This window comes from Tachysurus vachellii, chromosome 9 (genome assembly GCF_030014155.1).
Source record: "Tachysurus vachellii isolate PV-2020 chromosome 9, HZAU_Pvac_v1, whole genome shotgun sequence".
Classification (NCBI taxonomy): Eukaryota; Metazoa; Chordata; class Actinopteri; order Siluriformes; family Bagridae; genus Tachysurus; species Tachysurus vachellii.
In genome coordinates this window covers 17535392-17654404 of record NC_083468.1, presented here as the reverse complement: position 1 = coordinate 17654404, position 119013 = coordinate 17535392, and the positions used below count along the sequence as shown (strand labels likewise).

The window sequence follows — 119013 nt, the reverse complement described above, 5'->3', positions numbered from 1 at the left end:
TACAGAAATAAATGCATAAAAGTATTCAAATAAATTCAATAAGAGTGACTTCAACTCATCAAGCAAGCAGTTCTTTAAAATCTGTTCATCTCAACAGTATAGACAAAGATAACCTTGTGATTTTAAGCACCAGGTGATTTATTCTCTGCTTTTCCATTCCCATTGTAGACTTGCAAGGATGGCAGAATGTTTGATTCTTTTTATATCTTTTTCCAAATATTTCAGTTACTATATCTGTACTCATCTATAATCATATATGTGCCAACTAAACTGTTATTATATATAAAGCCCAAGTTCTTTGGATAGTTGGGTAGCTGTAGCCTTGGAAAAGCTCTTATTAGATTTAGTGGGACTCGCTCTCACTGTTCACTAGACAAGCATCAATCCTCCTGCCTACTCTACTTTGTCATCGTATGAACCTTAACAGTCTCTTTCAACCCATACAGCATGCAATGTGCTGAATCATTTAACTTTACAGTAACTAATTTCTGCTATTTTGATTATCAGTTCTTGACTTTCTTGCTCTCCATCCCTGCTTTCCTACATACCACATACACCTACACTGCTCACCTAGTTTCCACTCCATTCCTACTTTCTTGCTTTCACTATCTTGCCTACTCTGACACACCTTAATGCTACACTAAAGCCAGCCACCACTTACTATCATATCTTTTTGCTTTCCTTTCAAACACCCTTTAAGGTTTCACTCAGAACCCAAATGCATTTTTGTCAGTATTTTAATAAATGAACACTAAATATAGACTTATGTTACTTGCTGTTTTTTTGTACGTATTTACTTAAAATTTGTAAAAAATAAATAAATAAATAAATCTTAAAATCTGAATATCAGACTCACCTGTGCCTGTCGAGCAACCCATTCCACATTTTTTCTTCCTTTGGTGATATAACCTCCACTCATCTAACATATTTGGAGCATGGCTGTCGGGATCTGCTCATTCAGACACAAGAGCATTAGTGCATCAGACAGAAGAATGATGTATGAGAAGGCTTGGGGCACATCAGCATTCTAGTTCATCCCAAAGATGTTCAGTGTGGTTGAGGTCAGGGCCCTGAGCAGGCCACTCAAGTTCCTTACCAACCTACGCAAACTATGTTTCCATGGACCATGATTTCATGGACTTCTGGTCTGGATGAGACCATGACCAGGATAAACAATGACTGAAGATAAATCAGTGATTTACATACTTCAACTTATTCTTAAATTACTTAAACCCAGGAAGAATGTATTTCAAATGTTGTTGAAACGTGATCAATTCTTGCATATTGGAGTTTTGAATATTTTAAGTATATAAATGGCTTAATGTTTCATTTGTTTGGTTGCCACATAATAGGACCTGGCATTAAACTTGTTAAACATAAATCAGCACGTTGGAACATTAAAAAGAATAAAATAATTTTTATTAAAAATAAAAAAAATTACCATAGCAATGTAAAATAATAGATTTTACTCAACATCTTTTTTCACTGGACGTTTTATATGCTTTTTTTGTGGGTATATTCTCTGATGATTACAATAATTTACAGTATGTCACCCATCTACATGAAATTAGTCAAAAAGACGAAGTTTGTACACCCAGTTTAAATGAATTAGTAGTATTAACTTGAAATTAAATGACATTTGGTGTTATTTGCCTTTGTGTGACCTAAATCCTTTCTCTTTTCACAATTTTACTCTCTAGAGAGGAATTGTTGGAAACTGCTGCGGCATTTGCCCCATGTCAGTTTTTTAAAAGCTCTGTGCTTGAATTGTATTGTGCATCACCTCATGTCTGCAAAATGAATAAAAAACAAGTATTTCATTACCATTTTAATCAAATGGCCTTTAAGCCATTTTGTGCCTATAATCATTTAAAAACAAATATGGCCAAAATTCATTTCTACAAAATACATTGAGTGCATTCAAAAAATTTCAGACATTTTGTGAAATTTTACTGTACAATATTATTATTCATAATCTGAAAGAGAACGGCATTCTAAATCTGAAAGTTTTTATTACCAAACTACATGACAGTTTTCATTGTCTGAACACATTTGATTCAATTAATAAGGTAATAATCAAACTAAGAAATCTTTAATTCTTCCAGCACTGGTCTGGATAATTGATTTATATGGTGTGCAAGTGTTTGCATTGCGTGTTGGGGCTAAAATATCCAAATATGTTTTCAATGACCTGTTTAAAAAAAACATGCTGATATCTCAATTCAATCTTACAGGGTTTTTTTTTTCTTTTTTATAAAATATGCACCTTTGTAGATACACAATTCATATTATCAAGCCTTTTAAGTCTCCTGGATTTTAGCAAATCCTTTCAGTCATGCAATCCTGAAAATGACATTGGGTTTATGTATCTTGAAGGAATTTGAGAACTGTTTGGAATGTAGGGAGGATTATAGCAGGAAATCAACAGGTTATTTTAAGTTCATACTGGTGTGAGAAGATGGTATTCTGCATTGTGTGCATGATCAGAGAGGTCAGGTGGTGAATCATGCTAAGCACGGAACGTTATCATCTTGGGGGTAATGGCACGAATGGTTTTAATGCCTTGAAGTCTATCCTATCAGAATGTCAAGAATTTTTCTGTTTATCTTTATAGTGTGAGAAGAAATACATTTTGGACATTCCCAATTTCCAACATGTGATTTGAATTTGTCCCCTGTATAAACACCTGATGTATTATATTCAGACTAACCTCACTATGCTTGACCATATGATTTACTGCACAACACTTATTGAGTAGGATCATGTTTAGGTACATGCAGGCAATCAGTAAAGGTTTTTACACATATCCTAGGTTGGTTGAATTTAGAAAGAAATTCTGTGTTAGTGGACTCATCATTTATTGAGCTGTCATGCCTCCACTGTGGAGCTTGAACCATTATAGTAAATAAATAGTTGGAACAGAGAGACAGAGTTTATGTGTGTTCCTTGGGTATTTAGACTTGTTTATTTTGGGCGGTTTTCAGTCAGGTCATTTGCTATTTCCATTGTATTTATTCTGTATTTGTCAATAATGTCAGTGATGTATATGTTGGCCACTGTGAAGAGCATCCTTCAGATGGCATGGTTTAACGTGAATTAGTCACTTGTAGCAAAACTGGCTGTTGTTTTCAGAGTCTGCTTTGTGTTAACTGTCCTTACACTCTTTCTCACACTTCGTCTTTTATCACATTCTTTGAACATCTTGACCTAATCCAAATCAGTCCATAATTTATGGTCTGTGACTGAATTCAGTGTTCCAGATGAGTTTTGACTCAGCACGACAGGCTTTAAATTGTCATTTCTACAGTTGCTATTAAAAACAGGATAGAATTATATTAACTTTAAAAGCCTGCTCACAATTGGATATGCAACAAAATCTGATCTAAACCAAAACAGGAGGCTTCTCAAAACTGGATGCAATAAAAAGGCTTACAATTAAAAATAGCCCAAAGCTATTATATAGACATGTGAGCTTATTATTATATACCCAAACACACTGTGCTGCACTGGGGAAAATCAACCCTTAAATCTTAAGCCTTAAAATCACCCAAAACTTATATATAATTCACAAACACACAAACACATAGATATATAGATAAAACTTTTTTTATTCTATGTTTTTGGAATATTTTATTTATTTGTCCTTTATTTGTTCTAATATTTTATTTATTTATAATTTGCTAAAAAAAATTAATTCATCTTCACTTGCCTCTTTATCCTAGTCAGGGTAGCAGTAGATCTGGAGCCAATCCCAATAACACTGTGTGAAATTCATCTCGTATGGGACGTCAGTCCATCACAGGGCACTATTACACATCTGGAATGGAGTCCACAAGAATTAAATAGGGTCTCTAAATATTATTAATGTATATAAATGCATTATTTTAAAGGTGGTTTATGGCCAAAAATGGTGGTCAGAATTACTAGCTACCTCTTTGAATGGGCATATTGCAACATGATTGGTTCTTATATGTGACGATGCAGTAGCACCTGTTAGTCTGTACGTTAAAACATGTTCAACATTTTAACATGACTTTTATGTCCTATTCCCCTTTAACAATTACATGTAATTAATATGATTTTCCTTACTGTGATGGACTGGCAACCCAGACAGATTTTATTGCTGTATAAAGTGTTTCTGCCATAGGTGCTGGTCCAATGCATTCCTGACTAGAATAAAGCAGTTAAGATGGATGAATTAATAAATAAATGTTTTTCAATATACAAAGTATACAAAACTGCTTATTAACTGTAAAAGGAAACTCTTGTAGTAATGATCCATGTAGGATGGAGCTTTAGTTAATATGTACATTTGGTACATGACATGTATTTTGGACCTGTACTGTTTCTGATTAGAGCTAAATGAAGATGAATATTAAAAAACTGCTGTGTAGCCTTCATCCATCCTAGAATGAAATCAGCTTTGAAGTGTTTATGGAGCCATGTGGGGTCGGTTTGTAATTAAAGCACTGCTTTCCACATGTGACTTGTCCAATTCAAAACATGTGTTTTGTGCTTATTTTTGTCATTACTCTAATTTACAGTGATTGTCTTGGAATGCATAACGTAGCTGTTATGTAGATGCATTTTGCTATCTCCAAACTATCACTTGGCTGAAATGAGACAGCAATACAGTCCGGACATGTGCATCCAATCGAGGATGACGTAATATGTGCGGAATGTACGGTATCAATTTTATGGTGACTTTAGTGTCAAAAGTGAAATGGCAAGCAGGACGGTGATCAATGTATGTAACACAAAGTACTTGTAGATTTATGTGGAAAAGATGTGCTTTTCTTCAAATAATGCAAGACAGCATGTCATCTTGTTCACTGTCCAAGTTGAGTGACATGAGCAGCTTCACCAAATCCTCTGTCTGTAAATCTGTTCCGAGATGTAATCAAAACAATTTTATATTCCATTCATAGTTAATGAATGCTATGACAGCAGTCGAAAGCTGGAGCACAACCACATCAAACAATTACATCAATTAATTTATTTGTTTGTTTAGCAATTGATTGTGCTTATACATGCTGTAAAACGAAATAGCAAAATGTTGCTTTTCGCTAAACAAACATCAACAATATACTGAGGAAACCAACTATTTTTTTAAAATAATTTCTTATATATAAACATTAAATCTAAGCAAACATGCATTACACCACTGTGTTAGTCCATTTTACAGTGCACCTGTTAGTCTGTACATTAAATCTTTTATCAATTTTAACATGACTGTTATTCCATATAACCCTTTAATAATTAAATGTATTTAATATTCTCATTGCAGTGGACTGGCAAGATTGTACTGCTGTGTAAAGTGTTTCTGCCATAGGTGCTGGTCCAACACAAGGCCATTAATTACTCAGTATATCTACAGTTCTTTCACTTCTGAAAGTTGCTTTGAATAAGTCTGCCAGATGACATAAATGATAATGCATGAGATGTTAAAATTGAGATTTGGTTGTAATAAATATTCTTCAATTTATAGATATACTGAATTTTATTTTATTTTATTAATGATTTACATTATTAATATGAAAGATACACAAGTGTTGTTTACTTTAAAATACTTTTACTTTTAACCATCATTAATTATTTTAAATTACATCAATCTTTGTAAATTTATTGAGTGGGACACAAATAGCAGTCCAAGTGTGGAATCACTGTCTATATTTTCCTTTGTGTTTAATGACAAATGTTACATGATGCAGTTTGCATAGCTAGTTAGCAGTAAATAGTTCAGCTTGCCTTACTTCTGAGTTCCATTAGTTTATTCTTCGCACAAATTTTGAGAAGGACCAAAAGGACTGGTGTAGACTGTTCATGTTATGTTTATATCAAGTTCTGTTACTTTACACACCTTTTGTAATTTTTTATCCTGAACATATTCAAGATTGTGTACATGTGATGTTTAGTTATTACGCTCTTGGTGCTGTTAATCTTCATTTAGACTCTGCAGTGATTTATTTATTTATTAATTTTTGGAATCCACTGTTTTGAGTTTAAGCAACACTGCAAACATAACATTAATTCAATAAAAGCTTTGAATCCAAATTTGTTGCCTTGAATGCAAAATAGTTGCAGTTTAGCAGTTTGGATGAAAAATGCTAGGCATCTACAGCTTGAATCAGTTCAGGCTTATGCCAGTTGCTTACTTTCAGCCTGAGATGTGGTTGAAGAGAGACAGCTTCACTGCCTCGACTCTTTGCATCTGTAGCCAAGCAATCTGTGACTCCAACAGCCCTGCGTCATGTCTGAGGCATTCGTACACATTGGAGGGGGCATTAGAGGGCTGTAAAAATAGAAAATGAATCATTCGGATTTGCACATTCGAAGTTGCCGAGTTCTTCAATCCATGTCTTTCCTTAGGATAATACTGACATCCCTTATTTTTTTACCTTTCCTTTTGTTAGAGGTTGCTTAGATCACAAAACAAATTTTTGCAGCACCAGTGGACCTGTTGTGTCTTGCTTGCATGAAACACTTGTGCATTTTAGGAAACATTATAAAAACCAGTAGAATGTTTTGGTTTGAGAGAGGCATGTGCAAAATGTAAACATACCCATCTTACTGTTAAACAAATGCAATGCTCTAGGTATAACTACTGATTTTGATTAGACATCATGCTTAAAACTAGTGCATGTATTTTGTATTAAAATCTGCAAAATCTGAATATGCCTTATCCAGCTTCGATGTGCTTATTCAAGTGATGATTCATTCAGGCTTATGCACTCTCAATAGTCACGCCATCAAATATCGAAGAAGAGAACACGAACAAGTGTTAGACTTGCACAATCATGAACTCTACATGAGCTGGGCAGGTTTTTTTAAATTTTCCACAGCACTGCTGATCTTCTTGTATGAGACAAATATGCTGATCTAATCACTGAAATCAGTGATAAACAATTTAAACAATTTAAAAAATTTGCAATTAAACAAAGGGTAAATCCATAAAAAAAAATTCAAGAAGATACATTAGGCAGTTAGTACATCTATCACTCTATCTCTGGTTTGAATTAGATTTTCATTCCTCAGAGCACACGGGGTATCTTAAACACAAATTACACGATGCCAGAAATAGTCCAGGGAATGTTATCTGTCTTTAAATCTCTTGCTGGAGTTGTGTGAGGGCATAAAGGATTAAACGAAGTCTTCCTTCATTCTGGACTTTACGGACTTCACAAACCCAGACATATTATGAGAGGAAAGGGAGTCTTAGTCTTAAAGAGAACACTGCTTTATGTACATTTTTATGCTGGGATTTAAAAGGATTAAGTGATTGGTTAAGTGAGCAAATCTCAAATTAGATACTTTATTCAAATTTTTAGCTCATGGAAAAAATACAAATAATAAATACAGATTTTTAAGTAACCACATACAAAATAATTCTAATAAACTCAGTTAAATTGTAAAATAATTAAATTTGAAGGTTTTTTAATATATATGTTGTTTTTGGCAGAGTTTCAGTATTTTTTACAGATACCATAAGCTTTTCAGGCATCCTGACAAAATGTTGTGGTTTCTGAATTTCGCTGATAGTATAAACATGTCTTATAGTCTGTATATTCAAATGGAGTGGCTGCCTTTCTTTTCATGTTTATCACACATTTTCCACACATGTTGAATTAATTCACAACAGCCCCCTGCAATCTTAGGACATCATGTCTTCACCCGCTGCAATCAAAAAGGTAATTGTAGTTGATTTACATCCATTTTGAGGCAATATTAAAAACACAATTGGAATCTGAGAATAAGCCTGCATGCTATTATGTTTCTCCTTTTTTGTTTTGCTAACGTAATATTTCATTTTATTGATGATGTTCACTCTGGGTCATTTTAGGTCTCATTTTGGATGCACGCTAATCTCATTAGTCTGTTAATGCAATGGTCTTTTAAAAGTGTAGGGTCAAGATAGGACAACCTTTATATAGTATTAATAGCATTATTGGTATTCCCTTTTAAATCACAAAAGGTTTAAAAAATACTGTACTATACCATCTGCTGGATTTTTGCTTACATTTATCTTCTTCTCTCTCATTCTCTCCTTCTTCATTTTCTTTTTCTTCTTGACAATTTTGATGATCCAAGAAGCATTTGTTTTATACGCTTATATGTTCAAAGTAAATGGTGATATTAAACCCATTTCTGCTCTCTGATATGCTAAAATTATTTCACTAAAATTCTGTGTAAGGTTATCTGACTAGAGATAAAAAACATCTCACACAAAAAGGCAAAAGCTTCCTGAGAACTATTATAACAGAATTGCAAAGATAAATTTCATCAATTTGTTTATACTGATTAAAAATGTCTGATTCTGGCAGAATGGAATGCAGGTGTACTGCTAAAAAGGATAACAAAACCCCTGATTTATTTTTCTAGCTTGATGTTCATGATGCTTTTTTGCTTAGGTATGCTCTCACACGGGTAAACCCTATTCAACTAATTATGTGACTTCTGATTAAATGGTGGCACAAGTTTCACAGTAACCACATTTTATATAGTCAACACATTTTATAATTATATACATTATATAATTCAAAAATAAATTTTTATTAAATAAGAATTCATAAATATCTGGTGCAGATATGGCCATAGAGCACTGTTAAACACCCAGGCCTTCCTTAATTTTCAAAAATAAATAAATAAATAAATAAAGTAGTAGTAGTACTAGTAGTAGTAGCAGTAGTAGTAGTAGTAGTAGTAGTAGAAGAAGAAATAGTAGTAGTATTTTGCAAACTACGTAGTATTTTGCAAACTAGGTGAGGGTGGATAACATTGCTTCATGGTCATGGCATGATACTGAGCTGAGGTAATATACTGAGGCATACTGTAATTTTGTATATACTCCCAGCATGAGCACAGGATTGCTCCAGGTTTTCCATTTTCATCCCACTGTCATAAATATGCAGTCCATTCCAATTCCAGGTTGTAACACTACAAAATCAACTTACCAACCCTTGATTCTGATTAAATCATGCTTTTTTTTATCTCATGCAATATCATGATTACAAATGATTAAGAGTTCATCTTGACATCACAGTTTTGCTTTGAATGAACGGTTCCTAATTCTGAACCCAAGAATAACATCTTCCTGTTATTCATTTTTGAACCAAAGTATTGAACATCCTTACAGCAACATCTAGCTCAAGCATGTGTTTCATGCTAACTTCAAGAAGGGTATGTAGAAGTGATGTGCTTTGTTTTCTTCCCAGTCAGACCACAGACCTCTTTTTCCACCATTTGATTAATGCTGAGTTAGTGACCCCCCACACACCAGAGAACCAAGCAAAAATGCAAAATATTTTAAACTAGTGCAGCTTCTCTTCTTAAATTGTTTATGTGACAGAATTACATGCTGTAAACACAAGACAAGAGCCAGCAATGGAAAAGTTGATGTTCACTATGGAATGCACAATATAGTTACACAAATTAAAGTTGATTTATTTTAAAAAGAGACACTCTTTTATAAATTCAGTCATTCGTATCTTGTTGCTTCCTGTGACATAAAATCAGCAGTAGGTCAGTAGGACAAATGGCACGCCCTGCTCTCAGCAATCCTTGGAAGAAATGAACTCTGTGTAAAGCTGGTGATGGAGGCATTATATTTTTGGGTTGACCATACTTTCACAATATCTCATATATCCAGTCACATTATCTCAAGAAGGAGTGGTTGAATGATTGTAGGATTTGGAGGGAATTTGCAACTGATCCCATCATGGTCAAGGTGACACTTCAAATGTTGAATAGTTTTTCTTCAATAGCCCACCTTACATTTTACTTATTCACAAATCAGTCTGTCAGCCTGTTCAGGAACTTAGTCCATCTGTCATTCTGTTCATAAACTGAGTCCATCTGTTAATCTGTTCATGGAAAATTCTTGTTATATTTCAAAAATAAGTGTTTACTTTTTTTGTATTGTCTTATCCTTGCTACCACCAGATGAATTGATTACATTTTGCCATCCAAATATGGTTAAGGTATATTTTAAGGGTATTTGAGGCATACAAATTAGTAATAAGATGGACTTGACTAGGAGAAGTGACATCCATGTCACTACATGTGTCCTCGAGTTCTGTATGTTTTCTTCTAAAACCAGGCATACCAACACATTTACCAAGCTTCAGCTATTTCTTTTAGATATTTTCTACCATGTTTCTCCAAATAATGGCATGTAAACATAAAACAAACCAAAGCAAAATATTCTAAGAAATTAAGTAAATAGAAAAATTTGAATTTGTAAATCACTTCATATCAGTGTTTTGTAGTTCATCCTAAACTGAACTACAAAACCTGAAAGGTTTTTATTATTGAGGGTTTTCACATAGGGCCATGTGGGTTTGGATTTTGTTTTCCCTTAATAATAAAAACCTTCATTTAAAAACTGCATGCTTTGTTTGCTTGTATTATCTTTGACTAATATTGAAATTTTTTGATAATCTGAAACATTAAAGTGTGACAAACATGCAAAAAACAAAAAAATCAGGGAGGGGGCCAACACTTTTTCACACCACTGTATATGGTTTTTCCAGTTACATCAGGAAAAGACCTTTTCATGATTATTGACACCAGTCTCTCATTTATTTATGTAGGTAATATTACTAGGATATATGTTTTCATCTCCGTAATATTGTTAAGTTAATAAATGCAATGTGACCAGATAATGCAGAAAAATAGTTTTTGTTACTTTTAGGTTGGACTATTGTAATTCTTTGCTGCAAATCTCCAGTTAAGCACCATAATAAAGCCAGTGTCTTTACCAGAAGATATGACACACGATAACCAGTAGATATGACCACATCACCCTTATCTTATACACACTGTATTATAACTCCCAATTATAATGTAACCAGGTGGAGTTGGACCTGGTTTAGGGCAGGACTGGCTGTTTAAAGGTTTACTGTAGAATATATGGGTGGGGACAAACTATTTAATTCCTTTGTTTAAAGCAGTGACCATATTTATTTTAATGGTCCTTTTTGTGAATCCCAAAACTTGTGATTATCCCTATATCCTGACATACCAACACAGGGCCCACAATGAAATGACCAGAATAAAGCACCAAAGAATGGTATCAAAACTCAATACCTAAGTGAGTTCTTGTTTATTTTTTTAACTCCCACATGTCCACTCATGTTAGTTGATGGTGCAGTGGCTGGCCAATTTATTTCTCAGGGCTCCCTCATGTCTGTGTTAACTTCTGGCTCTCCCTTTTAGTTACACCAACATACAGTAAGTAGTCTTGCTGGAGTCCCTGCATGTAATCTGTTTTATTTGAGTTCATTGCTGCCCCAAATACCAAGTTCACTGGCCAATTAGAGCTTAAATATAATTTGTGTCTTAACTATAAAAGACAAGATGTACAGGTATAGATAGAAGATGGCAAAACTGCCCCCTCCATACAAAGAGAATAAGCATGGTCTTTCTCACATCCCTTCTTTTCTTTCCTTATGAGTATCACATGATTTCATGTGGTTTGGCTTTGTATCTGACACTCAGACTGACTTCAAACTCCTTGTGATTTCTATCCTTTGTGTTTGGTGTAGCACTGTTTCTTATCAGTATTTATAGTGAATGACTGTAGGCTTGCTCTCCCATCATGTTTAATGGAAATCACCAGGCCAGGACACAGCACTAAAGTGAAAACAAAAGGTAGTGTAAGACAGCTTGGCTCTAATCTGCACTGTACTGAATGTGTCTGCTCAGATAGAACAAGAGGAAGCACCTGTCTGTGGGTGGCAAAAACAGACGCCCTCTGAAGACAGAGGAAGAAGATAGAGGCACACACAGATCCAAGGTGACTCAGTGGACAAAGAACTTCTCCCCTTCACCTGATTTAAAAGAATAATTTTACCAACTAAGGGATTTTCCTGCTTCCCTTTACTAAGATTGTCAGTAATTTATAACACACACATTGTTGTGTGTAAGTTAGGAATGTAAAGAGTGTGGTGAATTTACTGGATTTCATGCTTAGGGTTCAAAATTCTTCAGAAATGTTTCTTTACGCTTCTCATAATTAACTTGTTCATTATATAAATAAATAAATAAATAAATAAATAAATAAATAAATAAATAAACCTACAGTCACTGTCCACTGAATATAATACCTGCACATTTATGCAGTAATTCCATCAGCCAAAATCATGTGGCAGCACCACTATAAATAAAACAATGCAAAAACATGTCAAGAGTTTCAACTAATGTTCACATCAAACATTAGAATGTTGGAGAATTGTGTTTGTGAAATATGTGTTGGTTTAAGTATTTCAGAAACCCCTGATTTTTTACACACAACACTACATTGTTTAAAACAAAAAAGACTGAGTGAGTGACTAATCTGTGGCTGGAAATGCTTTGTTGATAATAGAGCTCAGAATGGCCAGATTAGTTTGAGCTGCCAGAAAGGATACAATGACTTATATATATATATATCTTATATAATCACTCTATTGTGAGCAGAAAAGCATCCCAACAAACACAAAACATTGGACTTAATATTTTTTGCTTTTCACTACTGGTAGTCTACATGTAAGTACCATATATGGTTCCATCTTCTCCTTCTTATGTTTCAAATGAAGTAATATAAACTTGTGAGAACTACATTTCTGTTTCAATCACTTGATATCATTGTTTGTAAGGTTATATTTCAGATCTCAAAACAAAGGCAACCCAAATAAACAGAAAAAATGTTTTTAAATAAAAATTGTATTAATTTATTTAATGAGCATTAGGTTATAACACAAAAGCTGGCCCTATGTGAAAGACTACGTGTCTCCTTATTAACTCAATCAGTCATTTAACCAAATTTAATTGATAATTTGACTCAGTTAAAGTAGACACATCATGTTGTTAAGTTATTAACACATAATTCAACAAGGGCGTACAGACATTACATAACAATTTTCCTATAATAAATGAAATGATCATTTTAAAACAAGATCACTGAATGCTTTCTATTTCTTCATTTTCACACTGTCTTTTGTAAGAGGATCTGACACCATTTATTCTGAAAAAATATGCACTGAGCTGTATGGTTAGAATACTACTATAGCTAGAAGCAAAAACAGATTGTTTGACCAGGACCACATGACAGTCAAAGTCAAGTGAAAGACGTATTTTTGTAAACCATTTGGTTTACTTGAATTCAGGAGAATGCACTTTCACATATAGCTTATGAAATGAATTTTCAAGGATGAGCACTTCCACTCTTGTTGCTATTTTTAGATGATATAGTGATTTTTCTACTTCAGTTGGCACTCACCTACAGCAATTTCAAATAGTATTGGTAGACCACAACAACATAAATTGTAGGACAATTACCTACAACCTCATTGGCTTAAAAGTTGTCCATTCTCTATGAGGCAACTCAGGCTCAAAATCAGTCAGCCTCGCAACTCTGAATCTGAAGAGAGAATATGTGATATCACCAACATGGCAAATACTGCATGAAATCTGGATTAAACTTCTATTCAATCACACATTATGCCTCCCAACTTAAATCACCAGCTTAAATATTAAAATCACTCATTTAACAATTGCCTGCACTTCGTCACTTCAATACCTAATGAGGCCAGTGTGAAAGTTTCCCAATTTGCGTGAGACTATGTTTCAGTGGCAACTGCCTTAAAGGCACTCTCTACTAGATCTCTTGACCACCAGCTGCTGTGAACTATTTTGTCTGTCAGATGGAATGATACTGATTTTATTTTCCATGCAAGCATCCAGACCGGTTTAGTCATGCACAGTTTTTCACATAATATGTACTGGTAGAATACAATTAGGAATCCATTCCTGCTTTTTCCATTGCATAAAACTACAAACTTATGTAAAACTCTCTTTTTCGTGCATTTTTGTGCACTGGAATATGTTTTATGTGAATCCTGTCTTTCATGAACAGCAAGATTCTTACATACATACATACATGAGTAAATGTTTATATAGTATATGGTTTATGCATCTTTTTATTTTTTGCCATTACAAACTGAAGTGTTTAATTGCTTCAAAGTGGAATTAGGAAGCATCAAAGTGATGTATCTGGCAGGTGTACTGTATTGTAAATTAATAAAAAATACTGACACTCCAGGGACAGGTTCAGTACAGCCTCAGCTGTAAGATAAAGCATATCTATATTAATTAGATCATGTTAAACTGTTTGCATTGTCCAAATATTAATCCCATCACAGCACTCCATTTTTTGTCATAAAATCACACTTCTGATAATGCCCTATAGTCCTCTTATGCTTTGCCCTGATCTGTTCCTTTCAGACACTACAAGTTACTAAAAATACTCTAGCTTGAAGGAAAACATATGTGTTCAGTTGAGTAAGTGTACACACTGTAATTGAAAACATGAGGTATAGTAGTAGAGTGCGGCTGTCATTTGCTATTACAAATGTGGCATTTAGGTTCTGCTCAGCGGTGATGTGGCTCAAAAGTTGTAATGAAGCTAGGATAGAAAGACTGTGAAGAATACTGTGCAGGTTGAGATAAGGTATTATAAATAGGGCTTTTTACACTTATTTTTGTCATGAATATAGGAGCTCATTATATATATAGCGATCAAACCTGAAAATCTGCATAAGTGTGTGTGTGTGTGTGTGTGTGTGTGTGTGTGTGTGTGTGTGTGTGTGTGTGTGTGTGTGTGTGTGTGTGTGTGTGTGTGTGTGTGTGTGTGTGTGTGTGTGTGTGTGCGTGTGTGTGTATTCAGCATTTGGTAGAAGCTTCGGTGCTTTCAAAGATCTATGCCGACTATCACAATGCTCATTTTGTGTGAACAAAAACACACACATATTCACACCGTTATGCAGTTCAGACATATATTTTTTTGCTTATGCTCTACATTATATGTGAAGGATTATATATACATAGTATGTTTAAAATAAAGCCATTTGTCTCAGATTTGTCTGTAGGCAGAAAAAGGTCTAATTATATAGGTCTAACTATAATTAATTCTTTTGTGTTTTTTTTAGTTATGTTGTTGAATTTCATGGAAAAACTAGAAGAAATTTCATTTTATGTATTTTTAGTAGCTAGAGCTGATGTTTATCTTAGCATTTAATTAGTCTAATTTAATTAGTCACAGTTACAGTTTTGAATAATGTTGCATATAATAATAAATAAAGTGATAGACATCTTTTATGCATATGCATATTAGACATCTTTCATGAAACCTACTGTAATGCTTAATCTCAGTGTTATTACTATATAAAGAGTCTCTGATCTATTTCAATTATTTGTTTTAGAACACCATTTAAATGCATTATTTAATAGCTGCTCATGAATGCATTCATCATTTATTATCATTTATCATTAATGCATCGTATGACATGACACTGTGCTGATTTGCAAAGTGAATGCTCTACTGTTGAAATGTGGTTAATGTTAAAAATGTGTGATTTTATAAGAATGTGATACAAGAGTTATTGCTTTTGAAAGAACATTTTATTGGTTAAATTATGCCAACCACATGGTGAATGCCCTGTGATTTTTCTGGGAATTAAAGTTTATGAGAATGTGTCAGTCATCTGTTTTTATTACACTAATCTTTTTTCAGAAAACACAAATTGCATGCATTGTTTTTATATGTATTATGTGTGGTGTATACATAGGCATACATACATACATTTGTATATTATATATATATATATATATATATATATATATATATATATATATATATATATATATATATATATATATATATATATATATATATATATATTATATATATATGTATATATATATATATATATATATATATATATATATATATATATATATATATATATAGAGAGAGAGAGAGAGAGAGAGAGAGAGAGACTTTCACTGTGACTTAAGAAATTAATGATTTATGTAAATTACCTGTAAAAATGTTTGTATTCAAAATGTGTTTAGGTCACAGAATAAACGTGAATGAATGAATAAATTAATGTATTGGGTTTTTTTTACACTTTAAGAATGACTCAGTGCAACATTATTCAATAAGGGTCTTCTGTTACCTTGTGTTTGGGGGGCAGTTTTTTTATCTGCCCCATGGCCTTTCAAGAGTAGCAGTTAAAATAAAATGCAGTGGCTGGCTTTTTATGTTAGTCCTTTCCCTCCCCAGCTGAGCCATGTCACGAGAATTTGTTAACAGATTGGAGTTGATAATGACTATGATTAGGATAAAATAGAAATAAAATTCTTTTCCTGCTAGAGATAAAACTTGGGATATAACCCATTTAATTGAGCATTTCTTTGCCATAATTTTTAGGAATCATATATTAAACCAAATTATTAGACAAAATAGTTTAGCTGACAATTCACCTTGGGGTATTTTGGCACATACATGTGTATCCATGCCTATGTGGAGGACATGCAGGACACTTTGTTATTCACTGTAGTAGATGAGAATAACCAGAGAACAAACATGAAATAGCAGGAAGATTTTATAAGTTGCCTATGTGAAGTCAAAGTCCTGAGGTGATGAAATAGATGTTTTCACGAAGCAAGGAATCAAGCAAAGTGGAATACTCCAGTAGTTTTAAATGAAACTACCCTGGTAGTCCTCCACTCTCTCACAGAACAAATGTTTAGAAAACACATAGTTAACTATTATCTTATTACACTGGGGCAATTTTAAACATTCATTAATCGTCTTATTATGTATCTTATTGGCATTAATTAAATGAAAGTAATTTAACAAATTGACTGCATGCAGTAAACATGCAAATGAAATGATTAACAATGTAGGAACATTAAATTTGATCTCAATACTTTAGTGTGTTCTTAAGACATACGATACACAGTGCTTTACTATAAACTCTGCTATGAATTTCCCAAATGCAATGAAGGACAAAGAACAGAGCAAGCATTATACTGATCAGTTTCTGTACCAGTTAAAATAATCACAACTTTATGATACTTTCACAGATTTGGGTGCTGATTGTTTTAAATAAATAGGACCTAGGAGTCAACCCAATAATAGCACCATGGACAGGGTCTAGTAGCACAGAACAACACAATATTACTGTTGACTATATATTATCTTGAAAGAGAATGAAAATGAAGACGTAATCGGTGATAATGTTAAAACTCTGTGATAAGAACTGCTATTTGGTACTGAATAGCTGCTTTAGGAATTTACTTGGGGTACAAACTGAGGGGAGATATGATTAGAGCCGCATGAAGAGTCTTTCATAAATGAAAAACACAGGATGAAATCTTTCATGGGTCCAGAGATTCTCTGACATTTTCTGGCTCATTTATAAACCTCATTTTTTTCTCTCTTTCTGCATCTCTCTTTTTCACTCTAGCCGAACAAAACAGTACAAATCTGCCCCAGATTTTACAAATATTGGTTTATGATTTGGAGCTCAGTACTACAGCGAAGGGGGTGATATTTCTCAAACAGGTCATAAAAACAAGCCCAGAATAGCAAGCCATGATAAGATGCTTATACTGTTACTCACAGTCTTCTTCACAAACAAGACACAACACAAACCAGATCTGAAGCACATTTCAAACTGATTTCAACATATCACCTTCATTACAAGTGGCCAGTTGCAGAATAGTGGATGAGGTTAATATTTCCTTTTCAGCACAAAAGCACTCGAGCAGATCTTTATTAGATCATTAGATCTCAAATATTTTCTGTTTTGTTTTCTTACAAAAAAAAAATGTGTAACATACCACAATAGGAAGCAAAGTAGCAAAAAGCTGCATCCAAGGTAGCAAGACAGAAAAAATCAAACTTTAATGTAGAGGTTTGACGTATTTATTGCTCGGCTATTTTCAACATTTGCTAACTGTTTGTTTCAAATCAAAATGCTTTCAGGTTCTGCATCTGAAGTTGATAGTCATGTGGACATGAACCCTTTGACATCCAAATAATCATCTAAACAACTTAGGTTCATAAAGGAACAAGGATTCCACCAAGGGGAAATGGAAATGTCAAAGGCAATTACTAAAGCATATTGTAACAGCATTTTTGTAACAGCACTGACTCCTCTTAATGACTTTCCTCTTTCTGCTGTGATAGCAGTTTCTCTGAAATGTCACTGGAAATACTATATGCCACAAACACACTACAGTAAAGACATTTAGAGCAATAGTAATTGTCGTAGACTCATTGTTTTGATTATGAACTAATAAAGTAGCATAGAGAAAATTCATTTATTGCACGTTAAAATGATTCCATCTGTAACAAATAAAATATTTATAAATGTTGTTTAATGCTTTATGTCATTTACATTTTTGTGTCCAGCATAAAAAAATAGGTTTGTGAAGGATGTATATGCACTATTAAACTCTATCCTGTTTACTTGGTCACATGCTGCAGGAAATTTTAGCTGTGCCCCGGTGAATCCTAGAAGTTAAATAGTGAAAAACTCAGCTCAGTTTTGCATCTGCTCAGCTCCAGCCGGTGCAAACCAGCATATTCCAGAACTTCTCAAATCACCGCTCCATTTACATGTGCATCTGGCTGAGACCACTCTAATACAGCAGCTCCCCCTCATACATCACAGAGAATAATGGCTGAATTGCACACATGCAATAATGTGAGGGATAGATTAGTTTCTTGTTCTTTTTACTGCTTTAGATATCTATATCTGTTCTATATACAATAATCTTAGGTTTTTTTTTAGTTGGCTTTAAACACTAATTATGGCATAAAAAAAATCAGTTTTATTAAATTATTAATCCAACTACTATGTCTACAGAAATAAACCCTGAACAAACCCTAAAAACTAAAGATAGATCTTTCTATAAAAACAGCAGTTTTGGAAATACAGAAAAATAGCTGTGACAACAGAATGTCCACAGTTCAAACTAATGTTCATTCCAAATAATATATTTGTATTCAGTTTCATACCTGGTTCTTCTATACTCTGCCATAAATTATTACTTAAAAAATTAGAAGTTACTCATAAAACTCAGAAGTGCTACAGAATTCCTTGTGCCAGATTAATGGGGCAAAGAAAGGAGAGGAAAGGGAACATGAAAAGCAGAACATTAAATGAGAAATGGTTGTGCAGCAGGTTAATAGTTCCATCAAATTAAGTTCCTGGAATATTCTGAAAGTGACTCACTTTAAAAAGTGTCACTTTTACTGGCACCTGGAAACCCTATGGAAGAAAAACCATTCCTTTCTTCAGAGTATGAATCAGAGTTCACTGGAGCATTAAAAAAAAGCTCAAATTAATAAACGGTTTCTTTTAAAGCTAAACAAAATTACTCACTCTCACTCACTCATTTTCTACCGCTTATCTGAACTACCTCGGGTCACGGGTAAACAAAATTTAAAAAAAAAAAATCATGTTTAGAAGTTTAGAAACAAAAACCCCAGCCAAATCTAATAATGGGTTTTTAGTAGGCTTTGGGTGGAACCTTTTGACCTACACTATCTGGCCAAATGTATGTGGACACTGGACCATCACACCCATATGTAGGCCTTCTCCAAACTGCTGCCACAAAAATGGGAGCAGAGAAATGTCTAGAATGTCTTTCTATGTTGCAGCATAAAGATTTCCTTTCACTTAACTAATACCCCTTTTCCACCAAAAAGAACCGGGTGCTGGTTCAGAGCTAGTGCTGGTGCTGCTAAGAGGCCTATAGAGCAAACCTGATCCACTATGACAGTGCACAAGATAAATTAAGACACTGTTTGCTAAGGTTGGTGGTCATCTACCCTGAACACCTTTTGGATGAACAGGAATACAGACTGCATTCTCCACCCAATCAGTGGGCACTGCTCTTCTGAATGAATGGGAAGCATTAGTGAAAGCTTTCTCTGATGAGTAGAGGATATTATAAGAGATATTGGGGACTAAATGTGGACCGGGATGTTCAAAAAGCACATAGAAGTGTGATGATTACATGACCACAATTTTAAATTCATATAAAAGTCTAAATTCATATAGACTATGTCACAAAGTAAATTGTTTCTGGTACAAAAAATACCAGTGTATTAATTTATTAGATTGTTCCATTTTGATATTACTAGTCAAATATGTAATAAAATTGCCACAGTTTAGATGACCTAGTTTTATTGCCTTTTTATAAAGTCTAAAAACCAAGTATACTGAAGAAATGCAAGTATTGACTAAATGTAATTTATTTTATCATACAGAACAAAACGTATGTAAACATGTGTGGGATATTATCTCACGTCTTTAAAGGATACATTGCTTTAGTAAAAATACGAGTCTGTAATGAATCCACAATGAAATGAAATGTGAGCACAAAGTAATAGTAAACATTTACTATGTAATCTCTTGCACTTGAGTAGTCTAGAACTGTACCCTGACTCTGTCATGTCCCAAGAATCCTGAGGTTTCACACAAGAATAAAGAGTCAAATAACCTCAAACCTTACATCCTGTGCTTTTCCAAATTAGATCACTTTTACTTCAGTACTTCAGTAAAGTGCTTGTAACAGACCGATTCGGTTAACCTTCCTTTTAATCTCTTGCCCTATGTTTCTCTTTTGTGCTATTTACAGGTGATTTATAACGGATGCTGGTAAACAATGTGCTGGTTGAGCTCCAAAAGTTGTGTGCCAGACAAGACGCCTCTCAGCCAGAGGATTTGGCAAGGGAGATGTGAGGTCCATGGGGGGTAGTTAACATTTTTTGCTGAGGCACTGGTGTTTTATATTTGCTCATTTCCACACATTCCACAGTGTTAGAGGAGGAGCAGGGATGAGGAAGGACTGCAGCTAATAAAATCCTTCCCCCTTATTAACACGCAACCCATTCTTCAGTGATCCACCCTGTCTCAAGTTAGGTTTCCGTAGGTCTGATGAAGCAGAGACAGATTGATTAGTGTTAGGGCTGTAGTACAATTTTCTCTCATTATGAAACCTTTCCTCTGCCCTATTATTATCAGTCTCACCAGCATTATTAAATAAACTATTAGAAAGGTCAGACTGGTCGCTGAACATATTTATACCTAAAGAGAACAATTGGTTATAAATAGGGTGGGTTTGATATCCTGCAGGTTTTCCTTTAAAAACCATTTAGGTTTTATTAAGATTGTCAAGGGGCTTAAGTGCCTTAACCCAATGCCCAAAGACCCAAAGAAACAGTGAAATCCCATCATAGACTTATAGACTTAGGACTAATATTGTAGGTACTGTATGATGACCGCAGTACAATAAGGAATAGCACCCATAATACTCACTATATATGTGTGTGTATACATATATATATATGTATATATATATATATATATACATATATATATATATATATATATATATATATATATATATATATATATATATATATATATATATATATATGTGTGTGTGTGTGTGTGTGTGTGTGTATTATATGTGTTGTAATGTATTATTCACAGAGTACATTTCCTCTATGTCAAGCTTCACACTGTGTATTTTGGTTAGAGAACTAGAGACTTAAAAAAATATTCATCTAAACTACTCTTGATCACTTCTTGAAGAAATAACACAAATGCATAATTCCATGACTGAGTATGCTATGTATGGTTACTTACCAATTGGTCATCATGTAAGGATGTGAAGCCATTTTCAAATAAGCCATTTCTTTGAAAGTGACTGATTGAGTCACATATTTATTATTACATGTTTATTATTATTACTTTACTCTTATTATTAGGCTACAGATGTGCCTTGTCCATGTAAATAAGTTCCAGGCACTTCAAATCTGAGAAGTGACAGATCCTAGATTGTTTTTAAGCTTTCAGCCTACAAAAAAGGGGTAAAACATAGATGCCTCTCTGGCAATGTGTTTTGTTAACAACAAACTATTGATCAGGAGTGATTTTGAGGTTTACTTGCTCAAAACTGCAAACTCTGTGATCAGTGTTATAGAAATAATTAGTGTGCATATGTTGATTGATTTAAAGTAAATATTATAATAAACTCATTTAAAGTGCTAAAGAAATATTTAATTTGCTGTTGTCGTGTGAGTGGACATTTTCACATTATGTTTTGTGTGGAATTTGTGATTGTAGATGTTAAGGGGACCTTAAGGAGGCATTTTATTTGTTTGTTCCTAGATGAAGGATGAAGCTTTATAGCAACACAGCATTCTGTTTAGGGAGTAATTAGTGTGTTAAAATGATTACACCTTTCTAGTTTTTAGCTATGTATAATATAATCTCAAATAAGGATGATTCACAGCTTGAATAGTTAGCTTAATGACTTTGATTATAAAATCACTTTAAATTAAGTGAAACATGTTTTAGCAACCTAACTATTCAGTGACCAGATGTTTACAAGACAGTCAGAGTTTGCTTCAGCTGCACTCAGACAGGAAATGCCAACATAAGGAGATTGTGTGGGTATGTTTGTGTATGTGTGTGTGTGTGTTTCAGTCACAAACTACAGCAATTAATCCATTCTGTGGTTGGCAGAGATGTCTTTAAAAGTGCACTACATTCCAAAGGCATTCAAATTTAGGACATTGCTCCTCAGAGGCACCATATAACCCCTCACACACCACAGCTGTGTAACCCGTCTGTGCAACAGCGTGGCGCTCCCTTTTTTTACAGTATGAAATGCACAACTCAACGATGGATTCCAGATCAGGAATTGAATGCATTTCTGTTTCACATCATTTCTCTGGAATGTTGTGCTGGTGCACAAGGCCCCAAGCAGAGCCGATGAATTCAAGGAAGTTTTGAAGGAGAGATGATGGGATGCAGGCACTGCTGGGGAGCGGGGTGCATCCGGAGCACCGCGCAAGTCATGCCGTTAATGACCCTCCATCAGGTTGCGTAAAGATCTCAGCTGAAACGCTGCATCTGGTGCACACATTTTAGCCCCTTTGCACTCTGTCACTCACGCACTGTCCACATAGCTGCATGATTATTTGTTGTTGTATAAATAATTGTTTTTGAGGGTCAGTGAAAGGAAATTTCAGAGGCTGATTTCCAAGCCCAATGTGTTCTAAATTAGAAGAGAGTGTACGTGAACTTGCAGAAGGAAAAATATAGTGATTAATGCGTTCGTTTATAGCTTACCTACCATGTGTAACAGTGTGTACTTTTTTGTATTTTCTGCAATTGGTTAATGAATAGGCCCATGTGCTTTTGGACATACATCAAAGAAGCACTTTTATGGAATGTACAGATTCTTCCATTTACATCATCGTTGACGTCTTTGGCCTTTGCTATGCAATCAACCAATTGCAACTCTGACATAGTTGCACAAAATAGATGTGGATTTTGTTATTCATCTAACTGCACGATTTGAGGTTTGATACACAATGAACTTTAAACTACCTAAAAACACACAACTGTGCCAAAAAATGAAGGTCATGACCATACTGTACGCTCTGTTGTGTTAATCTCTACTTGTTTTAACCAGTCTACTAGACTGTAAATCAAGAAAACAATATCAATAATACTAATAGTTTATAACTATAATATAACTATACAACTATACTATAATATATTTTGTGACCCTAACTGCATCGGGAATATTAATACCAGAGCACTGTGAAATTCTGGAGGGTGGAACTCCTTAGAGGTGATTAACTGTCAATATAAGCAGCTATTAATGTATTTCTGAATACAATTTCATAGGAAATTGTGCACCAAAAACTCTACATTGCCACACATAGAACATGTATAAAAGTTGATATCATGAGGTTTTCTCTTATTATTCATATATTTGGAAGGAGTCTCAGTGCTTCTTCAGGACAGAGGATTTTGTGATTTCTAAGTAAAATAACAAGCTGCATTTTTTCTGTCACGGGTATTAGTATCACGGGTAGCTGTTATAACAAAAGTGATAATAAACACTGAGTTGTCTCGTAGAGCTTCCATAACATTAAAAGTAAACAAATAAAATGTACAATGTAAATCGTATATTGGTAATTTGCTCAAACACTTCAAGATATGTTGTTATTGGAAAACATTCCACCTTGTTGTCTAGTTTCATATTCAGCCAAATAACATCAACATGTCACTGATTATCTGATTATTCCAGAAGTCTTAAAGAATGCTTATTTCTAAGGTTGTGCATATGTAACTTATTTGCTATGTATGTGCAAGTGATGAAATAGCAAATCATTGAACCCTGAGATTTATTAATAAACCCATTCCCACTCTTAAATATAAGCTTCAGTTTAATTAATATCAACACTCCATCACCTTGGAGCATCTTGGGTAATAATAAGTGCAGGCTAATTAACAACTGCAGTCATTCCACACTACATATGTGCAAACTATTTGTTTATTCATAATTTTATGACATTTCACCTATTTCAATCTGGACATCAAATTTAATTTCCTTGTGTTATCTTAGAAATTAACCTCGGTCTGTATTTGCTCTCCAAGGTTGTAAGTCTAAATGTGTGTTCATTATATTTAGATTTGGAGCAATTTATTCTCTAATGGATACAATGTGTTGATGGAAAATATGAGTGTAAGAGGAACGCAGTCATGTTGTTCTTGAAGTACAATGGCAAGGTGTGAGATGTCTAACTATTAGCTGCGCTCACTCTCACTTGATTAGTAACACATTTATACACGTTTACACACTAACCCCAAGTTAAACTCTGTTAGAGATTCAACAACCTAAGCTATAAATCACATATTTAGAGCAAGTCTTAGGAGAGCTCAAAAAGTAGAGAACAGGTCCAGAAATTTATAAATAAATAAATAAATAAATAAATACATACATTTTTAAAGGTCCAAGAACAGCTATTTGTAACAGGTCTTTTTCAAAGCTTGCCAAAAATGTCACTAGCAAATACCCTAAATGCATGATTAATATGATAGACACAGAAGCTTATTTTTCTTCATGTGTGTAAAGGCTATACCTTTAAGCCGGTTAGTTTGTAAAAACCTATTTCTCATATGATGCCGATTTCAAAAGGCAAAACACTGAAAGTCATAAAAATTTATTTTGCATCTTGCAAATTTGCATCAGGGTCTATTCTCTCACTAGTGTATGGAGACATCTGCTGGTACTAATTGCTATATCCCAGAAAAGGGTTTTTTTGTTGTTTTGTTTTGTTTTTTAATCAGAAAATTGTTTATAATTTCAAAAACAAATTGCATGACATCAAAGCTGCAGGAGCGGGCTGGAAAACTGTGTTTTACACCATACAGGAAAGTTAAAGATATTTCCTAAATAAATAAGTAAACAAATAAACAATCAAATAATAACTAGATTTGTAAAGTTCGTCATGACAAACTTTGATGTTGGCTTTGATGATGCAAGTATTTGCAAAGGCTGGTGCTTTTTGGAGGCGAGTGGACATAAGGGACATTGTTACTTTTGGAGGCAAGTGGACAGAAAGATAGGGTGCCAAAACATTTGGAGGCAAGTGGAGACGAGCATATGATGTCATCCGAATACTCCTGGGGAAGTTCCCCTCATTGGGCTGAGTGTTTTGATACATCACATGCCCATGTTATGCAACATTTTTTATTTTCACGTGACATCACGTGACGTCATCAGAATACACGCGAGGAAGTTCCCCTCATTGTTCTGAGTGTTTTGATATGTCACATGTCCATGTTGTAAAAAGTTTTTTGATTTTGCATATATTGGGGGCGGGGCTGCGGCACAACCGAAAGGCCAGTCGGTACACCAATTTAAAATTTTGTTCAGAGTATCACCCTAAAGGACCTGGCCGAGTTTGGTGTAGATAGTTCGAAAACTCGCCGAGTTATAAACCTCCAAAGTTTATAATGGGAGTCTATGGGAAAAAAGGCCACTTTGAGACCCGGTACCGGAAGTACCGGTACACGTATCGCTTAGAAAAGTAATAGCAACAAACTTCAGACCAGGGTCTACAACATATCCGAATTTGGTGCATGTAGCTCTAAAGCCCTAGGCCTCATTAAATTTTATAAATTTTTGTCTAAGCTGAAATAGGAAAACAGAATTTTGGCTTCTACAAAGCCAACATTCATTCATTCATTCATCTTCTACCGCTTATCCGAACTACCTCGGGTCACGGGGATCAGGCGTCATCGGGCATCAAGGCAGGATACACCCTGGATGGAGTGCCAACCCATCGCAGGGCACACACACACACTCATTCCAAAGCCAACATAATAAATAATAATAAGTAGTAATATCCTAATAATAAGCAGGCTACACTGGTGCTACATTTAATCTATAACTTTTGATAACGAAAAATTTCAAACACAAACATAACGTAACTTTTTTTTTAATGAATCTTTGCAAAGAAAAAGTCTCAGTTCTGAACATTATGTTAGTTTGATACAAACATGCACAATACTTTTTTGTGACAAAAACAATTCACAGACATTGATATCTGTTAAAGGTTTTAATAACAGTACTGCTCTGGTGTTATAACAGCTAAATACTGTAGTAGCCATGGGTCCATAAACAAAATTACCTCAATAACTGTATTTTGCGTGTGTCATGTTATTTTACACAAAGTACAAAACCATATTTCTACATCATACTTCATTCATCACTTCAACAAATTCTGCTGTTTATTGTGCCCCATTTTCATTTGAACAATACTAAATTAGGTCACAAAAACTGAGAAGGTTAGATTTTTGAAGATGTTTTTAAAATTGCTGGGTGAATGACACTAAAATTGCTGGGTGTTTTTTTTTTTTACTTTTAAAATGATCTTTGACATTTTTAATTAATTCTGTGCAAAATCTGTCATCACTTTGGAAGAAAATACACCTAAACCAACATATCTGTGTAGAATATGAATATGAAAACAAATATATGAATCCCTTCAAATGAGTCACAAAATGCCCTGCAATGTTACAGTATAACTGGAATAATAACAGATACAGCAAAATTAGAGTCTACAACGCAGTCACACAAGTTTCAAAGGTCCGTTTGAGTGGAATGTGGCCTACTTGGCCAATGTTCCCCCATTCAGTAGTGGTTAGATGTACAGGAACACTTTGCAGTAATGCAGGCAGAACAGCAATTATTCTTCATTGGGTCTGATCAGGCCTGCTTTTCCTCTCCTTCCAGCCTTTCTCTCTCAGACTCAGTTCTGTGTCTGTGAAGGCTGCAGGACCCCAGTTGGTGATCTTCTGAGGTCCTTTTGGGCCTGAATAAACACACACAGACAAATGAAAAAGCCAATGTGTGAACATTCAGGCAAAAACATGTGGAACTGGTGACAAACACACCAGGGCATGGATTAAATAAAGATCGAGGTGAGCAAAAATACAGATCATTACCAGGCTGTACAAGACGGATGAGTCCCTCATGATGGGCCACCTTGTCTTTCCAGCTTTTTGTCTTATTAGCAGCATCCTCCAATTTCTTCATTACTTCCTGTTCATTAGGAAACACAGGATCTAAAGTCAGATACTTTTAGATTAGGCCACTTGAGGGCGTTCTAAACAAAAAATAAGGGTATCTTATCTGCTGTCTAAAGGTATCTAATATTTGATCTTGAACTACTAACAAGTTTCACTTTCATCAATTCAACCCATTACATCATCTAAGGAAGACTGTCAAGATCAGGAACCAGTCAGGAAAAAATTTTATCAGGAGTGTCACTGTATTTTATTTTTTGGGTAATTTTATCCTGAATTTTTTATGAAAAACATTCGCATATATAATCAGGAATTTCAGATTCTAATATTGTGTAACTCACCGCTGTACAGGGTGACTATTTTTCCCTGCCTAACCTTGGAGCACAAATGACATGTTGGGGAAAGGCTTTGAGGCATGTGTAAAAAAAGCATACTTTACTATAGTCTTGTATCAGTGCTTGATTCATTTTGTCATATACATGACCTTTGAAGTCTAAAGTATTGTTTCAGAACACAACCACAAACTGCTCTGGAAACTGATTTCTTTGTTTTTTTGTTTTGAAGAATGACAATTAGAGATATATAGTTTTTTTTAGAGTAGGGGGACTCGTATCAACAAAGTTTAAAGTAAAAGAAAATCTTAAAAGCCTAAGTAAAAGAAAATCTATTGGTAATGTAATCTTACTGGCAAAATCAACAAACACAACAACACAACGACAAGCCCCATGTTTTAAGACGCATTACGATCTGCACTTCCTCACTGTAACCAACAGGTTCCACTAGCACTGTATTGTGTTCAACTTTATTTTTTCTAAAAGACTTTGGATGGATCAAAAGGGATCAGCATGAGAGCTTAAAAATTTTACAATGCCTGTCTCGACTAAGGATTTCAGAAGACAGCAGTCCAAAGATTTTAGATATTCAAAAGACATATCAAAACATTGGAGTTATCGGTTTCAAACAAGAAGAGAGCCAATGAAATGAAGTAGCATGCTAGTAAGCCCTAAGGGTCTACTAGCTCAACCTTGCTCAAAAAACATGATAGGAATATTACGCCCTTAATATTGTAACCCATTAAATGACACTACTGTTAATGAGGTACTGAAGGTCAAGAAATTTTTACACTTTATAATGGGTAAACAATAAATCAATATAAAGGACAGACAACATCCTGTGCAGTACCTCATACTGCTCCAGTGCGCTCTGTCTCTCTGTCTCCAGCCTCTGGAGCTGCTGCATTGCGTCCTGCAGCGCACTATCCTTCTCCAATCGTGCTCTCTCCAGCTCCTCCTTCTCGGCCTTTGTCTGAGAGATAGCCTGCTGCTGCTGCAGGTGGATCTGCTCCAGCTCTGAGCGCTTTAATGCCTCTTCCTCAAGCAAACTGCATCAGACACCACACACAAACCTGCGTTAATGTCTACTAGGTTTACTATTTTGTTTTTGCACTGCAAAGTCTGACTTTAAAGCATGTTGTGTGTAAAAACCTATCTGAATGTTCCTTCCTTAAAAGCTGATAAATATAATTCTAATACCCATTAAAATCCCAAAAAACAATTAATCATTCAGCATGAATTTAAAGAATCTTATGAACATGTCTATACATGGACTACTTTTTGTTTTAAGAAATAAACTTTAAAGCTTTAGATATAACAAACTTTGTCAAAGGATGGTTATAATTAAACCTTAACTGGTTCCATTGAAAAGAGTTCAAAAGAAAGTAGATTTTTTTTAAAACAATTTTGTTGTATTGGATTTATTAAATATGGCCTTTGAATCAATATTTTTGCTTTGTACAATATTTCTCCAAAGAGAATTTCTCCTCAATTTCAAAAGCAATTTAATTTTGTAAAAGCATTATCAATAAAATATAGAATGTCTGTGTTGTTTATGTTTTTATATGTAATTAATTTTTTTATTTGTAATTTATTTTTCAATAATAATTAACCTTAATTATCCCCTCACTCAGATTGGTTTAAATCAGCACCCGAGATCAGGGTCCTCATGTATTATTACAGCTTAAAAAGTACAAAATTATGTATGCAATTTAGAACCAATACAAAATGAACCTTTATAAATGCGCGTCAGTTGGATACGGTCCTAAAGTCCTGCACTAATGCAAGATCGGTATATGAATGCAAGAGAAAAAAAAATTTAGCTAAAAAAGATTTGTGCCTTAATGTTTAAAAATATTCCTCCTATAAAATACTTATAAAGTAAAATGCAACTACTGCAGTAAGGTTTTGTAAAGTGCTGAGCTGGTAATAGTCAGCACAAAGGCAGGAAGACAACAGGCATTATGATAGGTCAGACATTGGTCAGACAGAAATCACATCCTGCAAATACCTCACTCGTGTCACTGTTTCTGTTACTTCTGTACTTCCCTATCCACTAGAATGACTAAAAAGGACTTTTGTTGGCAGATCTTACTATTTGCTTACTTGGGTGTGTACTGTTTGCCAACAGCAAACATTACACATTATTTGATATTTGATTAAAAATGCAGTGTATGAAAGAGACAATTAAAAGTATGTTGTGTTTGTTATGTGACTGACAATAAGATATTCATATAAGATTTGTAACTCTATTTATCATAATTTCACCCAGTATTCAATTATGATAAATTATGATAAAACTTGCATCCATGTCACACAAGGTCACATATTTTATGCACATTATGAATTTGTACATAAAGTGCATTTTTGGTCTGTCTGTCTGTCTGTCTGTCTGTCTGTCTGTCTGTCTGTCATAATGTTATGTCAATATATAGTGGTTTAATAGCTACAGCAGTCATTATAATAGCCTTCAAGGATAAAGCGCTTATAATTTTGTGTTTCCGTATACACACAATACACAACTAACATACAGTGAATAGCACAACATTTTCTAAAAATAAATAAAAATAAAAAAACAAAAAGCCTAATCTGGTGGGTAAGTTTCTGAAGAGAACAGGGAAAAAACAGCTACATGACTGAACTGGAATTAAATAAAACCACAGAGTAGCACCTGCATATACACAGAGTAACACATGGTATTGCCCCAGTACAAAGAGGACTCATGACTTGTGAAAGCCCGAGAGAAAAGGAAACTGACAGTGTGAAAGTAAATGTGTCTGACAGTGTATACTTGATGTGCTCACTATAGAAAGTGGTTGTTTTTTAGGTATTGTCCCAAATCAGCGAAATGAAAAACACCAATTCCCTGCTGACATTTACCCAGTAGACTCTGGTTTGAATATTGTGTTTTGTGTGGGTACCTGGCCTGCAGTTTTCGTACAGTCTCTTCATCCTGCCTGGCCTGCCTCTCGTCTTCTAGTGCCTCCTCCAGGCGATGGTACATATCCTCCAGCTCCCGAACACGCTGCAGATACTGCTCTAGCTCACTGGACTTCTGTGCAACCTGCTCCTCCATCTGCAGCCTTACCTAATACATCCATATAAATATTAATACAGTTTGTCCCTAAAAAAGCTATCTTTTAAGGACTAGTTTCAAAAGAACATGGTATTTGTTGCCATAACCAAATACATGATGAAAGAAAAACAAAGACAAGGATGTGGTAGCTCAGTCGTTAAGGTTCAAAATTGCATATACAAAATTACATTTTAGTTCAAATCAGGTCCACCAAGTTGCCACAGCTGGGCCCCTGTGCCTTGAACCATCTATTGATCATGCATAGAATGAAATGAAATGTAATTTGCTCTGGATAAGGGTGTCTAACAAATGATGAATAGTGATTTATTCTGTATTTATCTCTGTGCAACCTTGGTAAACTATCTTCACTACTTGTAATTAACACATCTGAAACGATTCAAAGTGTGTAATAAACTGTATAGTTAGTCAACATATATATATATTTTTTTTTGGCTTTGAACTTTGGCACAATGAATTTGAAATAAATCTGTGTCTGTTAGATGAAGCAGAGGTTGCTTTATAATGGGGTATTTTGGGGCATTTTAGGTGAACTACAAATACATTTCCATATCAGGAGGACCGAAGGACGATTTTGTTTGGGTTTCTAAGAAGTGCCCAAAACAAACTTTGAGAACCTGTGGTCATCACTAAGATTTCAGTTTCGGAAAAAGAGACTTTGTGAACTGTAGCTGCTGAGAGAACATTTTTCTCTAGTTCATTCATTTTAAATACTTATTGCATAAGAAAAAAGCTCCACCGAGCGAAGAGAAAATGGCTCGAAACAGCCAACTTGTAAAATTGATAGCAGGAACAAACAGACCACAATAACACTGTCTGCATTCAAGGTTTGTGCATCTCAACTTCCCTATTTAAACCACAGGTTTAGCCTAGAGTTTAAATTGTGTTAGTGAGATGGTAATTATTGATAGTCGATGATAGTTAAATCTGAACATCCTGGCAGAAACAATCAGTTTTTGGACTGAAATATTTAGCTAATTAGCAAAACTATACCAGAGACTCTTCATATTGTACAAATTATTCTATGAATTAAAGCATTTTTAACTGTGAGTTTTGCTTGTGCATACACATTACCTGATTTATGTAGATCAGCTGTCTGTATTGGGTTGAAAAGGCTTTGTTTTTAGCCACAGTAATATATAACAAAGGGTTTTTAGAACAAATATAAATAATTTCTCCTATTTTTTGACTGGAACATTCAGGTTTAGTTATTTTTATGAATCATTTTAAGGAATATTTTTTATAAACCACTGTGATTGACCTAATGCAAATTTACTGTGACACTTATTGTGTGTATATATGCATGTGTGCATGTGAATGAGGGTGTTGCAGTTATTATTCAGATATATGTGGCTGTGTGCTTCCATGTTTCAAAGCATAACAGGAGAAAAGAGAAGTTAAGCTTGAATTAACTTCCTAAACTTTTCCAAATATAGTTAAAAGTAACTGAAGGCACTTTGCAGTTCACAAATGTTCCAACATCTTTGCACACCCCAATATGAGGGTGTGTCAATAGACAAAGCACAGTCCTAAACTAAGAAGGGGCTTTTTCACTGGGGTATTTCCAGTAACCTAGATACTAAAATGAACAGCAGTGAAAAGACTGAAGATGAATATAATGTGATGTGGTTAGTTCCATTCAGCTGTGTGAACAACAATAATAATATTATAAAATTTGTAAAAAAAAAAAAAAAAAAAAAACCATTTTCTCCTTCTCCATTTCAGCTCTGTAAAGATCCTCCAACTGGTTCTGGGTCTGCAGACGCCTGTGTTCCTCCTCAGCTGCCGTGGCTGCTGCGTCTTCCAGTTTCTAGCCAACAGTGACAGATAATATCAACATACTTTAATCACAAGGTTAAATGTAATTGTGAGTAGAGAAAAGGTATATTGTTCTTCATGAAAAAAGGCTCATGTTGGGCAAATTGCTGTTGTACACAAAGAATAACAAGAGGTTTTGATGGAAAATAATCAACAACACCATCATTGATTATTTGACAAGACCCATTATAAAATGACATCATACTTATTTACATTCTGTTCCTGATCCTCACTTTATAGCCACATGAGTACTGTTTTTTATGTTTTTTTTGTATTCTATAACAATATTCAAAGACACAACCTGTGTAAGTATCTTCAATGCAGAAAGGCAAAAGAATAAGAAATATATTTTTATACAAGCAATATACATTCATACAAGGGCTAGGACATTATTTTTATAAATTTGATGTCACAAATTGGTAGGTTTATCTGAGATCCATCTATGAATTTCTTAAATTAGCATCCATGTTCTTAACTCGTATACTAATCCTGACTTTGATGCACTCTCTGTATTTGGAATTACTATGAGTACACATTGCTTTTATATTTCTTTCAGAGGAAATTATAACATGTTTATCTTGTTTATGTAAGTGTCAAGTAACTAAGCAGACACTCTGCCACCTTGAAAATCTCTACAATTAAGAAAGGCAACCCAGCACTTTGCTACAAAGAGCTTAAAGCTCACACAGTGATGGACATTAAAAGTGGGCAGAGGAAAACCACAACACCAATAAACCAGCATGCAACAGACAACTTGGCCAGCAATAAATCCTGACACAGTAGATCTTCTCACTAAACCAGCCACACACAACCCAACGCAAGTCTATTTCCAGAGAGATCTTCCTGTTTAATTGACTACCAGCGTGTGCAAGTGTTAAACAAAAACATCTGTAAAGCTGCAAGCAAACTCCCCTGCTTCAGTTCTGCCTCAGTACACAGTAAGCAGGAATCATTCTCTAACAACAATATATTAACAGTTCAAGATATTGAACAATATCTATAACAATATACAATGTAACCACATTTGCATTATTAATTTTCTAGGGTTGGAACTGGAACAATCAATGCTATGCTCAGTAACACCATCAAGGCAACTGACTGCAGCTGTCACTATCTTCACCTCCCATTATTCACACGCACGTGTCAGGGTGAGACTCATCCTCCCAATGCCATTTGCAGTATCTCAGGGTAGTGTGAGATATCCCAGGTTGGACTGCTGAGACACAAGGCAGGTACTGTGTATCAGAATGAGCTCTGCAAGCATGTGTCAAGCCTGGATTACTCTCTTCTGGTACACTTATTGTTCTAATCTCTGTAAGGGGCAAGTGGGGCAGGCAGTAGATCTCAATGGCAAATTGTTCTCCACTCACACTATAGCCCAGGCTCACTCTGGGACAGACAAAGGGATCTTGTTGTCAGAGTCAGTCACACTGTCTGCACAGCAGTAGTCTACCAGAATTCTTAAATGTTGTGTAATACAAGTGTTGCTTGCTGTATATAAACAATCGTAGTTCTGATGAATCAAAACAATACTGTTCTGTCATTTATTGCAGATACAAAATTACATTTTACCAGTGGTACTAAGACAATTTGCAGTTATTGCTCAAATAATATACAATGACCTACATTTGCATACATGCTTTTACATAGTCATATGTAAAATAAGAAGAGATACCAGTTAAGTAGAGTTAACTATTGTCTGCCTCTACATCCTCTATCCACTATCACTATCATCTTCTAATGCCTTCTCTCTTCTATATTAACTCGTCAAGTATTAAGGCTTCAGCCTGTGTGTTTTGTGTAAGTATTTTGCAAGTTTATTTAAGTAACAATAAATTAAGGTGTAAACAAAGCTATAGAGTATAGCATATTGTATATTGTCTCATAAAGTATATGAGACAAAAATATATTGCATCATGAATGAAATTGCCCTACTTCAGAAAGAGCTACCTGTAGCAAAAACAGGAATAACCACATTTATGCGCATATTCACCAGACAGTTTTGTGTATTTCCTCAGTGGTTTACCAGTGAATTCACTTAATCTATAATACTTTAAACATAAAGATAAAAGACATAACATTTCAAGAGGTCAAATATACACATTTGAGTTTTAACCCAGTGCATGTATACCATAAGCTAGATTTATTTTTAAGTCAGTTGTACTTCCAAACAATAAATACGAAAAACATACGGTCATGGTTAAATTATGCATTGTAAATGTTACTAGAAGAATTTAATCAACACTACACCAATACAAAGTCAACAAAACTTGTCTAGTCTAGTCCTTATTGCTATTAATTTGTATGCCACAAAGCCCCTTAAAATATATATATATCAAGAAAGAAACTATTGATGAAAACTATTTCAGACATTTGAAGTTGCTGTGGTCTTGACCCTCTTTGGATCAATTCAAGAACTTAATCAGTTCATCTGCTGCTTACACTGAGAATTTCATGTAAATGTCAATATTCAACCATTTGTTTTTGAGATGTCATGCTAACAAGAATCTCAGACGGATGGATACTAGGACAGGCCATATGAAATTATAATGCTTCCACCACTCAGTGGAGGAGGCATAATAAATTAGCTGACTAACTTACAAGCTACAAAATCACCTTAACTGGATTGATCTAATATAAACTAAAGTCTTTTGTTATCAGATGTATATGTAAATTCACTCACAGTCACCTCCAATTGTTATTCACTAATGTAACTAAAACCTTTAAATCTTCAACAATACTTTAGAGCCCCTTCATTGTAAGTGTATTCTGTATTTAGCTATTCATGACTTTAAATCAGATTAGGCTCAGTGTGTGGTTAAAGATGTGGGTGTCTAGAAGGTGGGTGTAAGAGAATGGGTGTGTTTCACGTGCTTACTTAACAGGATTTATAATGAGAGGAGCTTACAGACCTTTCTCATAGCCTCGAGCTCTCTCTGCTTGTTCTCGTTGGCTGTCTGCAGTTCTTTCATCCTAAGTTCCAGTTGTTCCTGCTCAGCTTGTTGTTTCTGCCGTAGCTCTCGCCGTTTTTGTCGAGCTTCATGATGTGGAGCCGGACGGCCTAACTTCAGCAGAGAGATACACGTCTGAATGGCTGAGAGTCAAACAGAAAAGAGAATATTATGTACATTATATTTCTAATGTATGTAATATTTATATTAATTAATGAAGCAAACTTTATAATCAACAATATCGGTGTGGTTTCTATATGCATCCAACCTTGGATCCATTCTTGTTTCTTCTTTTTATCAGAGGCACTGATCTCATAACTTTTGTCTGAGCACTTGACAAAGAATAGGCATTTCTTCCCCTCCTTATCTGGTAACGACTGCAGAAATAGCATGGAAATGATTCATCAGAATTCATCAAATCATGGTGGAAACGGAAGGAAATTGATTACGTAACATACAAGAATTATCTCTGCATACTGCAACTGCATCGTCATTCATCAACACTTGCATACTGAACTTACATTAAAATAATAAGTGGTTGGATAAACTTAGAATGAGGTTTACACTGGTGTTACCATTTTGTGTTGAGGTCACATTTAAGTTCACAATAAGGCAAAAAGTATATACTGTAGGCCTATAATTTCATTTAAATAAAACTTGCAATCTACAGTGGTGTGAAAAAAAAGTTGGCGTCCTTCCTGATTTTTTTTTTGCACGTTTTTCACACTTTAATGTTTCAGATCATCAAACAAATTTAAATATAAGTCAAGGATAGCATAAGTAAACACAACATGCAGTTTTTAAAAGAAGGTTTTTATTATTAACGGAAAACAAAATCCAATTTAAAATCAGGAAGGGGCAAAAACTTTTTCACACCACTGCATATCTGCATTACCAAATCAAATACTATTGCTATTGCTATTGAAATGCTATTGAAATAAGGAGATTCCTGAGTTACCAGCCAGCCATAATGCAACACAAAGGGTTCATTTTGAAATATATCACTTGCCTCAACACAGCAGTTCCCATCCAGCAGAATGTCTCCTTTTTTCTCTGCCAGATCTTCACTCACATAGTATGAGATCGAATTGGGGCGCAGCAGAAACCACCTCTCTGTCCAGTTTTTCCGTTTGTGGCCTTTTTTCATCATATAACCCTAAAAAATAGAGCGGACTTTAACTATGGTTCAGTGTGTTCCTCTTTGAAAATGGTAGACTGCCAAATGATATAAATTTCAGTATTTCAATTTCAGTATTCAACTATAAAGCACATGGGCAATTTTTACTTCGTAATTCTAGTCTCTGACTGTGGTTGTGCATCTGGCCTTGGCAATGGTTTCTTTCCCCTCTTCTGTGCATACCAATTTAAATCCAAATAGAAAACACCACTGGTATCAGAGAGTTCCATTGATACCACCTGCATTTTCCAAAACATACTCACACAACAGACAATGCACCCCATGCAAAGAGTTTTGCAGGAACTACTCAGAGTGCATGCTCATAAAGAAGGCTGATTAGTCAGGAACATCTGCTTGAGACAGACTAGCTTAAATCACAGTAGCTTAAATTAAGTAAACAAATCCATTCTACCAAGACAACCCTGAAGGAGCTATATAAGACATAGACTCATGATTTACATGAACCATATCTGTGAGGCTCTGATTCACCTGTTTCAACATATCCAGTATGAGTTCCTGGAAAACCTCACTGATGCCCATGGAGAGGGTCTGGCGGTCCATCCCTTTGCTGAAATGCCCCTTGCCAACCAACTCGATCAGCTCCCACACATTCAGGCACTGCTGTTTGAAGTTCAGCTGCATCTTGTAATCCTCAAATTTCTCCTCGATCCAGCTACCACCCATCGCTTCTGTCAACTTACGCAGGAAATACTCAATCTAGGGAACAACGAAAGAAGGATGAAGGTTAATCATAAAACTCACCCTATGAATATTAAAAAATAGCATGTGGTACTCTATATTGCAGAATTTACCACTGCACTAAACCGTTTTATAATGTTTATTAAATTAACTGTGCAAATTCAGGTAAGGATTCAGAGAAATTAAACAAATCCACACAGATACAAAAATAATATAGTCACAAGTCTATGATGCTGCATTCCACATAATCAAAATAACAATGGCAACATGAACCTGGTGAGTATTACAGGAAGCTGAGTAGTTCCGTTTTTGCTCCTGGTACTTCTTTATGATAATAATAACTACATGACTATTGCCTTTAATATCTTTTATGTTACTAAAGGAAGGTTATAAGGAATGAAATAAATGCCAGATCAGTGATATTAAGATCACTGAATTCATATTAATATCAGTGTTAATTTAACACACTGATTACTACTGATTCCTATTAGTCCTAAGACTATTAATGTATCTTCAGAGGAATAAGAGGCAGCAGATTGTGTTATAGAAAGCATACATGAAAGAAACAGTTAAGGTAACTAGAATGGAAATGTCAGTTTATTGGCTTGGGGTTTAATAAGTTAGGGACATAAAATAATCTTACTATTTCAGTCTTATTTAAGACAAAAAACCTCTACAAGCCTATGTTTTATTCAGTAATGGGTATGACATAAAAAGGTGAAGACTCCATTTATGACCAAACATTATATACATTGTGGAGGAAATGACATTTCATGTCATGGTTTTCTATGTCCATCACCGTAAACTACTTTTTTTCTACAAAAATTCCAAATACTGTTTAACACAGTCCTACAATGGTTTGCATCATACCTCCTCAGTGACCATGATCAAAGGGTACCGGTCCTCTGAGAGAAAGTTAAATATGCACCAAATCTTAAATGCATCATCATCAGATATGAGCAGGTGATTTCTGTTGAGGTTTTTCCTGGCGCATAGCGTCCAGCACATCCTGTTAAAGTCCACTCGATCAAAGTTGTCTTGTACCTGATGTAAGAGATGAAGACATACAGAGAAAGTTACTGACAAAAATGAAAAGGTGATTAGAACACACATTGCTGCATGCTTTCTATTGGCACAGGGCCAGCGTTCCCAGGGCTACCTCTGGAACACTAAACAAAGCTGCTGATAATAAGGAGTCGTCCAGTGCCTAATTCACATGAGCTTCTACTGGGAAGCAGGACAGCTCTACAGCCAAGCAAACATCCTCAATTCAAACAATCTATTTCATGGAACACTGTAAGCTAACAAACATTTTTAATTAGAAGAGAGTTCTTTTTTCCTTCACTGTTAAATAAAACTTTAGTTTTACTGAAAAATACAAACTAGCACGGAAACAAGAATAAAAAAGTCTACTTCATCCACAAGCAGTTCAGAGTTTAGTTACTTTTTCCAACCAGGGCAGTTAGGTAGGCAAAGATTCCTGCAAATAAGATTTGGCTCCACTGCAACCTTGACCAGAATTATGCAGGTGATGAAGCTGAATTAATTAAAACAAATGTTTAAGCACAAAGTGTCATGTATTACATGTTATTCTTGAAGAATTTCAATGAAGGATGTCTCTAATGTTTGGATGCAGTGTTAGCCGGCCTTTAGGTGGGACAGTGGGTAGCATTGCCGCCTCAGAGCTCCAGGGTTCCTGGTTCCATCCTGGTAACTGACTATATGGAGTTTTGCATGTACTTCCTACATCTATATTACTTTCCTCTGGCTTCTCCACAAAATGCAGAGATTTGAACTGTATATAGTAAATAGCTCCGACGTGTGATGAGTGTGTAAATGGGTATGTAGTGGTTTTTCAGTGTTCATGCTTGTCAGATTTGTTTGGCAACTCTTTCAGTGTGTTCCTAACTTCTGTCTAGTTTTCTCTGAATAGGATCCAGATAAACCACAACCCTAACTATGAAAAGCACATATAAAAAAACTGAAATGAATGTGAATGAATGAATAAATAAATAAATCAATCAAACAATTGTCACATGAAGGGCCTAATTCAGATTTCCGCAATACTACAGTTATATACTTCTGGTTACTTGTCCATAGGTGCTTGTGATAGAACTATTGAAAGAGCAGGATGCCAATAATGCATTCATGATTCATCTATCTTTATTCATTCTTGAAGGATATCTAAGGCTGCAATGCAGGGATACACTCTGAAAAGGACAGTCTATTGTATAGTTCATACAAAGAAAGGCACACAATACCTGCTGAACCACCACGCCATCCCTGTATACACTACGTCTTACATGATTAATAAATTTAATTTAAATAATTGTACCTGTACAGGAATGTACCCAAAATCATGACTCAATATATCTTAAATATATTTTATGGGACTTGGATCAATTCTTATCTATTCCTATTTCTAAATCCACCTGTTAACTACTGTTATGCTGCATTTGAGGCAAAATTTCAACTTGTAATTTAACACCTACTACCGGTAAAAAATGCCCCCTCAGGTTGCAATTTCATTTCATCATCTTGGGGTAGTCTTCTCAATTACCAGTTCCTTCTCTGTTTATGCACACAGTGAATAAAATACATTTTAAATGATTTAATAGAAATGTTGGCCTTAGAAAATTAATACACAAACACAATACTTGGTTGAATTTGTAACACTGAACACAAATTGCATGCATGTTTGGAGTTCACAGTAAAACAAAACCAATAACGATGCAGGCCTCTAACTGTAAAAGTGAAAGTACAGTAGATTTTTTATGAGCTTTATCCTAAAGAGGTGTGAAACAATTTGCAAGTTACCACTTACAAAGCACTGCAAATTCAGCAATAGCTGAAAGTTATTAAATGGTGTTGGAGTGCTATGCAGGGCAAGTTATGATCTCATTGTTCCACAAATGTGTCCTTGGGGTTTACAGAAAATACTCTATAGAAGCACAGATTTATATCAGTGTGAAAGCACAAACATGTGCAAACAAAGCCTATTGCTGATATAGTGGTTAAAACAACCTTAGCTTTTAAATAAACATGCATACACAAATGCTGCCTCACTATAATCCATAAACACACAGCTGGATTTATTTTGAAAGATCTTTTTTTTGTAAAAGTGTGCACTAGTTTACGTCACACACACACACCTCCCATTTAGTTTTGTGCACTGTGGGACTACACAATAGGAGCCTTGTGGAGGCCAGAACGGTCACAACTGCTGCTGAGCTACAGAGAAAACTGGCCATTTGCATTCTACAGAGCTGAGAGGCAGTGAGATTTGTAAACAGGCCTTATCACCAGAAGCAGGCATAAGGACACAATTCAACAATTCCATTCACGACCTTACACAATTCAGGAAAAGAATTTTCATGTTCATGTTCTATTAAAAATCCTTCACAAAATTCTCTTTTTATTAATAGTAAACTAGATATTTAATACAATTCATACTTATGAGATAAATGATTTTTTAAACAAAAGCACAAGGACTATAAAGAATACATGACAAGTACCTAAACTTGTATGAACTGGGTCAATTTTACCACAAGGCCATCGTGGTACACATGGTACCCAGCGGCAATGTTCATTAGGAGAGATGCTCTATTTTTGGTCTTGCATTTGTATAAAAGTCCTGCTCTTTTGTTCACCCTCTGACATCACAGTACTTCATTAACAATGCATTCCAGGATCTGAGACAAATGTTATAGACAAAAAAGTACTCAGTTTCACATCTGACCTACAAAACAGAAAACTACAGTAGGACAACACTGTAAAACCAGGAAATCCACCACATACACTCATGACAGAACCCATGAGCTGAAACCCTAATTCATCTGTGTTTATTCAGTAGTGTACATGTCAGTTCCTAAACAAACAGATTTCACTAGCTGCCACAGCTAAACACAGCTTTCTATACCAAGGACTAAACACACCGTCCCTGTTTGAGACCTTGCTTTTTATAATAAGTGAGTAAGTTCTAAAACACTACTTGTGTGAAAGCAACCATTTTACAGGATCACAAAGACACCCAAAATAGTCCAAGGTCTGCTCTTACACAAATGGTCCAGAATTGCAACTTTGTCTCATAACAGTTGGATGTGTAATGTAGGTGGCCCTAATGTGGCAGCAACAAGAAGTTGACTCAGTTAAAGCACACACACGCACACGCACATACACATACAGGAAGAAAGAAAGAAAGAAAGAAAGAAAGAAATGGTGAGACATTTGGTACAATCAAACTACAGACTGAGCGAACAGATTTGGCAGTGAGTCATGCTGGTGGTCAAGGAAAAGGGAAAGGCGGATCACAAAAGGAGTGATATGGGTTGGGGGGTGGTAGATGAAACACTGCCTCACATTTACCATTAAAGAAGTATCCTGTGAATTCATAAACTGAGCACTGGCTTAAGGTTAAACATTAAAACATACTATTGTAAAACTAAAGATTATCTTAAGAAAAATTAATACATGTGAAACCTCATTTTCCTGGATCCCACAAGAGATGAGTTGTGAAATATCTCTTCCTTAATCGGCTTCCTCTTTCACAATAATGAAAGAAACCACCTCTATTGCTTCAAAAAGCCATTCACAGTGTCCTCCATATAGTGTCATGCTTCAAACGTAATCAAGCCTAATTCCTTTGTTATCACCAGGAAAGGCTAAAAGATACTTCAGTGTAACTAAGTGTCCAGCAAAGAAACCCTCTGTTGCATTCAAGTGTTTTCTAGTTCATATACCCACAGTCTATTAACATGACATCAGCAGTGGAATGTTAAGCCTCACTCACATTAACTTTCAGTACCTCTTGTAAGGTCTTCCATAGATAGAAAGGTTTTAGCAAGAAAACTACTAATACTGAGCACAAGAAGCTCACCTTGTCCAGAATGAACCGGTTCAGGTAGGGCATGTATCCCTGATTGGAGACGGGTCCTTCATCATCATCTCTGAAGTGCTCCTCCAGAGCCACTGGATCATGAGGAATCTTCATCACAGTGCACAGGCTATGAGAAAGCACCTGAAAGTGACAACAAAATAATAACACCCATGACTTAGTATGCCGTGACTTTTCCTAATAGTAAGCATGGTAAACCAACAAGCTGTGCTTGCCAATAGCAAGCTCTTTTGTTCAAAGTTTACAGTTCTCTTCTCCTTTTGTGGAATTTGTACTTTGATTAAACAATATATGCTTAATCTTTGTACTTCAAGTTCCTCCAAAGCCATTTTGAAAATGACTGAAAATGGTCATCCACCATGTTCATATTTATTACATTCACAATTATATTGAATGTACACCTTGGGAGCTTTCTAGGTGTATCTATGAACCAGTATTAAATAAAAAGAACTAAGAAATAAAAAAATAAAAAAAAACTAAGAAACTAAAGAAATAAAAATAAGTACATTTGGCCCAATAAAAAGACTCTAATGGGTATTTCACAAATTATATTATGATATATGATACTCTTTTCTGGGTATATTATATATTATCAGTAATTGTAAACTATCATATATATATATATATATATATTTCAGAAAAAAGACTAGTCACAGTAAACTTCAAACCAGTAGTGTTACACTGTCATTTTAAAACGCAGCTTAAAACACTCAAATATGAGTGATATGAAGTTTTTAATATTTTCTTAGATTTTTAATTCCTCTGAGTGACTATTAAAGTATCAACATGCCTTGTTAAAAAAAGTTAATGATGTTAAAAGACTTTTCACAGATAAGTGTTGAGTTTATTCTCCTGTCTCAAAACAAACGATATCTCATCAGTTCCAAGTCTGTGCTGTTAGTCAAAACAGCAGAGCAAAATAAAACCTAAGCATTTTGTATGTGTATTATTATAGTTATGAACTCTCAGTAATGGTTACGCATTAAAAACTAACTTTTCACCATTTTGCTACTTTATTTACATATTTGCATAATGACCTTGACAAATTTTGTTCAAATACCTGCTCTACAGTATTAAAAAGACATCATATAAAATTAATGATGGCGATGCAATTATCTTTCTTTCTTCTTGATTTTTAAATCTGGCACTAACTTGCATTAATTTCATCACTAATCTAAAAAAAGTTAATCATCATAATATATTTTCTTCAGAATCTATTCAAGCAGATCACACACACACCTCAAAACAAGGAATGAAAGTTTAAAAAACCTTTCACTGTTCTGTTTATTGTGCTTTACTAATAGCTACTACCACTACATTTCAGACAGGACAGTAATGTGTGGCTCCTGTTTCTGTGGTCGTCTGTGCAACACTCAGCACAGTATAATACCAAGTGAATGATTGAATTACTTGGGTTACTTAAAATGTCGCCGAAAAGTCGCTTCAAAGTGCTTTACATTGTGCTGAACAAAACCACAGCACAAAAAACCTGCTTTTATTTTTATCACTCACATCAGTCCAGTCTACTGTCTCTGGCTCCAACACTATGGCAACCAAACATGTGTGTGTAGGTCATGGTAAGTGTTCATTCCTGAAATAATATCTGAGTGAAGATAAAATAGATATTTTGGTGTGTAATTTAATAGTTAACCCTAGCCGATAGTGCACGGCGGACTGGAGGAACAAAGTTAGAGAACAAAAAAAAAAAAAAAAAACAGAACAAAAACTACTAAGTGTTCCGTTCTGGACAAAATCCTACCTTTAACTGAGACTTTGACACTTTCCCACTTTTGTCCAAATCCAGCGCTGTGAAAGCATGCCATATCGACTTTAATAGTTCGTCCCTTAGTCCCATTTCGAGCGGCATAGACTGGCTGAGGTTCTTCACACTTCTGCTCGGAGAAGGTTCCTGTCGCACGGACCGAGCGCAGGTCACGTGACTGTGGACTAAACTGCACTCAGTACAGCGCTCACACAGCGCTCACACACAGCAGCTCGAAGTGCGTCAATACAGCAGTCTAAGTGCTTACAGCAATACAATAATATGCGGTACTTCAGCGTTATTGCTTTGTAGATGCTGATGAAAAATCCAACATGAACAAATTACCTATCAATATTCATAATCAATATTAATGCGTCATATTCAATGGTCCAAAATTTTTTTTTATTTAATACATACCACCTAGTGCTCAATGGACTGCTCAATAACACTCGTGCCAATGGAATTTAATCCTTCTTCAAGCCATACTAAATCACTCACTAACCAAGTGAGTCCAGCTGTCCGTCTCCTCATCTATTGGCTCTGCCCAACAGACAGGGCTCCAAAGTCTCAACTTTCATGCCAAGATCTCTAACTAACCAAGCTGCAACTCTAACCATAACTCATTTGTCATATAAAGTAGCTGCACTGCATGATGAGTTTATGAGTTAACAGTTAAACGTCAACTTTATCCTTTATGTGCTTGATTGCAAGCGTGCTCTAATGTGTCCCACTGTGACATGAGTGTCATACACAACCACTAAAGACTTAAAAAAGCAAAGAAAATAGAGCAGCAACTTTAGCATCAGAATGATAAACCACAATGTATTGCCTTAGTGCTTAGTACAGATGGTCATATTTTACACCCCCTTCCTGAATCTGCAAATTTGAAAGAAATAGGAGAGAAATAAGAAATAAGAGAACATTCTTAATAATTCAGAGAACTCCTCCAGGTTCTGCACATTTTTTTTTTATTTTGACCCCTTCCCAACAGAATTCTAAATGATTTTGAGAATCCTTTTTCCACACTGAGGACTCCTACTCAACTATTACAAAAATTGCATTCACTTGTACTCAAAACTCACTCACTCATCTTCTACCGAACTACCTCGGGTAACGGGGAGCCTGTGCCTATCTCAGGCGTCATCGGGCATCAAGGCAGGATACACCCTGGACGGAGTGCCAAACCATCACAGGGCACACACACACACTCATTCACTCACACAATCACACACTACGGACAATTTTTTCCAGAGATGCCAATCAACCTACCATGCATGTCTTTGGACCGGGGGAGGAAACCGGAGTACCCGGAGGAAACCCCCGAGGCACGGGGAGAACATGCAAACTCCACACACACACAAGGTGGAGGCGGGACTCGAACCCCGACCCTGGAGGTGTGAGGCGAACGTGCTAACCACTAAGCCACCGTGCCCCCCATACTCAAAACTAATACAATAAAAATTAAAAGGACAATTAGTATAAATTATTTTGTTTTAAAATCTTCTTTTCATTTTGAACTGCCCTTCAGAAGCTACACGAGGTATTTACATTTCCTAGAACACAATAACAATTTACACCAATCATCATAGCATTATGATAACACAATAACACTAACATTTTACACCCCCTGGCTATTATTTTCTGTCATTTCACCTTCTTGAGCTGTATAATGTTGCCTTAAGTCCGGAACAGGCTAGGCCTCTAAAGCGGGTTATAGTTTCTCCATGTCTAACAAAATGAAAGGAAGTTCTCTAGCTTAGGAAATATCAACACAAGAAATAGGTGTTTAACCTACTCCAACATCAACAGCGTGTGATGCATCTGTAGCCTCAATTTTTGACTCAAGCATCTCAAAAGTACCATAGGGCATTATACTGCCTTTTCTAACTACTGAATAAAACCAGCAAAAACTAAATACATCTCATATACATAACATCCAATTGAATTAGATCACCGCAGTTACTGAATATTTTGCTTCATCTGTATCGGTCTCTAAAAAAAAAAAAAAAAAAACAATTTAATAAAATCTGGACTGTTGGCTGAAATGTTTTGATAAATTAAGGACAGTAGAGCCTTGGCCTCAGACTTGCAGATGCCCAGTACTTTATCCATTACTACTGTTTGTTTGCAAGATGCTGGAATGTGCTGATCTGCACAGACAAACACACCAATTATGTGTCATCTAGTTTATTAAAAGAACATATTTACATGGGGGAGAAAAAAGCAAAATGTTCTATGCTACAAGATCTCAGAGGGAAACGAAAGAGAACCCTAATAACAGTACAGTGACAATACAGGCAACAAAATGGTGACTTGTTAACTGATAACAGAAGGCAAAAAGTATGCAATTGTTTAATGCTACAAACAGGCAAATTAGCTTATGTTGAAGCTTCTAAATGAAACCAAATCCCATGTACACATGATCAGTTCTATTTCTTGTCTACCTGAAAAACCAAAAGCATACATGTGATTTCGGTAAAGAACAACCTCAAAGGAATCTTTTCAAAATGTCTGTATAAGAAAGGAGATCAATGATTGGGGTGGAAAAAAGAATGGTAAAAATGTATATTTTCCAACCACAACTGGACATGGACAAACATGAATAGCAGCAGGCTTTCTGGCAAGATCCCCAATGCCTCCAAAGTGCTCAGTTTAACGGTAATAGACACATAGGGGCCAACCTTCATTGCTCAACATAAGGCATTTTACAGGCAGTAAGGTGCACAAGTCGTAAGTCTGGAACATTTACACATCAGGTGTGTTGATCAAGGGTTTCAGACCTTGAAGTTTTGAGAAGTGATAAGAAAAAAAAGAAAAGGATGTTTTCTACTTTAAGAAATATCTACAAATGAAATACATGCAAAACTGGAATTTTTCAAATGGAACTTGTCCTTGCAATAAAATGCAGTCTATGGCCAGTACAATCTGACATTTGAACTGAGATTTTCAGTTGCTATGAAAGTGTGGTTTTCTTCCATTCAAAATCATCTTGCTTGTATCAGAACAGGGAAAGCACGGTCAGTCATGAAATGATGCAAACTCTTCAATCGTTAATAGACAAAACGGCTTCCGTTTGAAATCTGTGATACAGCACCAATGAACCTCCCACTGGGGGACACTTTTCTTTGTTAATTTTTGAGTTCAGTAAATGGTGAGGCTGAGAGATCGGTTCATCTTTTTCCCGATAAGACGAGAGCTCCTGGAACTAGACTGAACTGTGGAACGTGTCAGGACTCTGTCTGTAGATAAAACTCTCTCCTCTGCTGCAGCTTTGGCAAGCTGAGCTTTTTTCAGCTCCCTGAGAAAAAGATCAAAAGGTTTTATTCACATTTTATATGTAACAATGAGAATTGAATTAATTAACAAAGGTTCCCATAAATAAAGCTAACTGTGCACAGTATTTCTTCTAAGTATGAAATAGTATTAAACAAACTTCACAGCCAAGATCAGACAAATGCGTTTTTAGCAGTTATTCAGGTTTTAAGACTAACTGAATGAAAAGCAAGCACACTATTAACCTTGTACTAATTTGCCCCCAAAGCTTAGATTCTCACAAGAACTAAATGAGGCATCTGAAAATAGGTTTCAAACAAATTCTGTTAAATCTAAATAATAATACTGCTTTGCAAAAAATCACATACTTTTGAAGCAAAGCATTCTTGAATCTTTCTGCATTAAGTTCCACACGCAACTGATCAGCATTCATCCTGGAGGCAGTAAGCAACACTGGGTGCTTGATGAGGTCAGATGTTGATGGCCGGCATGTGGGGTCAGGATGAATCATAAGCTGTAATAAATTAAATATATATTTACTGAAATAAGCAGAAAACTACCTTTTAATAAAAGTTACAAAAATATACAAAATAATGAAGTTTATTAATTAATTTATTACCTTTAATAAGCTTAAAAATTCTTGAGAGAGTACTTGTGGGATATGTGGCAAGATCCCCTGTCGGATTTTGTGCCACTGTTCCCCATTGGTTGGCAGAGGCTCAGCTCCAGATGCACTGACTACAGTCAGAGCCAAAGCAAAGATATCTGCCTTAGTCAGGTTGCTATAATCCTGAAAGGAACAACAGCATACTCAGTAAAAACAGGCTAAATACCGCATCATCCACCACGGCAACTTCATAATCTATGTGAATATGTAAAATAACTCAATTAACTAAAAACCTTCATAACTAAAATAAGCCATTCAAGAGGACTTGGCCATCTCAACCATACATGCTCCCTTCACACACAACATCCGAAATACTTCTTTATACTATACTAATTGTATGCATTTGTATGCTGTAGCATAACATTTTCCCCATCACTGGAATTAAAAGGGCTGGCACAAACAAATTCCGGCTTGACAATGCCCCTGTGCACAAAGTGAGGTCCATTGAAACACTTTTTTTGTCAGTTTTGGATTGAGTACTTGAGTAGCCCTGGACTAAATCACCCCTTAATACCTTTGCGATGAACTGGAACGTCACTTGTGCCCCAGGTAACTTTGCTTGATATCAGTGCCTGACCTCACTAATGTTTGAGTAACTGAATGGGTAAATCCCCACAGACATGATCCAAAATATAAAGAAAAGTGTTCCTAGAAGAGTGAAGGTTATTATATCATCAAAATTGGGGACTACATCTGGAGTGGACTGTTCAAAAAGCACAAATGTGACTGCCAGGCGTTCACAAACCTTTGGCTATATAGTGCACTTTAACAATATTAGATCTCCAAAAGTGAAATCACGAGACAATGTAATTCTATAAGCTAAAAAGTTAATACCTCCCAATTATCTACAGAAATTTGATCAACAAATAAAACAATGAACTTACCTCTTGAAGAATTTCATTAGCCAAGTATCTACTGTCACCCTCCTCAACTTGTGGATTAGTTACCCTGGTTACATGGCCTAAGTCACCTAATAAAAAAAGAAGCTGTCTTAATCTAGAATTTAACAGAATTGTACATTGAATATAAAATGGTGTAGTCAGGATATGCATACCTATTTTGTATATGACATTAGTGCTGGGCCCATCCTCCTCATCTTCAAACTCCTCCACACTGACTGTAGACTTCCTTGAAATAAATATGTTACCTGAAACACATACATAAAATACTTTAAATAAACATTTTCAGTTGAAGGTTAAAATTCATTCATCTATATTACATTTAAATAAATACTAAATATAAAGTATTAAAAGGAATAAATTCGTATGTAATTTTAATAAACAATAACACACTGAAGACTCCAATGAGATGCCTTTAAGACATATTTTACAGGGTAGGTCACAGTACTGTTTCTGCACATAACTTAAATAATACATCAACAATTATTTATTATTATTATTATTATTATTATTTATAAATAATACATCAACAATAATACATCAACATTATTTAGGGTGTGCATGGCACACACAAAACCATCCAATAAAATCTATTATATGGCCCACTGTAAACAGATTGAACAATTGCAAAATACCCTACAAGAACAACTCACTTGGCTTAATGTCCATGTGCACAAGCGCAGTCGAGTGGATGTACTTGAGCCCACGGGAGACCTGCAGCAACAAGTCCTTTAGTTCCAGCTCAGACAGGAAGTGCATACGTCTGTAGTTCTCAGCAATAACATCAGACAAGGTGCCACCATTGCAGTACTCATTCTGGATCAGCATGTGGTCATCCTCAGCCCAGGCAGAGTAATATCTAACCACATGAGGGTGCTGTCCAAGAACTGCATGTGCATAGACCTCACGTAGTGCATTTTGCCTGTGGTTGGTTGCATAAATAAAAATAAAAATAAAAACTAATAAAGTACATTTCATTCCAAGGCATAATGTAGCTCAGTAAAAAGATAAATAGACTTCATTTAAAGAAAGTCTGAACTATTTAGTAAATATCATGAATTATTACGTACTCGTCCACAGATCCTGCCAAAGGCTTCTTGGAACGCTTAATTGCATAGATGCAGCCATCTATTCTTTTCACACATTTGAACACAGAGCCAAACTCTCCAGAACCAATCTTCTCTAGTTCATGGAACTCTGAGGCATATCTGGACATCATGTTACTCTCCATCATTGTAATTCTCTGCAGAAAGCATTTTTTTAATAAAATCAGGATCAAAGCATTTCCACAACATACACTTAAAATACAGAGTTTTTGTTTACACGTAATATGCATCAAGTAGAAAGAAAAATGAACAGAGCCATAGAAGTGCTCTGATTCACTACTGTACTGCAGAAAAGTCTACCTTTGAAGGTGGAATTATCTCATCCTCAATCTCAGCATCACTGGCCTCCATGTCCTCTCCACAGGAGCTACAACATAACGGGAGGAAGTCAGTTATCCTTGTACATTACACACCAGAGGGCAGCAGAGAGCTCTGGAGGAAGCACATGGCGTTGTATAGGAGCGTACATGAGGATTTAGTTTCTTGCCACTGTGTTGACGCGCAATCTGAGCAGTAAATAGGTATAACGAGCCTTAATGCATACTGAACATTAAATATATAGGGTGTAAAGTTTTAATATCAAACAGATTCACGTCAAAATTTCGTGAGCTTAAAAAGTTAACACACAAGTCAAACAATCAAAGCTGTTAGGGGTGAGTCAAAGAGCTTACTCATTCCAGTGAGAGCGCTTTCTATTGTTTCTTTGTTGAGTTGATGATTGGACGACCACAGAGTCCGGGGTGAAGGGGTTAATGTTGACCAGAGGTGTTTGGTTTCTCCTTCCGTCGAGACAAGCCTTTACTTTGGAATCCACATTCTTGAAAAGAGCGACTCTCCTGCTTGAAGAAGCTGAAGTTCTTGCTCTGGACAGCAAACTCTGAATGTTGTAGACAAGGCATTAAAAACTTAAATGGTGAACCGAAGCAAAATTACAGGTTTTCGTAAATACATGCAAAAAAATCCTACTCAAAAGTAGTCGTTCATGTTAAAGCATGTGCATTAATCATTAAAGTGCCAGGAACAGATGAGCGACGGTCTGAGCCGCTGTAATGAACGAGATGAATCACTGCATATGAAAAAACATTATGCAACCTGAACAGATCAATAATAACTGGGTCACTGGCTCCATCACCTGGAGGGAGAAACTAGTCAAGCTCCTCTTAAAACAATAAGAACAAGCAAAAACCAATTTATTAAAAGCATAATTTAATCTTTTGAAATGTTGCTGACTCCATATTAAAGCTGGACTTTTTTTTTAAACAAAGTAAGGCAAATAAGTGCAATACGAACCTTGGGAGTATGTGGAGTGTCGAACAGTCGCAGTTTTCTGAAGGTTTTATGGGGTGGTGTATCCGGACAGTCTGGAATCGGAGAGCTCGATCCCTCCACATCGTCCTGAATGCACGTCCTCTCAGGTGAGCTGTCGTAAGTGTGGGGACTTTTTCTCGGCGACGGAGAGTTTTTCCCACAAAAGCTCACTTTGAGGTGGGACGGAGAGCCGAATCCTTCCTCGTCCCATGACTCGGCATCGTCGTCCTCTCTGGTTCGACTCAGTGGACTGCTGTTCAGTTCGTCGGGTCTCTTATCCGTGCTGTTTCTCCGCAGAGACAGTGGAGAATCCAGCTCAGTGAAGCCGGACTCAGCCCCGGTACTGTTGTTGGCCTCTTCAATACTGTCCTCTTCACCGTCGCTGTTTGAAAACTGTAATTTCTGGCGAATCGGTCTAAGGTTTGGAGAAACGTCTGCGTGCCGTCGGAAGCTGAAACTCATTTTTCTCAAACAACAGAAACTCTCAAATGAGAGTTATAGGGTTCCGAACACTCGAACGCTGTTGTAGACCAAGACCTGGTCTACAACGTTATTCTAAAAAAATAAAATAAAAAGTCAAACGGATAAAGAAACGCAAACTACCTAAGAAAAACTACCTAACCTTCGCTAACAGGAGACTCCGCTATAAAGACGGAACGACTCCTAGAACTCGTTAGCCACTATGCTAACTACAACTTCTAGAGTTGTCACTTTAAAAATACCAACACGGCTCGTCTTCCGCCGTCGACTGGAGAAAGTAAAGTCCAGTGCCAATCCCAATATCCAAACAACCCTTTAGACAAGCTCTTACGGACTAATAAGATGACTTGTTTCGATGCAGCACCAAAGCGGCCAAGTCTGAAAAAAAAATGGCTTCTTCTTCTCCGAGACTCAAACCTCCCCAGACAAGTCACTGCGATAAAGGTGAGATAACTAATAGTCACGCAAGACAGTGCGACGATAAAAGATCTAATATCCGAAAACCAACAAAACGCAAAACCTTCACAAAAATCATACAGAAAGAAAACCAATTTTGTTTACGAACGTAGTTTGAATGGCGAGCTACTCCTCCCACCTACAACAAGCGTGGTCAAAGTCTTCCCGCGACCGTTGGTCAAATGACTCACTGTCGACCAATCAGAGCGCATCCTGAAGTTTGAATGATGGGCGGCTCCAAAATGTTGACGTCATTGACGGTGCTTTTTGCAACCTGGTCGGAGACGAGCGCGAACGCCGCGTTTTGATCTATTTGATCTCATTCCTCTCGGTTGATCACAGGCTCTATTTTGTAATGGAAACGTGAGTTTAGAAATGCGTCGGTTCATACATTTCAATTAATAAAAAGTATAAATAAATGTGATACATCTGCAACCCTATAAAGGTCGTTCAGTACCATGATAACGGTTAACCATTATTATCCTGGCAGCTAGATATAATTTTAAAGTCTGTTCTACTTTTTACAAGATAGGAATCACGCATAAATTATGCACATTAGAAATATGGGGCCTCCCTCGATTATACACGTAGGTTTCGATTGTGCGTGTCTCCACCCATAAAAAGAAAAACACTCCCAACATGTCTATCCTTTAGTAAATTCATACGCATGTATCTAGATTTTTTTAAACAAGCAAATATACTTGGTTGTAATGCCTTGTAAAATCTAGAAAGTGCACCTATATTGTAGGCATACTTTTTTTAATTTACAAGGAGGTAATTAAGTCACCTGGGTTCTGAGTCGTGTATGGTAACAGAAAAAAACAGATATGTACAAAAAAACGTTAGAAAATCTTTATATTGTTTATCAAAAATATATTCTAGATCATTTAACTAATCCACAAGCCTCCAAACCTGATGCAGAAGTGTTCTTTCTATAGCCCTTTCTGGGTTAAAGGACTAGGCTACTTTAGGAACAGGTCTGGTAACCTGTGCTGTTGGTGAACCGGTAGTCACTGGTGCTGATCTAATAGTTGATCTATTTCTATGTGGTGCCTTACCAGTGTTACCATACATAGAACAGAAGACAACAAGCAATTTCATACCCACATGGTAGGTAGAGTCCATAATATGGCCAAGGCAGATGTAAATGGAATGTTGTTCAATTTTCATTTATTAAGATCCTAAAAAGTCAAGTATTCAATAGAAGAATCAAATAAATATTTACAGCAAAGCTCCAGTTTCAAAACATTATGTACATAAATCCACACAAAAATATATTCAGTTCTCTTCAAACAGAGCAATCATGATGCTAGCAAATTTTTTGGATACTTGACTTTCTCAATTGTTCACTGAAAGCACATGCACGCGCACGAACATCCGGCACACACACGGTGATTTTGCTTAATTGAAGGTCATGCTTTAATCATCTAGGCCTGGGGTTTCTCCTTGTTGAATACGTGATGCAATTCTGATGGCCTCCTCCAGTGAAGGCTGATCACTGAGCTACAAAACAGAAGCAATAGATATATAATGCAATGCCTTCTTGCATGGAACATAAATAATTTGATGTAATATTTGTCCTATTGCAGAGGGAATTTATGTGGAAATCTTTTAGGACACTAGCAGCTTGCATCAGCAGGTCAATGCATTAGTAAGACGTGTTTCATGCATATTCATTACCCTTTCATAATGCATGAGTGGAAAATGTTACATGTTTGAATGAATTTAGGTTGTCGCAGCTTTTAATCTAATTGTTTTGAAGTTTTAACATATTTATCTCACCCCTATTATTCACCCCTTATGCCCCAAAATTGCTTGCAACCATACCTACTTCACCTCAATGCCTTCTTTAGTCAGTAATCTACTCTAATCAGATATAGTTTACAGCTCAGTCTGAGTTGAATGGTTTGATGATTAGACAATAAATGAGTGTATTAAACCACAATCAGCAAAAAGAAGTAACAACCAGATACAAATAAAGAATTTATAAAGACATAGAAATTGAAGAATTTTGCTATTTTCAGTTTGAGTGAACAATAAATCCAACTTTCTACCTCTTATACAGTCATGAAAAATCCTTAAACATTTTGAGCCTTTAAATATTAACTTCAAATAATAAAATGGTAGAAAATAGTCAGCTATAAAGCCACACAGGACCTCCAGCTGAGAACAGTGTTTCACTTAAAACCAATCTGTTTTCCACACCCTTCCACCATAAATACCTTTGTCTTCATCACTTAATACAAAGGACATGGGTAATTTGTCAGCTCCACCCCAAACAGGATTTAGGTTGGGGAAAATCCTCACACTGCTTGCTTAAAGGCTTGGTAAATACCATTGTAACTCTGAATGCCGAGCATGTTTATGTACCTGCACAGCAATGTGTGTGCCATTAGAGGTAGCCAGTAGAGTAACTGGATGTGGGCTAGTGGATACCACTGGCCGCTGCTGATGCTCCTGCACCAGCTCTCCATCCTCAGTCTGGAACACAGACAGATCAGGCGTCACAATTGCCACCTACAACACAAATACAACCCAAGAGACATCAGCAAACATACAGCACAAACAGCTGAATGAACGTAAATAAAGATAACAGGTACAGATTTCTTTTGAAAGAGAATAATCACTTGAAAGTTTCAGAGCAAATGCCAGCCTATACCTGTCCCTCTGTGCCATCCGCAGAAACCATGGTGACAGAATGCCCTTCTCCAGAGGAGAGCATTGCCTCATGGGCAGGGATGGTTATAGTCGTTCCTTCTTGTGTAACCATTGTTACTGTGCCACTCATTGCTTGAACGTCTGCCTGAGAAAAAACCTGAATGGACATTGGAAGTATTAGTTATATTCTTTTGTACATATTCTTTGTAATATATTATCAGGTACAATATCAGCAATATAAATAGGCCACTGCCAGTATTAAATCTTTTCAACAAAATTAGTGACAAAAATTTGCCTTTATCCAAAAATAAATGATCAATTCAATGACAAGGCCAATACACTTAGTTTTCGTATATTCATAAAGATATGTTATGAAACCGTGTAGTAAGGACAATATACAATACAATATTAACTTGCCAATAAAAATTCAGTAGCATTGCCTAATGAGTAATTTTAATTGGATAAAGTGCTGCAGAGTGGACTACATGGCCAGACGTCTGCAACCTCTTTCAGTTTCAATGCACTTTGTTAGAAATGAAATGCAGATTATTCCAAAACAGATTTTCTGATGTGGGTTAAGAAATGTTTACTTCACCAGCAGAAATATGGAGACAGAGAGTCTAAGAGAGTATGCTGCTTGTTGTTACTATTGTTATTATTAGCCATAATTATTCATTTTGTTTGGATGAATCAATGCAGAACTTTACACCATATTAATTATATATAATAAATATTTATTTTATTTTATTTTAAACTGCCCCAACCTGTTGTGTGCCATCCTGAGATATGAGCGCTACATGCTGCTGACTCATGATCTCTGTTCCTCCTGAAACTTGCTCCGATTGTCCATCTTCCTCCACCACAGCAGGTGTAAATGTTAATGCAGGGTCATCAATAGCCTCTGAACAAGATATTAACAGAGTCAAGACTGATGAAAAAGAGCAAAAATATGTTCACAAATAGGGATTTTATGACCGTGGTTCTCATCTCTTCCATGTCTAGGTGTAAGTGCAAAAACAATTCACAGCCCAGACACTTGGAACACACCCTAAAGCATTCTATAGCAACTTCAGTTTCTGCACCTAAATCCTTTTGCTGTGTAATCTAGTGCACATTACATTCCCCTTCTAGAGGGTTTCTAACGGTCATACTCAACAATCGATCATTGGGACATTTTGATAATTTTGTCTACAAATATTTTCTAATAAAAGGTTTCCTTTCATTTGCACCAGCAGTATCTGTGTTTTACAAGGTCAAGTAATACACTGATAGGTCATCAATGAAAACTTCAAAACAGGACACAACTGACATCAAATCACAAAAATCACAAGTACTAAAAACTTCTAAACTACTAAGTACTTCATTTCTGTTTTGTACTAACCTGCAGGTGGCTCAAAGTAGGCCTCCTGCTCCTCCTCAATGGGCTCGGTATCATTGTGTGCAGTGCGTTTGTGCATGGCTAACGTGGAGATCTGCTTGTAGGTTTTCCCACAGTGGTTGCAGTTATAGGGTTTGCAGGGAGTATGGACCACGTGGTGCTTATAGAGACTGGAGTACTCGGTGAAGCGCTTATCACAGCCAGGCACAGTGCACACATATGGCTTCTCACCTACAGATGCAAATAAAATGTAACTTATTATTAAATAGTGGTTTCCAAAATTGTTGCTGTTGTATTCACTCTCAAATACTAATACTATAGTAGAGTGTAGTAGTACAACATAGGTACCGGTGTGAATCCTCATATGATTTTTGTAGTTGGTGGCACTGGCAAAAGCTCTTCCACAGTTGGGTTCAGAGCAGTAGTAAGGACGCTCACCAGTGTGTGTTCGGATATGAACCTTTCGAATATTTGAGGTGGTGAAAGATCTCCCACAACCTTCAAATGGGCACTTGAAAGGCTTTTCACCTAAAATCATGTAGGAATGTTAAACAACCAAAACTTTTAACACAACATAATTAGTGGATAACTGCTGTTGTAAATTCTATTCACGGGCAGTATATATATATATATATATATATATAAAAACAGTATTTATTGTTTATAGATAACGCACCAGTGTGTGTTCGTGTATGTTTTTGTAGGTCTCCAGATGTCTTGAAAGATTTAAGGCAGTTGAGCTCCTGGCAGCGATACGGTTTCTCACCAGTGTGTGTCCGAACATGACTTTTTAGGCCATATCCTGTTATTTAACATAAAAGCATGAATATGAATAACTGGACATAAAAATAACCAACAAATTAAGGTGCATAAGGATGTGATAAAGTACCTGTCGCAAACTTTTTTCCACATCCCAGATGATCGCATATGTAAGGTTTATCGCCAGTATGTGAACGTTCATGTACCTTTTCAAGCAAAATAAATGACACGTTAATTGTAAGTCACAGTGATCATGAGATAATCACGAATGTGCATCAATGTGCAAAGTTGTTACGCAAACAGTAACATAAAACTCATAAAACTTCACCTTTAAATGATGTGCTGTTGTGTAGAGTTTTCCACAGCCCTCATGTTCACAACGAAAGGCCTTTTCCCCAATATGCTGCAATCTTGGAGATCTGCCCTCCTGACCCTGGAGTACAATCTGATCACACAGGACACAACAGTCACACACAAACACATCATGATTCACAAGTTCTAAAGAAATTCACAAATTGTCGCAAAACTGATCAGAAATAATACAGATAGACTGCACCTGCATATGCACACTGCCATCAGAGTCACCTCTACTGAGCAGCCCTGTGCCACATTCTGTTCCCTCCATCTGAAAGAGCAGTTTAGGTGTATATGAATTGCTTCAAGATTTTAGTGACTTCACTTTAATACCAGAGCATAAAATCTTATTGTGGCATTACTGTTTTTTTTGGTTAAATTATAACCTTGGCAGAATACTGTTCCAGCACACTGATGGTGTCAGGGTCAATAGCACCCTCTGCTTGCAGGTCTGCCACTGTGCCATCAGCCTGAATAGCCAGAATGGTGCTTGTCTGGGGCATGTGCTGGATGTAGGCAGTCGTGCCATCCTCCAACTGGACAGCCTGTAATCCACCCTGATCATATGTTTCTGAAAACAATTATATGCATTTGTTAAATATTCTTACAGACTTTAGTCAAAGGGCACCTTCACACATGCAGAATGTAGGACATTTGTTTGGGTAGATTTACACACTTGGGTGCACACTTCTAATTAATCAACAGTGAATATAACTTGACTACATTAGGTTAACTATACATTACAAACTAAATACCAGAAGATAGATCAGAAGTGCTACACATGTATAATGAATTCTATATATCTGGGTTAAAGAACAAAATAAGAACATTTTGGAATGTTTCTAATTTACTAATGTTTCTAGCTACTAATTTACTAATTTTTTAGGGCTGGTTCCTGGTCCATTCTTGGTGGAGTTTTGTCATTTTCACATGTTTGCAAAAACTTTTTACAACGCCAACAAAGCCACAAAAAAGTACCAGTTTCACTCTGATTAAGAAAAAACCAGATAGAAATTGATGACAAATAGATGACAAAGCATCCAAAAGAAAGTACAATGTTTTTCATATTAACTGTCAAAACAAAACAAGAACTATTTGAATAGATTCATTTGAAATGTACCTTTGGGTGCATGAATATATGCCGTTGTCCCATCCTCCAGTTGCACAGTTTGGCCATCCTCTAGTCTTAGACCTTCTCCAGCTGAAAGTTATATAAACTTAAAAAGATTAATCTTGAGTAGGTGTTAAGAAGATATAAAGTGTGCAAATGTTACATAATAAATTAATTATAAATGAAGTAAATAATGAGTTAATTTTAGGCCTGTGTGAGGTACCCGATTTCGGCATTGGAAGATGCTGGACATAGGCCGCAGATCCATCCTCCAACTGGATCACCTGTCCTTCCATTATCTTGTTATCTTAAAAATAATAATAAATTAATAGAAAAAACTCAAGACCTCTTGCTTCTAGGAATATGTCCTAGAACTGACAAGAAAATTTGCATTTATTTTAAAGTGAAATGCATGCAAACTGAATAGATATTATCCTATTTCTATACCTTTAGGGCTGTGTTGTATGTATGCAGTGGAGCCATCTACTAGAGTTACAGCCTGTAAACTCACTGTATCCATTCCCTCAATGTGGTCGCTGTCTGCAAAGCAAAAGTTGCGAGTTACAGACTTGTACCGGAAAGAATTATGGTAACACACTTGAAATGTTGGCCCACCTGCAACTGTCACAGCCTCAGTGAGGCAAAGAGTGACCTGCTGTGGATCACCGTCAACACTTTGGAACTCCATGCTCTGGGTGTCCCGATTCACCTGGGCCAAAAGCATGGTCTACCTGTGAAAAGCATCCAATCAACAGTTTCTCAGTTCAACATTTGCGGCTTGAAATATGCTGAGAATGTTTGATGACAAACAAAAATGTTTTTCAGGGTTTTAAAGGAATACTTTTGTTGCAAGTTATTTATGAGAAGCAAGGTTGCAGGGGCAATGCAGTGTAAACTCCAATTTCCAATAAAAAGCAACTTTTATTCCTATTAAATGTGCACAGTATCTATAATTGGAGGAGACAGTCACATGGAGATTAGCACAGACACCTCATAACTCCAGGCTTAGGTTACTGTTTTGGGGGGGGTTCCTCCCACTGTCTAAAAATATGGAAGTAGGTAGTTTAGATATCCTAACTTTCCCATGTGTGAATGTGTGTATGCATGGACTTATGTAAATTTGGAAGCACAACCATTTTTTCAATCATAAACCCTGTGCTTTTGGATTAAGTAAAGGTTTCACTATAACTCGTACCAGAATAAACCAATTACTTAAGATGAACTAAGAAACATCTGTAGCCTACATTTAAAAAAAAAAAATTATATATATATATATATATATATATATATATATATATATATATATATATATATATATATATATACACACACACACACACACACACACACACACACATACAACAAATCAATTATAAAAATTAAAAAGCTTTTAGAAAGACTTATGACCTAGTAATATAAGGTGGCATTTAAAAAGGCATTCAACTGGGAAAAACATCCAACCAACAGATCATAACGTAATTACACAGCTATTATAGCAAACACTTTATGAAGCCAATACCTGTTCTTATGGGTTTTAATTGACGGTTTTAGAAAGTCAACCTTAAAGTTTGTATTCAATGAGGAGCCACTACACCAATTGAGTTAAATATTTACAGTGATATACTTAAGCAGAACAATTTCAAAGTCTTCAGAAAAAAATGTAAGCAGACCGTTTGCCTGCATTAAATACAAGAGAACGCGCGTTTCTTGGATTGCTAAGTACCTTAGCCTAGCTATGAGAAACATCTTTACACTTAGCAGCGTTAGCTGTATATCCCAGGGCTAGCATTACGAAATGTGTTGCTACAACCATTTTATAAAAGACAACCCTCTTTAATATGTTTGTCGTTTTGCGTTAAATGTGTAGAAAGCTAACAACAAAACATCTAGCAAAACACATTAGCTACTTAGCTAATCAGTAAGCGGGTAGCTCGGCTAGTTTGACATGTTAGCAAATAAGCTAAAACGTCAATGTTTTCGTTTCAATTTAAGATCTGCACGAGGCTTATGTTAGATCCGGTGTTATACTAGTCTGTGAGGCATAAACAATACATGTATGTTTTGCGATTTTTAAAATATAAAATATTACACGGCTGTAAACGGAAGATACTGTAAGCAAGCGCTAGCTCCGTTAACTTGAAGAAACACAACCGGAAGGTTAACAACGTTGTAACCGATAAGAACAGCGTGTTCAATTGCCACAAATAAATAAAACATTGTTTCCCGATGCATTTCAATAGTTTTTATTGAAAACAAGCTTCCTCCGGAACTCCCACAACATTTCCATAGCTGCCTTCTCCCGCTCTGAGGCGACCGAGGAAATAAGGCACACTGGGTAAAAACACATTTATATACTAACCTCCAAAAATTTTCCAACAATCCCTTCGTTCGACCGCCATGCACCAGGGCAGGAAACGCTCGGCAGAGAACACAACCCCGGAACATGAATAACTGCCTAATGCCTGACAAAGGGCGGGATGTTTTCCAACAGTGCACTCGGTTTATTGGTTCCTAAACACAAAGAGCTGCTACACTCGTGTTTCTATTTGCTAGAAATATTTTAACGCCTTAATATCGGAGAGTATTCATAGTCAGGGGCACCATGATAACGCCATTCTGGTCTCTCTCGTATTGTTTAGCGCTTATTAAACACGAGTGTTGATCCCGGTACACAAGGACAACCTATTTTTAGTTTCCGACAAGTGCGGGATTTATTTCTGAACGCTTTTACGTTTGCATGTATGAAATTTCCGGATATTGCTTGGTGAACGAAAAAAAGTTCATGTTTTAAATTCGTGTCGGCGGCCATTTTGAATGACATGTTGGTCATAAGCAGTGATGCTGTATGGGCAATGAAGTGCACACAGGGAATTCAATATAAAATACACTATATAACACGACATTTCAGATATGTCGTGGGCGGTTTTTGCCTACTATACATTTCACATTCCCAGATTCAATAAAAAAATGCATTAAAAACAGACTATATATATATATATATATATATATATATATATATACACACACACTACAGGAAATTTTTAGAATGAACTTATAATTGAACAACAAATAAACTAGCATGTTTTGGGTGTGGAAGGAAACCGAAGAACCCAGATGAAACCCATGCACAAAAACTCCACGCAGACAGTAACCCAATCCAAGGATTGAAACCACGACACTGAAACAGTCAACATTAACGTCAGCTCTATTATACTAAGCAGAAATAATTTAGGAAAATTTGCCCTCTTGCCACACACAGTACTAGAAGTACATATACATATATATATATATATATATATATATATATATATATATATATATATATATATATATATATATATATAAAATATATATATACAGTGCACAGCGTAAATGAGTACACCCCTTTAAAAAGTAACATCTTAAACAATATCTCAAAGAACACAAAACAATTGTCCAAAATGTTGACAAGGCTAAGTTTAATATAACATCTGTTTAACATATAACATGAAAATAAAGTTCATTCATTCATTCATCTTCTACCGCTTATCCGAACTACCTCGGGTCACGGGGAGCATGAAAATAAAGTTAATAATTTAATTTAAAATACACATTTTTCAGTTTAACTCAAATTAGGGTGATGCAAAAATATAGCGTTCAGCTTCAGTTCAGTCAAGCTCGGCTATCAGCTGATGTCAATTTTCTAACCCTGCCCATCAGCTGATCTGATTCCTAAGCGCGCTATTGGTCCCTTTCGAACAGGGCGCCCTAATTAAATGCTTTTTTCAGTCTGTCTGCTTGGCTGTTTCCTTTGTATTGCTGCAACTGCGATTTAAACTCGGTGGCTATTTTGAGGTTAAACAGCAAGCTATCTTCTTTTGTGGGGCTGCTGCCTCTGCTTTGCTGTTGCTGCGATTTAGACTCGGCGGCTAATTAGAGTTACACCGCAAGCTATCTCCTTTTGTGTTCGCGATGTGGAACTATAAGAGGTCGTGATTACTATTAGTATACTCGAGCTGAAGGGGGAGTTTTGAAGACGCTTTGAACTTACGGTAAATCGATACGGTGCGCATGTTCGTGTATATTGGTGCGTTTGTTGAGCCGGAAGCGACCTTAGGGCCAGGTTAGGTTACGTTGCGCTATGTTATGCCTCGCTAGGCTATGTAAGGTTACGTTATGCTATGCCCTGCTAGGCTATGTTGGGTTACGTTATGCTATGCCCTGCTAGGCTATGTTGGGTTACGTTATGCTATGCCCTGCTAAGCTAGGTTAGGTTATGTTATGCTATGGTTATGCTATGCCCTGCTCAGCTGTTAGGTTACGTTATGCTAAGCTAGGTTAGGTTACGTTATGCTATGGTTACGTTATGCTATGCCCTGCTAGGCTATGTTGGGTTACGTTATGCTATGCCCTGCTAAGCTAGGTTAGGTTATGTTATGCTATGGTTATGCTATGCCCTGCTCAGCTGTTAGGTTACGTTATGCTATGCCCTGCTCAGCTATGTTGGGTTACGTTATGCTATGCCCTGCTAAGCTAGGTTAGGTTATGTTATGCTATGGTTATGCTATGCCCTGCTCAGCTGTTAGGTTACGTTATGCTAAGCTAGGTTAGGTTACGTTATGCTATGGTTACGTTATACTATGCCCTGCTCAGCTATGTTGGGTTACGTTATGCTATGCCCTGCTAAGCTAGGTTAGGTTACGTTATGCTATTCCCTGCTCAGCTATGTTGGGTTACGTTATGCTATGCCCTGCTCAGCTGTGTTGGGTTACGTTATGCTATGCCCTGCTCAGCTGTGTTGGGTTACGTTATGCTATGCCCTGCTCAGCTGTGTTGGGTTACGTTATGCTATGCCCTGCTCAGCTTTGTTGGGTTACGTTATGCTATGCCCTGCTCAGCTATGTTGGGTTACGTTATGCTATGCCCTGCTCAGCTGTGTTGGGTTACGTTATGCTATGCCCTGCTCAGCTTTGTTGGGTTACGTTATGCTATGCCCTGCTAGGCTATGTTGGGTTACGTTATGCTATGCCCTGCTAAGCTAGGTTAGGTTATGTTATGCTATGGTTATGCTATGCCCTGCTCAGCTGTTAGGTTACGTTATGCTAAGCTAGGTTAGGTTACGTTATGCTATGGTTACGTTATGCTATGCCCTGCTAGGCTATGTTGGGTTACGTTATGCTATGCCCTGCTAAGCTAGGTTAGGTTATGTTATGCTATGGTTATGCTATGCCCTGCTCAGCTGTTAGGTTACGTTATGCTATGCCCTGCTCAGCTATGTTGGGTTACGTTATGCTATGCCCTGCTAAGCTAGGTTAGGTTATGTTATGCTATGGTTATGCTATGCCCTGCTCAGCTGTTAGGTTACGTTATGCTAAGCTAGGTTAGGTTACGTTATGCTATGGTTACGTTATACTATGCCCTGCTCAGCTATGTTGGGTTACGTTATGCTATGCCCTGCTAAGCTAGGTTAGGTTACGTTATGCTATTCCCTGCTCAGCTATGTTGGGTTACGTTATGCTATGCCCTGCTCAGCTGTGTTGGGTTACGTTATGCTATGCCCTGCTCAGCTGTGTTGGGTTACGTTATGCTATGCCCTGCTCAGCTGTGTTGGGTTACGTTATGCTATGCCCTGCTCAGCTTTGTTGGGTTACGTTATGCTATGCCCTGCTCAGCTATGTTGGGTTACGTTATGCTATGCCCTGCTCAGCTGTGTTGGGTTACGTTATGCTATGCCCTGCTCAGCTTTGTTGGGTTACGTTATGCTATGCTCTGCTAGGCTAGGTTAGGTTACGTTGTGCTATGCCTCGTTAGGCTATGTTGGGTTACGTTATGCTATGCCCTGCTAGGCTACGTTATGCTATGCCTCACCAGGCTATGTTAGGTTACGTTATGCTATGCCCTGCTAAGCTATGTTAGGTATGTTATGCTATGCCTCGCTAGGCCATGTTGCGTTACGCCATGTTAGGCCTCGTTGACTGTTATGATACATTATGCTATGCCTCGCTAGGCTGTGTTATGGTGCTTGGTGGTGTGCCTTGCTGGGCTATGTTATTGTGTTGCATTGTGCTGTGCCTTGCTAGGCCATGTTAGGTTACGTTACGCTATGTTGTGCCTCGCTAGGCTGTTGTGATGCGTCGTTCTGTGCCTTGCTAGGCTATGTTGTTGCATTATGCTATGCCTTAGGCCATGGTAGGTTACGTTGCGCTATGTTATGCTTTGCTAGGCTGTGTTGGGCTGGGCTGCGTTGCGTTGGGCTGTGCCTTGCTAGGCCGTGTTGGGTAACGTTACGCTATGTTGTGCCTCGCTAAGCTGTGGTGATGCATTGTGCTATGCCTCGCTGGGCTGTGTTATGGTATGTTGTGCTGTGCCTTGCTAGGCTATGTTGTGTTGCGTTACGCTATGCTTTGCTAGGCCATGTAGGTTATATTGCACTATGTTGTACCTCGCTGGGCTGTTGTGATGCGTCGTGCTGTGCCTCGCTAAGCTGTTATGATACGTTAGGCCATGCCTGCTAGGCGTTACGTTGTGCTTTGTCTCGCTAGGCTGTTGTGATGCGTTAGGCCGTGCCTTGCTATGCGTTTTGTTACGTTATGCTGTGCCTCGTTTGGCTGTTATGATGCGTTGTGTCTTGCTGGGCGTTATGTTGTTGTGCTATGCCTCCATAGGCTGTAATGGTACGTTATGCCATGCCTTGCTGGGCTGTGTTTTGCGTTACGCTGGGTTATGCCTCGCTGGGCTGTTGTGATGCGTCGTGCTATGCCTCGCTAGGCTGTTGTGATACGTTGGGCTGTGCCTCGCTGGGTGTTATGTTGCGTTGTTAGGACTTTCTGGTTATGCTTTGCCCTTCTAGGTATTATGATACGTTATGCAGGAAATATTTACTGACAAATGGTCTAACTTCTTAACTTGACAATGGTTCTTGACGACAAAATAAAGGAATGTTCCAAAGCTGGGAAAGGCACTGTGAAGCATCCTAACCGCTGCTTCTTCAATTATAAGTTGTTTAGGTTTTCGCAGGAGTGTCTTTGTTGCATATTCATTAGTTTGCCTATAATAATTTGCTTTCTGCTGTTAAAGAACCTGAAATTGTCGATTCTTTGTTGGGAAAGGAAGTTAAGACTGGATTTCTTGTTGGGCTTTTTGGAAGTCTCCTTTCTCGGATTGTTGGATGGATCCTAGAGGGATGGCTACTTGAGGGATGGCTGCTTGGGAGATATTCAGGGAGGAGGCGCTTGGTTTCTCGTGTTCTGTTTGTGATTGAGCTAGTTCTGCTGCTAGCTCTCCTCCTCGAGTCTTCTGACGCCTTGAATCGTATACAGATGCTGCGCCTTCCGTTGGTTTTGGGGGGGTTTTAATGGTCAGTGGTTGCTAGTAAATGGCAAAAGAACTGCTTTCCGCTCTGTTGGCGTTTTACTAATAAGTTTGGCTAGTGAAATGCTCGCTTTAATCCTCTGCTGGCTCTTCAGTTAGCATGAAGAGCCAGGGAGGATTGCCTGGTATGGTCTGTTTGGGGGGATTTTGTCTTGCTGCTTTCCCAGTTAAATGGGTGATTTGTCCCCCCCCCCATGAAGCTGCTGCTGTTCCCTGACTAGCTTTCATGGAGCTCATGAAAAGGATGGGGAATTCAGAACAGAGCCATACCGCCAAATGTAAATTTTATAAGCTTGCAAATCAAAAATTTAAATGTCAAAATTGTCTTTATTTTGACTCAAGTGGTCCTGACTGAAATGAGTACACCCCACAAGAAGTAGACTACATCTAGTACTTTGTATGGCCTCCATGATTGTTAATGACAGCACCAAAAGTCTTATAGGCATGGGATGGACAAGCTGGCGACATTTTGCAACATGCATCTTTTTCCGTTCTTCAAGAATGACCTCTCTTAGAGATTGGATGCTGGATGGAGAGTGATACTCAACTTATCTCTTCAGAACTCCCCATAGGTGTTCAATTGGGTTCAGATCAGGAGACATACTTGGCCACTGAATCACTTTTACCCTGTTCTTCTTCAGAAATCCAACAGTGGCCTTAGATGGGTGTTTAGGATCATTGTCATGCTGGAAAAGTGCATGACGACCAAGGGCCCGGAGTGATGGTAGCATCTTTCAGTATAGAGCAGTACATCTGTGAATTCATGATGCCATCAATGAAATGCAGCTCCCCGACACCAGCAGCACTCATGCAGCCCCACATAAGGATACTGCCACCACCATGTTTCACTGTAGGCACCATGCATTTTTCTTTGTATTCCTCACCTTTGCGACGCCATACAGTTTTGAAGCCATCAGTTCCAAAAACATTTATCTTGGTCTCATCACTCCAGAGTATAGAGTCCCAGTAGTCTTCATCTTTGTCAGAATGGACCTTGGCAAACTCTAGGCGGGCTATTTTGTGCCTGGCCTTTAGGAGAGGTTTCTTTCGTGGATGGCACCCATGCATGGCATTCCTGTGCAGTGTATGCCGTATTGTGTCACGGGAAATAGTCTTCCCAGTTTGGCTTTCTACATCTTTAGATAACCGCAGTGAACTTGCATGCCGATTTTCTTCAACCCTTCTCATTAGAAGACGCTCCTCTCGAAGTGTTAACTTCCGTGGACGACCTGGACGTCTCTGTGAGATGGTTGCAGTTCCATCTTTTTTAAAATTTTTGTACAACTTTTGCTACAGTATTCTGACTAAGCTTTGCTGATCTTGTAGCCTTCACCTTTCTGGTGTAGAGAAATTATTTTCTTTCACAGGTCTTGACATTTCTCTCCCACGTGGTGCCATTGCTGACAGCATAAAAATGGGATGTAGCCTAACACCCTTTTATAGTCAACTGTCTGCTGGACCCCTGTGTAATGAATAATTAAATTAAATAATTGATTAATAATTAAATTAAATAATTGTTAAATTAGACATTTGTAGTCTAAAATTTTGCTCTACCCCAGACATTTTCAATGGGGTGTACTCGTTTTTGCATCATATTAACTTTACTTTCATGTTATAAGTTAAACAGATGTTATATTAAACTTAGCATTGTCAGCATTTTGGACAATTATCATTGTGTTCTTTGAGATATTGTTTAATGTTACTTTTTAAAGGGGGTGTACTCTGTGTGTGTGTATGTGGAAATGTTCATATTTGCTAAGCCTACTTTTTGATTGTCTGCAAATTATCAATTAAAATTTTGTACTTTGATTATTAATATGCGTAAATAATATACATGTTGTAATTGTTATCTTTCTTGCTTTACACCACTTACTAGTTTTATTTGTTAAAGAATGATACATTAAGCTATTTTTCACATCACCTCATGTGTTGATGCATGCTACCATACCGCATTAACAGCAGAATAAAATGAGGTATCAATATTATGTTTAGCTCTGTCAGCTTGTCAGATATGGTAAATGCTCAGTACCAAATCTTTTTCAGCATGAAGGACATATTGTTGACATCAGACTGATTTATTATTGTTTCTTGAATCACCTGTTTGCTTCTTCTGCGCTTGTGTAGTAAGGACTCTCCAGTATAAAAGATTAATTGTAGAATCCCCATATTATTATTATTATTATTATTATTAGGCTTTATCCAAAACTGGATATTTTTGTATTAAATAACAAATCAAAATGTAATTGTGATTGCCTTGTACAGTTTGGAACCTTGTTTCATTTATTCTATGCAATTTATTCTTTTCACAAAACATCATCTGTTTTCCTCTTTCCTGTTTTCCTAATTTCGTTGTATGCGTAATACAATGACAAAGGCATTCGATTTTCAGCTGTACAGATTTTGGAATCCTTTGCCTATACTGTACACTGTATCCTGTTCTTGTGCCGATGGAGTGGAACTCGGTGTGCTCAACATTCGTGTACTTTATTTATACTGTATGTCTGTCTATTGTATGCATGGAAAAGTAAGAATTTCATGTTGCAAACGGTTATTTATTTATTTATTTATTTATTTATACTCCACATTACAAAACACTTTTATGTGAATAGTAGTTTGGGACGCTGTTTTGTTGCCGTAGAGAGACAATGCTCATCACCAGGTCATGGCTGTGGTTGGATGAGGAACATACGGGACCGCATCCTCCGCCTTTCCATGTGTGTGTAAATGGCGGGCGCGCGCTTAGAGCCGCGGGTAGGAGCGCGAGCGTCATGGACATCAGTGAGGCGTTAAATGATGTCCATGACGCAACATTAAACAGACTGTTTTTTTTTTACACAAGGATTCCGCCGACTTGCTGCCATTAGATGGGCTCAAGAAACTCGGGACGTCTAAAGAAGGGGTGAGTTATATAGGCTCTTATATAGGAAACTACATGGTGTAAACTACAAAAGTGGTCTTTAACTGAACCGGACGTTGAGGAGTTATAATAACATTAAAGTATTTGGATGTTTGCAAGGTTTTAGAGGGAAGCCTTGTTCGTGCAGACTAGAAACATAATGACGTCATTGGTCAGTCCTGGGGATACCCTGTTTGTAATACACCCATTACCTAATCATACACAGTGGTTAAATTGTACAATTATAAAAATAATATGAATTCTCTGACATACAAGGTTGAGAAACTATTGTTGAGAGCACACGTTAAACCAGTAAGTTTAATTGCTCGTTGTTTACTTAACCCTTTCTTTATTGTTTCTTTATTATGTTTACTTTGAGTTACCTTTGTTAAAAAAAAATAGAGCATCAAACATATATTCAAATCAGAAATACAATAAACACTTAAGGTTATTACAGTTATACATTTCTACACTAGCAATGAAAGTTTAATATGTTACTGTGTTTCTATAAATGTATGGTGGACCAGCAGCTTCTACGACCAGAGACTTCTCGTTTGCATGTTACCTTATTGAGTGCCAAAAGCAAAATGTCACACTTTGATCATGGCCTCACATATGTAGCCCATAAAAGGATAGCACACATACTCTGGCCATTCTCTACAACCTGCGTGACAAAGATGGCACTAGCGATCCTCAACTCACTTGTAGACATATATTGGTATACTTCATTCTTGTTAGGGTTGCAGTGGATCCAAAGTGTAACCTGGGAACACAGCTGACAAACCCTGAATGGGACGGCAGTCTGTCACAATGTATCATATACACACATTCACACAATCTTAGCATACAACAAATAAACTTTACCTACTAGCATGTTTTGGGGGTGGGAGGAAACCGAAGAACCCATATGAAACCCATGCACAAAAACTCTACGCAGACAGTAACCCAATCTCAGGATTGAAGCCGCAACACTGAAACAGTAAAACAGCAACATTATAGGTTGCACCAACTTTCCATTCATACATACATCTCACATGGATTCTTCATCTAAAGTTGTTCGTAAACCTATTTTTTTCATCTGCAATGCTAGAAAACTAGCTTACAGCCTAACTTCAACTCTACTATAACTAAGCAGACAAAGAGATCTTGACAATCGGGCTAACAATCTAACAGGCATAATTTAGCTAAGCTAACACTAATTGGGGAAACTTATAATTATGAAGTTTCTCCAAGTTTATGCAACGGTATTTTGCTATCGGTATCCTTATAGAAGCCTTTATTTTATTAGGAAAATTTGCCCTCTTGCCACAGTACCAGAAGTACTGTTGATGTTAAGATTAAGTCAGAAAATATGGCAGAACCCATCTACAGGGTAAACACCACATTCTGTAAGTACCTGCAGTCATGATGGAGATCTACATTGTCTTCATTGTCACTGTGAATAAATCAGTCATTAACACTGTTTTGTGCCACTGGGTTACACAAAGTTTACATGGTAGAAAGAATCTAAGAAAATGGGTGAAAAGATTTAGCTCAGTGTTTTGATGCCATTGAAATAATCAATATTGTATTTTGCAATATTCAATAAGTGTGTAGGACTTTAGCTGTTGTCTAAAGTTACATATATACCAATTTAATTATTAACCTGAGATACTCTTCTAGCCTCATTTTTTTCCAGCAACCACACAACATTCTCCAGAGAAGGTTACCTTATCATGGAACAGAATGAACAACCGAAACCTGAGACCACCAAACAATCATATGGTTCAAAGCCACAGCATGCACAGCGGCACTCAAGAGGCTGAGACTGACCTCATTCAAGTCAAGTGTCAGGTGAATAAAACACACTATGGTTGACACATTTGTTGAGTGTGCCCTAGAGCATACCTGTTTGGCAAACCTCATTCTTTCCACTTCTGGTTAGTGCTTTGGGCAGGATATGATCCTTACTGTTGACACTGGCTGTATCCAAAATATGATATCATCAGTCAGTGTAGAGTATCTTGGGTAAGTATATACTATAATGCAAGTACATATTTTTTAAATGTGGAGATCATTTAATGCACAGTGCTTAATACGACCTTTTTCCTGTTATCTAGCCTAAATTTTTGTATGATGTTTAATGATATTCCCTAGCTTCAAAAGTGGTATGAAACTGTGAACCCCTTAATCTAAAGCCAGGGTTTATACAGTAATAGCAATCTAATGATTAAGTTACTCAAATGATAGCATTAATAATTATGTTACATTGCTTCTACAGCTTTAAGGAAAAGATAATCAGTAACAAGAATGAGGATCATTTAGGGCCACTTCAGCACAATCTTCAAAACAAAGGACACATCAAACTGAGTTTGGTCATTGGGCAAACAGAAACAGATCTATTATTTACTGTTGTGGGTAAGTGCAAGATAATGATGTTCTTAAGTATTGCAAAGATGCATGCTATTAATCTTATTCTCTAAATAGGTGTATTGTTTGTTGTAGAAACCAAAAGAATGTTTATATCGCTGGGTTCAAAGACACTCAAGTTTCTGAAGGTAACATGTCTTTCTATTAAGCCTTGTCAATAGAAGACAACATGATCACTACAGGTTTTAGTATAATTTAATATTACATATTACAGTGTGTTATTGACACTGAAAAGCAGATGCTTGTGTTTGGAAATTCTGTGCGGGAACAAGTCCATTTTGTTGGAAAACGTGAAAATGAAGGATAGAATCATTTTTGGCATTTCTAATTATGCTATTTGAGATCTATCCTACTATGTTTACTGATACCAGATTTTTTCATTTCATTTCATCATTTTCGTTTCAGTCTCCATAGAATAAGAAGAATCAAGAAATATCTACATTATCTCATGAAAACATGTATCTGCAAAGGAAATAAGTTTAAAGAGCTTGGAGTCATCAAGTGAATCCATCAAGCTTGTGGATTATCGTTATCGAATCAACCTTTTTCCACTTCCTCTATACAGAGCTCATTACGAGCTAATTATCTTAGCAGGGCATAGCTGAATTATAAATAAAGAGCAAGTGTCATTTCTACATCCGCAGTCTAATGAGCTATTTGGGCCTGTCACTAATATGTGATTGTAGATTAAGGTTTTAGCCTCAGCAACTAAAGAACTGTAATTCTGGATATACAAACAAGAATATTTGCATATACTGAGATCTACTAGAGCAGATGTTTTTCTTTGTAAGCTATGCTCCTCGTTTTTTTAAGAGCTCGCTCTTGACTTGTACCTTCATAATATCGTCTATTGCACTGCTGCCACATGACTGAGAACGTTAAAGAATGAGCATTATTGCTTACACAATGCATATTTAGGTAAATATCACAAATAGCAAAGGGTATTTTGTCGACTACATGCTTCAATTAAGTAAAGGTTAAGGATGTTAAACACATGGTTGTTGTTCTTTAGCTATGCAATTATTATTATTATGAAAAAGCTTAATGAAAGCTGAACATATGTTTGAAAAATGGATATTGTTGTTGTTGTTGTTCCTCAGTTGCTCCCTGTTCAGGGTCGCTACAGCAGATCATCTGAACCACATATTGTGTTTTGCCAGAATGGAATTCTGGATGCAATTCTACTATTTCTTTTAGGCCTGGACCAGCATTGAGAGTTAACCCTTCAGCAGCTGGGTAGGTTCAATGCCTAAGAAACCTGCAACTGGACGACAAGGGACACTGAAAAATTAATGAATTTTCTTAATTTTATGTAATTCTACCCAACCAAAGTTTAGTGGTACAACAGTCTATTTAAATTTTTTGTTTTTGTAGTAGATTTAAAGTAGAAAATTTTGTAGAAATTCTTTAACAAATGGTTTTCGCTGCACTCCATCTCTGTCTCTAATCAGCCAGAGTTACAATAACATACAGGCAGAGCTACTGTATGTGCACAAGTAGGAATGGGGAAAACTGAAGGAGTAAAAAATATAATTCAAATCTTATTTAAGTCCACATTTTAAACTTTTAGAAACCTAAATGTGCAACTTTTATATTGCCAAAATGTAATGGGTAAAAGCATACAAATGCAAAACATGCAACATGAAACCATTTAGCCTTTTTTGTTTATATAACAGCTCAAATCTGGTCTTCTCTCATAATAGTAGTTTAATTGAACAACAGTATTTACTAAGAATCTATACTGAGTAATATATTGAGTAATAAGTCACATATTTATAAATCACTATAAATGAAATAGGATTATAATGTATAGTGGCATGCTTTGTGCTGTATCACCACTAGATGGGCTCAATGTCACTTTAAAGTAGCCATTGCCTCACTATAGCAACCGTATTACACAACAACAAAGTCCAGTAGCCTGCAAACTGAGGGAGTATATGAACTTTCTCAGGAATCCATAAAGGTAATAATTCTTTTTTTCATTGAAATGGTTACAGTCTATTCAAAGTGTTTTTATGAAAAATGTATGTCATTTCAGTTAATACAAAATATACACCATTTTTAATTAATTTCAGCCCTCTGTTACAGAATGACAACACCCTCCATGTATCAGCTCTTTTACAGTCAAAGTGTCACCCCTGTGCTAATGGGGAAGGACAGGAATGTCACCTATATACTGGACACTTCAGAGTCTATGGCTTCTATTCTGGGGGCAGTGAAAAATCTGATTATTCAAAGTCTGCTTACCAAGGCTTCTCTCAGAAACTCCCTCTTTAACATCATCACCTTTTCATATAAGGTGTCTTCACATACATATATACATTTTCTCTCTCTCTCTCTCTCTCTCTCTCTCTCTCTGTCTCTCTCTCACAGTGCACACTAAAGTAAAAGGTTGATGTACAAAACACTAACACTCTAAATTTCATGTAAATATTTCAGAGATTTCACTTCTCACTTAAAAATGTTGTCAATAGTATAATTTGTGATAGGAAATGTTTAATTAGAAAAGAGTGCAAAATCAAAGGATTTTCACTGGTATTCTACAATGTGAGTGCAATACTTTCCTTATAAAGCAGTACTAACACATTATCTAACCACACCTATATCTATCTTTCTAGATAACATCACTGTCTGAGCGCATGATTCCTTGCGCACCTGATACAGTGTACCAGGCCCTGAGCTGGATCCATACTCTCAGGACAAGCCCAGGAAATGATCTCATTACGGCACTCATCACAGCATTTTCTGATCCTGCCTGTCAGTCTGTCCACTTAGTGACAAACAGCCTCCCAGACAAACCAGAGAGATGCCTGAATGCCCTATCTGCCTTTACAGCACGCCCTGTGCATATATTTCACATAACGGAAAATCAGGATTTGGACAGGGACATTTTGGATTTCCTAAAATGCTTAACATCTGCCACTAAAGGGAGTTGTTACAGGCTGTCTCTAGACTCTAATGCCCCAGCTGAGCAGGTGAACCCATCGGTCAGTAGTAGGTTAGAAAGTTCAAAAGCATCGCCCATTGCTGTAGGTCACATACATTTATACTACAGCACTGTTGATTTCTCAAATCAGCTATGACAATATACAAAATAACAGCTATATTTTAAATAACAGGTTCTAGGATGTTATGATGTCTATATTAACAGCTTGACGTTTACAGGGACAAGCATAGTTGGACTGTAGAACCATGTTGCTGTTTAACAATAAAAAACATATAATCATTGATATGGAAAAGGTTCTTTTGAGGTGTTTATTTAAAATTTATGAAAGCACTCTGCAGCATTAGTCCATGACAGAGTAGTTTACGCTTTTTGGTCTCTTTTGGTTTCTTAGTAACATGCTGAAGCTTGTCCTTCAAAAAGGACAAGAGTCTGGTAAAGGAATGTCTTATCAGCTTTCACACAGATGTTCCACAACATTAAATGTAAAAACAGATGTAAACATTTAATTGTTGGCAAATTGCTGTGATATAGGAGATTAAATTCTTTGGAATGTGCTGTTAATGTAATCACACTACTGATCACTGATCATTTTCCTGTAACAGTTCACATTGAATTTATACTTTATACTTCTCTTAAAGCACGTTTAATGCATCAATGTTGGGCATCAATATTTATAATTATTTGTTTTGATTCATAACAGGTAGCCTTGTTACACTCATCAGAATACCAGATTCAACATCTGTCATGCTCAGAGGACAGATGTCATGTATCATGTTACAAACCTTTTCATGCAGTCTGCACCTCACCATACTGGTATGAACTCTATATTCAAGTCCAGAAGATGAAAGGAGTAAGGGTTTCCAACAAGTGTGAGCATTTAAGAACATTTAAGAACAAGTAAACATATTTTCTTCCAGGTGTTCCTTTGGAAATCCTTTTAGCGTGAACCCATGTGTTTTAAGGAAGGTAGCAAAAGGTGCTGAGTTCTTTCCAGGTTGCCGTGTCTTAGCAAGAAGAGAGGTCGATGGATTCTACTACTTGGGGACTATTGTACACCAACTCCAGGTAAAACAAACAAAAAATGTAAATGTGTTGCAAATTACTATTTAATACTTTAAACTTAAAAGTTTTATTTACTCTAGGACAGGGAAGGACTCTTTATGGTTACATTTGATAAGTCTTTGCCCAAAGATGACACCATGATGGAAATGGCATCACCTCAGTTAACATGCCATCCTGACATGATGAATATAACTCAGGCACATGAGCACAGTATAGTACCAGGGGACACTGTTTTAGCTCCCTTGGAACCTCAGATGAGCAGATTTGGACCTGGAAGGGTTGTTTCAGGCATGGAAGTAAGAGATCCACTAAAGGGTAAGGCCAGGGTTTGAGATGGTGTTTTAATTGAACTACTCAAACCATTTCCAAAAGAAGTGAAGGTGGTTCTTTTGTTTCAGGTGGAGTAGAAGATGGACTAGTGGTGCTGTTTTGGAATGGAATCAGACTGCATGTTCCAAAAAACCTAGCTATGTGGATACCTGCTTCTCACCATGAGCGAATTATCAAGGATCTCCAGTCTAATTTGTATCGAACAGGCTGCTTAAGCCACAGCCATTGTAGTCACATTAACTGGTCACCATTCTGCTGCATAAATCACATAAATCACAGTTTTTCAACAACTCCCTCAATGTGCCTTTGCCCAGTCAAGAACGATCCTCTCTGTAATTCATGCCTTCTCATGGACAATCAGTTAAAGGAGCAGGAGATTAAACCTGACCAAGTAAAGGAGCTGGCAATGTCTCAGGAGGTGAAGATTAATTTGTCTTCTTCAGACTCAAGCGAAGATGAGGAAGAAGTTGCAAATGAAAAGTTCAATTTCACAAGGTCAGATATGGTGAACCGCTCAGTGAACACTGAGATATCCTGCCTGAAAAAGACCCATTCTGAGCCAATGATTAGACCTGCCTGGAGGTACTGGAGAAGAGGTTCTCCTGAGCCACACCACAAAAAACCAGGTAAGTGCTTCTCTATATACAATCTCTGGTTTCATCTATAGAACCAGTAATCTATAACCAATAATCCATGAATCCACATGAACAACACAGTGCTAAGGTCTTTGTCATGTAAAATGTCTCAATGTTGATTGTATACAATTATATATTTAAATAAAATGTCAATGTTTGCTTCTTTTTAAAGGTCACGTGGTTAAGACTCCAAATGCAGATTCTTGCCTTGGAATAAGCAGTGATTCTGGCTATTCTTCATCCAGTTTTGAAACCAAAAATCACAGTTCATTATTTGAAATGGTTCCTCATTCGGTTAGAAAAGGTATAACAGTAAGAGAGGTATTTGGCTTTAGTGTACGAAAAACACTTTCTGAAGCACCATCTCCGATAGATTTTGCAGCAAAGAAAATTTCAGCAGAACCAAGATCATAAGTCTGTTTAGATAGCTCAAGCCTGAGAAAAATTAAAACATTTGATATGAGCTGCAGATGAGATTTAGTAGGATGTTACTATTAATTATGTTTTCTGAATATTCTTTAAATGACAACAATTAAATAACGGAAGCTTATTTTTTAATGATTGAATGAATTTATTATGTTTTCTCACATTAATAGTTCTTTTGTGTTTTGGACATGATAAATGATTATTGACAAATCAGGGGGGTAAAATGATGTTATGAGATGGGGGAATCATAGAATGAGTTAAATTATCTTGCTAAACAATGCTAGGGTTCTGGCACTGTTTACCAATACAGGGTTGAAAACACAAAATGAATAGTAAAAGAAAAAACAGAAAAGCTGAGATGGAAGTTATTTTGACTCCCTTCAATAAAATAAGCAGGGAGTCAAAGGGGAGTTTTCCCCAGTAAGCATGACCTCTTTCAGGTAAGGTGCTGGCTTACAGCTTACTGGCCCATTCTTCATTTATATAGAGGCATTTATCACGCAGTAGTATTGCAGCAAAATATTGTTGAAATAAAAACAATAACGTTTATTCAGACATCAAAAAAGCATCAAAAATTCACAAAATAAAGGCAAACATTATATTGCACATAATTCAGTCCTGTTGATGAAACTTCCCTGAGTAGTACATAAAAACATTAAAAGGCACATGTTATATTACATTAAGTGCACCAAAGAGCTTAAATTCAGTCATTTTTTATTTTGTGCAATGTGCAATGATATGAGACTGCTTTTTAGATACCCAAATGATTCACTGTATTTGAAAACATTTCATTAAACCCTGAGGATAGTAAACCTGAAGTCAGAGGTTGAATGTGAGTCTCATGCTTTCCCCGGCATTGACGTGCACCACTCGGGTCTGTGGACCAGCGTCCTGCATTGCTGCTGTAATGGCATAAGTACCTGGTGATACATCAATCAAGAAATCCTCTGGTTCGGACAAACCCTTCAATAACATTGAAACAAGTTATCAGTCCACAAGGCTTCCCCAAAATTGCAAGTCAAAATAATTTTTTATATACTGTGAGTAAATAAGTAGTCAGACACTTTTGTTTGTGTTATTTATTATACCCGAGTTCATATATCCACTTCAGATTTACTCACATAATGGCTTTTGATTGTTTAGTAAATGTGCATTATGAAAAAGTAAATATTTATAAACAAACATGTTTAAAAAACAAAATTGAGGAAAAAGCATTCTGACACTGTGTTAAAATGTGTGTGTGAATAAGTGTTATATAAAGATGACCTGTTATGTAAGACCAAAGACATAAATGCAAAGAAGAGTTTGGAGAAAGTGAGCAAAAGGTTCTCAGGGACATTACTAAACATCCCTCATTTACTGGACATCCTTGTCCAATTATGAAATACCAATTCGTTTGAATATGCAGGTGAAACAAACATTCATGGAACTACAAATGATCATTCCTGGACTGTTGCATCATACAAGACAAATAATAAGGTATGTAATAGAGAAGAGTTGCAGAATGACCTGAAAGATGCATGAACTACAGTAACACAAAGAACAACGAGCAATGAACTGTACTTCAATCATCTCTGTCCCTACACCCCATGCATTATAAGTGTCTGAATACTTATCTCCCCTCAGTTTTTTGGGAATTACTTACAGTGTAATGTGCTCTTTTGGAGGTTAAGGAAGTGGCTTGAAATTGTCTTGAAGCCTGTAGAAGACGCTTACCATGAAAGCGACACACATGGGCTCGATCTTGTTCATGAAGCTCTTCTGCAGACCTATAAAACTTCTGTGGGGAAAACACACACTCAACAAGTCTGGTAGCAGAAAAGCAAAATGAATTTATTTACTTTATTTTATTAATTTTATTTATGAATTATTAGCTTTATGATCTACCTTGCATTGATTGCTAGTTTCAGACATGCACATTGCTATTTTCGCAAAAGCATTATCCAAAGTCATACAAGCAGCAGGGTGCTCCAGAACCTTTGAATAAACAACATGGTTAAATTTAATTATCATCATTGTTGATGTCATTAGAAATACAGGCTTCTCCATACAAAAGGTTTTTCCCACATGAAAATTTTGAAGGAAGTTGGAATCAGACCAAAGGTTCACTAGAGAAGTGGCTCTTGTGCAATTCTCACAAAATTCTGGTTAAGGGAACAGAACCTTAACCACTGACAGACTAAAAACGATTCCCAAAACAATAGTTACATCAACAAAATTTTTATTAGGGCTAACCCATGAGTCTACCTACATATGTGCTGATCTATCAACCAACTCAGGACAACTCACTATTATCCCGTGATGGCATGAAATTTTGCTGTGCTACCATTGCACTGAAGAAACTTTGTATCTCAAATCTCATTTTAAGATAAAGTACTTATCAGTTTTGTATGTATAACTGAAGCAATTATGGCCGGCACTATGATGCAAATACTTATCCCTCTTGTATGCCTAGAAAAATACCCAAATAAACCAGGGGTGTCCATCCAATCCTAGACACAAAACACCACATATTTTGGTTCTGACTAATCATGAGCCACATATGATAGTCAAGATGAAATTGTAAGATGGACTAGTGGAATTAGATGTGGCTCTTTATTGGCTGGAACCAAAATATGAAGCCACAGTGGCCAATACAAGAATGTGTGGACAGCTTGGAATAAATCAAATACATTTCACAGCATTTGCTCCAGGGTCCTTGTTTGGCCTTGAACCCTGGTTATTGACTGTGGAGTTTTGCATCTTCTTCTGTAAATGCATTCATATTGGTTTCTGCCTACTATGCAAAAACAAGTATAAATAAATATTTTCAATTTTTGTGTGCACATCTAGGGTGTATTCTCATCTCGTGAACCAGTATTCCTGGAACAGGCTACTGATCCACCTCAACCCCCATTGGGATGAAGTGGTTACTGAACATAAACAGATAAACAGAAATATAGATAGTCAGACAGACATACAGATAGATTTCTGATTAAAAGGTCTCTAAATGTTTTATGCATTCCATCTGTATCTATAACACTGTACCTCCGAGTGCTTCTCAGTGCCAGAATCATTTCGGTGATATAATCTGTCACTCTTCAAGGTTTCCGACCGTCTTTTAGCTCTCTGCAACACCTCAAGTCCGAGTTTTGATGAACGACCAAGTGAATCCTCCAGCCAACTCCTATCTGCCATGATCGACCTGATCACAGAATGCACACGCGCGCAGTTCAAATAATAAACACAGACTAACCGAGTCACAATCAGCCAGACGTTCTAGAATCTCAATCAGTTCTAAACTGTGCAATGTGCAATATTACAACAGTGACCGACATTGTTATAGCAGATTCACTCATTCAGATCTGCTAGGCGTGTAAACGAAAGTGAACGGTGTGGTTTTTCTTCCTCTCCCAGGTGTTGCTGGGAAATGTAGTCATATATCATGTATCGCAATTATAATTATTTGGTATAGTATCGTTGTTATTATTGTTAAGTAATGTTGTCAATATTTTTGTTTTTTTTAATAAAAAATACCTACAGTATTACATCTATTTGTCACAAAGCAAATTTGTTTATTTTGTCCAACATGGCAATACAATCGAATACACTAATTGAATCTGTCGCCGCCTGTTGGTTAAAAGCTGCTTATCTCGACAGAAGTAATATAAATACTAAAGGTTATGATGCAGATACAATACAGTACTTGTCCTGGTGTAGGCCTTCAATACTTTTTTAAATATTCTGCTGCAAAAGTTCCTCAAGACCAAAAATATTTACATTTTTTTTAGTTAAACCTTTTAGTTAAACACTCAAATGTTTATTAACTGATTTATTTAGAGATTTATAAAACATGCTTTTCAAAATATGCTTTTGATGCCAACTAGCCTATCATTAATGTATATAATTGATATTAATCTCCTATGCTTCATGATAGTTATTAATTTGATTATCAAAAACTTTTTGCCATGACTTAATGTCTGAGGTTAACATTTGACATGCAAAAATACATTAAGGATGACTGGTGATGATGTAACATGCAGGTTCATCCTGGTGGATCTTGTGTTGTGATTAGATTTCAATCTACTCTTATTTGCAATATTATGGACAATCACACTTTATATTCACTGCTAACCTGTCTCACTCTGTATATTGTGGTCTTTATTTAATTTTCCCCTGTAGTATTGCCTGTAAATTAAATGTCATTAAGTGTCATTATTTTATTTCGGTACTTTTGAGGGTCACCAACAGTCGGTACAAAAGGCCTTGTGTAGTTCGCAGTTGATAGGTAAGTTTGTTCAGTCATCTATAACCGATATTCAAACAGGTTGTAGAGTGTTTCTGTGGTAAAAAGCGTATGAACTCTCTACATGAAATAAAAACAGATGGAGACACAAGGAGTGTACAACAGACAATTTTCAAAGGATTGCTTAGAAGTATTTCTGCACATCACACATCTCGAACACACTCAGTTACTTCGGCTACCAACTTCTGCTTACCAGCTTGCAGCACTATGCTGCTGTGGTACACCGTGTGCGTTTATAAAGCTGGGTAAGTGGAGTATTACACTACACTTTCTCAAACACAGCTATAATCGTTCCCATTATTGTTTATGTGATTTTGTTACTCCTGGTGGTCTATCTGGAAGGCAGTGTGTGAAAAAGGGCTCAGGTGATGGACACCAAGAAACAAGTTTAAAAAAAACATTGTAGCAGTATTGGTGTCATAATCTATAATCTATTTCCTGTTAAGTTTAAAACTTAATTGATTATAGTTCGGATAAACGGTAGAAAATGAATGAATGAATGATTACAAACTGATTCTACTTACGTACAAGTCTCTGAATGTTGTCTTCTAACCTGCTCTAGTACATCTGATCAAACCTGTGAGGATCCTGAGGCATCTAGAGATGTATCAACTCCAGTTGGATTCCGCTTCATGACGTTTTCAGACATTCAATGAGGAGATGCCAACTACATGTGGTCTTTGAGGGCAACAACCTTCCAATCAATACACAATTGTCAGACTGTATATTTATATTTACACCCTCCAGTGTCACCTAAATGAGGATGGGTTTGCTTTTGAGTCTGGTTCCTCTCAAGAATTATACTTGCCACAGTCACCTCAGTAACCTCAGGCTTGCTCAGTGGAGATAAATACAAACATTTGTAGACATACATTTGTATGTCTAATATTAAGCTTTAACTTTTGTATTATATTAATCTTTGTATAATATTAAACTTTTTGTATTATATTTTTTATGTTCTGTAAAGCTGTTTGGAGGCAATGTTCATTGATAAAAGTGCAATACAAATAAAATTGAATTGAATTGATCATATAAAATGATTAAAGCTATATCAGAAAAAACACCACAGACTACATTAACTAATTACTGAAGTCATGTATGATTTATCTGAATAATGTGTTACATAAGCAGTTCTTTGTTTTTCTTTGTTCTATTGTTTTTATTGTTGTTGCTATTGTTATTATCATAGTAATGAGCGGAGGACCTGCAACACATGTGGGCTCCTGATCCTTAATATCAATAAAAATTTAACTTTCTACAATATTTTAGTATAAAGTAAGCAACATTTTTTGAATGGACTATAACATCGATAAATCTATGAGAAAGAAGAAAAGCCTTTTCTACAGTAAACAAGATTACACTAGTTACTATACTATAAAGGTATATGCAAATATGCATATGTTATATTGTATTTATTGCACATCTTGATTGACATAAACAACTGCATCACAGTTGATCTGGAACTTGTCCCAGAAACACTGGGCAGAAAACTGGTATCATCTTAATCTTGTCTGTAAAATAGTATCCATGGAGGTCCAAAGGCAGAATCAACTCAGATGTTGAAGGGTTAACTTTCAGTGCTGGTCCCAAGCACCCATAAAGTTGTGTCATGAAGGGTATCTGGCGTAAAACCAGTTCCAGAATCAAAATATGTGGGTCAGATGATCTTCTGTGTCAACCCCAAACAAGGAGCAGCTAAAGGACAACAACACTGTTCATTTAATAAAAGATTGCTGTCATGTGTACCCGGTAACTGTTATCCCTGTTGCTGCTGACAAAACTTGCTGAATGTGCTTTTAAATACATTTGCTTGTCTTACTTTAGATGTCTGCCAGTTACCTAAACCACATATAGTGCTAATTACTTAATTTAAAATAATAAATGTTGTCAATATATTTTTCTATTCTGGTGTTTAATTTTGGTAACCAAATACATAAAATGTACATCATTTTAATTTTCACAGCACATTTTTGAGATAATTCAGTATGCACATTAATTATTAAAAGAATCAGTCATGTAGTGGCAGTGCAAAGGCTTCACGTTTTGTAGATACAGATCAAAGGTTTCAGTTAATACACATATCAAACACTAAAATATATTTTATATATTCCTAAATTATAGGTAGAAATATTATTCGCACTATAGGAGGCTCCAGGGCCCATTTCTATTTTAAATAGGAGGTGCTTGGTAATGTGGGTGGAATTTCTGCCTTGTATTTGATAGTTAAGTTTGTTCAGTCAGCCACTTCTAATATTTAAATACCTTGCAAAGAGATTCTGTGGCAAAGAGAGATTGAGCAGGGTACAAGAAATAAAAACAAAAAGACACAAGACACTTACAGATTATCATGCGCAAGTACTGTTTTAAATTTTCTTTTGCTTACCATTACTTCAAATGTCTAAATGGGAGAAAAATAATTTTAAAAACCCAGTGCAATAAAGAAGCTCATCATTCATTCATTTTCTACCGCTTATCCGAACTACCTTGGGTCACGGGGAGCCTGTGCCTATCTCAGGCATCATTGGGCATCAAGGCAGGATGCACCCTGGACGGAGTGCCAACCCATCGCAGGGCACACACACACACTCTCATTCACTCACGCAATCACACACTACGGACAATTTTCCAGACATGCCAATCAACATACCATGCATGTCTTTGGACCGGGGGAGGAAACCGGAGTACCCGGAGGAAACCCCTGAGGCACCCGGAGACTCCACACACACAAGGCCAACCCTGGAGGTGTGAGTCAAATGTGCTAACCACTAAGCCACCGTGCCCCCCAGAAGCTCATCAAGAAATATATTAATATAATAATTAATATAATAAAAGCAATGAACCACCATATTTCATTCAAAAAAATTCTTTCAAACAAATGTTGCCTCGACTTCAGGGAATCTGTCTTCTTTTGGTGAAATTTTAGGTGACTGTAACAAAAATGGAACTCCCTCGTGCATGTACCCATTCAGATCCTTATTCTCATACCTGCCCTTCCAGCAAATGCAGTCCTGCTGTGGCTGCTGGTAAAGAACAGGAATCACCCACCATATATAATGCTACATTTTTACAGTGGTCTCCTGAGATCTCTCCTGAGTGGAATTTAATGGAAGCTTACAAAGCTGCAAGTTTTTTTTTTTGAGGCTGTGCATTAAGGGAAACTCAATAATTTATAAACTTTGTGATCTTTGTGAATCAGCTTGTTCACTTTGTATTTTACTCAAATATATTAATACTGCATACATTAATACAATTTTGTATTTACAACTTTTTGGAAACTTATCATAACACACCAGGATGAAACTGCAAATTTTCATGCTTTTTTACAGGGATTCGAGGTTCCAACACCACCAGCAAGATGATGGAGGCAACAGAGTGCACCCTGGACACCCAGGAAACCAGCCAAGCCCATGCTGCTACAACCTTTCGGCCACCCAGACATGGACAGAAAGTGCAGCAAGATCCGCCCTGCCTATAGACCTGCTGTAGATGCAATCTGAGCCAGACTATTTAGCCCACCAAGAAGTTGTGAAGCCGCAGCTAGCCAGCTGTGTCCTCCACACTGCAACTCCACTTAAGCACCCAGTGTCACTGTCAAGGTAACAGACTAGTCTTTTTTAGTATGATATTATACAGAAAACATTAATGTGGCACAATTAAGAAACTAAAATTCAGAGTGAAGCATACCCATGGAGAAGGTCTAAAATGTTTGTCATATTATTTAAAGCTGATATTAAATCACACTCACAATCTACCATTATTTTAATTATACATTGTTAATTTTAAATGTTCTGGGACAAATCTTTATTGTTGTTTAAGTAGTTGCTGGCATCATACTGTATATGAATTTAGCAAATAATTACTTTTGTGTCTGTCTTTAAAAATAACTTTTTATTTTTTTACTTTTTATTTTTTAGAATGTTAAATTAAAGATAAATATAAATGGCATGCTATGGAAGGCTCCAGAGCTCATTTCGATTTTGAAATGGGAGGTGCTTTTTATATATGCAAAATCTCTGGACAGCATTTAATAGGTAAGTTTGTTCAGACATCCATTGCCATTATTCAAATTCCTTGCAGAGTGATGAGGTGCAAACAGACATCGACCTCATACATGAAATAAAAACAGAAGGAGACACAAGTAGGGCTTTTTTCAATGTATGGTCAGTACCAATTACTTATGCACAAGTTTTATTTTACATTTTCTTTTGCTTATAATCTCTTCAAATGTCTATTTGAAAGGATTTTTTATTGCTTAACTTATACTAATGCTGATACTTATACTTAACTTATAACGATGCTCTATTGCATAATAACATCCTCATGCTCTCTACATCCAGACTGTTCATCATGGAATACACAGTGCCAAATGGAAGCTATGGAGCATCCATTTCTCCCTCCGGGTACTCCTTGAAATACAATACTTCAGTGAACTCGAGGAATTTGACCTCTCTGGCCACTCTGGCTGAGATTATCGATGATTGTAACAAAAATAAAACTAATGGTATGCGTGCATACATCCAGATCCTTAACCTCGTAACTGCCCTTCCAGCAAATGTAGTGCTTCTCTGGCTGCTGTTAAAGAACAGAAAGACTATGTCACCCTCTGAGGTTTTAGGTCTAAACTTTGCCATACTTGGTGTGCTGTTTTGCCTCAGTCTGCCATTGGATATTTCTATGGTAATTGCCCAGAACCGCTCAGGACTACCCCTGCACATTGTACAAGCCTTTGCCACCCTCAGTTACTTCGGCTGCCCACTTTTGCTGACCAGTATGTGCTTGGAGCGCTACGTGGCTGTGACATACCCTGTGCTCTTCATGAAGCTGGGGAAACGGGAGTATCGTGCTGCATGTTCTGCTATCATCTGGTTTCTCACCTGCATCATGGCAGCATTCATGTTTGTCTACACCATTGCTAACATGGCTCTGATTTTATCTACCATTTTGAACGTACTGTTTTTAGTCATGGTTGCCTGTCTGGTGGGCATTGTGTGTGTGTTGAGTAAAAAGGGCCCAGGTGAAGGGGGCCAAAATAATTCATCCATAAAAAAGCATGCTCTAAAGAATGTTGTAGCAATATTGGTGCCCTCAACTATAACCTATTTTCCAATGCTGGGTCTGGCCCCTTTTCTGCTGATAATACAAATCCTTGAAATAAAAAGCACAAATAGGGATATCTGTCAGTTTTTGATGATGTTTGCTGTTCTCCCCAATTTTGGAATTTGCTTGGGGCCCATGTTCTACATGGCCCGGGTGAAGCAAATGTTCTGTAGCAGGAATAATGAATCAGGAGACACAAAAGAGACCACTACAGTCCAGAAAATGTAAAAGTTAATTTAGTCAAGTATGATTTTATGATTTATCTGAATATTGTTGTTCATAACTATGCACCTCTTCTTTGTTTTTCAATAAAGTTCAAATATAAGATACAATCCTATTAAGCTATTAATATACAAACCTACTAACCTATTAGCATATACAATATAAGGCAAAATGTGGCCACCTGACTGTTATGCCTTAGGATGCATCACATCCTATTCCAAAGCCATAGTTTTTGATATGGAGTCGGTCTCCTTTGGAGTCAGCTTTCTACTTTGGCCCCTTAAATCCTAATGCTACAGCATAATATGACATTCTAGACAATTGTTTGCTTCCACCTTTGGGAAAAAGATCCATATAATGGAATGATAGCCTGGTATCCTTTACATTTCTAACCATATTGAGTAGTAAACAATACTTAATCAAAGTACTAAAGCACCAATGAGTTGACGTATTTCTACAAGTATTTAGGCAAAGCAAAATATGAATGGGTATATCTCCATATATCGCCACATGCATATATAATATGTCTCCACATATAAAAATCCAAATATCTGTAATCATCTCGCTTTTGCTTGTTTGTAACTAGTTCACATGTAAATAAAGCCTTTAAAACTCTAAAAGTCTACATGTTCATATTCAACTTCAGTAACTGATATATGCCAATCAGGCTTATGTTGAGCAGCAGTTCTGGCCCAAGAACTGGACAGAGAATGGCGAAATTGGTTTAAGCTGACAGAAAGGCTACAGTACCTAAGATAACCACACTGCAAAGTTGTCTATACTTTCACTAAAGTCCCTATAATTTTTTATTTTGTCCACCTGTGGCTGAGAATAATATATTTTCTTTGTTGCATTGTTATCCAGCAATAATGGAGAAAAAAGCTTACAACACACTTTGTGGTCATATATATATGGACCTTAAACTTTTGAATAATATGTGCAACTGCACTCACACCATGAAACTAAACCACACAGTGACTACTTAAACTATTCAAGTTTGAAGACACCTGTGATGTTAATTACAGGACACACTTTTATTTTGCCCACGCGTACTCCATGTTAAACTAAAGTGTGTCCTGTAATTAACATCACAGGTGTCTTCAAACTTGAATAGTTTAAGTAGTCACTGTGTGGTTTAGTTTCATGGTGTGAGTGCAGTTGCACATATTATTCAAAAGTTTAAGGTCCATGGGACTGTAGCCAGCCTCCATGGACATGGGTGCAAGAGAAAAATTTATGACAAATTGAAGCAACAGATAATACAAATGGGAACCAAAGAGCTCAGAGCAACTTCCAAAGAGATTAGAGGTGAACTCCAAGGTCAAGGTACATCAGTGTACACTATCTGTCGCTGTTTGAGCCAAAGTGGACTTAACGGAAGATGACCAAGGAGGGCTCCACTGTTGAAAGCAAATCATAAAAAAGTGAGACTGGAATTTGCCAAAATGCATATTGACAAGCCACAAAGCTTCCTATGTCCTTTGAACAGATGAGTCTAAACTGGAGCTTTTTGACAAGTAACATCTGCTGTATGTTCCCAGATGCAAAAATTAAGCATAAAAAGGAAAGAAAACTGTATTGTGAAACAAGGAGGAGGCTCAGTTATGTTCTGGGGCTGCTTTGCTGCATCTGGCACAGGGTGTCTTGAATCTGTGTGGGGTACAATGAAATCTGTAGCTTGGTCTCAGTTGCAGGTCATGGGTCATCCAACATGAACTAAAACACACAGCTAAAACACCTAAGAATGGATAAGAACAAAACATTGGACTATTCTAAAGTGGCCATCTATGAGACCTGCTCTATATCCTATTGAACATCTGTGAAAAGGGCTGAAACCTGCAGTCTTTAGAAGGCACCTTTCTGACCTGAGACAGCTGGAGCAGTTGCCTTAAAAGGTTGTGCAACAAAACATTTAGTTAAGGGTATATATAGTGAACAGCTGTTTGTGTTTTCACTGGTTATAACGTTGGAAACAGTCCTGATCTGTCAAACCTCACGCCCACTACAGGGGCACAGTATTGTTGTTGTACATTAGTACATATACCCGTTACATTAGTGAGGGATGAGTGCATTACCTAATTACCCCACTAGGCACTTTTTGACGTGGTAAAAAGTAGGCGGTATCATGCTGAAATAACCGACGTTTGAAAGTGAAACGAGATCAAAGGTCTCCAGCGACAGAAGCAGAATATAAACTATTTCTCTTAAATTGGTTTAATGTGAACTTCAGGGTTTCTTATCGGGAAAATGGAGACCACGTCAGCTGATGATCAGTTCATTATCGAATATCGGCTTCTGGAGCTTTATCATAAAAAAAGAAAGTCAAGATCGAGCACAAAGCCCACACACCCAGTCTTAAAAAAACCCCTCCAGGAAAGTGCATCTAAAAGGACACGGATTCCTGCTTCTGCAAATACTGGTAAGACAGCAGGCTAACCATTAAACACAGAAACTTACTTGAGATGATGGAAACTGCTTAATTAAATCCCGTTTTAATGTTATGTCCTTAAACAAACAGATGCACTTGTACAAGTGGCTGATAAACTGACTGACATTGTAGACAATTTGCCTCCTGCTCAGAATCAAGTTGTAACAGACAGTGGTGGGTTTGTATACCTGCAATTCTCGTCCTAGCTTTCATAATTCTGAGAAAATAATGTTGTATCTAAATGGACTGTTCTTTGTAAATTGTTCATTTTTTCTACTGTAAGATCAAGATGTCATCCAGAGGCTTGTAGAGATATTGAAAGAATATGGGGACAATTTCGATGAAAAGGTAAGCAACTGGTCAAAAGAAAAGTCACAATTTGCATGTTCTAGACTTCTGTAACTTTTTCTTGGTTTAGATTGCGAAAGATGCAGAACTTTTAAGCTATCTCCAAGGCCTCTTCTCCTACAACCTGTTTGAAAAACTGGCCTCAGCCTTCATTGTCAGCATGGAGCTTCCAGGCAAGCTGAGAGAAGAGGATAATGGTCAGAAAATGAAAATTGCTTGGACTTTTGAGATGACCAGTCGACTGAGTGCCTTGGACCTGCAGCCTATGAACCGAACAATGGGATTTGGGGCTCAATATGTTCACCAGAATTTTACACCATGGATTCAGCAACATGGTGGCTGGGTAAAGGCTATATAATGCACAGTAACTTCTAATTAGGAGTACATAAATATATTCATTCCAGAAATGCTTTTAAATGTGTATTGTGTGTATGGATACATATAATTATAAAAATCATTACAATCAGTCACTTTTTATTCCCACTATAGGCAAATGCTTTCAAAATTGATGAAGGAGATGAGGTGCATTGAAAAGGGACTGGATCCTTTTCCCAACAGCAAATGTGTTGTCTGGAACTACCTCCTAAATAAAAAACCCCAAATGACACTAAAAATAATATTCTTGTTTTTTCTGATAACCTTTCAATTTCACAGAAACATAACAATGGTTTGCCTCACTGTTTATTTTTGTATGCGCAAAAGAATATGAACTCATTTATAGTATCATAAATGTATAATATCAGACTACAGTGAGTGCTTTATCCTGGTCAGGGCCATGTTGGATCCCAGGAACACTGAGGGTGAGGTGAGAAAATGGGATGAGAGTATAAAGTATTGCACCATTCACATACTCATTTACACTTAGGGGCAAATTAAAGTCAACAATCCACACATCAGCATGGTTGTGCAAGGTGGGATAAAAAACAACAACCTGGAAATAACTCAGATATCTATCATAATAGCTTCATATTCATAAATAGCTTTATATTCAGAATAAATATATTCAGTGACAAAAAGAAGAAAAAAAACTAAGACAGATACCTAAAAAAAAACATAAAATATATACTTTATTAAACAAGCATCTGATGCAGTTACTTTATCAGCTGCAAATATAATAAATACTACTAAGCACTATCCAGACATAGAGACTGTAGAATTCACTCATTTAGCAATCCATGACTATATTATATTTTTAAATTATTTTAGGCACAATACTTTTAACATTCATATAAGCCTGAATGTTGCAACTTAAGCATAAAAATACACATAAATTCTGAAACATAAAAAATAAAATACTCTATTTTAACTCTTGTTTCAGGCTTATATGGAGGCACAGAGAGGTAACACATTTAATACTAGACTCTTATGGAAGTGGACTCTATATGGATATGGACTTTAGACAGTTAGAGGGTCTGTGAAGCAGACTTTGCTGCTAATTGGCTAGAACAAAGTGGGGTATATTTCTGCCTTAGCATCTGGAATCATCAATCTAAAACTTCCTGTTTGCGCTCTCATAATGAAGTTGAACCTAGTCAGGAACTTGGGCAATTGGATTATAGAATACTATGATTACCAAATTACAATCAGCAACCACAAACAAATGCGTCTTGCAGCTTCTGTAGCAATGGCAGCCATGCACATATGAATAAATTGACTATGAATGCTGGCAAATGCATGAAGACACCAGACAGGAAGACCAAGCTCTGCTTGAATTTTGGTTCAGTTTATACAATAAAGAACACCATTAGCAACTAGTTAATGTATTTGCAGTTTGAGTTTTAGTTCAAAGCAGAAAAGTGTTGGAAAAACTAATTTGTGTTTTTCTAGATACCAAGGTACTTGTTCATTTTCCCCAGTGCATCACAGACGGTGGTGAGGTCACTGCGGAGATCCTGCACCACATTTTCAATGCTCCTGGTGTCCTTAAGCAGATCAATGCTTTGGGTGTATGGGTTATAGTAGACAGAGAAGGGCCTCCTGATTGTTTTGGCAAATTCCCTGTGGAAAGGATAACTTCATTTCATAACAAGACATTTGATATTTTCTAATTAATTAACTCTCCAAAGACTTATGAATTTATCAGTGTTATAGATTTTTCATGAATTACATTACCTCATCTTTTCTTTGGCTTCCTCAAAACTCTCTGAGACAAAGTAAACATCTTGAAAAGTTGTGATGAGGCACTCTTGGTAGCATGTAGTTTTGGGATCAAACGGCTTCACTACAGCTTTGTCTGATAATGCATGCTGCAAATTTATGGATGGTAGTTAAGTAAAGTTCTTCCTGTTTCATTGAATAGCAAAAATAAAGCAATGTCGGTACCCGTAGCTCTCCAATTGAAGAAAGCAGCCCTGCTCCATAGGCTCTTAACTGCCCGTCTTGTTTACACAGGCCAAACTCAATTGTGAAGAAATAGCACTGATGAAAATAAAAATATATTTTTTAAAATAACAGTTAAGAGTTGTATATTTAAAAAGAACACAATAAATAATAAAAGAGAAAATTGTACTGCTAATATGATCCTATAACAACATAATTTCAAGGAAGTTTCTTACTGGCTGTACTTTAAATATTCCAAGCTATACTTTCCACACTTCAGTGCAATTCAATTCAATGCAAATGTGCTACCATAGGTCAGGTATTAAAGTGAAATGGGTAAATGCCACCACCAGCCACTGTGACCTTTTTATGCTGGTATAATCTCTGCATTATTCAGAGAACCTGTCAATCAATTATGCAATGTGACATTTAAAGACATACCTGTACTGTGAAATGAAACTTTGTTTCAGCCTCACTTACTGTAGCCAACTTCTGCACGTCTTCATCTGAAGCTCCAAGAGAAGCTAGGCCAATTTCCTGTGAGAACTGAGCAAACTTAGGATCTGCTAAGAGTGGGACATGACCCAGGAGCTCATGGCAAGTATCCCTGAGAATTAGTGTTAATGACATCTTTAAGAATTAAAAATAAAGCAATCATTCATGATTTAGATGTACAATGTACAATAACATATGACATGGAACACAGGACAGGTGACAAGGCAGTACTCACGGCTCTGGTGTGTAGAGTGGGTCAGTGCTGTGGCGTATATACTGAGTGCAGTTAAACACTCGATATGCCAGACCAGCCAGGAAGTCTCTAGGTGACAGATAACCTGCCACAGGTCGCACTGTGAACCCTGACCTCTCTAGAAACATCAAGACCAAACAAATAGCTGTAATCAGTAAAAGATCAGCCTGCCTTCCACACCAGCAAAATTAAAAATTTGTTTCAGTTTGAAAACCCATCACTCTGTCGAATATGGACTAACTCTGGACATTAGGTTGATTTCTAATCCTACCTGTGGGCAAAATGACTGTATTACTGAATTTTTACAGTGTGTGTGTGTTTGTGTGTGTGTGTGTGTGTGTGTGTGTGTGTGTGTGTGTGTGTGTGTGTGTGTGTGTGTGTGTATGTGTGTGTGTGTGTGTGTGTATGTGTGTGTGTGTGTGTGTGTGTGTGTGTGTGTGTGCGTGTGCGTGTTGCTTTTTTTTCCATATTAGTACAAAAGAAACTTTCAGGTAGTATTTTTTGCTGTACAAAACACCTAGTGTTAAATCATCCTTTCCTGACTAACAGAACATTATAGAAAAAATAGAAGGTATTTAATTCAATTGTAATTGTAATTAAACATAAACAAAATCACATTTCTTGCAGTGGCAGCTGTGCATTCCCAATCTAGTTTGTAGCTATCAACCCAATTTGTGTCATGTCAACCCAACAATCTGATTGAACAAGCTAACCCCAAGTAATAAGTTGCAAAAATAAAACAATATTTATTTGACTGCATAATGACACACATTGGAGTATTATAGTCATGAACTTATTTACCTCTTAGAAAGAGAGAGACATCCTCCAGCTGGGGGATATTGTCCTCACGGTATCCACAATGTTTTGTGAGCAATGGGAGATTTTTCATGTACTCGCGGCAGGCATGGGTTGGATAAAGTTTAGTGAGCTCCCGGAACACCACTCCCCAAGTCTTGACCTCCTCTTGTGTGTACTCAATGCGTGGGATGGGCTGGCCACTGTAAATGGAATTCATAAACCATATTTATATCCATGTAAATTGTGTGAGAAGCAATTTGAGAACTTTTACTAACAATTACTAACAATTTGTAATTCATTGCAACTTCTACAAAGTACTTCCTCCTCTGCCTATAGATGTTGTCTTTAAATCCCTGAAAAATACAACAGGTTAAAAGAGATTAAATAGATTTGTTTTTTCTTAAAACATTTTATCATGAATCAAGACATTATTTCTTCTATAAGTATCTTGAACTTTGTTCACTTACAGGATGATCAGCGTCCAGCTCTGAGCCATACATGAGCACTCTGTGTGAGCACTGGTCCAATTCAGAGATCTTCTGGGGAAACCAAGGGACTCCTTCTACATCTGGCAAGCCACCCAAAACACACACACAGTCCAAACAGTCTAGAATAAAGAACCAGGAGAAGCAGCAGCACTATCACTATAGATATGCATTGTAGCCATATCAAACTTTCTCTACTTACTGCCAGTTACGTGTGAATGAATAACACAATTATATCATCATATCAATATCATTAATCGTTGTATTTTGTCCCCACAAATAAATACTTGCTGCATTTATAATATACTCACCAGCCTCTACAGACCACACATTTTGAGGGGTGTTATATGAGATAATGTTGACATGGTCTTTAAGGTGCTGCACCAGCTCATTGAATTCCTTTTTAGTGCAGCTACACTCTGCGTATATCTCCATCTCTGTGGTGACTCGCTTTGATTTGCGTGATTCAATGTGGGCCAAATTGATATGCTTCTCCTACAGAATACACAGAATGTGTTCACATGAAAAATCATACTGAAATAAATTTTACACTTTGACACTTTTCTATTGTTAGTTCTCATTCACCAGATGAAGATATTGCTAACCTGAAAGAGCCGAAGAGCCTTCACCAGACATCCCACCTCATTCTTCAGAGAGAAAATCACAGCAGTTTTACTGTTGTCATAAGCCAAGCCTATATCCTCCTTGTCCGGTTTCTCATCTATGCGGCTAAATGATGTCCTACGAAGCTGCACGAAAGTGTGGAAACGAAAAAAAAAATGAATACGTATTAAATTAGATATAAAAAGTGCTCAAATCCTGATGTATTTCTATGATTTTATTTACTGGCCCATAGCTTAGGAGTGCTAACATTTTTTTTAAACAGTATTTGACAGATTTGCATTTAGAAGTTTGAAATTTCAAAATTGAAATTTTTTTGTTTAATAATTAATCCATAAAACTATTTTTTCTAATGATAATTGGCCCCACAATTTTGATATCAGGCAGTACTACACACAGTTAACATTTAACCTAAGCAGTTACAGTTTCCAGTCTCTGTTAAAGTATATGAATATTGCTACACTTACCATATTATTTCCTAGGTGCTGCTGATCAAGCATAGCTGAATCCAGTGATAATCCCCGACGTGCCCAGTATTTGCTGGAAAACATCATCATTGATGGTTGCATTTTTGGAATTGCTTCCTTACCCCTTTTCCTCAGCAGACCCACCGGTGACTTTGGGATCTCCGGACCCTTTATCTGACTCTGGGGGTCAGACGGAATAGACATCATTTCTTGAGGCATGGTTTTGCCTTGTACCTCAGAATGCACAGGTACTGATTCAGACCCCTTCTTGCTGTGTACCTGTGAAGCCATTGGAATCTAAGTGTGCTGCTCAATCCTGCACTCCACCTTCTCCTGAACTGCCAGAACCCTGCTTATATAGTGTGACGAAAGATGGTGATAAGAACTCCTCTCTCCTGCGTACATTGGTTTCTGGGAGGCTCTTGTGTCGTTCAATTTTGAAAAGTTATGTTACGTCAGTACCTTTCTGATCATGAAACATTAGTGTTAATCTACTCCAGATCTGATGTTCAACAAAGCTCTGCACAGATGGTTTTATTTTGACCTCAAAAACAACAGAAGAAAAGAGATTAAATATCACATATTAACATCAAAATACAGATTAACTGTTTCACAATACTGTACAATATCTTTTCAACCTTAAAGTAAATCTGTATTTTAAAAAGCACAGAAGAAAATATTCTATACAGTATATGCAACATATTCTATAGAGGATGTGGTTATTTATAGTAAAGGAAAATGAAGGAACTGGAGAAACATTCATTTGTGTGTGTGCATGCACAAATGCACATTGTTTGTCATGAATGAGTGGTGTTTGCTCCGGTGCATAATGCAGCCGCTTCTTTAATGAAATTGAGCTGAAGGTGAGATAAAATTACAGCTCTAACTAAAAGCTATCAGTTGACTCTGAGGCAATTTCCTGTATAACAGGAAATGAAAAAGCCAGGGAGTGGGGAGGCGATTTGGGTGTCTTTGTTGTGAGCGTACGGTTCTGTTATGAGCCGATAAAAGATACTCCGGTTCTCTGTCAAGATTTTCCGTCCACTTCTCTCCATCACATCTTGAAATGTCACAGAAAAAAATGCAACTCAAAGTCTAATAGAGAAGCAAAATGCCACTTAGATTGCCATTTGAGTTACTTGAATTCACAGAGAATTATCTTAAGTAGAACATCTTATGCATAGCTTCTAAAGTGTTTCATTGTTTCATAATGCCATTTTTTGTATAGGCTCCTCTAGAATTCTTGGTACCCTTTATAAAGATGGCCAAAATAAATAAATGAATAAACAGACATGTTAATTTCCATTCAAACTATAAGAGAACTTATTAATCTCTTATTTTAAAAACACAATACAAAAATAATTTAAACTAGTTTTGTAAAGTTCGTCACGATAAACTTTGATGTTGGCATTGACAAAGCAAGTATTCGCAAAGGCCGGTGTTTTTTGGAGGTGAGTGGACATAAGGATCAGTGTTACATTTGGAGGCAAGTAGACAGAAAGCTAGGGTGCAAAAACATTTGGAGGCAAGTGGAGACGAGCATGTGTCATCATCCGAATACTCTTGAAGTTCCCCACATTGGGCTGAGTGTTTTGATATGTCACATGTCCATGTTGTCCTAATTTTTGATTTTCACATGACCAAGTAATAACCTTTCCCTAAAGCATATTTCAACAAAATTTGACATAAGTGCAGTAATTTAAATTATAGTTAATCTCATAAATTACAATATTAAGAAACAAAAAAAGCTGACCAGCATGAATATCTGCATGCCAGCCCACACATCTGCATCATTACAAATGGTTAATATGACATTTTTATTAAAGAGGGTACCAGGTAGGTCACATAAAATGTAAATATGAATGAGGTCAATATGAAAAAAAAACAAACATGAACAAGCAGGAGGAGACCAGATTTTAATTGGTTCAATTGCATGATTCAGAAAAAATGCAGGAAATCAATCAGAATTTAAAATCAACAATGGAAAATCCATCTCTACATTTTGAAAACTTTATACAGTGAGAAGGAATGATTATTTCAATGAAAGACAATATGGTACAAGAAAATTACAAAAATAATAGCTTTAGCTCACATTAAATCCCAATTTTACATTCATACATATTCTTTTCCATGTTTTCTTTTCCGGGATACTTTAAATGTAACATCTGGTAGCAAATATCTACATGATACTAAACACTGTTTATCTTACTGATATACAGGTGATAAGAAAATCTCTGAAATGTCCTATGAAATAAAGCCGACTTTACATGTGTTGTGTGATGTTTCTTGTAAGAGTCCATGGCCATTGGAGTAGGCATTGTCTTGTTTGTGTGCAGATCTTGGTGAGGTCTGAGGTGACTCAAGCACACTGTATTCACTGGTTTCTAATGTAGAGCTTTCAGTGACTGTGTTCAAGGCCAGAATCTCACTCACTGAATGGGGCAAATCCTAAACATTGGGAAATAAAAACATCCAGCAAAATCCTCAATGTGTACAAAGAACATAAAAATTACATAAAAAGCACTATATAACAGCATGTACTTGATTAATAGTGTTACAAATTATAGCGATTTGCATTATGACAGATGGTTAGTCTTCTACTGTTTGCTTTAAACTTACCTTGCAGTTCTTTAACTGCATATATATAGCCTCTGATTTAATAAGGATTTCCTCAATGTCCAGTTTCATAGAAAGTTCATTTATGTGCTGTTTAAAACAAAGAGGGCAAAAACATTATTAAATTATTACACAAGGCAACAATCCACAAAAACACACATTCCATGACTATGGAATAAAGAAAGTTGATTATTTTCAGATAATTATGTTTTTATTCCCCTTATTATTTGAAACATCCACCATACAACTCTCTATGTTAGCTTTTACTATAAAAACAGAACCACATCATTATTAATTAATTCATTTTGAACTACAAAACAAAACTTACTAAAGAATTTCATTCTTTATCTTATGATGTTATCTAATGTTACATATACATCAACGTATGGATCAACTACTGTTGTCTTTAGACGTGCTTTATAAATAAAATTGGACTTGATTACAGCTTCCATTACTGTCTGTGCACCTTTGTGAATTCTAGTTTGTGGTATAAAACAATAAACCACTGAAGCACATTCACATTAGTAATAAATTAAATAAAGCAAATAGATTTGTAAAGTTCGTCGCAACAAACTTTGATGTTGGCTTTGATGAGGCAAGTATTCGCAAAGCCCGTTGCTTTTTGGAGGCAAGTGGACATAAACATTTGGAGGCAAGTGGAGATGAGCATGTGACATCATCAGAATACCCGCGAGGCAGTTTCTCTTATTGTGCTGAGTGTTTTGATATGTCACATGTCCATGTTGTACAAATGTTTTATTTTCACGTGACGTCATCAGAATACCCGTGAGGAAGTTCCCCTCATTGTTCTGAGTGTTTTGATATGTCACATGTCCATGTTGTAAAAAGTTTTTTGATTTTGCATAATTTGGGGGCGGGGCTGTGGGACAACCAAAAGGCCAGTCGGTACACCAATTTAAAACTTTGTTCAGAGTATCACCCAAAAGGAGCTGGCCGAGTTTGGTGTAGATAGTTCGAAAGCTTGCCGAGTTATAAACCTCCAAAGTTTATAATGCAAGTCTATGGGAAAAAAAGGCCAATTTGAGACCTGGTACCGGAAGTACCGGAACTCGGATCGCTTAGAAAAGTAATAGCAACAAACTTCAGACCAGGGTCTACAACATATCCGAATTTGGTTCATGTGGCTCGAAAGCCCTAGGAGGAGTTACTCTTGACAAATTTTTGTCTAAGCTTAAATAGGAAAACAGAATGTTGGCTTCTACAATGCCAACATAATTAATATTTCTGTGACATGCCAAACATCTGTAGTATTAGTCATTACAGAAATATCTTGTGTTATCAAGCATTTGTGAGCCTACCTTAAGAATTTCATTAAAACCATAATGCCTTTCCATTATTTTTTGTTTTTCTGAATCCAGAATGGCACAGCATACCAAAAGGTGAAAATTCTGGCAAGGCAGGCCTGTCCACATCACCTGACAGGGAAAGAGTGATTTACTAACACAAAACAAATTAATAATACATCCTAAATCATTACTGTTAAACAACATAAATATGTAAATATGACAGTGTATTGCTTTTTAATATATTTGGATTGATGTAGCAGACCTCCCATAGGCGAAGCACATCTTGAAAGCAAAGTTCTCGCTTGAAGCGGATCAACAACCACCGGAAACAAAAATACAGATACCCAGAATCCTGAGCCTCTGTGAAAACCAAAAAAAATTCTTAAGTTAATGTTTAATTTAAATACTTAAGAGATTTCTTCTTAATCAACCTCCACTTTATTACAAACATCTGTAACCCTCCATATTCATGCAGTTATCTAATCAGCCAATAGTGCCGAAGCAGAACAATGCAAAAAAAAATCATGCAGATAAAAGTCAAGAGCTTCAGGTAATGCTCACATCAAGCATCAAAATGGGGGGAAATGTGATTTTTGGTACCAGGTGGACTGGTTTAAATACTTCAGAAACTGCTGATCTCCTGGGATTTTCACATGCAACAATCTCTAGAGTTTACTCAAAAAACCCTGTGAGAGGAAGCTCTTGGTCTGTATCTCAAGATTTTCACACAGCACCTCTTCCACACAATTGGCTGTTTAGACAATGTGCAGGTGTTCCTAATAATGTGTCTACAGAGAGATGCTTATTAAGTCTTTGCACTGACAGTTGTCTGACTGACGAGGTAAGTAAAGCTTTTATGTAATGCATGTAGCAAACCATACCACATTTTGTCATTAGAAAGCAAGAGACATTTACCCAGGTAGTTCCAGAAGGCTAAGTCTAGGAGCCGTAGCAATGTGCTGAGCTGGATCAGCTGAGTCTTCATGCCCTGCATCTGCTCCTCAAAGTTTTCATGCTAAACACCAAAAACACAGATGCCTCTTTATTCAAATCCCTGAATGGCTGCATTAGTCTAGATTGCTCATTTCTATAGTTACTACACAAAAAAAAAAAAAAAAATCTCACAGAATGAGTGTAAAAAAAAAAACCCATGCTATGATATGAAATGAAAGCGTGCTATTTGAAAATGATACTACCATCTGATCCATGAAGGAGACAAAGCACCAGAAGGCATCCACTTCATTCTCCATAACAAAGAGGATAGGAGACAGCAGATCACTCATGCCTTGTACATAGCCTAGAGCAAACACATCAAACAGAGTTATGAGTATGTACAGGAGGATATTTCAAAGTTTAATGAAGCACAATTTAGATTTTACATTAAAAAGCACTTTTTCACACAAATTGTGTGAAAAATTATAAAGTGGGATGTGGTAGCTTAATGCTTAAGGTGTTGAACTACTGAACGAAAGGTTAAGAGTTTAAATCTCAGGTCCACTAATGTGCTACTGCTGGGCCCCTGAGCAAGGCCCTTAACCCTCAATTGCTTAGTTGTATAGAATGAGAAAAATGGATGAGTCTGCCAAATGCCATATATGTAACACAGAATGTTTAAGATTCTCCCAACAAAGGCTCAAAATGTGAAATACACATTGAACACACTTTTTCAGCAATATTCACTCAATTTCTCAATGTCCCATTCCCCCACCACTTACCCAAATCAAAGTCATACATGCAGTATGTCATTAGGATGTCATGAAGCAATATCAGCCCAGGGTTGTCCAAGCCCTCATAGAACCTATTGTTGCGGTCAGTCCTGTTTACATCTTTCTCTAGAGTTAAAAATATAACAAAATATGATCCAATTTGTATTGTTTAAAAACATATTTTAATTATGTTTCGATATTTTAATTATATTTCATTTTCAGTAACATCGCTATCAGGATCATGCTGCACTCAAATTCATACCCATGGCCAATTAAATGCTTCCAGATATTTTAATAGCATTGGCTTTTTTCTACAAGAAATTGCAGGTAATTTTCTTTTTATAAGAAAAAAATTTGAAGCAATAATTGATTGGACACACACCAATAAGGCTTTTATAATCCCGTAACCTGGAATTTCTCTTCTCCTGCTCCTCGCTGACTGATTTCCACTGCAGCTTCATTCTGAAGTACTCATCCCTACAGTCCACAAAGACCCAAGGAAACAAAAACAAGCTTTACAGCCTGAATCAAAAACCATTCCAGAAATGGGAAAATACAGAGACTGACTCGGAGATGACACTTACGTTTTCCTTTTCTGCAGATTTTTCCTTTCTTCATGTGTACTGTCCCAGGGATAATAACCCAGCAAAAACTTCCAAGCTTCTTTTCTCACAGCATGGCACAGGCCCTTAAACACACAATCAAACAATTAACTGATTAAATGATCACAGTCAAAATCAATTAATCTATCATTAGATTAAAGTGTGCATCAAAATAAGCCTCCGAATGTTAAAAGATCAAAAATAATACGCACTGTAAAGTAAGTAAGGAAGTATTTTAAGGAACATTTTTTATTTTTTAACATAAATTGTTTCACATTTTACCCCTTTGAAAATAAGGTGCTTTAGATGAGGCACATTGGACACTCTTCCCTCTGAATCTTGGTGCTTTGCCCAATCTTCCATCATTACTGGCTCTCTTCTCTGTACCTCTGGCCTTGTGCCCAAGTCGACCTGTAACAAAAGCATACATTCAGATACATACAGTCAGCACAAGTCTCGTTAGAACTGTAGAAGTAAAGGTATGAATAATTCTCTAGCAGGAAAAAGCAGATTAAATGTCAAGGCTGTTTTTCACTCATTGTTTTTAATAACTACGTTTATTTTCCAGCAACATTTGAAACATGCACCAATGTGAAAACATACCTAAACTAAACAAAATACAGTACAAGATTCATAATGTTAGACAGCACTTCTGATATCATTACAACAAAACAAACTATGATGTATTATTTTTAAACACCACAGCTCTCAGCCAAAATTAAGTCAAAGATTTCATTTTGCAAACGGCACAAACATAACATGCTGCATTCACTTTAAAAAAATCATCGGCATGAGCACTATGTACAACATGCTCCCAGGTTATTTAAAGTAATCTTTATTTGTCCCGTAGCCTGGTCCCATAGTTTCAGTGTTGTGTTCCTATATATATATATATATATATATATATATATATATATATATATATATATATATATATATAGCTTTCATAAAGTTTGAATATTAGACTACAGGTATTAAGACAAAAGTCAAACCGATGTACTCACTCTGGTGATGACCTCAAAGCCAGGCTCCTCCTGCTGGTTGATCTCCAGCCCAGGGATCAGTTCCCCCAGAATGTCTGCCACTTCCTCATCAGGGCGCTGCTGGTATTCAGACTCAGACGGGCGAAATGCATCAAAGATGTAGTTTGTGACTTTAGAGAAACCACCCAAAGTTGTTGTGTAGGGATCCTTTTTGAACTTCTGTTGAATTGAGCTTGATCAGTGTGTTGACAACATTGCGTGTGACAGTTTTTTAATCAAACGCAATATCATCAATATGACTTTCCTAATACATTTTCCATACCTGAACAAGGCCATAATTGGAGTCATCTAGAAGATTCTCAAAGGACTGTGAAATTGCTTTGCTATATGTGCCAACTACCAGAATGTTTTTGTCATCAGAACTCCTTCAGAAACAAAAAAAAATATTTACATGAATTCCTTTAAACTGGGTAAAAGCTTGAGTAAATGAAAACACAAAACACAATAACAGAAATAACAACAAAAATAATACCAAAATCTGTTAAAAAAGGTTTAGCGACAGTTAAACGAATGACATCACAGGTCTTATCCGTTTCCCATATGACTAGATTGAAGACCAAAGGCAACAAAGCCAGGCCCATATTTCATTATGAAAGCAAAGATAAGAACTTTAATAACAGCTATCTGTTCCTTAGTAGCGCTGCCTTGAACATGCTCCCGGGCTGATTTATTTATTCTGCTGCCATATCTAATGCATAGTAGGAAAAACACTCCTCTGCTTCTATCATGAAGCCTCAAAACTAAATATACAGCTGCAGCTGACAGCCAATCCCATGCCCTTTTGTTCTCAGAAGACACGTGACATTTAGCAATGTTTTCAAGAAGAAACAAAATTTCCCAGAAAAATCCCTACATTACCATATAAATAGTATTGCATTCAGTCCTTTACTGTTTTAAAGCAAAAATCCTCAAATGGAAAAACGGGGAAAAAATACTGTTTGATTTGAATGGGGAAGCTGTAAATGGCAAACAGTGAACTTCTGAAGGCCTTTGATAAAGAAGCATGAATAAAAGCAAAGTGCAAGTTTTGACATGGAATAAAAGCAGTAGTAGGAAAGAGCTGGTTATATAGTTTAGTACAAACAGGTCTGATCTTTCTCTAAATTTAAGTGCATTAGTGTATCATGCAGAACATGAAACTAGAGTGTTCTACACGCTGCTAGACAAATGTTAGTATTACAGAAACTGAACAATAAAATGAAACACCACTTGTAATCAAGTTTTTTAAAAATACAACTACACTTCCTTTAATTTATTTATGCTGACACTTACACCAACTACTTACTCGGTGAGATGCACTGATTTCCTCAAGCCGTCCAGAAACCCTTCGCTGCCTCCTTGATGGAAGTGAATGGCAGGCAATGTTGCATCATCTCTCAAGCAGAAAATCAGGTATGACCAGCCTTCATGTTTAACTGTGACAGTTCTGAGTTCACTGACATTAAAGGAGAAGGCCCACTTGTTCCGCTCATTAAAGTGGTTTGAACCCCCTTTAAAGAAATGACAAGACAAATTCTGTTTAAAATGAATGCACCATTTTAATTGTTGAGAATGTTCAGAATAAACACTTATAATCAGGCATTAATGTGGATTGATTAAGATATTGTTTGTAAATGTTTAAATGTGTATCTCAGGGGTCGGCAAGCGTAAACACCCAAAGAGCCATTTGGACCCGTTTCCCACAGAAAAAAAAACACAGGGAGCCACAAAACCCTTTTGACATCTAAAATGAAGATAACACTGCATATATCGTTTTTTTACCTTTATGAAAGGTTTTTAACCTTAACAAAAAAGACAATGGGTTGAAGGTTACTTTCAAATAAAATGTTCAATGTCTAATTGAGTCCTCTTCGTATTCATGACATCAAAATTTTAACACTTAAGTAAAGTTGGTCACATATTCACAGATTGGAGTTTCCCGAGTCAATAACTCCTGAGCTAAACGCTGTTACTACACAAATAACACCTCTTTTTTTATAGCAGTAATGTAGAGAGGCAGCTACAACCCAATTTTTCCTCAAAATCATCTTTCCTCCGCGTTGGACAAAATACACAAGTCTCTATGTGCAAACGGCTGAGAAACAGATTCCAAGGGACCGTCTGCAAAGTACAAAGACCCGGAAAGCGAAAACTAAAAACATTCAATAACTTCACTGTAATACACTGTACTGTGAAGTCATAAATTTTTTTTTTTATTATGAAAAATCATAAAAATTATACAAAAAGACATTTCTCCCAAATAAGTGTTGTAGTATAACTATCAGGACATCAGTGCTGTGTGAGCTGAATTTGGTGACAGTACAGATTATTACAGTGAAGTTATTGACTGTTTTTTGTATTCGCTTTTCATGTTTTGCACTTTGCAGACGGTCCCTTGGAATCTGTCTCAGGTGTTCGCACATAGAGACTTGTGTATTTTGTCCACCGCGGAGGAAAGCTGACTTTGAGAAAAACAAAATATGACGCATATTTTGAGAGACAAAAAAATTAAACACAGTTTATTTTAATGTTACAAGAGCATAATCTTAGAATTTCATTTTTTTTAAACTAACTAACTAAAATAAAATAAATTTAAATTAAATATTTATTTTCCAAATCTTCAGGGAGCCGCAGCAGAGAGATGAAAGAGCGACTTGCGGCTCCGACTTGCGGGTTGCCGACCCCTGGTGTATCTAAACAAGTAACCCTGTTATTGGCAATACTGCCATCCAGTGGATCTTGGATCATTTCAGACTTCCACGTCTTTCTGATCTTGGAATTAGCTCCATACCAGTTTGGAACTGAGCTCTGTTCAGTAGTTTTTAACAGTGACGTTATGAAGGCATGCAAGTGTCTTCACTTGCAATTTGCCTCACAGGCAGCAGAAGGCTTTGATTAGAAATTGCAATTTAAGTTAAAAATGGGGAAATGTAACCAGACGTTACATTTTGTTGCGTGATTACACTCCTAAAAAGAAGGTGGAGTGTGAAGTATGAGTGGAGACAGTGTAGGGTTTCACTGTGTAAAATAAAAATGTGGCAGCACAAAACCTAAGCATGGCAATTATATTATGTCCTATTTATAATAAGTCCTGTCCCTTATTGAAAACAGTCAGCAGCAAATAATTTTTTGTAATATTACATCCTAGATAATTCAAGTTAAATGATCTTTTTTACCAGCCAAATATTATTTGCATTCTGTTTAAGTACTCCTGGTTGATAAAATGAAACATGGTTACGCAAATCAGCATTTTCCTGATGCACAGCACCACAGGTTCGCACAATTTACTATTTTGAAGTATTCAGGAGTCATAGTCATAGTAGTTAAGCTACAACTACACTGTACTAATGCAGTGCTGACATCTTGCTTCAGGCCTTAAACAAGTGTGTGGAAATGTTTTACCTTCTCCATTGGTATGGACCTTCCTCTTAAAAGTGACTGTGTTAACCATGTCCCACTCAGTCTCACAGCTAAGCTGCTGGTCCAAAGGACGATGAGGCCTCTGTGTCCACTCCACCACTGAACTGGAGTCCTTCACATTGTAAAATAAAAACAAACAAACACTAGTGAATAACTAATCCCCCTGTTCAACTTCAAAGACAGACTTAAACATAATATGGTCGAAAGGTTGTGGTCACTTTAACACCACACCCATTTGTGCATCCTGAACAATTCATTACTTACCAGCTTTTTTTCTTTAATTTTGTAGCCCACTGATTCTTATGCATTACATATATATATATATATATATATATATATATATATATATATATATATATATATATATGTAATACATTTATATTTTTTTTTTCAAATAAACCGCAATAGAGAAAAATAAAATAAGCCAAAAAAAAAGCAAACCTTGCAGGCACAAAGCATATTTGAAAGATCCACTGTATACTCCAAAGGTTTATATTCCACAAATGTTTCTCCATCCTAAAGAAAAAAAATGCAAGTATGATTTTCCTCGAAGGATTGCTTATGCAGTAATTAAATAAAAAAGTTACATATATATTTAACAACAATTTTTATGGACATATTCTGACGTGCCATATACAAAATTCAAATTATTGTATACTATCAACGCTAAGTGATATCTGATATCACAATGAAGCAAGACGTAATGAATTATTCCACTTATCCATTAACAGGCCATTAGTACCTTATCGATGATCCGAAGGAACCCTGATATGAGTGAATCCTGATCCTCAGACTCTTCTGTGTTTATATGGATAAAAACCCCTTCGTGTTCAAATATAATCTGCAAACATCAATGCACAGGATAAATGTGTTTGTTTTCTTTTGTTCTATATACTAAGGCAAGTCTGTTTTATTGATACATTTTAACAAAAAGGGCTGTGAAATTAAAGCTCCATGTTTGCATATGTACCCCTGGGGTAAATAAGAAATAATTCCTGTTACTTAAGCAGATATTGTGCAGTAAATAATCATATAGATATGCGCTTTTTTTTATTGGTTCATGGTTATTAGTTCCCAAAGAACGTGTATGAGCTAAATTAAAAATACACGTACACTTAAACACATGCAAAGATTTTTAACAGCCCATAATAAAAAGAAGTGTATTAGATCCCTGTGTTTTCCGAGTGCTCATTCTGTCAAAATGTTGTGAAACTTTTGGCCCTGACGCTACTGCTAACAACAAACTTATAGGTCTGTACAATGTTTAAGAATTTAGTGGTGAATTAAATAATATTAATGACGACAAAACAATTAAACTTTACATATATATCTTAGACAAGTTTTCCGAGAGCTTGTTAACTTTAAATGTAAACAGTACAATTCAGAAAGTAAGATTGCTAGCTAACTTAGCTTGCTATTTAACCTTTTAAATCATGCTGTATTTCTTACAGTCAGCGGTATAAATAAATGATTATTTTAGCCCAGATGTTGATTGTGGCACGAAAAGACTTTTGTAAGCTAAGAATGCTAATGAAGTTATGGACATGACGTGCCTTCGTGGCATTGCTGGAAGTGAGGCTAGTTAGCAACAACTGTAACTGTATGAGGTGCTACTGCTAACTGGCTAACAACTAGAAGCTAAAAACACTAGTCGGTCACAAGCACTGTATTAACTTGTGCTTTTTGTCATCTGTTCCAGTGGCCAGGCCAAAAAGCCTATCAGCACGCACTGACAGGACGAAGTTGGTTTGTTTAAAGGCGAGCTGACATAAAAAGTCCAGGTTTTTCACTACCTTGGGAGGAGTTGTGGCCGCCATGTCGCCCGCTATCGCTACTCGACGTAGCACAGCTCACGTGCCTGTCAGCGTTCCACAACAACACTGACAAGTCATCTTCCGCGTGGCCCTGACTGCGCATGCGTAGAAACACGGGAACCCCGGAAACAGTGTCAACCTTTCATGCTTTTTTTGTTTTTTTCCAAATGAAATAATCTCTTTTTTACATTTTTTTTTATTGTGATACAATAAACATGCACATTGTTTTACCTGTTAACTTAAATACCGTTTTATATAACCACCAATATATTCATTCTTCTTCTTCTTCCAAATCATGTGCTTTATTTTCTCAGAATCAGAATCAGGTTTATTGGCCAAGTTTGGACTCACACAAGGAATTTGGTTCCAGCTATTTGTGACTCTCAAAAGTACAGACGTAAGAAATAGCACTATACTGTACAACACAAGACAATACAGACGATGAGATACAATATAGACAGTATGAGTATTAAATATCAATACAGATTATATGGCAGATCAGTTATGTACATAAAGTGTGAGAAGTGCATGGTAGTGCAAATAACAATATTGTGCAATATTATGCTTTTTGTACAATATGTAGCAGCAGAAGTGTGTGTAATATATACAGATGATGTGATGAATGACAGTTCTAATAATGCAATACTTATAGATATGAAGCAAGGAATATAATTATGGTGAGTTTTTAATCAGGGTGATAAGGGGCCTGGGGTAAGAAACTGTTCCTGTGTCTGGCAGTTTTGGTAAACAAAGCTCTGTAGCACCTGAGAGAAGCTAGAAGCTAAAAGAGGTTGTGTCTAGGGTGTGAAGGGTCAGTAGTGATTTTTCCTGCCCAGTTTCTGGTTCTTGTACAAGTCCTGGTGAGTGGGCAGGGGGGCACCAATTATTTTTTCTGCTGTTTTTATTGTGCATTACAGTCTGTTCCTCTCCTGTTTTTATGCTGCTCCAAACCAGATGGTGATGGATGTGCACATGACAGATTCAATGACTGCAGTGTAGAACTGCATCAACAGCTCCTGTGGCAGACCGTACTTCCTTAATTGACATAGAAAGTACATCCTCTGCTGGGCCTTTTTGATGATGGAATTTATGTTGGACTCCGTAGTGCACAGAAACCTGAAGGTCTCCACAGATGACACAGGGCTGTTGGATATTGTGAGGGGGGAGTAGTGTTGAGGGGTCTTTTCTAAAGTCCACTATCATCTCCACAGTTTTGAGGGTGTTTAACTCTAGGCTGCTCTGACTGCACCATAACACCAGCCGCTTCGTTGCCATCTTGGATGAGACCGATGAGCGTAGTGTCATCTGCAAATTTCAGGAGTTTAACAGTTGGGTCACTTGAAGTGCAGTCATTAGTGTAGAGGGAGAATAGAAGTGGGGAGAGGACACATCCCTGTGGAGTGCTGAATGTCCTAATGCTGGAGGTAACACCTCCCAGTCTCCTAATTATTTATTATATGTTCTAGTATTAATTCCTTATTTTGTTACGTCAAACTAAATTGATATGCAATTTCTATGTATACACATTAATTAGAATTTTTGCCAAAACAAAACATAAAGCAAAAAAGAATAAATAATAAAATAAATAATTACACGTCTTTGTCAGTGTCTATGGAGCTGAGGAGGAATAAACAAATAAGTGTCATTGTAAATTGTCTGTTAATAAAATCTAAGTTTGGGGACCTTGAAATTTGACTACTGCACTTAATCTAATTAAATAAAAGTCTAGCTTTAGTTTATACTGCAGTATTTTGGTCATTAAGGATTCTAAGTTTTAAATGGGACAAAGCGTGAAGAATTACTGTGCTTTTAATAGCAAAAATACAAAAAAATGGTCTTAATATTATTTCACAAAAGTTCAATTAATTTTAATTAAATCAGGTGTCTACGATCTCTTGGGTGGAGGTAAATTGGGTTTTTATTTTTCCTCGGCCATTCAAAAAGTCTTGGATGTGAGCAGAATAGTTTTTTGACTACTTTGAGTCGGGGTGCTCTTTTATTTTGAAATTACAGGATGTCTGTCGGCCGGAAAATCAGGCTAAATGCTCACACTGGCTTTCACTGCTGCCCTCTCGTGGTGGAAATAGTGAACTGTTGGCTTTTATTTTGAAATTATAGGACTTCTGTCGGACGGAAAATCAGACTAAATGCTCACACTGGCGGGAAACCTGAGGGAGAAGGATAGTTTATACTGAAAGTTTTTGCTGACTGGTGTATGTTAGCATTGTGGAGTGGTTGTCGAGTTTTTCTTTTTATTGATAAACGCGTTTGGGATTACCAAGAGATAACCTGAGTCTTTCTTTATCACATTATATAACATTGGGACTGATCTACAACCCTGTTTTGTTCTTGTCATGTTTTCATAAACCAATTCTAACATGGTTCAAATAGTCATCTCAAGGTAAGTAACTTGGATATTCGATATTGAGTTCAGTTTGTCCCACACAGCTTCAGGTTTTGGTTTGTTGCAGGTCATTCCTGTCTCATTTTTAACATATTGATATTATTGTGTGGTATATGGTCTGATTTTAATGGGCATGTAGTAACCTCTAGTGGGTAGGAGTTGGGCTACCAATCAGAAGGTCGTGAGTTCGAATCCCAGGTCGACACTCTTGGGCTCCTGAGCAAGGCCCCTAACCCTCAATTGCTCAGTTGTACAAGAATGAGATAATTCACTCTGGATATAAGGGCGTCTGACAAAGTGCTCTAAATGTATATAAATTGTAAAATGAAAATGCATTTCCATTGTGAATTGTTAAATGTTAAACCAAGGAGGATGTTTACTGTCCTGTGTGTGTTGTGTGTGTGTGTGTTTCAGTAAAAGTGGTGAGTCTCCTGGTGAGTGGCTGCTTGTGGAGTTACAGGGTGAGATGGTGTCACGACACGACACTGGACTGGCTGGAAATCTTATGGGGGACCTGCACTACACCAAAGAGGTAAGAGCTTCTAACTACTGTTACTAGCAAACATATCTGTACGTTTGCACCATTGACGATAGACGCTTACTGTGCATGATGGAACTTGCACTGCATTTCTCACCTCTATTATTTTACCTGTTACACGTCAACACACAAAGGGAGCTACTCTTAACACACGTCAGGAATTAAACACAATGTGGCATGCTGTTATAAGAAAATATTGAATTATAGGTGATGTTTCCACCCCAAATAAGATCATTTTACAGCCCATTCAGAAGGGTAAAAAGCAATTTGGCAAACGTTTTATTTATTTATTTATAGTTATGTTTAATGATGCAAATTATTCACAATACATGTAACAAGTTATAAACTGTTCCATCAGCGTTAGCTTTGACCTCTCTTGAAATGAACAAGACACAAATCCAAAACATCTACAAGTCACAAACATCCAGTTTGTCATGTTACAAACAAAAAAAATCTCTTCCTCCTTTCTTTGTGTCTGACAGTTTAGTTAAAGGTTTATGTCTGACATTACAAAGTACAGACACTTCTGTTATTTCCTGAATTCTAATTCAACTTTTCTTTACACAGACATTAATACAAATATTTAAGGCAATTTTCTGCATTAATGCTAACAAACTGTTCTGTTATGGAACGATTACAATAACAATCTCTGACTGGTCTGTATTGTGCATACAGCAGCAATGTGTAACTAGTAAGAAATACAGAGATGATACTCCAACTGAAACCTACTTTATTCTCCCTGATTTTTCCATCTACTAAATTTACTAGAAGATATATTACTGCAGAAGACTGCAGTCTTTTTAGAAAAAGATCAAAAGATGTTTCTGATAGACTAATCAGCAGTTTTCAGGTAAAACCAGTATATAGATGTTTAAACTGTTTACTCTGTGGGGTACCAATGTTCTGCTGTTGTTTGTGTTAAAGGGTGTACCAGTACTGATTGTGGGACATCACATCCTGTATGGCAAACAGGTCAAACTGGAGAAACCTTTTGCTGTCCTGTTGAAGCACTCCGGCCTCCCACAGGAGGATGATGTAGCCATGGAAACTGGCCAGGAGAAGCCTACCTCCTATACTGTCTCTGCTATAATCAAAAAGAAGCTGATCTTTAAAACACGCCCTAAACCTATAATTACTAATGTGCCCAAGAAAGTTTAATGACCAAAAATATACAGAGGGGCATTCATGGTGTCTGCTCTTCAATCCTTTGTGAAATACACCAGTCCCAGAAAGTGTGGTCTTGAAATATTTCCAGATGATGTCTATGAATACAAGACTGTTCTGTGAGCTCTGGATAGACTTTCTCATTGGAAAATCCTACCTGGATGTGCGTGATGTATTGGTTCATCAGTGCAAAAATAGAAGTAACGGTAGATATATTTTCTAGGACAAAGAATGATCAGAGTTAGAGAAAGTTTATTTTCATAAAAACAGTTTGCAGGTGTTATAAAGATCTGCAAAAAATATGCAGTAAATATTGATATAAATTTTTTTTACGTATTTAACAATTTACACAAGAAAATTTAAATAAGTTTAAAACAGTACGATTGGTGTTCTTATGCATTTACACAAAATATGAAATGAAGCTTTAATGATGCATGTTGTTATTGGTGTTGCACAACAGTGTAGTGCATCATGGAACAGTTTACTCACCCTTATACATTCTGACCCAAAGGTGTTGTGTATGTGAATTTGATTTGAAATACAAAGACCTTCTAAACTCAATACATCACACTTTCTCTAACTGTTAAAACAATCCTCATGTTGTGGTACTTATCCTCATGTTGTGGTACTTATTATTACATGAAATGTAATAACATGGAGAGCAACGTGTTAGTATTCTTGCACTGGTTTATATCAGACATTAGATCAGATTAGACATTACAGTAGATAATGAAAATGAAATATGGAACAAGTATTGAAATAATTTTAAATATGGAACAAGTAGTGAAATAATCATTAATCCTGCACACCGACTGTCTAGACCTGATTGGTTTAACACTGTTTCTTTCAACTGAAATGATATCTAGACTATAACATCATTAGCTAGCTCACTGGGCAAGCTCTAATGCGTTTGCCATGCACTATATTTTGGTTACCCTTAAACTTAATTAACTATGTTTAGAAATTAACTACAGATGTGCTTTGAAATAATGATTTTCAGTTTATTCAGAGAACATTTTCTGGTTATTATTGGAAGGGGAAAATGTAGCAGCTCACACAATGTACTACATTTACGAAAAAGCGGTGTGTTCGTAGTCAAATCAACACCAGGATAAAAACTGGTTGTCCTGGGCATTCAGGTTTGTGATCTGTCAATTCTGGTTTCATCATTATAAGCTTTCATTTTGTTGATAAGCATCAAAATTTAGTGTTCTCTTGAAGCAGTGATTTGGAAAATTCAAAAGTCTTTTTTTCAAAAGAATTTTAGTAAATTCTACTTGACACATTTTACAATTAAACCTCAAATGTGCCCATGAAAAGTATACACGTGTATATGCATGTCAGCTGTCTATTGCTCAAGAATAACCCGTTAAAAAAGCACTTAAATGCAGACAGCCATTTTATGAATTCATAATATGTACATCATAACACACTACACAGATAAATTGCTAGAGATTATTCCTCTGAGTGTGTTGTCAGAGAAGTAGGTGTACAAATCAAATCAAATCATTGTGCTTATGTAATAAATCACTAAATCAACATGCTGACACTGAAATCAAACAAAGCTGATTTGAGACAGGAAATGTAACCACTCCATAACCCATAACATCTGCTGATTTGGTATTTGTGCAGGTTCTAGGCATAGCGAGGGCAAAAACATAAATCCAAATCCTAGTATGTTCAACAGATTTTACTTCTACAACTGCTAATCCACATTTACTTAACTGAACTGCATGTAAACATTATTACATTTGGGTACTGTAATGTTTAGCATTTTGCTGGTATGAAAATTTACAGTTAATATGAAGTCAATATACAGTAACATATAAATCTAGATCTATAAAAGGAATTCTATCTAATAAACTCACATTACTATTAACTTGTAAACAAACAGCGAATTGTTTCATTTTTCATTCAAGTTTCAGGTTGCACAGTCAAGCCTGATGCATTTCTTCTTAAGAAGGATGTGATTGGTGTGTTTAGTCACGATTTGCAGCTGCATCTAGAGTAATGGCAAATATGAACATTTTTGTGATGATTACTTATAAGCAAATAAGCCCTAAAATATTCTTTGGTTGTTCCCAGTACAGCGTAAAATAATATTTCCTGAAGAATCCTGGAGTAAATAATAAGGAATGAAAAAACTTTTGGTATAGTACAAACCCCAACAGAATCTTGATTGGTACTGCATTTACCACTGTTCAAACTAAGGCAAATTATGTCAATTTTCATGAAAATCTGATAATTTTTAGTGTAACTTTGCAGTGTTTAATATGGGGTTCCTCCCAAGAATGGTATTTCACCACAGTGTGTGATTCAAATTTGAGTCTAAGCACCCACACCACTATATTCATGTATGATGGTGTGAGCTCAGCACCATGATTAAACATTTCCTCTGATCTATGCTTTATATTTGAGAAGCAAAAATGCTGCACAGCTCAACTGTACCTTCTTGGAAGGCCAATAATGTATCTTAACTGGTGGGATAAAGCTCAGTAGTCTTGCAAACCAAGTGACTATGCATCCTTCACCAATATGACAATGAGCTTAGCACCAGAGAGGTAGAAGACTGATTCAAACCAGTCCCACAGAGTTTATCCAGTAACATTGTTAAGGCATTCTAGGCCTCAGCATAGGGTAGGTGATACTGTTCCTCCCTCTTGTTACAACGCTTGGCTACTATAGCCAAGTAGAGCACCAGAAGTACAAACCAGTAGCAGGCATAAAGGATAATCCCACTAATAAGTAGCACCTTCTCAGTTTCACTGAAAGGTTCCTGTGTCTCACAGTAAATCGTATAAGCTACACCACCAAGCAAAAGGAGTGCCCAAACAGTTACTGGTACAGCCCCAATTAAATTCACGACGATCTTCTTCCTCCCAGATGTGCCCCAGCCTGCTTTATTGATAGTCAACAAGGCAAAGATTTTAGCTGGCAAGAGGCTAGACATGTACAGCAGGGAGTAGAGGGACATAAATATCATGACCAAGCTGCCTCTCAGAAAGCAGGCATAGGTAGCCTTCACCATTCCCACCAGCTGAACTGTTAGCAGGAACAGTAGGATGTTCCACAGGCGTCCTCGATAGAACAAGTGGATAACTGTAGCCACCAGGAAAAAGGGAAAGAATCCAGTTACCACAGACTCATAGGTCATCCAGAGGCTGTGTTTGTGGAACCAAAGAGCATTGTAGAGCCACTCCCGGAAGTACGACTTGCTCCAGCGAGTCTGCTGGTTGAGCCAGCGGAGGTAGTGAGTAGGTGTCTCAGTCTGGCATTGTGAGCGTGCAGTAAACTTAGTCTTGTAGCCAAAGCTGAGGACTCGATTGGTAAGGTGACGGTCATCACCAAAGCTACACTTGCTGCCCAGGAAGGTCTGATGGTACCAGGGCTCCAAGAACTGCTGGAGGAGGGAGTTGCGGTACATCCCCAAAGGTCCACTGATACACTGAACACAACCAAAATACGACTGACATGCACGCTCCACGTTGAATGCCATCCAGTACCTGACACTGCTCAGAAAGGATATCCAGGAGTCATATTTGTTTAGGATCTGAAACAGATCAGGAAGATGATGTCTTGCTGTGGTAAGGTGGAACTAAGAGATTACATTAGTCATGCTTTCAGCAAGTTGTTATATGGTGAAATTTTCCCTACAAATTCTTCTCACCTGTACATCTCCTCCTACTCCACCTACATTTGGGTCTTCCTCCAGAACCTTCAACAGCTCAATTGTGCAGGCTGGATCCAGAACCGTGTCAGAATCACATACCTACAGACATATAATAAGTAAGATTTTACAGAAAGATATATCCAGATATATATCCAAAAGATAAGCAAAAAAAAAAAAAAGGAATTTATTTATTTATTTATTTTTAGAAGTTTTCAAAATTATAGTTAACTCCATAATTAGTAATGCCTGTGGCTAATGAGAATAGGTGATTCAAGTTTCAGCTGGACATTGCAGGAGCAATGAGAGGTTGCTGACAGCACACAGGTGTTCTCAGGGTGCAGGTGACAAGGCAATGAAATGACCCATGACCTCCATATAACAGTGCTTTGATTATAGGTTCATAGGAAGACGGCGAAAAGAAGAAGCTATTGTAAACAGTGAAATTAACAACAAGGAATTATTTCTGAAGCACTGTCACAAGCACTGTGAGTATATTAGCATGAAGATAGTAATGCTTTGGATGTAGCTACTTTTTTCAGTGAAGTTCATTTCTAAGACTAAGACTCACCTGCACATAATCCACAGAGTTCCCCAGTGCTTTGAATGCCGTATACATCACTTCCCTCTTCCCACCCCACTCCTGCATGATGCAGGAGTAGCGGCAGCTGCGCACTATTCTGGCCACCCGAATAGCCTCTTCCATATTCACTGAGCGCGTTCCTGCATCTTCGGCCCCATTGCTATGATAGTTCCCCTTCCACACCATGCATCCGGCCTGCTCTGTTCCACCCATTACCTCCCGGAAGATGTCCATCATGTAGGCATCATCAGGCCGGTTACCATCTACAACAAGAACTACTTTTAAACTGGGAAAGGAGATGCGGCGCACACTACGAAGGCATTTGCGTAGATAGTCTGGGTCCTCCTGATAAGCAGCAATGCACAGGGCAACAGTGCAGCGCAGGTGCTGTGGTCGTGAAGGTGCTCGCATGCGGCGGTGTTCCAGGTAAGCAAAGAGGCTCTGCAGCAGCAGATGAAGTGACAGGATGGCGCCATACAGACCAAATGAGAGGTGATGCTGCTCAGTGTGGATGAACTGGTAGCCAGTCACATAGGCCAGCAGGATGGCGAAGAGCACCACAGCTGCAAAAAGAGTGGTGATAAAGATCCGCACCGCTGTTCCACAGCAAGAGGGCATCTAAAGAAGGGGATGAGAAGGTGAAGACAGGCGGAATGAAAGAGATGAGAATGTGGTTTGAGACATAAACTATCCATGAAACTTAAATTTCTTTATGATTGCCAAACAAAGCAGGTTATAGTGCTTATTGTTTGTGTTGAACCTAACAAGGATGAGAAGGATATAAACATTTGTGTTGAATTTAGTAGTGAGAGAACTTTGCTGACAAACTTTTTCTCTTGCTATTACCACAATAACTTGTCATCCATAATATTGGACAGTGTCTCATCTATTAGGTTACTGCAGGTATATTGGTTTCCTGCTTAATGAATGATTAAGCTGGTCTCTGGATCCCTAATGACTTTAAGTAAAGGCTTGACAAAAATAATTCCCGCTTAATTCATCCGTGCTCAACCTACACACTGGAGAAAAACAGCTTTAATTGAAAAGCAATCACTTCCATTAACCAAACTTATTATTTGACACAACTCCATTAGTTGTAGGTATCCAAACTTAATAATACCAGTTCTCAGAACCTAGGCTGGAGAGACAGCTGCAGACAGAGGATCAGAGGTAACCCTAATTAGAGGGCCTGCTCCATTGGGGGCATTGGCCTAAGGAATTGTTTGAAAAGAAAGGCCTCATGTCAAACTAAAGTACACATCACTAGTTACTCTCTCACCAAAGACTGCGCACACTGACACACGGATATGAGTGACGATGAGAAAAGAGTAGCCTATAGAAACCAACACAAACAAAAGTCAGAGCTAAGCCTTTGAACTTCCAGGATGTAAATTTCAAGGAGAGGTTGTTTAAAACTGTTTAACAGTACTGGTAGTAAAAGTATAAATACACAAAATATTTTCTACACATAATAAAATTTCCTACAAAACTACAAACCTCAGTGATATCCATGTATCCAGTAATCCATCATCTTTACATTAAAAATAAAGATTTAAAATTTTTTTTTTCAATAAATCAACATCAAATTGGGGCCATCGTAAGATAGTGAATTGGACACTATTAGTGTTTCTAGGGAGTAATCAATCCAGAGGAACTTTCTCAGATGAACAGAGGACAAGCATAAGCCAAGCTCAGGTATAGTGAGTATAGTGAAGAAAGTAATTATCTCATCCAGACAGTGCAGATGCTGTCCAAAGCAAAGGGCACGGTGTTTCAGGATGACATGGTGGATAGGAAGAGGGCCATGGACAGACTGAGGACAAAAGCATAAAGGAATGTAGAGAACTCTTGGTGGTAAGTGTTTATGATTCAACAGCTCCCTTTGAAGATTCAAAGTGTTATGATCTTTTCTGTCAGTACCGTGTTCTAGACCTGAAAGGCACCTCCACTAAATACTCAGTCAAGGGTTTTAGTAATCAGGAAGACCAATAATACTGTAATGTATTGTAATTATAATATAAGATGTATTCAGTACACACATATTGTTGCTATCAGTGATAAGGATGAAAAATATTTTTAAGTCTCCATCCTGAATGGGCTGATGGAGAGCACCATTTCCTACCACCAGGAGGCAAACTTATTATGGCTCTGTACAATTTTCACCTTCAGTAAAACCAGTATATTTGGGTAATTAATGAATCAGGCCAATGTGCACAGCAAGTTATCAGTAGGAAGGAAAGGAAGTGCAACCAAGCAAGTAATCAAAGTTTGTAATTAAATTTTGCCTGAAATCCAGTCGGACTTCTATGCAAAAGATACCCCATAGGTGCCCCATAATCCATCCAATGAGGTATTCATAACTATGACCATATCTAAGCTTTAGAAAGACCACACCAATCTGGTCTGCTCTGTTAATTAATGGATATATGCAAGGCCTGTGTGAGTGTTATAATCTAGTTTAGTTGCTTGTGAAACCCAGGAGGTTCTTTTCCTGAGGCTGCCAGAATTTCTTGTTAAATAAGTCTCTTAAGAGATGGAAACTAAAAAGGGCTGCACTTTCCTTGGAGAGGTCTCACATCTTCAAACAGAAATCAGAGGTGTTTTTAAAGGAAAAAGTGGAAAGTGCCTACAGTGTTGTGCACCATGCATACTGTAACTGTAGCAAGTCTACAGACATGCATGTTACCACATTCACATAAATTTAAATTAGTTCTCAGAGAAAACTAACCATTCACTAAACGTAGATTCCAAAATGTTCTTTCCTGTTCTATTTCTGTAAACAGAAGAATACAAAAACTTATTTGGGAATGTTTTGAGAATGCCCACCCCTAAACCTCCCAAAACACATCCTCTACTCTCTTACATACAAAAACCACATCCACCCGTAAACTTTATAAAGACAAATTCAACGCCCCCTCCCTCCTGTATGAAGACAGAATGAATTCCTCTGCTCCCTAAAATCCAGACACAATACTCACACACAGTCACCCCATTTGAGCCATACCTTCCAAGCCCTGCGGCAGTAACGGTCCGTTCTCTCTGTCCAGGCAGAGTCTTGCTGGATATGTGAGTGGGTGTGTGTGTGTTCAACCGGCGTCTATTCCACTTCTCTCCACTGCAGCACAGCACGCTCCTTGTTCTGCCTCCAGCTCACACTACATCTTTATTTCACCAGCTCTTAATTCAGGAGCTCCCTCACCCAAAAATACAGCACCCCGACCTCCTCCTTCTTTGGTTCCTCCCCCCTCGCACTTCTTCTCCCTCCTCCTTATCTCCTGTCGTCTTGCACACTCCCAAGGCATGAAGGCCTCTCAGTTTAGTAGGCAGTGCCAGTAAACTGGTAGGTTAAAGGTGGTGCTGCCTGGTCGTGTCTCACCTGGTCCTGGTTCCAGCATGCCTTTGAAAAAAGCACACTGCATGGTGAGGGTGCTTTATCTCTTGCCCTCTCTTATTTAGTCAGTACTGTGCTGCAGTGGTAGCCGCTGTCCTGTTCTGCATCTCTGCAACGCAGTGAAACCCAAATCTTAGCACCCCCTTCTGTTAACACATTGTCCTGATTTTCTGTCTCTCACTGCAGAGCACACTCGTCTCCTCTCCTCACCTTCACTTCTCCTCTCTGTCTCCTTTCACTGCTCTTTTCTTCAGTGCAGCCAGCTACCACAAGACTCAGAAACGTTTGGGCAGACCCCTTCTCAATGCCTCCTTTATGCACTTATTTATTTATCCATCATGCCTCTTGTGCCCTAGCCACTGCAAGCCTGCAGGTCCAATGCAGGCTAATGAGGTGGAGAGAAAATAAAGGGAAAAGAGAGAGAGAGAGAGAGAGAGAGAGAGAGAGAGAGAGAGACTGTGACTATTGGAGTGCAAAAAGGGGAGGATGGG

At 36.8% G+C, this 119013-nt stretch overlaps 12 protein-coding genes across 14 annotated transcripts; 5 read left to right on the top strand and 7 right to left on the bottom strand.

The window, feature by feature from the left end:
• Positions 1-26149: 26149 nt before the first annotated feature.
• On the bottom strand, positions 26150-44131 carry swap70b (switching B cell complex subunit SWAP70b). The gene is made up of 12 exons (XM_060878030.1): positions 43964-44131; positions 42187-42327; positions 38181-38354; positions 37101-37328; positions 36444-36590; positions 35703-35811; positions 35396-35577; positions 32368-32475; positions 30493-30659; positions 28422-28620; positions 27159-27255; positions 26150-27025 (listed from the first exon to the last, which is right to left on the bottom strand). The coding sequence occupies exons 1-12, from the start codon at positions 44069-44071 to the stop codon at positions 26907-26909; spliced, it is 1779 nt and encodes a 592-aa protein (XP_060734013.1). The 5' UTR covers positions 44072-44131; the 3' UTR covers positions 26150-26906.
• Positions 44132-46137: 2006 nt separating this feature from the next.
• Positions 46138-52348, bottom strand: wee1 (WEE1 G2 checkpoint kinase). Its single transcript, XM_060878028.1, has 10 exons — positions 51202-52348; positions 50583-50788; positions 50212-50278; positions 49876-50048; positions 49459-49727; positions 48961-49053; positions 48791-48876; positions 47859-48029; positions 47608-47753; positions 46138-47264 (listed from the first exon to the last, which is right to left on the bottom strand). The coding sequence occupies exons 1-10, from the start codon at positions 51679-51681 to the stop codon at positions 47108-47110; spliced, it is 1848 nt and encodes a 615-aa protein (XP_060734011.1). The 5' UTR covers positions 51682-52348; the 3' UTR covers positions 46138-47107.
• Positions 52349-53308: 960 nt separating this feature from the next.
• On the bottom strand, positions 53309-60925 carry znf143b (zinc finger protein 143b). The gene is made up of 16 exons (XM_060878027.1): positions 60775-60925; positions 59031-59146; positions 58863-58955; positions 58639-58722; positions 58425-58505; positions 57691-57875; positions 57507-57575; positions 57279-57395; positions 57081-57156; positions 56868-56993; positions 56540-56719; positions 56195-56422; positions 55578-55714; positions 54815-54970; positions 54526-54672; positions 53309-53658 (listed from the first exon to the last, which is right to left on the bottom strand). Exons 2-16 carry the CDS (start codon positions 59137-59139, stop codon positions 53575-53577), a joined length of 1872 nt encoding a protein of 623 aa, XP_060734010.1. The 5' UTR covers positions 59140-59146; positions 60775-60925; the 3' UTR covers positions 53309-53574.
• A 7643-nt stretch (positions 60926-68568) lies between these two features.
• LOC132851109 (nuclear receptor-interacting protein 3-like) lies at positions 68569-71513 on the top strand (the record flags this gene model as incomplete). Its single annotated transcript, XM_060877745.1, is given in 8 exon segments — positions 68569-68664; positions 70340-70367; positions 70370-70494; positions 70586-70668; positions 70922-71058; positions 71146-71198; positions 71285-71372; positions 71476-71513. Coding segments are annotated over 8 exon segments (624 nt in total), but the record flags the coding sequence as incomplete, so codon positions are not given.
• Positions 71514-72244: 731 nt separating this feature from the next.
• Positions 72245-76541, top strand: c9h11orf16 (chromosome 9 C11orf16 homolog). Its single transcript, XM_060878024.1, has 9 exons — positions 72245-72306; positions 72913-73033; positions 73159-73369; positions 73689-74057; positions 74718-74830; positions 74935-75082; positions 75160-75394; positions 75478-76035; positions 76217-76541. The coding sequence occupies exons 3-9, from the start codon at positions 73160-73162 to the stop codon at positions 76456-76458; spliced, it is 1875 nt and encodes a 624-aa protein (XP_060734007.1). The 5' UTR covers positions 72245-72306; positions 72913-73033; position 73159; the 3' UTR covers positions 76459-76541.
• A 50-nt stretch (positions 76542-76591) lies between these two features.
• akip1 (A kinase (PRKA) interacting protein 1) lies at positions 76592-79930 on the bottom strand. Of its 2 annotated transcripts, none has more exons than XM_060878026.1 (4): positions 79498-79930; positions 78358-78447; positions 78116-78250; positions 76592-77390 (listed from the first exon to the last, which is right to left on the bottom strand). In XM_060878026.1, the coding sequence occupies exons 1-4, from the start codon at positions 79645-79647 to the stop codon at positions 77310-77312; spliced, it is 456 nt and encodes a 151-aa protein (XP_060734009.1). In that variant the 5' UTR covers positions 79648-79930; the 3' UTR covers positions 76592-77309. The 2 variants fall into 2 exon arrangements, with proteins under 2 accessions (XP_060734009.1, XP_060734008.1); XM_060878025.1 differs by having other exon boundaries at positions 76592-77433; positions 79498-79864.
• A 4311-nt stretch (positions 79931-84241) lies between these two features.
• LOC132851108 (proteinase-activated receptor 3-like) lies at positions 84242-86080 on the top strand. Its single transcript, XM_060877744.1, has 2 exons — positions 84242-84351; positions 85093-86080. The coding sequence occupies exons 1-2, from the start codon at positions 84242-84244 to the stop codon at positions 86078-86080; spliced, it is 1098 nt and encodes a 365-aa protein (XP_060733727.1).
• Positions 86081-88199: 2119 nt separating this feature from the next.
• On the top strand, positions 88200-89467 carry si:ch211-218c6.8 (apoptosis facilitator Bcl-2-like protein 14). Its single transcript, XM_060878630.1, has 5 exons — positions 88200-88493; positions 88593-88676; positions 88786-88850; positions 88921-89193; positions 89340-89467. The coding sequence occupies exons 1-5, from the start codon at positions 88322-88324 to the stop codon at positions 89379-89381; spliced, it is 636 nt and encodes a 211-aa protein (XP_060734613.1). The 5' UTR covers positions 88200-88321; the 3' UTR covers positions 89382-89467.
• Positions 89468-89546: 79 nt separating this feature from the next.
• Positions 89547-94656, bottom strand: tph2 (tryptophan hydroxylase 2 (tryptophan 5-monooxygenase)). Of its 2 annotated transcripts, none has more exons than XM_060878022.1 (11): positions 94289-94656; positions 93806-93949; positions 93512-93695; positions 93183-93322; positions 93001-93068; positions 92719-92915; positions 91900-92035; positions 91650-91776; positions 91173-91268; positions 90963-91096; positions 89547-90848 (listed from the first exon to the last, which is right to left on the bottom strand). In XM_060878022.1, the coding sequence occupies exons 1-11, from the start codon at positions 94577-94579 to the stop codon at positions 90674-90676; spliced, it is 1692 nt and encodes a 563-aa protein (XP_060734005.1). In that variant the 5' UTR covers positions 94580-94656; the 3' UTR covers positions 89547-90673. The 2 variants fall into 2 exon arrangements, with proteins under 2 accessions (XP_060734005.1, XP_060734006.1); XM_060878023.1 differs by having other exon boundaries at positions 93183-93283; positions 94289-94655.
• A 1525-nt stretch (positions 94657-96181) lies between these two features.
• On the bottom strand, positions 96182-106901 carry tbc1d15 (TBC1 domain family, member 15). The gene is made up of 17 exons (XM_060878020.1): positions 106755-106901; positions 105704-105802; positions 105403-105477; positions 104944-105073; positions 102848-103052; positions 101825-101927; positions 101524-101721; positions 100802-100930; positions 100502-100605; positions 100300-100394; positions 99927-100043; positions 99408-99508; positions 99127-99226; positions 98474-98571; positions 98224-98340; positions 96908-96994; positions 96182-96736 (listed from the first exon to the last, which is right to left on the bottom strand). Exons 1-17 carry the CDS (start codon positions 106776-106778, stop codon positions 96533-96535), a joined length of 1986 nt encoding a protein of 661 aa, XP_060734003.1. The 5' UTR covers positions 106779-106901; the 3' UTR covers positions 96182-96532.
• Positions 106902-108921: 2020 nt separating this feature from the next.
• Positions 108922-111442, top strand: chtf8 (CTF8, chromosome transmission fidelity factor 8 homolog (S. cerevisiae)). Its single transcript, XM_060878629.1, has 3 exons — positions 108922-109176; positions 109594-109711; positions 110642-111442. The coding sequence occupies exons 1-3, from the start codon at positions 109154-109156 to the stop codon at positions 110873-110875; spliced, it is 375 nt and encodes a 124-aa protein (XP_060734612.1). The 5' UTR covers positions 108922-109153; the 3' UTR covers positions 110876-111442.
• Positions 111443-113345: 1903 nt separating this feature from the next.
• Positions 113346-115752, bottom strand: has3 (hyaluronan synthase 3). Its single transcript, XM_060878628.1, has 3 exons — positions 115120-115752; positions 114549-114650; positions 113346-114431 (listed from the first exon to the last, which is right to left on the bottom strand). The coding sequence occupies exons 1-3, from the start codon at positions 115747-115749 to the stop codon at positions 113502-113504; spliced, it is 1662 nt and encodes a 553-aa protein (XP_060734611.1). The 5' UTR covers positions 115750-115752; the 3' UTR covers positions 113346-113501.
• Between the last annotated feature and the right edge of the window lie 3261 nt (positions 115753-119013).

Excerpts from the sequence above, each read along its gene's own strand:
- swap70b (XM_060878030.1), bottom strand. The coding sequence starts at position 44,071 with ATGCCGCTCGAAATGGGACTAAGGGACGAACTATTAAAGTCGATATGG. Across the intron at positions 32,476-35,395 it reads AGCTCGAGGCTATGAGAAAG|AAACTGGAAGACGCAGCAGC; the intron begins GTCTGTAAGCTC and ends ACTGTTGGCTAG. Across the intron at positions 27,256-28,421 it reads GCGCACTGGAGCAGTATGAG|GAAGTAATGAAGAAATTGGA; the intron begins GTACTGCACAGG and ends CCTAATGAACAG.
- wee1 (XM_060878028.1), bottom strand. The coding sequence starts at position 51,681 with ATGAGTTTCAGCTTCCGACGGCACGCAGACGTTTCTCCAAACCTTAGA. Across the intron at positions 50,279-50,582 it reads AAGCGCTCTCACTGGAATGA|CTCCTGTGGAGAGGACATGG; the intron begins GTAAGCTCTTTG and ends GTTATGTTGTAG. Across the intron at positions 47,265-47,607 it reads AAGAATGCTTTGCTTCAAAA|GGAGCTGAAAAAAGCTCAGC; the intron begins GTATGTGATTTT and ends TCTTTTTCTCAG.
- znf143b (XM_060878027.1), bottom strand. The coding sequence starts at position 59,139 with ATGCTTTTGGCCCAGGTGAATCGGGACACCCAGAGCATGGAGTTCCAA. Across the intron at positions 57,396-57,506 it reads ATGGCAGTGTGCATATGCAG|ATTGTACTCCAGGGTCAGGA; the intron begins GTGCAGTCTATC and ends CTGTGTGATCAG. Across the intron at positions 56,423-56,539 it reads TCATATGAGGATTCACACCG|GTGAGAAGCCATATGTGTGC; the intron begins GTACCTATGTTG and ends TTGCATCTGTAG.
- c9h11orf16 (XM_060878024.1), top strand. The coding sequence starts at position 73,160 with ATGACAACACCCTCCATGTATCAGCTCTTTTACAGTCAAAGTGTCACC. Across the intron at positions 74,058-74,717 it reads CTGAGCAGGTGAACCCATCG|GTAGCCTTGTTACACTCATC; the intron begins GTCAGTAGTAGG and ends GATTCATAACAG. Across the intron at positions 74,831-74,934 it reads GTCTGCACCTCACCATACTG|GTGTTCCTTTGGAAATCCTT; the intron begins GTATGAACTCTA and ends ATTTTCTTCCAG.
- akip1 (XM_060878025.1), bottom strand. The coding sequence starts at position 79,647 with ATGGCAGATAGGAGTTGGCTGGAGGATTCACTTGGTCGTTCATCAAAA. Across the intron at positions 78,251-78,357 it reads AAACTAGCAATCAATGCAAG|AAGTTTTATAGGTCTGCAGA; the intron begins GTAGATCATAAA and ends TTTTCCCCACAG. Across the intron at positions 77,434-78,115 it reads CCAAAAGAGCACATTACACT|GGTTTGTCCGAACCAGAGGA; the intron begins GTAAGTAATTCC and ends ATGTTATTGAAG.
- LOC132851108 (XM_060877744.1), top strand. The coding sequence starts at position 84,242 with ATGCAATCTGAGCCAGACTATTTAGCCCACCAAGAAGTTGTGAAGCCG. Across the intron at positions 84,352-85,092 it reads CACCCAGTGTCACTGTCAAG|ACTGTTCATCATGGAATACA; the intron begins GTAACAGACTAG and ends CTCTACATCCAG.
- si:ch211-218c6.8 (XM_060878630.1), top strand. The coding sequence starts at position 88,322 with ATGGAGACCACGTCAGCTGATGATCAGTTCATTATCGAATATCGGCTT. Across the intron at positions 88,851-88,920 it reads GGGACAATTTCGATGAAAAG|ATTGCGAAAGATGCAGAACT; the intron begins GTAAGCAACTGG and ends TTCTTGGTTTAG. Across the intron at positions 89,194-89,339 it reads TTCAGCAACATGGTGGCTGG|GCAAATGCTTTCAAAATTGA; the intron begins GTAAAGGCTATA and ends TTCCCACTATAG.
- tph2 (XM_060878022.1), bottom strand. The coding sequence starts at position 94,579 with ATGGCTTCACAGGTACACAGCAAGAAGGGGTCTGAATCAGTACCTGTG. Across the intron at positions 93,323-93,511 it reads TGTGTGGTCTGTAGAGGCTG|ACTGTTTGGACTGTGTGTGT; the intron begins GTGAGTATATTA and ends TCTTTATTCTAG. Across the intron at positions 92,036-92,718 it reads TGTCTCTCTCTTTCTAAGAG|AGAGGTCAGGGTTCACAGTG; the intron begins GTAAATAAGTTC and ends TGATGTTTCTAG.
- tbc1d15 (XM_060878020.1), bottom strand. The coding sequence starts at position 106,778 with ATGGCGGCCACAACTCCTCCCAAG. Across the intron at positions 105,803-106,754 it reads CGGCCACAACTCCTCCCAAG|ATTATATTTGAACACGAAGG; the intron begins GTAGTGAAAAAC and ends TGATGTTTGCAG. Across the intron at positions 98,341-98,473 it reads ATGTGCTTCGCCTATGGGAG|GTGATGTGGACAGGCCTGCC; the intron begins GTCTGCTACATC and ends TTTCCCTGTCAG.
- chtf8 (XM_060878629.1), top strand. The coding sequence starts at position 109,154 with ATGGTTCAAATAGTCATCTCAAG. Across the intron at positions 109,177-109,593 it reads GTTCAAATAGTCATCTCAAG|TAAAAGTGGTGAGTCTCCTG; the intron begins GTAAGTAACTTG and ends TGTGTGTTTCAG. Across the intron at positions 109,712-110,641 it reads ACCTGCACTACACCAAAGAG|GGTGTACCAGTACTGATTGT; the intron begins GTAAGAGCTTCT and ends TTTGTGTTAAAG.
- has3 (XM_060878628.1), bottom strand. The coding sequence starts at position 115,749 with ATGCCCTCTTGCTGTGGAACAGCGGTGCGGATCTTTATCACCACTCTT. Across the intron at positions 114,651-115,119 it reads ACTCTGTGGATTATGTGCAG|GTATGTGATTCTGACACGGT; the intron begins GTGAGTCTTAGT and ends ATATGTCTGTAG. Across the intron at positions 114,432-114,548 it reads GAGTAGGAGGAGATGTACAG|ATCCTAAACAAATATGACTC; the intron begins GTGAGAAGAATT and ends GATCTGTTTCAG.